General features: G+C 44.7%; 1 protein-coding gene and 1 pseudogene across 1 annotated transcript; both read right to left on the minus strand.

Annotated features, from left to right (window-relative positions):
* Window positions 1-17,288: 17,288 nt before the first annotated feature.
* LOC138385878 (aromatic-L-amino-acid decarboxylase-like) lies at window positions 17,289-76,681 on the minus strand (annotated as a pseudogene).
* Window positions 76,682-102,345: 25,664 nt separating this feature from the next.
* LOC138385879 (dihydroxyacetone phosphate acyltransferase-like) lies at window positions 102,346-125,614 on the minus strand. Its single transcript, XM_069472074.1, is given in 13 exon segments — window positions 102,346-102,384; window positions 104,281-104,375; window positions 104,467-104,566; window positions 105,726-105,866; window positions 106,736-106,815; window positions 107,850-108,088; window positions 110,613-110,836; window positions 112,085-112,228; window positions 112,352-112,503; window positions 112,754-112,829; window positions 113,132-113,259; window positions 115,182-115,311; window positions 125,360-125,614. Coding segments are annotated over 13 exon segments (1,770 nt in total). The 3' UTR covers window positions 102,346-102,378.
* Window positions 125,615-144,179: the final 18,565 nt, after the last annotated feature.

Here is a 144,179-nt window from a genome sequence, read left to right on the forward strand (position 1 = left end):
TTACATTCGTGGATCTTTCTTGTGCTGATCCATGTGTAATTCTCTTTTGAGTACTTCTTGGAGGGCTGGTCTTGTCTTGGTGAATTCCCTCAACCTTTGTTTATCTGAGAATGTCTTGATTTCTCCTTCGTATAGAAAACTTAGCTTAGCTGGGTACAAGATTCTAGGCTGGGCATTATTCTGTTTCAGAAGCGTGAAAATGGGGCCCCAACCTCTTCTTGCTTGTAAGGTTTCAGCTGAGAAATCTGGCGTAATTCTGATGGGTTTTCCTTTGTAAGTTACTTGTTTCTTTCTCCTTACTGCTCGGAGAAGTGACTCTTTAGTGGATATTTTGGTCAGCCTGATGACTACGTGGCGTGGTGTTTTCCTATTTGCTATGAATCTCCCAGGGGTCCTTTGAGCTTCTTGGATCTGTATGTCTAGAGTATTGGCAAGGCCTGGAAAATTTTCCTCCATTATGTCTTCAAATAGCTTGTCCAACCCTTGCTTATTATCTTCTTCACCCTCAGGAATGCCAATAACTCTCAAGTTAGGTTTCTTCACATAATCCCACATTTCTTGAAGACTCAGATCATTTCTCTTACTTTTTCGATCTATCTCTGTGACTGACTTCTTTAGTTGGAAGAAGTTATCTTCAATTTCTGAGATTCTTTCCTCTGTTTGATCTACCCTGCTCTTGAGACTTTCCACAGTGTTTTGTAGCTCTCTGAGTGAATTCTTCACTTCTAGGAGTTCAGTTTGGTTTTTCTTCAATATTTCAATTTCTTTAGTGAATTTTGCCTCCAAATCCTGCATTTTTTGTGTGTGTTTTCCTTGTGTTGTTTATCCATTGATTCTTGTATATTATTCAGCTTGTTTATAATCCATAATTGGAATTCTTCCTGTGACATGTTGGTGTTTTGAGTCTGGTTTGTGTCAAATGGTTGGGAGCTGGTATTTCTCTTTGGGGATGAGCTTTCCATTTGATTCCTTGTGCTCTCCGTGTTTTTTCGCTGGGCCCTTCCCATCTAGATTTATCGTTGGATCTTTAGTTATAGATTTAGTCTGGTTAACAGGACTCTTTGTGCTCTATTCTTAGGCTGTGAAGCAGTCTAGGTATGTTGCTTCTTTTGGCAAGAGGGGGAGACTGTTGTGTATTGTTTAGAGATTTTTCTGTTTCCGTTGGGGGACTGCTTCCGATGGGTCCAATCCTAGAGGATTGGAGTGATCCAAGACCGCTTTGGCAAGTTAGGACACTGTGTTGTGGTCTTTCAGAAGGCAGGCAGGGTCCACACTAATAGTAGACCGAAATTCTCTTTGTTTGTTTGTTTCCCTTTGGTTCTTCCTCTATAGGGGAGGTTTCTGTCTCTATCTGCAGGCAAGATACTAGCTATGGGGAGAGGACGGTGACCTCGCTTGCTCAGCACCCCAGTTGCTGTAGCTCCCATGGGCAAAAGTCTGTCTTGGCCCAATGTCCCCAGGGATCAGGTTCCACACTCTCGCTTCTGGAGAAGTATTCAGTGTTTACACTTGGGCGGGGACCCTATATAAGGTCCGTGGACCAGGGGAGAGGGCCGTCCAGGGAGCCTCTTGGTACCCTATTGCTCCGCAGTGACTTGGCTGTGGGCCCTAGAATGGCGATTGCGTGCCCGCAGATCGCCGGCCCTGGGGGTGACTACTCAGGATCCGGTATGTACCAGAGCCAGGGACCTGGCCCGTTCCGAAGCTCACCGTGGGTCTCCAGTTAGAAGGCAAAAAGAGAGGAGAAAGAGAAAAAAAAAAAAAAAAAGGAAAAAAGAAAAGGAAAGAAAGAAAAGAAAGAGGAGAAAACGAAAGAGAAAAGAAAAAAAAGAAGAAAAAGAAAGAAAAAAGAAAAAAAGAAAAAAAAGAAAAGAAACGCAAAAAGCCAAACCAAAAAACACCAAAAACGCCAACAAAAATGAACAAAAACAAACTACATAGCACCTCACCACACCGCAAGGCAGAAAGATACACAAATCTGAAGTATATAATTCAGCGACTCAATGTTTTTTTGTTTGTTTGTTTGTTTTACGCCTTAGCACAGCTCTGCCCCTTCACTTCCGCTCGGCTGGGTCCAGAGCGGCCGTTAAATGTTTTTGTTTTTACGCCTTAGCACAGCTCCGCCCCTTCACGCCTGCCCGGCTGGGTCCCGGGCGGTTTCGCAGTGGATTTCAAGATGGAGTCTGCGCGCCCGCACAGCTCCGAGGGTGGTGGGGATCCAACCTCCGCGCTCAAAAAGGCGCGGCAGCCAGAGGCCCAGAAGGCAAAGGTGCCTGCCGAGGCTGTCCGGCTCGTGAGCCGCCGGAAAAAAAAAAGAAAAAGAAAAGGAAAAAAAAAAAAAAAACCCAAAAAAAACAAAAACAAACACAAACAAACAAAACCCAGAAGAAATTTACCAAGAATAAAATATACAGTTTGGCGAGCCTATTCTTCTTGTTGTTGTTTTTTTTTTTTTTTTAATGCCTTAGCGCAGCTCTGCCCCTTCACCCGGAGCACGGCCCCGGCATATCCCGCACTCCTGGCGTTGGTTCAGAGACCAGCGGAGGGCGCCGAGCAGAGAGAGCCGCTCGGCACTTTATGGCTCCCGAGCGGTTTCGCACTCGCTTTCAAGATGGCGCCTGCAGAGCTCTGGGGCTGGAGGAGACCGGCTCCTCGGCAGGCAGAGACCACCACTGCCCGGGGGCTGGCAAGCAAGGACGCGCACTGGGGGTCACCGGCTGGAGAACCGCGGAAAAAGGCAGCACGGGCAGAAAGAGCCGCTGGGCACTTTCCTTTCACTTTTGATGCCATATTGTCTTTTGCTTCTAAGGCCCTTACGACTTTCTTAATACTTTTGCATTTGATGCTGATTTTTTCACTTAGATAGCATTTTAAATTTGGAGTTTCAGAATGGTAAGAAAGAAATTGCAGAATAAGAAAGACCTCAATACATAAAATTCTAGCTCCTGTATTTCAAGAACCTTAGTTAATGTACCTTATTATATGCACTGCTTCCAGTCTATCATAGTCCCTCGCTATGACTTTGTGATATTTTTTGAAATAAGAGTGATTTATATAGTATTGCATAATGATAAGAACTTAGCTCTTAGATTCCGAGGTATATTAGTTTTCAAATTTCTTTCAGCTTTTTGAAGTATAACTGATGTAATGATAAACTACAAAGATTTAAAGTGTACAATTTCCTGAGTCTTGACATGTGTATATACCTATGAAACTGTGGCTGCCATGAAGGTAAGGTACATGTATCCATTACCCCCAAAGGGTTTTTATGGCTTCTCTATAATCTATTGTGGGTTTGATGCACAGATACTTCTTTTGTCTTTCCAGATTCCTGCTCTGCTCAGGGAGGAGGGGGAGGGCTCCTGGGAACCCTGGAGCAGGTGCTGCTGCTGCTGCTATAGGCGGTCGCCTGCTGGATGTCTGAGAGCAAATCCTCTTGCTCCGTGGCAGAGTGAAAGCTATAGATGTCCGCGTCCGAACCCGAACTGGTCTTTTGTCCATCCTGCGCCCCTGCTGCAGTTTCCAAATCCTTGGCGACCGCCAGGCCGTGAACCCCAGCCTCAGCAGGCCCAGGACCCCTTGCGCGGGTCACCACAAAAGGGTCCCCACACTGGGTATCCAACAGGCTGGTCTCCTCCGCCCAGAGTCCGAGGTCTGGGGTCTTGGTGAGCAGGGAGTGAGCGCTGTCCAGCTGCCCGCTCTGCAGGGCCTGGGTGTCCAGCACATCCTCGAGGGAGCCCCCAGCGCCTTTCCCCTTGGACGGGTTCTTCCTGGTCCGCAGATTGGAAAACACCAGGCTCTGGAGTCTGACTTGCTCTTCTTCTTGCCAGGCTCCTCGCCGCCGCCCCCACCCCGCTTGCTGTGCTTGCCCAGAGCCTTCTTGCCCCGCTCCCCTTCTTTGTGGCTTCCACATCCGCGAGGCAACCCCTGCGCCCCTCTTCAGCTTCCCATCCTTGCTCCCCATGTTGCAATCCCGCCGCTGCGCCGCCGCGCCCCGGGCACTCAGGCCATCCCGGCCCTCCTCAGCCCCGGGCCCGGGTCGCGGGAGTCTCCGGGGCCGGGCCGAGTCAGGCGGCGCAGCGAGGCGCGGGGAGGAGAGGACAACACGCGCCCTTCCGGCCCGGCTCGCATCTGCTGCAGCTTTGCAGAATGCGCGGGGGCCGCTGATGCTGTGGCATATGGGCTGCTGCTCCGGCCTGCACTCCTTCCTGTCTAGGTAAATGGCAGTTTGCTCAGGACAAAACCTTGGAGTCCTGCTCCATCCCTCTCTGTCATTCACACCCACATTTGATGCATCAGCAAGTCCTGCCTGGCTCTGCCTTCTAGACATTCAGAATCTAAAACTTTTGCTCCTCATGCTGCTCTGCCCTGCTACCCCTTCTGCTCCAGCCCAAGCCTCTTCCCTGCAGTTTTTAGTCTCCAGGACTTCATGCTTCTATGCTTGTCTTCCTACGGTCTATTCTCAACACAGCTGCTAGAACAATCCTATTAAAATGGAAACAAACAAGCAAAAATAAAGAACAGCTCTCCTTTAAAACAGCCAGTGTTGGAGGAAGGAAGAGAAATTGAAGTCTCATGATGCCCCCTGCTCAAAACCTTCATCTTGCTCACAGCGGCCTCTGTGGTCTGTGCCCCTTCCTCCCCTTCTCTCCTCCTACTCTCTCATTCTCTTGGCTCTGATCATAGGGGCCTTCTTGCTGTTTCTTGAACATATCAGGCAGGCTTTGGCCTCAGGGCCTTGGCATGTGCTTTTTGCTCTTCTGGAATGCTCTCCTTCCAGATCCTACATGTCCTCACAGCTCCCATGTTTTCTGTTCATGGGATACCTTATGGGGAAGCCTCCTCTTTCTTATGTAAAACAGTACCTCCCCAGCACTCTGTCTGCCCCCTGCCTTGTTACTGCCCCTCCATAGCATTTACCACCACTCCACATATATACTGAGTACTTAGTAAGTACTAGGTATAGTGCTAATTGCTTTTCAAGTACTATAAAACCTAACCCTTACAACAAACTCATGAGGTAGGTGTTATTCCATTTTACAGATGAGGAAACAAAGGCCCAAATGGATTATCTATTTTGTCTCAGTTCGCATAGCTAGCATGTATCCATGTTGGAATTTTTCTCTAACAGCAAACCGGACTAGATACCTCTCCTTTTCGTCCATAATGTGTAAGAGGAAAAAAGAAAATGCAGTATAAAAATGTCCAAAATGCAGAGGTGTGATGTCAAAAGACATTGAATGGTTTAATGCAAGGAAACCTAGGGCAAGCAGTGCCCTGCTGAGCCAGGCCTATTCTGGGTGCCTTATGTGACTTCCCTGGGCCTTTACGACACCTGGCCAGACAGCTCCCCTTGTTCCCGTTTTACAGTCAAGGGTGACGTCCAACCAGGGTTCTTCCTTGCACTGTGATGCCAAACAAGTATGGAGACACGGGTGAGATGTGCATATGATGGAAAAAATTCCCAGAGAACTTGTATAAACCATGCATAAACTGAGGTTAGCTTTAAGGTAGAAAATAATACTGAAGTTAACATCCAGTTCTCCAATACTAAACTCAAGTCTTTGAGCTTCTCATCCCCTGAAACATACAGACTTGTGTTTATCTAACAGGAATGTGCTACAGATGTCTGATGTAACGTTGTACAATGTTAAATCAAATGTTAGAGTTGTGGGTATATTTCTTAGTTCAGTGACATGATAATTCCCACTTTCATCTTTTAATTTGAAAGTTACCAGCACACCTCCCATCGGCTCTAATGGTGGTGATTCTCAGCCTTCGTCTGTGTTTAACAGCACGAATACCCAGACATTATTCATCAGAGTCGTTTAAAGTTTTGTTCTGTGTTCAGAAAAAGGATTTTCTGGTTCCTCTTTTCTTGTTAATCATATTTTATGTATCAGATTAACTATCTGATGATACTAAAATGCATGTGTTTCCCCCATATTCTGATAAAAGTGCCATAGAATTATCTTCAGAAAATTTTTCTGTTTCTTTTCCATACTGTGTTTCTAATCAAATGGCCTGTTTTCAGCCTGGTTTCGTGTTAAAAAGATGGCTTACAAAACAAATGCTTTTTTATTTTTTTTTCCTTTTTTCGATTTTCTACATGATCACCACCAAATATATTTAACTGATATTTTCTTTTATGGGTTGATTTAAAAATTCTGATCTACTTTACTGAAGTATAATTTACACATAACAAAGGTCACCAATTTTAAGTGTACAATTCAATGAATTTTGATAAATGTACGCGGTTGTGCAAAAACCACAATGTCACATTGTAGAACTTTCTGTGACCCCTGAATGTTCTCTCATGCCCTTTTGCAGCCCTTTCTGGGCTGGTTTTTAGAATTTTTGATAGAGGATTATTGGCTTTCACATGGGAAAATATAGTATGCTCCATGTGATTGGGGTGGGGATTTTCCCACTGCAAAGATCACCCACTGTACCCTCCGTCTCTGGAATTCTCTGCGGCCTGTCCTTCTCGCCCTCTTACTTGTCTTCATTTGTGTTCCACCAGCTCTTTATCTGGGCCCAGACAGTAACCAATACCATTTCCATCCATCAGCTTAGTGACATGTGCCCTTTAATGGAAGACTAATGAGACCTAATAGAAGGAGTTTCCTGGGCTTATTGATGTTCCCTGCAACTTTGCAGGAGAGAGAGATTTAGGTCAGAGCCATTAGAATTTCTCTCCCTTTCCCTGAAATTGTGTGGACTGTCAGGCCAGTAGGCATGTAACATTTCACCATGTCACCTTCCTGCATTAGATGGCTGGGGCTGCTACAATAAAGTACCACAAACCGGGTGGCTTGACAACAGAAATGTATTGTCTCATAGTTTTGGAGGCCGGAAGTCCAAGATCAAAGTGTCCTCAGGGTTGTTTCCTTCTGCTGGAGAATCTGTTCCAGGTCTCTCTTCTGGCTTCCGGGGCTTTGCTGGCCATCTTTGGTGTTCTCAGCAAGCATCACTCCTATCTCTTCCTCATCTTCATGTGACATTCTCTCCATGTGTGTCTGTGTCCAAATTTTCCCTTTTTATAATGACACCCATTGTACTGGATTAGGGACCCCCCTAATGGCTTCGTCTTAACTAACTACATCTGGAGTGACCCTATTTCCAGATAAGGTCACATTCTGAGATACTCAGGGTTTTAGGACTTCAACATATTTTTTTTTTGTTTTGGGGACACAGTAGGGGGACACAATGTATCCTGTAACACTTTCCATCACCAACATGTCCCACAAAATCACAAACAGTACAACAGTAATGCTTTGCATTTGTACAGGCCCTGTCAGAAGGCACAGATTTCTACAGGTTCTCAAACTGTAGACTACATGCAGATCACCTGGGGGCGCTGTGACACGTGCAGATTGGCAGATCCCGTGTCCAGAGGCTCTGATTCACGGAGTCTGCGTGAGGGCCCAGCTATCCATCATTTTTAACAAGTACGTCAGGTGTTCCTAATGCAGCGGATCCCAATTTGGAGAAATCCTGTTGTAGTTTGAGAAATGGCTCTGTTTGTTTCTAAAGGATACAGGCACTGCTGCTTGTGGAAAATGAAACAGAGAGCAGCAGAGGTTGGATAGAGCATTAAGTGCAGTGGGTGAGATCTTATGTCCGAGTAGTGAAGACATCTTGCTCAGAGCTATTTCTCTGGTCCTTACTCAGTTGGAAATACATATGGTTTAGAAACATACAATGGGCTAAATTTTAAGCTACATAGGTTTTTTTAATAGGCCACTCGCCTTCCCTGCAGGAGCCATCCATGCCTTCAGTCTGCCAGAGCTTCGTGTCCAGAATCCAGCAAGCAAGAGCAGCCTCCAAAAGCAGTGGAAAGGGGGCTTTGCCATTGCAGTGCCCACCTGCTGCTTCCTGAGTCTCACCCCGCCTTTGCATTCTCTCTCCTTTCTTAGGGAGGATTTTTGTTTTTTAATTTCATCTTATTATTATGGGGGATACAGAATTTCAGGTTACATACGTTGCCCATGTACCGCCTTTCCCCCCAAGTCAAAGCTCCAGGCGTGTCCACTCCCCAGACAGTGCGCGTTGCATCCATCATGTAGTTATATATCCATCCCCTCCTCACCCCCCCCCCACCGAGTCAGCACCTTCAAGCGTGACCATTCCCCAAACGGTGCGCAATGCACTCATTATGTAGGCATACACCCATCCCCTCTCCCCACTCCTCACTTCAGTCTGATATCCGATTGGTATCGTTCCCAGATGTGTATTTAGGTGATGATCAGGGAAACCAATTTTCTGGTGAGTACATGTGATGCTTGTTTTTCCATTCTTGGGATACTTCACTTAATATAATGGGTTCCAACTCTCTCCAGGAGAACCATAGAGATGTCGTATCTTCATTATTTCTTATAGCTGAGTAATATTCCATAGCATACATATACCACAGCTTACTAATCCAATCATATATTGATGGGCATTTGAGTTGTTTCCACATCTTTGCTATTGTGAATTGTGCTGCTATAAACATTCGGGTACATGTGTCTTTGTTATAGAATGACCTTTTTTCCTTTGGGTATATGCCCAATAATGGGATTGCTGGATCAAATGGAGGATCTACTTGAATCTGTTTAAGATACCTCCATAATGTTTCCACAGGGGTTGCACTAGTTTGCAGTCCCACCAGCAGTGTATGAGTGTTCCTGTCTCTCCACATCCACGCCAACATGTGTTGTTTTGGGTTTTTTTGATAAAGGCCATTCTCACTGGGGTTAAGTGATATCTCATTGTGGTTTTGATTTGCATTTCCCTGATGATTAGGGATGTTGAGCATTTTTTCATATGTTTGTTTGTTAGCCATTCTTATATCTTCTTTTGAGAAATTTCTATTCATGTCCTTTGCCCACTTTTTGATAGGGTTGCTTGATTTTTTCTTGCTGATTTTCCTGAGTTCTAAATAGATTCTTGTTATCAGTCCTTTATCTGATGTGTAGTATGCAAAAATTTTTTCCCATTCTGTAGGTTGTCTGTTTAACTTTTCTTTGATCCTCTCTGTTGAGATGGTTGGTTTCCTTCTTAAAGCACAATATGTTCAGTTCCTTTTTGTTTGTTTGTTTGTTTGTTTACCTCCCTGCTACAATTCTCTAGGAGATGGCTGGGCACGGTGGCTCACACCTATAATCCTAGCACTTTGGAAGGGCTAAGGCGGGAGGATCGCTTGAGACCAGGAGTTTGAGACCAGCTTGAGCAACATAGCAAAACCCCATTTCTACCAAAAGTAGAAAAATTAGCCAGGCGTGGTGGCACGTGCCTATAATCCCAGCTACTTGGGAGGCTGAGGTGGGAGGATTGCTTGAGCCCAGGAGTTTGAGGTTGCAGTGAGCCAATGATGATGCCACTGCACTCCAGCCTGGGCAAGCCTCTGTGAGGGAAGAGATCTGAGCTTCATTGTTCCCATTTGTCTTTTTTTGTTTTCTCCTCTAGCACTTGCCTTAGTTCCAGGCACATTTTAGGTGCCCAACAAATATTTGTGGAATGAATGAACGAACGAATGGACGAGTGCTAGCCCCATTTGTAGGGACACCGTAAGGATAACCGTGGAGAGAACATGTTGAGCCTTTAAATCATCTCGGGTGGGCCAAGTCCGTGTTCAAGGCTGAGCACCGGAATTCCGGGGAGCAGACTCACCACTCAGCAGGACTGACTGTGCTGTGAGTTTCCTCTCAGCCCCTTCTTGATCATTCTGGAAGAATTTCACACTGCATTTACATTAAGGAGAGGCCTTTCCTTACTCAATAGTTGGAGGAGGGGAGCTGGACATTTTAAGGGAGCTGGACATTTTGTGGGAGAAGTGGTTCTGGAATGTGGGGGCTCTTTGGGACCTGGTGCACAGTGGGGCTTGTGGGACCTGTGTTTGGGCAGGAGGGGCAAGAGGGGCCTGCAAGGAAGTGGCAGCCTGATGCAGATTTCTCTTCCTGTGCAGCTTTGCTTAGAGTTGAGAATTACTTCCCAGAGACAGGAGGTGGACCCTCGCCCTGGAGAGATCAGCTTAGAGGCATAAACTTCCATGAATTTCAGACCCAGTGGGAAGCTCCTGACCCTCTAATTGAGCTCTCCCTGGCATTCCAGAGCCATCCAGGGGTCTGGTGGATCTAGTAGTAACTGACTACTACACACTGGGGTACAGGGGAGACAATGAGTTTTAAAGCTGCTTGGAAATCCGTGATTGAAGAATTAGGAAATACTTGCCTCTCTCTGGGTTATCAAATTTAAAGTTCCTAATTTAAGAAATAAAGTTAAGGGAAATTAGTTATGGGAATTTAATGAAACCACTGGCATTCTTGAGTTATGTTCTGGTCACGTAGTGACCCCGGTGGACTCTCTGGAGCACTCACCCAGAATGCCTGTTCGCTGGCTTGGATCTGTGCCAGGAAAGCCGGCAGCAGCAGGGTGATTCCAAGAATTCGCAGTTTAGGCCCAGTCCAGTGATGCGAATGGAGAATATAATTTATGGAAGTGCTGTGGGTTGCATTGTGGCCCACCCATAGAGATATGTTAAAGTCCTGAGTCCTCATACCTGTGAAAGTGACCTTATTTGGAAAAGTCTTTAAAAGGGTCTTTGCAGATATTGTTACAAAGTTAAGATGAGGTCACTAGGGTGGGCTCTTAATCCAAAATGACTGGTGTCCTTATAAGAGGAGAAGAGAGACACTGGGGGAGAAGGCCATGTGACAATGGAGACAGACACTCCAGTGAGTGATGCATCTACACACCAAGGAAGCGTGAGGACTGCTAGGAAAGGGCTGTGGAACTGATCCTTTCTTGATGCCCTCAGAAGGTTCTAACCCTGACAACACTTTATCTCAGACTTCCAGCCTCCAGAGCTGTGAGACAATACGTTTCTGTCATCTAAACTGCCAAATTTGTGCTGCTTTGTCTTGGCAGCCCAAGCAGGTGCATATAGGAAGAGCCTGGGATTTTGAGTCAGAAGACCTGGTTTGAGTCCCAGCTACCAATTAGTCCCTGTGTGAACTTGGACGAATCATTTCAATTTTTCTGAGCCTCAGTTTTATTAACTGCAAAATGGAGAAATACAACAGTAACTGTTTTCCTCTCCAGGGCAGAGGTAGGAAAACTGTGGGGATGGAGTGTGATTGTGTATATAAAAGCATTTTTTCATTGTAGAGCACTGTGCAATGTTATGTTATTACGTAAGGGACGGTGGGAGGGAGGCGACTGGAGTGATTAAGAGCGAGGCTCTGATGTCCCTTTGCCCGGGTCTGTGAGTGGAAATATTATAAAGGAGTTTATCATGAAACTTAATTCTCAAATGAACCAAAAGCAATGATGTCCAGGAGTAGAGTTGTGGTAAGTTAGAGGAATGTATTAGTTATCTTTTGCTCTGTAACACATTACCCCCAAATGAGGGGCTAAAAATGATAAACATTTATTATTTTATACAGTACCTATGGGTCAAGAATCTAGAGATACTTAATTGGGTACTTATGGCTTGGGGTTTCTCTTTCTCTCTTTTTAGGCAATTTAAAGGACTTTAAGGCTTGGAGTCTTTTGTGAGGTTGTAGTCAAGATGTTGGCTGAATTTGCAGTAACCTGAGGTTTAAGACTGGGGCTGCAGGACCCACTTCCAAGACAGGTCACCCACAGGGCTGTTGGCAGAAGGCTGCGGTCTCTCACTCTGTGTCCTCTCTGCAGGGAGGCTCAAATGTTTTCACTATGGGATCTTCTCGTCCTTGCCTCCCTCTCCTGCCCATCCACCTTGTCCAGCATGGCCTTCCCTTTGGCTGTGGTTCTCAACTTTTATGGAGTCACAGGCTCTCTGAGATGTAATGAAAACTAGGGACCTTCCCCCCAGTAAAGCCCACATGTTCATTTACACAGAATATTCTAGCCAGAATTTTAGGAGGCTCCAAGGTTAATCAGCAGTCAGGCACACAGAGAGCTCTGTAACACACAAATCTATGTGTGTAATTCCCTGATGAAAATGTTTCCAGACCGCCATTGCTCACAGGATAAAAGCTCTTCAGCATGCCAGCTATAATCTGACTCCAACTCACTTTAATATCGGTAACTCATTGTCACAGTGAACATCTTCTACAGGTGGGCACTTTTCATGCTCCCTAATCCGTAGAAAAACCCTGCAAGCAGTGGGTTTCAGGATTCTCATTTTGGAGATAAGGAGAGGCTCAGAGCTGGGGTCTGGCTAGTGCAAGTCCCCCCCGAGAGTGAATGGCTGAGTTTAGGGGGATACAGGGTCTTCTGACTGCAAAGCCGGCACCCCTTCTTCTTCAGGCCCAGCCACGCTGCTCTCTGCCCTATCTGGCTGCTGCCGGGCACACTCCACACCATGTTCTGGTGCTTCAGAACGACTCATCATCTCCAGACACACTGTGGGTTTTGCTCAGGTAGCTTTCTCTTCCTTAAAGGTCCTTTCCTCACATCTCATTATCTTCCTTCTCCAGCCTTGTTCTCTAATCATTGTGCTCTGATATCCTGTTCCTTCTTCAAGACTCAGGCTGTCAGTTCTTCCATGAAGCTTTTCATGGACTCCCTGGTCATAGCAAGATGGGGTCTCACTATATTGCCCAGCTGGACTTGAACTCCTGGGTTCAAGAGATCCTCCTGCCTCAGCCTCTTGAGTAGCAGGGATTACAAGCATGCACCTACAAGCTCAGGGAGACTCTAGTTCCTTGTAGGCAAGTATCAGGTGTGCCTTTCTAACTCTTTTCCTCTTAGCACTGCACAGGATTGGTGTTGAATGGGTATTTGTTGAGTGAGTGTTGATGAGTGAATGAATTAAAGAATGAATGGCATTTTCTGCAAGAATGCTCACCAGCTTTTGAGTAAATGTAGCTGGGAATCTAGGGTGTCCTGGGCTTCAGCAGTTTCTAGAACATCTTTAATGAGTCTAGGGGTGGAAGTGTAATGCCACACCTGAAAATACCATTGTTTTCTATTCCTTAACATTTTGGCACCCAAGGGGAGAAGCCACAGAGTTTACCTGTGCCTAGCCTTAGTAGTTCCCTCTCCTATTTTAACAGACAGGACAATGAAGACTCTTGAGAATGAGAGTCTCTATCCAAAATCTTATCATCTAATCCTCTGCTGAATGCAGACTGGGAGCCAGATGTCCTGAGCTGTGTGTTGAGATCTTTTCCTAAAGATGTACACAGACTCCAACTGTACAAGAGGAGAGTGAAGAGGAAGAGGTTGATGAAACAGGTGTGGAAGTTAAAGACATAGAATTGGTCATGTCACAAGCAAATGTGTCGAGAGCAAAGGCAGTCCGAGCCTTGAAGAACAACAGTAATGATATTGTAAATGCTATTATGGAATTAACAATGTAACCATCTGAAAACAAGGACTTTTTTTGGTGTTTCAAAAGAGTAACTGCAGCTTGGTTTGAAATTTGTACTGTTTCTATTATTAATAAAGTTATGGCTTCTTGTTGGATGAAAAAAAAAAGATGTAATGCACATTTGTGTATGGGAAGAAGTGAGAACCCCCTCTGAGGACTTGTAAAGGCTCTACCCATCTTTGAAGTCTTCCTGTGTGTTAAGGGGAAATGCTGACTTTAAACAGACACTTCAAGCAGTTGCTTTGTTGTGGTTCCATTTTAATAAGAAAAAATATAACTATGTGGATGGTTACCTTGACAAAGTGGTAAAAAGGATATGCATCAAAATGGTAATAATTGTTGTCTCTGGGAGGTGAGAATTTGAATTATTATGATTTTCTTTTTAATTTATGTTTTCTAATTTTTCTATAAGGTATATGAATTTCTTATGTGATTAAAAAAGTCTTCTAGTTGTTAAAAGAAAAATGATCTCTGCATAAGATAAGCTATAACTGTAATTTAATTTTGTGACTTCTCTTTCTTAACACAGATAAAATCATGCATATTTTGCATTTAGCATAAGAAGTGGTTTCAAGAGCAGCAGGAAGTCTCGGTCACTTCCATCAAGATTATATTTATTAACACAAATGTTCAGTGAAATAATTGTCTTGAGTGTTGTCTAGATCTAACATCTTCAAGGAATGTCAGGAAGCCTAGAGGCAGAAGGAGGGTGCAGAGTATGTTTCTAAATGTTTTACTAAGTAAGTGAATGTGTCCAGCAGTGAGGAAAATCCTCAGTATTTTCCTTGTCATTAACTTGTTGATGGACCCGAATGTTTATAGCAGCACAATTCACAATCGCGAAGATATGGAAACAACCCAAATGCCCATCGATTCATGAATGGATTAGCAAAATGTGGTATATGTATACCATGGAATATTACTCAGCTATTAGAAATGATGGCGATATGGCATCTCTTTGGTTCTCCTGGAGTGAGCTGGAACCCATTCTATTAAGTGAAGTATCCCAAGAATGGAAAAACAAGCACCACATGTACTCACCAGCAAACTGGTTTCCCTGAGAGCACATTTGGGATTCACACCAATTGGGTATTGGACAGAGGTCGGGGCTGGGTGGAAGGGATGGGTGTATACCTACTTGATGAGTGCGATGCGCACTGCCTGGGGAATGGACACGTTTGAAGTTCTCTCTGGGGGGGATGGGGTGGGGGGAGGGGAGGAGTGCACACCTACATGATGAGAGTGATGTGCACTGTCTAGGAAATGGACACAACTAAAGCTCAGACTCGGGGGGATGGGGAGGCATGGGCAATGTATATAGCCTGATCTTTTGTACCCCCTTAATGAGCTGAAAAACAAACAAACAAAAAAAAATAAAATAAAATAAAATGTAATTTTAGAAAAAAAAAAAAAAAAAAAAGAATTCAAGTTGTGCTGCGTTGTGTATTTAAAAAAAAAAAAGCTATCCTAGGGGAGCAGGAACCAAGGTGGGACTGTTCCGATTCATTCACCTCTGTGTCGACAGTGCCCTTCGGCAAAGTCATTCGTTCATTGATACACCTGTTCATCAAATACTCATTGTGTGCCCCTTAGTTCCAGGTGCCGTCTGGTTCCTGGGGAAGCAGCGGTAAAGAAAGCAGGGTTCCTGCTCTCTCGGAGCGATACTTACTTGTGGAAGGAGACAGGATGTGGCCGATAAATAAATACATAGCATGTCAGCAGTGGGGAGTACAGTGGGAGGCAGATGGCGAGGGGTTGGGCATGCCAGGTTGGGTCAGGGTGGGGTGGTGGTGGGACTCTTCCAGAAGGAGACATTTGAGCAGAGACCTGAAGGGAAGAGGGAGGGAGCAAAGGCTGCGGGGACCTGGGGGAGGAGCCTTCCGGGAGAATAAGGACCCTGAGGTTGGAGAATGCCAGGCCGGAGGCAGGGGGTACAGCATGGTGAGCGAGTAAAGGGGTGCAGGGCAGAGTATGGGGGCCACTGAAAGCAATTATCCCCCTCTCCTAGTGGGACATGATGACATTAATGGATCAGGCACAAGAATCTCTCAAAAGAGAGACTGGGACTGTGAAAGACTCATGGAGAGTCGGGCAGAGGGGCAAGGCCTAGACCCAGGGAGCCCTTAGGGGCTGTGGTCACCATCCTGAAAGATGACAGAGCCTTGGAGCAGGCAGGGAGGGAAGTGGTTGGATTCTGGATATATTTTGAAGGCAGAATCAACTGGATTTGCTGATAGATGAGAAGTGGGTTTCCCCTAAATAATGGGGCAGATAAGCTCTATGCTCAGAGTGGTCTGAGGGGCATTCGGGTTATCTACTGCTGAGTGACAAATCACCTGCACTTGGGGGCTTAAAGCATCAGCAGTCCTTTGATCTGCTCGCCGATCTGCAACCTGGGCAGGGCTCAGGGGGATGGTGGCAGGTGGCGTTAATTGGGGCAGCTAAAAGGCTGGCTGGAGCCATCTGAGGCTCGTCACTTACAAGTTCAGCTGTGGATGCTGGCCATGGCAGCTGGGCTCCAAGAGTGGCCTCCCAAGAAAACAAGGTCCCGGTCCCAGCAGTGCTGAACACAGAAGACATAATCACTACAGCTTAAAAAAAAAATGTTTCTGGAATGATTACACTAAAAATTTAACAATGTTCTTTGTTGTAGAAAAGCACTTAACTTAGTTTCTCCTGTTTCCTGGATCTAGCTTCTAGACCGGGCTGAAGGGGGTGCCCTGGGGACCCCTGCCAGGGGGCTGACTTGCTTAGGGCAGGGCTTTTGCCACTGTCAAGAGGTCTTGTCCACCCCTATGGGTCCTGCCGTGCTGTGTCATCCCAATACTCCAGGCTTGGTTCCTGCCCCCTTCACAGAGGAGGGTTAAGGAGCCCTACATACTAAGTGATTTTTTAAGTTATTTAGAAGGATGGTTCTTATCTCGGGCCCATAGCACAATACCTGTTGACTTCTTAACTTCCAGGATTCAGTGAGCTTAGCAAATCATTTTGGTTACCTAAACGCACTGGCTCCAGAAGCTGGCCCTGGTAGTTTTAGCAAGCTTGAAGGATATACATTGTAGCAGTTTTTGAAATTGACAAAGCTATTAGGACAAGCAACCTTGTTTTTTGGAAGCTCAGCTGCCTAAGGGATGACAGTAGAAGTCCCAGCATGTCTGTTGCAGACAATTACTAATGGGACTCACAAAAACTATCCTCTGGTTGCACACAAGTGGGAGGCACTGTCCCCCAAAGGCTGAAGATTTTGGGGAGGTAACAGATGACCAGAGACCTCAATCACTGCATCTCCCAGTTGCTGTCACCATTGAGAAATAAAGGAGAATTCTCTCATTTGTAACAACAAGAAGAGTTTCCTCTTCTCTGTCATTGTCATACAAAACATCCTTGATGTAGTTGAGGTACACAGACTCCTTCACAACAATGCCAACATTTCTGGCCTCAAACCACATATCGACATGAAAGGTCCTGGCACAGGAGTCACGTCCAGAGTTCACGGTTGTCTGCCTTCCCTCCCAGCCCACCCGCCTCCTGCGTGGGCGTTTTCCAGCCACCTCAGGACTCCCTCCATCCCAGGGCCCTCCTTCCGTGTGGCTGCCCGGTGGGGAATTACCAGCCAACACGGTGGGAGACACGGAAACCCGAGCGCTGGGCCGAGTGAGCACGCGGGGTGCTGGGGAGCTGAAGCACAGACGCAGGTGGGAGAACCGGGGAGAGGCGAGGGAGAAGCTGGAGGGCAGGAGTGGGACAGGGGCACAGAGCCAGCACCGGGATGCCAGACGCAGGGAGAAGGTGGGAACTGGAGGGGGCAGTTTGAGGGGATGCCCTGGATTCGTTCACCAAGACTAGACTTGTCCGGATGCTCAGTCCAGGACTGCCGGGTCGAGGGACAGCCTTGGCCGGCGATGCCGGGCCACGCAGTCACGTGCTTTTTTGCCTGCGTTCGGGATCAGGCTTCGGCTTCCCTCCCAAGCAGCACCTGGAACTGAACCCACGCAGTGACAGGTGTGTAGACCCGAGCAGGGCTGGGGACAGTGTCTGGCAGCGGGTAGGAGGGGCACACGTAGGCCTGCGTGTACCGGGGGTGCTGGCGGGAGGAGCTGGCGGCCGGCAGGCTGGATGCTGCGCTCTTCCTGCTGGGTTCCTCATTCTAGAAAGGGGGAATATGCTTGTGTTTCTGCCTCCGCAGAGACCTGTTTGAACCCAGGGGGAACCACCAGTCGAGACTTCCATTCTTTTTTTTTTTTTTTTTAATCAGCTGACTAAGATCCAGAGACTTCATTCTTTAATCTGTAACCCCCTCTCTCTCTTGGGATTAGTGGTGTGACACAGGTGGCAGAGACTGGGATTCTCGTACCCTGGTCTGTGTCACCAGGGCAGGCCTCTTGCCAGTTCTGCTTCTTCCTGTGTCTCCGTGGGGATGTGCCACAACGCCAGGCACGGCGAATGAATGAATGAGTTAAAGAATGAATGGGCACAGCGCTGACCCCTGCAACTTTAAGTGTCAGGGCCTGGCCTCTCTCCGAGCAGGATGGAGCCAGTGGTGGTGTTATGCGATGAATCCCCGGCCTCCTGCGTGGCACCGCCCTATTCCTTTCTTCCCTGCAGCCCCTGCCCTAGGCAGAGGCAAAGATGTGGTGGGAGGAAGGGAGGAAGTGAATGAGAAATCACAGCTAAAAGAGAAGACCACGTCCCCACCCTGACTCCACGTTTTCCTCTTTCTTTCCTTTGTCTTAATGATCTGCTACTGCACAACAATCTGCCCTAAAATATAGCAGTTTGAAACCACAAATATTATCTCACAGTCACTGCGGGTGAGGAAGACAGGAGAGGCTGAGCCCGGTGGTCCTGGTTCAAGGACCCTGAGAGGTCAAGCTGTCGCCCGGGCTGCGGTGGTCTGCAGGCTTGGCTGGGGCCGGGGGAGCCGCTTTGAGGAAGGCCCCCTCCCGTGGGTGGCTGGGGACTGCCACACTGCCTCTCCAGAGGACAAAGTGTCCTGACAGTGTGGCAGCTGGCTGTCCTCAGAGCGAGTGGAGAGGGCGGCAGGGAGGAAGAGAGATCTCGAGAGAGGCCACCATGCCTTTTGTGACCTGGTCTCTGAAATCATGCGCTGTCACTTTCGCCTTACTCTGTTCCTTAGCTGCAAATAGCTCTGTCCTGCCCACACCCAGGGAGGCGATTAGGCTCCACCTCTTGAGGGAGCTGTCTCAAGGGCCTTGTGGAGACATTCTAAAACCACCACACCCCTGCCAGACTCCCTGGCCCTACCCGCACTGTGCTCTGCTCCTCTAATGAGCCAGGTATTTGCCCAACTAATCCTAAGGGAACTGGAGGCTTCCCGTAGGTTCTGTCAGGCCCAGGAATTCTGAATCGTTTTCATTTCCTCCTCAACACAGTGTCTTGCCTGTGGCACTTCTAAATATGTTGATTTAAATAATTCACACTAAAATATAGAGGCTTGTCAACTCACTGCATCCAAGAGTGCTTCCCATTTTAAAACGAGGCAAAGAACATCACTCCAGAAAGTAGCTCTTTAACTTAAAGGAGAGACTGGCTGGTAGAATTTTACATGTGCTTGGTTCCTGGGCAGAGCAAGCTAGTACCAGAGTGACCCAAGGTGACCCTGCAAGGTGGGGGAACAGACACACAGGAGGAAGAGGGACCTAGTGTGGCCTGCGGGCCAAAGCACATGCCTGCTCTCTCTCTTCTGCTGTCTCTGTATCTCTGGGCATCTCTCTCCCTCTCCCTCTCCCTCTCCGTCCCCTTTTCTCTGTCTGTTTCTGTCCTCTGTTTCTCTCTTTGTCTTGACCTCTCTCTGTTACTCCGTCTCTGTCTGCGTATGTGTGCATCTTCGCAGCTGAACTGGCATTCTGAACCCCTCCCCTGCACCGTGGGCCCCTCCTGTTGCTGCGCAGCTCTGTTCTCTCTTTACCTCTCTAATTTCTTACCCCACCCCCACCTTCAGAGGTTATTATTAGAAGATTGCTGAACAGTTACTTGTTTCATTTAAACAAACAAACAAAATATCTGCACCTCTGTATGATACAGCAGTAGACTTTAATTTAGCTATAATAAAATGTATTCCAAACAGCAAACTGCAGAAAATTTTTTCTTAAGTACAACTTATTTTCATGATTCTGAAAGCAATACTTATTTATTGCACAGAATTTGAATTATGCAGCAAAGCATTACGAAGAAAATTGTAGTTATTTGTTATTCCATTGTCAGAGATAACTGACGTTAACATTAGGATATTACTCTGGTTTCAGTGTTTGTGCCTTCTCCAAAATTCATGTTGAAATTTAATCCCCAATGTGACAGTAGTAAGAGGTGTGGCCATTAGGAGTGATCAGGCCATGAGGGCTCTGCCCTCATGAATGGATGAGTGCCTTATTGAAAGGCTTGAAGGGCAAGTTCGCCTTTCTTCTCCTTTCACCATGTGAGGACACAGCAATGAGGCGCCATCTTGGGAGCAGAGAGGAGCACTCACTACACATTAAACTTGTTGGTACCTTGATCTTGGACTTTCCAGCTCCAGAACGGTGAGAAATTAATTTATATTGTTTTTGTTTTTTGAGAGAGAGTCTTGCTCTGTTGCCTTGGCTAGAGTACCATGGGGTCAGCCTAGCTCACAGCAACTTCAAACTCCTGGGTTCAAGTAATCCTCCTGCCTCAGCCTCCCCAATAGCTGGGACTACAGGTGTGCACCTATGCCTGGCCAATTTTTTCTAGTTTTAGTAGTGATGGGGTCTCTCTTTCTTGCTCAGGCTGGTCTCGAACTCCTGAGCTCAAGCGATCCTCCCACCCTGGCCTCCCAAAGTGCTAGGATTACAGGCGTGAGCCACCATGCCCGGCCAATTTCAGTTGTTTATAAATTACCCAGTCTATGATATTTTATAGCAGCACAAATGGTTTAAGACACAAACGTATGTCCTTTAGTCTTTTATATGCACACACACACATGCAATATTGGGATATACTGTGTGTGTTGTTTCATAATCTACTTCTTTCATGTGAACATTTTATAGTGAACATTTTCCCATGCTAATATTTTTCTGGTGTATTACTACATAGTATTCTATATGAACATAACAAAGCTTATTTAAGCTACTATTATTGGACATTTTCGATATTTAAAAAATTTTGCTATTAGCAATAGCATTGTGTTGAGTATTCTGGTACTTAAGTCATTATCCACATCCGTGGCTATTTCCTTAGCATACATTTCTAGAAATAGAATAGCTGGATTAAAGGGATGTAAATTTTAAGTTCCTGGTACATGGAAACTAATTAACCTTCAGAAAGTCTATGATAATTTCCACTTCTTTCAGCAATGTGTGAGAATGCTGTTTTTCTACACCCCAGATAACCTTGGCTAACATCAATTTTTTTCTGTTATTAATTTTTAGTTCAATTCTATTGTGGTCAGAAAACATACTTTGTATAAATTCAATCCTTTTAAATTTATTAAGATTTGTTTTCTAGCCCAGTTTGTAAGTCTACTTGGTGAATGTCCCATGAGTGCTTGAAAAGAATGTGGCTTCTGCTATTGTTAGATGAAGCGTTCTATAAGTTCCAGTGAGGTCTAGCTGGTTGCCACTGCTGGTGAAATCTCTCCTGTCCTCACTGATTTTCTGTGTGCTTGTTCTGTCAGTGTAAGAGAGAGATGTTGGAATCTCCCATTATAATTTTGGATTTGTCTATTTTCCTTTCTGTCAGCTTTTGCTTCCTATGTTTTAAAGCTCTGCTATTAGGGGCAATACACATTTAGTCTTGTTGTACCTTCTTGGAGAATTGACCCGCTTGTCCTAATATCATGTTCATCTTTATCCCTGGTAATATTCTCTGTCCTGAATTCTATTCTGTCTGCTATAAATATAGCTTTGCCAGCTTTTTTTGATTGGTGTCTGTATGGCATATGTTTTCCCAGACTTTTACTTCTTAACTACTTGAGTCTTTATATTTAAAGTGGGTTTCTTCGTAGACAACATAATTTAAGATTTACTTTGTTTTTTTTTTTCTTTAAAAAAGAAAGTGACAATTGCTACTTTTTAATTGGAGTGCTTAGACCATGTATTTGATGCAATTCTTGATACAGTTGGGTTCAGTCTCTCATCTTGCATTCCCCCCCATTTTTTGTCCAGTCTGTTCTTTGTTTCATCTTTCTTTTTTTCTGTCTTTATTTTTTTTTTGGAGTAATTGAGTATGCTTTACAATTGTACTTTATCTCTGCTCTTTGCTTGTTAGCTATGCCTCTTTGTTCTATTATTATTTTTTAGTGGGTTGCTCTAGGACCTACAATATACATCTCTAACTCATCCCTGTCTTCCTTCCTGTGTAGTATAAGAACCGTACAACATTTCTGCCTTTCATTCTTCGTGCTGTTGTTGCCATAAAATATTATGTCTATATGCATTGTAAAACCCATAACAGATAGGTTTTTCTTAGCTTTAGACCAGAGGTTAGCAAATTTCCTGTAAAGAGCTAGACAGTAGATATTTTAGCTTTGAGGGCCATAGAGTCTCCATTGCAGCTACTTAACCCTGCTATTATAGCACAAAACCAGCCACAGATGAGACAGAAATAAATGAACATGACTGTGTTCCAATAAAACTTTATTTACAGAAACAGCAGGCAGGATTTGGCCTTTGGGTGGTAGTTTGTGATCCCTGCTTTAGATAATCAAAAATTATATCAGAAACAGGCCGGGCGCAGTGGCTCACGCCTGTAATCCTAGCACTCTGGGAGGCCGAGGTGGGCGGAATCGTTTGAGCTCAGGAGTTCGAGACCAGCCTCAGCAAGAGCGAGACTCCATCTCTACCAAAAATAGAAAGAAATTATATGGACAGCTAAAAATATATATAGAAAAAATTAGCCGGGCATGGTGGTGCATGCCTGTAGTCCCAGCTACTTGGGAGGCTGAGACAGGAGGATCCCTTGAGCTCAGGAGTTTGAGGTTGTTGTGAGCTAGGCTGACGCCACGGCACTCACTCTAGCCTGGGCAATAGAGAGAGACTCTGTCTCAAAAAAAAAAAAAAAAAAAAAATTATATCAGAAACAAAAAGATGTTTTTATATTTACCATATTTAACACTCTTTTTCTTTCTTTATTCTTTTTTTGAGATCCCACATTCCACTTGGGATCATTTTCCTTCTCTTTGAAGAATCTTGTTGGACATTTCTATAGAGATGCCCACTGCTCAGCTTTTGATTGTTTGAAAAAAATTTTATTTTGCATTCATTTTTTTCTTGCATTTTTTTTTTTATATTTTGCCTTTATTTTTGAAAGATATTTTTGCTTGGTATAGAATTCTAGGCTGACATGACTTTTTCTTGCAGTACTAGAAGGATGTCTCTCCATTGTCTGCTGGCTTCCATGGATTCTGTCGGGAAGTCAGCTACACTTATTATCCCTTTTTACCCCACATAAGTAATTTTTTCTGGCTGCTGTCAAGATTTCTCTCTTTATCTTTGAATTTTTTTTTTTTTTTTAGCATTTTGACTGTGATGCTCAGGTGTGGTTTTCTTTGTGCTGATCTTGCTTGGGGTTCTCTAAACTAGGATCGTAGGTTTGTAATTTTTTTTTTTTTTTTTAATCTTGGAAAATTCTTGGGTACTAGGTCTTCAGATATTTCTTCTGCCCTATTCTTTCTTTTTTACTCCTTCTGGGACTCACACTGGATGTGTGTTAGACCATGTGAAATTGTGGTATGGTGCTTGGATTCTATCACCAGCACCATAACCACTTAGATAATGTTTACGGTGGGCAGGCATTATTCTAAGCACCTCATATATGTTAAATCTTTTAATCATCATGCCAACCATATAATATAATTTAAAACGTATTACTGTTATTCTGACTTCATAGGACTTGGGAGAGGGGTCTGGACTAAAGGGGAGGAAAATAGGACACATTGTGGAGCCCTCTGAAGACTGGGGCTACGACTACAAATGTTATTGTAATACTGAAGCTAATAACTCCATCACTTAAATCTGTTTCAGGGAAATACATTCAATCAATCGTTTGTTCATCAGACATTTATGAGGTGTCTCCTGTATGGCAGAAAGCTGAACAGCCAACAAAGGCTGATCATTCTCCCCTCCTGGCTCCCTCTTTCCTCCCTCAGCCAACACACAATACAGTTTGAAAAATCAGTTTCCACCCTTCCACCTTCTCCTGGAAAGACACAGGCTTTGAGCTCTGGGCCTGGGTCCTCCGAGGAGGCCATGGTCGCCTGCAGCTGCAGAGCGCCTTTGCCACCAGTGCAGCCGCTGGGCCTCCTGTTCCTTCTGCCTCAGATCTCTTGCTGCTCCGTCCTAATGACAGGTGGATGTGCCAGTAGCTTTGTGGCCCAGGCCTGAAGCTGAGCAGCTCAGCTGCATCTTAGGATTCTGGGCTTGTGAAGTTACTGTGCACCAACCTCATGTCTCTGTTTGCTACATTCTATACTCCCAGGAAGTAAGTTTGTGGGCATTTGATGTGCTGAAAATCCTATAAACTGCACTTTCCTCATTCTATTTTCTCTCTGGAATGCAGGTCATTAAAGTGAGAATCAATGCAGGGACAGTTCTGGGGTACACCTGTTGTCTAAGTGTAATCGTTAATTGCACCCTCCCCATTTGCTCACAAATGAATACTGGTTTATTAGGTGAGAAATTATATGGTCATCTGAAGTTAAGAAACCTCACATCCAATTTTGTTATAGCTTAACTTGTTTTCTCATCTGTTTTCATAAATGTTATGAAGGTAGATGAAATATTAGAAGGAAGTGCTTTGAACTTACTAGAAGAAAGGCACTGCAGAAATCCAAGGTGGTTTACTATTGTTGTTATAATTGTTATTATGCCTGCTGGCCTGTAGCAGATGTGCTCTGGTTTAGGACTAGTTAAAACTTTATGTTAGGGTCATAATTTTGTATATCTAATTATATATTCTCATGAATTCATGAATTTTTTGAGATGCCTTTTTTTTTTTTTTTTTTTCTGAAGACCTTAAATTGTCTTCACTTCTCTTTTACTTGTTTCTCCCCGGGGTGCCCTGCCCCGCCTCCCCAGCCTCTCTGCTCCCTTCCTGGAAGAGCGGTGGGCAGCTTTGGAGCCGTGGGTGTTAAGGAAGCCGCGGGGACTGTGCCTGGGTGACACATGAGCTTCAGGAGCCTTTCGCTGTTTAGACCAGAGACTGGCTGCCTTTTTCTGTAAAGATCCAGACAGAAAATATTTTCGGCTTTGCGGGTCATATGGCCTCTATTGCAACTGCTGGAGTCTGCCTCTGTGGCCACAGACGATAGTTACCAAATGGAAGTGTCTGTTTCAATAGATCTTTATGCACAAAAAGGCCCATGGGCCACAGTTTGCTGGGCCCCTAGTCTAGGGAACTGTTCGGGGCCTGGACTTGGTCTGGAATCTCATCTCAAGAAGCCAGGTGTAGGAGACAAGACAACACTTAAAGGAGGCCTCAGGGATTCCTTTTCCAGAGGCAAAATAATCACCTCTTTCTCTCTTTTGAGAGAGGTTTTCTTAAAATGGGGTTTTCTTAGGATGCTGAGGGATAGGTACAGGGTTGTTCATTATCAAGCAATTAAAGAAAAGAGATGCTGTGTTTGACCGGTCACCTGGTGGTCAGTCAGCTGGAGGTGTCTAGACTGCAGGGCCGTGCCAAACCTGCGTGGTGTTTGGGGTACACTAAGTGCAGACCTCTCGTCTCCCACCCCTTCCCCTCTCACACCACTGCCCAGTTTCGTTTCCATATTGACCTTCTTTAGGGAACAAAGGAAAACTTCTTTGTTTTCATGTGAGCGAGTGGTCCCTGAAGTAGCCGACTGGGGGAGGTGGAAGGACGGTTTCAGAACCAGCAGCTGGGGGGACGGTCACAGCCCCGCAAGAGTGGCTGAGGCTGGAGGGCGATGGCCTTGTTGAACTTGGTGTAGGCAGCTCAGGCCATGCCCCCTCTGCCCTGCTCGGGCCTGACTGAGGGATGGCTCCCCTGGCCAGCGTGCTGGGGCCCCCGAGACAACAGCCCCGTGGGGCCTTGTGTTGTCATCACTGCAGTAAGTGACGCTGACAGGCGCTGACTAGGGCAGTTAAGGGGCCCCTGTGTCCAGCGTCCTACCAGGCAGGGTCCATGTGTGCTCCCTGACTCACCGCAGCGTCGCCGTGGACCTTCCGTCAGGGCTCCCTGTTTCCGTCCAGGGTTGCTACCCAGGGGCGACAGCAAAAGGCAGACGTTGGCAGTGGAACCTTTGAGAATAGCTCTTCTCTGAGGACTCCTCATTGCCAGCTGTGACTGAGCAATTCCAGTTTACTGAAAGCTTCATGGGGGCAGATCCCAGGTTACCTGTGCGTCAGGTTCCGTGAGTTGGTCACAGCCAGATAGATGTTTGGAATCTGGAACGGAGCTCGTAGAAACAATGCTGTGTACTGTGCTGAGGGGGCGGCCAGCTTCCCTGCCCATTTAGCCCCCAGTGGGCTGCACTCTTGGTGCTGGGCTGTAGAACCTCACCCGGTGCAGAAGCTCCTTCCCCTTCCTAGGAGCACAGTCAGGGGCGGGGCCTCCTCACCTGAGACCTCCGATTTGTGGGGTCCACAGAGCTGCCTGCCACCTGGCAGGGCCACATCGTACTTGCCAGTGAGGACCCAGTTAGAAGGTGCCTGTCAGTGGGCCCTGGCCATGACAGTGAGAGAAGGCAGCAGGAGCTATGGCCATGGACGTCCCCAGCACCCTGTCACACCTTGGATCACAGTGCGAGACACACCTCCCACTTACCCTGTAGTCAGTGATAAGCCCTGGAGAAAAGAGAAGGAAAAAGAAAAAAGAAACCGTTAGACAGATTTGTTGCTCATACACTAATCCTTCTTACCTTCCAGGTAAATTTCTTGTGTCACTTAAACCACCCAGGGGCTGGAACTGCTGTTCTCTGTCCCACTTTCCAGGGATAACATATTTGAGGGGAGTCCCCTGAGAGCAGGATGCCCAAAACACAAACAGGAAATGCTAAGTTATTAATCGACGCCCATTAGCTTTGCTTTCTGCAGTTACAGGAGCATGAAAATCTGAGATTTCATCTAGTGCCCAGTAGTAAGTCAGCATTCAGGTCAAGCAAATCATTCATCGCTCATTCATTCATGCAGGGCAAGGTGAATTTGTGATAAAAAGAGTGAGTAGAATACTGGAAAAAGAAAGAGAATGGAACTCCTGACGGGGTTTTTGTCTCTGTTCTTGGATCTGGCACAGAGCAGGTCTCTGTGAATAGCTGTCGGGTCGGTTTCCCTATCTGTGCATCGGTTATGAAAACTGGCTGCCTGCACTTGAGTCCCCCTCACGCCTAAAGCAGTAACTCTGAGGATCACGGGGAGGGAAGAACGCTGTGTGACGTCTCACAGACAGCAGCTTCTACAAGTGACACTGGGCAAGGAATCAGGTGAGAATTATGAGAATGTGCTGCAGTCCTGCTCCACGGATGGTGGAGAAGGGGGTCATGTGCTTTGGGTATCTGACCCACTAATGTAGGCTGGACAAGGCACATAAGTGTCCCCCCGATTCCCAGGTAACAGCAGCTGCAACATGGCCATAGCGGGCCCACGCCATGCTCAGCTGGGACAAGCCCTCCACCTAATACAACCTACATCCACCCTGATAGACGGCTCTTGATGCACTGCACAGGAGGACGACGTCATATTTACAAGAACATCTGGAGTCATGTGTTACTCCCTGACTGCCACCTGGCTGCCAGGAAAGAACATCTGTTTTCTCAATTAAGATAAAAAATAGCAATGCTGGGAAGACAGGCAGGACAATTGGGCTCAACCCCCTATTTTACAAGTGACCTTGAGACAAAGGCCCAAAGCCACACAGTCTATCTCAACCCCTAACGAGGACTCTTTCCTTTACACCACTCAGCCTCTGGTTAGTCACGGGGTTGGTTAAACAAACATAACGTCAGCCCCAGAGTCCTCAGAAGTAACCTGACAGTGATTCATAGAAGCCAATGGAAGTAAAACAACAGCACTCAAAAGGATGGCACTCAGTAAGAAAAACCAGATGATGGTCATGAATGCAAATGAATGAATGATCATCCTTTTTACTTTATGTATGCACCTTCTGACATGATAGCCACTAGCTACATGTGGCTATTTAAATTTAAATTCAAGTAAATTAAGATGAAGAGAAATTAAAAATTTAGTTCTTCAGTGGACAAGCCACATTTCAAGTGCTCAGGAGCGGACGGACAGTGCAGAATTATAGAACATTTCCTTCCCTGCAGAAGATTCTACCAGACAGTGAGACTTCCTGTAGCAGGGTTCAGATACAGTGGCGTCCACAGCCCAGCAACGTAATTAGGGAGTGTTCCAATCTGCTTCTCAGGGACTCTACTTCCTTATTGACTACTAAGAACTGGTTGAATTTAGGAGCTTCCTTGCATAATTATTTACCATTAACGTAGAAAATGACGACCCTCTTAGCCAGCAATTTCTTACGGCAATGATTTTACTCACACCGTGGACTATTTAATAGGTCTTAGGTCCCTACTAAGTCTTTAAAACTTCATGAGATATAGTGGGGTGGGCAGCTTATAAATTTGTAAATGGCATAGAGCTAAAACACTAAAAGCAATAAATTCATAAAACAAGACTGGTAAGAAATACAACAGTATATTAGCATTGTTTATATTTAGGTGGTGGGATTGTGAGCATTTTCTGGGCCAGCGTTGACTCCTTTCTGTTTTCCAAATGTGCATCTTTAATAATAAAGAATATATCTGAAAAGCCCAAATAGCTAGTGTGACCATTTTCCCCGCAACCAGCATTAGGACAGAATTTTCTGTTACAAAAAAAAAAAAAAGAGAGAAAGATTCCATTTATTTTTGTTCTAGCTCAATGCCTGCCACTAATTGGCCCTATTCATCGGCCCACGTCCAATGAGACAACATAGGTAAAGTGCGAACCGACAGCCCTGCGTTCCCTGCCGTGGCCCCAGAGCAGCCTGTGTCCCTCATGGTACTTGAGAGCTGCCTGCCGGTAGTTCGGCTCTGGGCTTTGCGGGCGGCATGGACACGCCCACCGGTGTGTCAGCGGTGCCAGGTGCAGACAGCAGGTCTGCTCGCAAAACCACCGAGTTGCATGTCCGTCATCTTATTTTCTCACTGCCTCAACCTCGGTCATTTATGTTTCCCCCCTCCCACCCCTCCCCGCTTGTGGTATTGGTGTGTAGAACAGGACTAAAACAATATTTTAGTTAATTCTGTGATGACTTGTTTTGCTTATAGCTAACAGCCAAATTCCGCTTTTGTATACAAGGCTTCCTTGCTTAACGCTTGGTTGTGACAGAGAGCTAAAAACATGCTCCAATGCAGTTAGAGAAAAACAACCACGAGTTGCTTCCTGATAAGGGGGCCAAGGCCTGATCAACACGTAAACAAGCTTGTAAAGGGCGTATGTCCCCTTATCGGAAGTAACTGGCTGTAACGAATTCCAGCAAAGAATATAAAAGACATGTACTCCCGCTGCGCGGGGTCCCTGCCCATGGAAAGAGACCACTGTTGGTGCTCGAGGCTTGGACCCTAGCTAGCTAGTCAATAAACTCCTTTGCCTTTTGCAGCCTCAGTGACTCTGTCATTCTGTTCCCGGGCCGAGGGAATCCGGCTTTAACGGGTGGAAGGTGATGCACATCCTTTTTCGGAAAGACTAATGTCATTAGCAGTTACAGGTTCCCTTATCCGGAGGAGGCGCCCACACCCACACCGAAATCCCGTGGCTGAGACCTGCCCGGCGCCGTCCCGCCCCCACACTGAGCGCCGGGCTCTCGGGGACTCTGGAGCAGGAGCCTCCCCTAGGGGACTCGGCCTCCTAACGGACCCCCACCACAGGGAAGGGGCTGCGAAGCCAGAACGCACAGGAACGCACAGCCCCCCGTCACCACTGGGGCGCCTCACTGGACTCCAGTAGTCACCTGTGGCTCCTCGGCACCGCCAGGGTAGCGCTGAGGGGACGAGACCAGAGAGAGGCTGGGAAGCAGCTTACCCGAGTCCTGATGGCTGTGCTTCAGGTAAACAGGGTCCATTTTAAAGGCTCCCGTTAAGTCTGTTCTCTTTTTCACCCTGGTTTTAGAGAACAAATGACAGGATAGTGACCAAGCACCTTAGATTGGACCACATTGCCCCCTCTCCCCACATGGCTCGGATCAGGCACTTGCTCCCAGCCCCCTAGCCCCCGCGCCCTGAACCCCGCTCTGCCCCCACCGCGCCTCTGGTCTCCAGCCACATCCTCTCCAGAGCGCCCAGCACCTGGGCAGGGCGTGTTAGAACCAAAAATGAATATTGGGTCTTTGCCCCTGTTGCTGGCACACAGCTCCTACAGCCCTTGGCATCTCCAAGTGATAAGAATGTCTTTTGTATGCACATGAGATGACTGTCGGCTGGGGCCTCCTAGACAGCTTCCAAAGCTGATTGGAGGATTAGAACTTGCAGCCCCACCCCCATCTCCAGGGAGGGGCGAGGGGCTGAAGTTTGAGTATGCCAGTGGTTTACTCCCTCTGCCTGCTTAATGAAAACTCCCTCAAAAACTCCCAAATGACAGGGTTTGGAGGGCTTCTGGGTCGGTAAACGGTTCCAGGTGTCAGGACGGTGGTGCACCCAGAGAAGGCATGGAACCTACGTGACCTGTCCCCACCCCGCTCCCCCCACCAGCCCCATACCTTGCCCTATGCACCCCTTCATTTGTACCCTTTATAATAAACCTGCAAACATAAGTAAAATGCTTTCTTGAGTTCTCTGAGTTATTCTAGCAAATTATCGAACCTGGGGCAGAGATTGAGAGACTCTCTCCACCCAGCTTTGCAGCCACGTGGGACATAAGTGTGGGTTCCCTGGGACCCACTACCTAGGCTGGCATCTGAAGTAGGGGCAGTCTAGGGGGACTGAGCCCTAAACCTGTGGAGTCTGACGCTGACTCTGGGTAGTGCTAGAGTAGGACTGGATTATAGGACCCCTGGCTGCTGTCTGCAGAGTGGAGGATCAGAGGTAGGAGGAGACCACACAGGTCAGTGCCTGTTCTCCTATGTCCAGGCCGGGCACAGTGCCTGGTGCCCGACAGCATTGGGAAGTGTGTGCCGGACACACACGGAGGTTAAAGAGCAGGAAGGCAGAGATGCGCCGTGCTGTGGACATGGGTCCTTGTCCACCCGTCTGTCCCAAGGAGCACTCACTGATAGCCACCATGGGTAACTCAGGCCCCAGCTCTCACTGGGGCTGGGATTTGAAGGGCCTGCGCTATATGGTAATTGCCGCTCCACTTCATTTGGCAGTGTGGACACCATCTCAAAGCAATTTTGTGGCCAATAGTTTGCCCTAGGGGCAAACTAGAGAAGAAATGTCAATCTGACAGTAGCTTAGGCTTGCAAACAAATAGTGTGAGAGTCCCTGAAAGATAAAACCCAGTGAGCATGAAATAGGATGCTAGAATGTGGCTTACCAATGAGGACATGGGAGGGAAAGAGGCAAAATTTATTTATAAAAGATAATTGAGGCTTTATTTCTTTAAAGGGTTAAAAGACAGACTAGGTGGGTAGAAATAATAAGCTGCCTAGTGCATATTCTCACTTTGACCCGGGGATGTGTGAGAGAGTTTTGTGGCATCACAGGCATTTTATGAGGAGCCACTAGAGGGTTTCCTGTAGGTGGTCTCTGTATTGGGGCAAGCTCTGAAAGAGAAGGAAGGAAGAGAGAGAAACGGTGTGAAATCTATGGCTATTAGTGGAATTCTGCCCTTTTCCCGTGAAGATCACACTTCCCCTCCCCACTGACTCTCAGCCAGGATCTTCCAGCTATTTTTTTAAACTTAAAAAAAATATTATGCACCGTAAAAGCCATACAAAAAGGCATAAGGAATACTATCTCTATCTGCTGCTTGTGAAAGAAAACAAATCCTAAATAAAAGTAAAATCTTCTTGTGTGTCCCATCCCTCATTCTCCCTGCTCTATGTAGGAGGCCACAAGGCTGAATTTGTGTTAATCCCTCCCACGTAGTTCTTCAAAGTTTTCTGCACAAATTCCTGAGCAATCTATAGTACTATTTTGCATGTTTTTTTGGTTTTTGGCTTTTGGGCTGGAGTGCAGTGGCATCATTATAGCTCACTGCAGCCTCAAACTCTTGCCTCAGCCTGCTGAGTAGCTGGGACTACAGGCACACATCACCACCCCTGGCTAATTTTTCTATTTTTTGTAGAGACAGGGTCTCGCTCTTGCTCAGGCTGCTCTTGAACTCCTGGCCTCAAGGAGTCCTCCTGCCTGGGCCTCCCAGAGTGCTCGGATTACAGGTGTGAGCCACCGCACCTAGCCTATTTTGCATATTTCTAAACATACTGTAACATAAACTTAAGACATTTAAATATAAATGACATCATTCTCTGTGTATTTTTCTACAACTTGCTTTTTCTGCCAAAAATAGACTTGTGAGTTTCACACCCATTCATACATGCAGCTCTTGTTTTCTCTTGTTTTCACTACTTCGTCAGATTTTATTGCGTGCACAGATCCAATCTCTTCCTCCTCCTACTGTTTCCCAGTTATTATTAGACAACTACGCTACTGGGAGCAGTCCTGTGCACATCTCCTGACACCTCTGAGCAGAGGCACGTGTAGGATATACATCTACTTATGGACTCAGACAGGGCCAGGTATCAGGGTTGGAGGAAGGTGTCTACAATCTTACTTGACAGAAAGCACCAAATTAGTCTCCGCAACGGTTGTGTAGCATCAAAGCTCCTCTTGTTCCATACCCTGGCCAACATTTGGTATGGAGAGAATTTATTGTCAACAATCTGTAGCGTTTCATTGTGATTTCACTTTGCATTTCTGATTACTAATGAGACTGTGTAACTTTGCACTAGTAGGGCCATATCTGTTTCCTCTTTGGCAAGGAAATTTTTTTTCATTTTTCTATTAGATTTCTTGTCATTGTCATTCTAGATTGTTACAATCCTGTAAACATTAGTGATGCTAATTTGAATATATGTGGGTCTGTTTCTGGGCTCTGTCTTTGGATCTGCTTTGCCGTCTCATGGCTGGGCTGGTAATACATTGATGCAATCTCTGCTGCTTTACGTATACGTCGATATTTGGTGGGGCAAGTTCCCCACCATATTCCTTTTCCACAAGTCTCTTGGCTACTTTCGGCCTGTGTAAGTATTATGCCATCCAGGATATTTATTAGAATTGCACTAAGGTCTGATATTGAATTTTCCCCTCCATGTACATTACATATCACTTCATTTAGCTAGGACTTCTTTAATGACTTACAAAATATTGTAGAATTCTCTTCATATAAGTCTGAACAGGTTTTGATATATTTGCTCATAGTAACCATATCTTTTCTTGCTATTAAAAAGAATAATTCGTTTTTAAAAATTACATGTGCTGTGTATTGTACGTGTAAAAAAAATGCAACCTTAAAAACTGTTTGTACATCGAGACACTTGTTTTGTTCTGTGATTAATAATACTGTGAAGATTCTCTTTTTATTGCAGACGGTAACATCATCTGAGAATAATGGGAGTTTTGCATCTTCCATTCTGATCCTTTTCTTTTACTTCTTTATCTTTTCTTACTGTGCAGGTCAAGAGAGTACAATGTTGCACAGATGCAGTGATTATGGGAATCCTTATTTTTTCCTGATTTTAAAGGGAGTGCTTCTAATATTTCACCATTGAGAAGAGGCTTACTAGAGTTTTTTGGTAGATATCTTTTATCAGATTAAGAAAGTTCTATTCTGTTATTATTTTACTAAGACTTTTTGTCCTAAATGGGTGTTAAATTTTATCTAATGTTTTTTCTGCATTTAATGTGATGATAACTTTTTTTCCTGTGCTGTTAACATGGCAAATGACATTTTAAAATCTTCTAATATTAAACCACCCTGGCATATCTGGAATAAACACAATTTGGTCATGACATACTATGTTTTTTAAGAAAACATCATTGGATTTTATTTGCTAATGTTTGACTTAGAATTTTTGCATTTAAGTTTGTGAGGTTGTTTTATAGTTTTTCTTTCTCAGTTTCTCATCTGGTTTTAGAATGAAAGTTAGACTCACTTCCTGATGTAAGAGAGGGAGTTGCCCTCTTTGCTGTTCTCTGTGAATTCCGTCTGATTATCCTGATAAATCCCCTGCAGTTTGGTGGAATATTTACTGTGATAAGAATTTAAATACGTCCATTGTAAGAAAATTTAACTATTGGCACATTGTGTTAGCAACAAGATGTTTTAAGTTTTCTCTTTATTCTTGAGGCAGTTTTGGTAGCATGTTTTACTGTTGTTACTGCCTGCACGTATTTGTGGGCAAATCTTGGCACGATGTTGTTCATAGTGCTCCCTTACTGCTTTTTGAAATCTCTGCAGTATCTGTGGATACTTCTTATTTTCTACTACAGATTACCGGTAACTTTCCTCTTTATTTTTGATCCATCTTTCCAGAGAGGACTTATTCATTTAGGCAGGCCAGGGGCCACATCCCTCGGCTGACCCTCTCCGCCATGTCTTTGTCTACTTCCTCACGTTGCTAACCTTCATTATTTTCCTCCTTTTAGTGCTTAGGGGTTTACTCTGTTGCTGGTTTCTAGTTAACATGGACACTTAGCTTAAGGTTTTCCGGCTTTCTGCTCTTCTGTCTAAGTCTGTCTCCACGTGCTACTTTAGCCGCCTGTCACTGGTTCTACTGAATCTTTATTTTTATCTAGTTCTTAGTATTTCCAATTTCCCATCACACTTTATTCATCGACCCATATTTCCAATACATCTGTGGTGGTTTCCTCTTCAATACTTAGGTACTAGCTTTGTATTTCCTTGTGACATTTAATGGATATTATCAATAAGAGGAAGAATTTACTTAACTAAATAGATGTGCAAGTGCACACGCGTGCTCACAACACAGAGTAACATCCTTTCAAGGCAAGAGCCACCTGGCACTGCAGGGCCTCTGGGTGAGGACAGCCTCTCCTTGAGGCCACGTTCCTGGGGGAGGAGGGGAGGAACCCCCATGCGGGGCTGAAAGCCTGGCTCCTTATGTTTTCTTTTTTAAAAGTCTACACTAGGTAGGGCTCACCAAACAAGAACTGGCATTGCCTCCTGGTGCCAAAAACAGCTAAAAGGATTTAAGACACTAAAGGGCTCCCAGACCAAATTACAAAGAAACCAAAAAGATATGTAGAAAATTGTCTACTGTTTGAACACAAGTTCTAGAATTAAGTCTCACCATTACTAGAGCAATTAAAACTCTTGCAAAGAAACTAAATTTTTAAAAACTTTCCAATGTAACAGAAGTGTACAAATGCTATAAAACAATTTGTAATAAAATTTAATTTTGGTGGGAAAAAAACCAAGGTTTTTTATGAAATGTAGGTAACATATGCCTTTGGTGTATATGGAATTTGAAACTTTCTTTGGAGATCTGATATTAAAGAGACATACAGCTCTGGGCAGAATGACTCACATTTACATATAAAAGATTCAAAATACCAAATGAGCAATAAAAAGCTTATGAACAAAATAATGAATTCATTATGAAAAGTGTTTACTGTGCTTGTAAGGATTGCCAGTTTTAGAAACTTCAATTATCTTGTCCATTTCAATATTTAAAGAATATAACCAAAGCGTTTATGTTAAATTTTGGACCAACCATTGGTAAAATTCATTAAACAAAAGAGAGGAACTTCTTATTTTAAGGAATACCAAAAAGCCAGTCAGAGCAATAAAAAAAAAAAAATTCATGTATGTGTTGTTTGTCGTATCAGTGAAATTTTAAAAGACACTATAAAAAATTCCTCACCTGGGATCATTTGTTTGCTTGGTTTAAACTCCTCGTTGTTGTTCTTATTGTTTTAGAAACAAGGTCTCACTCTGTCTCCCAGGCTGGAGTGCAGTGGCACCATCACAGCTCACTGCAGCTTTGAACTCCTGGGCTCAAGCCATCTTCCTGCCTCAGCCTTCTGAGTAGCTGGGAATACAGGCATGCACCATCACACCTGGCTAATTTTTTTATTTTTTGTAGAGATGAGGGTCTTGCTATGTTGCCCAGTCTGGTCTTAAATTCTTGGCCTCAAGCAATCCTCCCACCTCAGCCTCCCAAAGTGCTGGGATTACAGGCATGAGCTACCATGCCAGGCCCTGCTTGGTTTAAACTCTTAGGAATGTGGAGGGATGACTGCCTTTCTCTGAATTCTGGTTCTTACAAGCATCCTCATTATCTGTATTCTATTGTATTATGGAGATCACATTACTCTTACACTGTTAAAATATTTGTGTTTATCCCATGATATTAAGGACAGTGCAAAAAAGGCCTCTCAATAGATTCTCAGCCTCCCTTCTCCCAACTCCCTGTGCACTACGAGGCGCTGTCTCTCCTGACCCCCTCTGCAAACAGGCAGGGGAACCACCCGCGGGGTAAGCTCAGTGAACCCACCTCTCGGCGGGGAGTGGGGGGTGCGCAGGGGAATAGAGGAAGGGGATGCCATGGTCCCACTATTTGCCTTCTGCCTTAGCACTACATCCTGGGCTAAAATTCAGGACTATTTTCAGTACTTAGAGAGAAAATGGGTCAATGACAGCTTGAACAAAAGTGGAAATAGAAATGGAGCCTGATTTTGGCTCATTTATTAAAAAAAAAACAAAAAAAAAAAACAGCCTTTATTCTCTCATTTCATCTCTATCCATAAGGAATGATTCCAACATGTTCCATGTGCAGGCTTTTGTTTGTGTGTGTGTTTGTGAACTGTGTGTTGCTTTGTGTCACATACTCTTAGTCTGCATACTGCGAGATACAGAATTCTATCTTCCTCTTTTTACTTAGCACTAGATTTTAAGACTTCACCCCTATTGCCATTAAACACTGCATCTGTGGCTGTGGCTTTGGCACGGATAACTGTGCCTTCACACAAACCAACCAAATGGCTCGAACTGCAGCTTCCTGATCTGGAAAGTAGGGGTAACAGCCCCTACAGCAGGAGAGCTGCTGGGAGGGTCAGACGAGCATGTTACCGGCCAAATCCTGCCCCCCAATATGATACATTTGTGTGTTGCAGTCCCAACTGCCAGGACATCAGAATGTGACTGTATTTGAGACAGGGCCTTTAAAGAGATAATTTAGTTGAAGTCATATGATGGGGACCCAATCCAATCGGACTAGTGTCCTGATGAGAAGAGCGAACGTGGACGAAAGGCACTCCAGGGAAGACCGTGTGAAGACTCGCCAGAAGATGGCCGTCCACAGCCAGGAGAGCGGGCTCCGGGGAGACCAGCCTGCCCTCCCTGGATCCTGGACTGCTGGCATCCAGGACTGTGAGAGAACAACACCTCTGTTGTTTAGGCCCCCAGGGTGTGACACTTTGTCACGGTGGCCCTAGCAGACTAACACACGCACAGGCCCCCAGCAGTCAAGATTAGCAATTTCTATGTTGAAACACAAATGCTTCAAAGTCAAATTCCATCAATCAATATCCATGCTGTTTTCATGGTGTCATGGAACAAAACCTTTCCCAAGTACACAGCATCTCACCAAAATCCTTGACCATTGTTCTGCCCGGAACCCACCAGCTCAGGAGAGAAAGAGCACATTCTATATCATAACTTAAACACGTTTATTTAGCCTTTGAAACCCACAGGGAGGTAGGAAGCTCCTCGAGTACCAAAACCACCCCCTCCCCACTGCTGTGCTCCCCACCGGGACATGAGAACAAACCCCAGCACCCTTCTCTGCGGCAAACTTTCCAACACCGAGAGCGCTCTTGGTCTCAGGGCCTACGTTTAATTCTTTCTGCAGACTAACCACTCCGCCCTTTCTCCCTTCTCCAAATGGCATGGCCTCGCCCCTGTGCTTCCTGCCTGTCTTCTTCTTTGACTACCATGCTGTCAAATTTCTCTTTACAGGCTGGTGCCTGAACTAAACACCGAATGCCAGGGAGGGTCTGCCCGAGACAGATGGAAACACAGCCTTCTGCTCGAGTTACATCTGCTTTGGCGTGTCTGAGGCATCCTAGGGTCACATCAGCTCCAGCGACAGGCACGTCAGCCCAGGAAGGGTTCAAATCTTTCTCACCATGTCACTGACAAAGCATGTTTTCTCTCAGCCTTAACATTTGCACTTGTAGTCTGGACCCGAGGGCAGGACGCTGCATGTATCACACTGCTTATATTATGTCAATCTTTGCGTCAAAGACCGGTGGTCCAAAATATTTCTGGTTCCTGATAGCTTCAGTTCCTGAATGGGAGTGTGGCAATGTCTGTGCCCTCACAGGGCTGCACAGGGTCCAGAGCGCCACAGTGAGATAAGGGCTTTCAAGGGCGCCTGCCCCCATCAGCACCCACTAATCAGCTGTTGCTGATGCTGTTCTGCATGACTTCCTGGCATGGGACAGCCCCTGCTCCCGTCAGCTCCGCCCAGCAGCACCTCACGCCCACAGCCCTGACAGCTGCCGTGGTTCTGGGGCTCACTGTGTGGAATGCTACTGGCATCTGAGGACACCCAGCTCCCTGCAAAACAGAAGGCATCCAGGCAGAGCCCTTGTTCCTCTGAGCCCCTGCTGACCCTCTGCCTGGGCCTTCTGAACCCCGGCTCCCTTAGAGAGTTTTCCCAAATGACCAAATATCTCAGCAGAAAGAGACCATATTCCAATCAAAATTAAATCTTGAAAAAAGGGACTTTAGATACACTGTATCAACTGTCCTCACTGTGTTCCACTTTAGGAAAAGCAGTAAAACAACTTCAAGAATACAAAAGGATACTGACATGCATAACAGCTGTAGCTTTTATAAATCTTTGTATTTCAGACAAAATGAAGCCTGAAATGCCCACATACTAATTAGTTTTAAAATCACATATCAGAAGTTTGGGAACACGACTGACCAAAAAAAAATTGATGAACAAAAGTAAAAAGTAAAAAACTGTAAATGTGGTTTGCCTTTAAATAAACTAGTAAAAAGGCAAACTGATTGTTTGTATACCTTGCAAAATTTGTGCAAAGCCTCCTGGCTTTATGACTCATTAATCAACTTCTTACTCTAAAATGTCTGGAGGGACTAGTTTCTAGCGTCACCATAATACTCCCCATCAGCACGATTTCTTTAGACATCATGTATGTGATGTAATATCATCCACCTTAATTTCTGAGTTCTTTTTCTTACTCTAAATATTACCAAGGCATTATGGCACTGTTACTAAGAATTTCCAGGGAAATTCTTAGGAAACAGGGTTCTGTATTTTTCCTTAGCAAATGCTTTTTAGCATTTAGACTCAGATTGCTTAAACTGAGTATTAGACTAAGACTGATTGAAAATCTGAGAATAAAAATACAGAAGCAACTGAATTAAAATTATGTACTGAAATTTCCTTGCATTTGTTTTCTGTTAATACTAGATAAATCAAATTACAGATCGTCTCTTTCAGCCTTCCCTTTTCTTATGCCAGGATGTTGCAGTCATGTTCTAGATAGAAATTTCCAGCCAGGGTAAGATTTAGCAAGAATTCTATCCACAGTGCAGAATCCGAAGCAAGCAGTGAGCTGAGTGACTAGATGTGCCCCTTCGGCTCTGGCACCTTCTCCCTGCCAGCTTCCTTTTGGAAAGGCTATCAGCTCGGAAGAGCAGTGGGGACAGGCCACTGGCATCTCATGAACAGGGAAACTTACCACATGGCAGAGCAGTCAAAATTCACCAAAAGCCATTTGTGGGGATTGAAGTTGAATGAATCTGCAAACTGCCAAGGAACAAGAACAGCAAAAAGAAAACATTTTAGTCATAAATGTTTAGTTATAAAACAAGACCTCATACATATTAATTAAAAGTTTATATCCCCAAATGAAAAGCACTTTCAAATTTGCAGAGTCTAAAGTGACACAAAATATATCCATATTATGTTTCAAACTACTGGAATATTTGGAATAATCAGAATTTTAGTTCACAAGTACAACATCCAGAAATTGTACCCATTTGGCCTGTGAAATATTTTTATACCTGCAGTTCCTTCAATTTCGTAAACTAACAAAGTTCTGAGAATATATGTGTGACCATAAACAACGGGAAAGTGAAAATTTCATAGCCAATACAGTAATTAGGGATCAATCCAGTATTCATTTACTTGATTGGCTCTTTTGCCAGCACTACCGTAACATACCAGCAACTCTCCCCGTTTACCTAAATATTTGCTTCTTTATTTTTAAAGCCAATATCCAAGTTCATTGTATTCCTAACAGCTACAGGTCCCCTGGCTGGATGGTCCTGGGCAACAAGTGCAAACAGTGGCTCCAGCTACGAGCATCAATGTCAGCTGCTACCATGTTTTCAAGGAGAAAATCAGAGACTCCAATTACCAAGAATAGTCAAAGAGGGCAGCCTGCATTGTCACTGAGCTGTCACAAATGGTGCTTCCTTACATTTTTCAAAATGCAGGCCCTGGTTTGTCATCTGAACAAGAACTGGGTCCACCTGCAGGGCCAGGGATTGGCCATATGCTAAACCCAAAACTGAAGCAGAAATAAAGGCAGCTGCCATTGCAAGGCCCCAGATTCTGATCGAATCTGCTCCTGGGAAACTTTTCAATCCTTTCAAGGCTTTAGGGCACCTCTTCTCTATTTGGTTCCAAGGACATGCACTGAAAAGGCAGCAAAGTCTTAAGGACCCCGGTCCGGGTCCCCAGGGAGACATTTGGCCATCGACGGCAACCTGCCTCGTCCACCAGCTCTGGAGGTGCAGATTCATTTCCTTCTAGGTTTCAATAAAAGTAATTTTGAGTAAGAGACAGGAAATTACAGCAAGTTTCATTTGTTGATAAAAGGAGACAAAAGGTTAAAGAGGAGCTTTGTTTGCTGGGGATTTTATTAGTTCTCTCCTGTGGGGCTGATCTGTTTAAGCGTCTTTCATTACCCAACAGTGCTGTTTTCCTCCTGCTGACAGAGAGAAAGGCTCTTATCTACCAGGGGAGGGCCATGACAGGATATTGCAGCCCCTCATCTGGCCCGGCAGCAGCAGAAGCCCTCAGCCCCGCAAGGAAAGAGAGGCGGCAGCAATAATGGAAGAAAAATTGGAATGACTCATTGTTGGCGTGAAACACTGTCTGCTGCCAATAGAATCTAGCTGGATCTAGCTGCAGTGCCTGCCGCTGTGGTGGTCTGACAGTTAGGCACCTTCTGTGAAAGGTGAAACCACAGGTTGAGTAGTGGGAGGAAAAGATCACAAAACCCTAAACCTGATGCCTGGAGTTAGAAAAGGGCATCTAGCCCAGCCAAGCCTTGGGGAGAAACACATAAATAAATCCCAGATGAACACTAGCCTTTCCTCACTTGAAACTGTCCAGGGACAGGCATTTCAAGTGATATGTATTCTCTCCACAATAAAAGGTATTTATATGGAATAGAGATTTATCCATTTCCCAGCACCAAACGCCCACCAAGCTAGCTGTCAGCAGTGAACTGTGGAGTGCTGGGTGTCAGCATCGCGTTGTCATAACTTCCCGCCCACTACACCCTGTCTCCAGCACTTACAAAGGCCTCTGGCAGCTCTATGTCCCCAAGAGGGCCCATCTAATTCCTAGCACATATTAAGTACTCGATCAGTAATTATCGAATGAACGACTGTGATGGAGATATAAACCAGAATGCTACTTTATTCACTAGTAATAAGGGGCTATTCTTTTCAAAGATGGGACCATTTGTATGCTACACCTCTGACACCCACTTTTCTAGTGTTACAGCATTATGAGAATTCAAAACAGGAATTAGAAAATTGATCGGCAAGCCTGACGTGAGCAGAGAAAGGTTTTGAGGAAGTTTCTCCAAGTCACAGCAAAAAATAATAAAAGCATCTAAGGCATGCTCAGTACTTCCTGTGTGCCAGGCACTGATTTTAAGCCCTTTAAATATGATTAACCCATCTACTTCTTACGACAATCCTACAAAGGAGGTATCATTATGAAATCCATTTTATGAGGCGTAAGGAGGAGGATATCTAACCTGCCCAAGGGTGCACAGCTAGTCCTAAGGGTAAATCTGGGATTTGAGCCAAGGAGTCTAAGGCCAAAGACCGTGCCTTTCATCCTGCACCGCATATGCGTGAAGTCCCACAAAGCCCCCGCCCCTAAGCAGAAGGCATTTCTTCCTTGGCCAATGCCTTGGCTCCTTCCCCTGGACACTGCCAAAGACTGCCTCTTGGGACCCTTTATGGCGTTTATATCTGAGTTCCTGGGGAGGAGAGACTTCCTGCACTATGAGCTGCCACCAACAGTGAACTCCTGCTGGGGTCTGAAATAACACATCATAGCACATCTGCGAGCTGTTTCTTTGTGTTAAGTCTGGACCATCTTCATTCTGCTGCTCTTTAGAGAAGCAAAGCGTTAGTCAATAATTTTGATTGCTATTTCTCAACAGAGGCAGGGGCTTCACATCACATTACAAGCCACATTTTACGATTTCAGAGGAGCATTTAAATGTATTGGTGGCTGCTCATTCAATATTGGTTAAAGTGACTATCACCTTCAGATGTGTGGCCAGAACAGGACTATCACATTGAACCAGACTGTATGGAATTTAAAATCGGTATTTTAAAATTACCCTTTGAACTGAAATGTATTAAGATCTTATTTTGTCCCTAAATGTTTTCTGACACTTTGATAAGCTAAAATCTATCCTGTCATGACAACCCTGTCCAGGATTTGTGTAGACTGAAAAACAGCTGTAAACATCAGGGGTAGTTCCAGAAGGCAGCTTGTGTGGCCAGGGAAGGTTCTCAGCCCTTGCTTGCTCTGAGGAAGTATAATTTCCAATAACCCCTGGAGTTAGTTCAAAAATAATTTTCCCGAAACAAACCTCAGTAGCAAGAAATTGAAGTTATTGATAACAGAGCACGCTAAAAAATGACCGTATTAAAGAGCGAAGAGCACGCCTACCTCCACTCCGTTCAGAAGAGGCCGGAACTCAGGGCGGATGAAGGCGCTGCCCGCGTAGGCAGCGTCGATGTGCAGCCACATGTCCTCCTTGTTGCCTAAAGTCCAGAAGCAGAGTGTGAGTTCTCAGACGGCGCCCTCGGCACGTGAGTCTGAGCTGCCCCCACATCCTTCCTGCTTGTGGCGTAGCTGTAGTATTTGTCGAACTGACACTGGGCTCTAAGAGGCCCCTCGCCCCTACAGGCAATGAGCTGAGGGCAGAGCTGGGCGTTCCTGGCCGCAGACGCGCACCAGGTGCTCCGGGGACTGGCATCCATTGCACCCCTTGGTTTTCAAGCCTGAACCTCAGTGCTCAGCTTGGCTCTCAGGGACCAGTGTCCCCTGACCCTGAGCTCACCCACCCACGTTTTACTCCAATGGCACTGCCATTTTCTATCCTCCCCCACGTCACCCACCAGGGATTTCCTGCCTGGACTCCCCTTGCTAACCACTCTCACGTCCTCCCCACAAGTGTCACCTGAGGCAGGACGTGGACACAGGCCACCCTGGCCCTGTCTGCCCTGCTCCATCCCCACAGGGAAGCTAAGTCATTCACTTCACACGGTCTTCAGTCATCCTCCGCCCGCTTCGTGAACCGGGTGTCTGTTTCCCACTGTAGCAGGACAGCCTCGGCCGGGCCCCCCCTCCTGTTCCGTCCTCCAGTGCAGACACTCCTGGGCTCGACTCCCGTCTGCAGCCGCCCACTGGCCGTGGGCCCACACCTGCCTCCCCCAGCCTCTTCCTCCCCAGAGGCGAGATGGAGATGAACACAGTGCCTAGAACCTCGAGGGATAAACGAGGCAGTAGGCGCAATGTGCCTATCAGGACACCCAGCGCAAAGTCCCCGAGGAATAAATGCGACTTTCGTGGCTGGTCCCGCCCTGGGCACCAGCACAGCCATGAAATAGGTAAGGGTGCAGGATGGCAGAGAGGACACAGACCACCCTGCCTCTCACAGGGAGGGGTGCTGGTGTCAGGGCACCGCGTCATAGGTGTCAGGTGTCATAGTGTCACCTGCATCTGCAGGGATCAGTGGGTCCATCACTGGCTTTAGTCAGTGTGCAGTGGGGCAGGGTGCCTCTCTGGGGCCTCTTTGGTGACGGAGCTAATCCCAGTGCTGAGGACTCCACCCTCAGGACTGACCACCTCCCAATAGGCCCCACCTCCTAATACCATCGCTTAGCTTAGGTTCCAGCACACGGAGTTGGAGGACACAAACATTCAGACCACAGCCAGCACGAAACTGTATGCCTCTCCTATGAAGGAGCCCGAGGTTCCTGTTGGCCTGGCGGCATATCTGAGCTATGGAAGTGATGGCCATCTCGTCACCACCCTGTGACTCTCCAGAGAGACGCTGCCTGTCATCCTAAGACCCTGGCTCTTCCTGGCTAGCTGCCACAGCATGTGGGGTCATGCAAGTGCCAGGAGAGGCTGATTCTGGGGGAGGTGGCACCTCCACCTGCAAACCTTGCTTCAGGGCCACCCTGCTCCAGGATCTCTGGCCTCCTGTTCCCTGGCAGGGCGGCATCCCAGTCCTCAGGATACATTCGATTTTGGTGAAATGTGTCCTGAGGGCTTTAATCCTGAAGATCCAAGGGAGTCAGAGCTTTGAAATGCCTTCATGTCTGTCACCAGCAGTGGCCTTGCGGGGGCCGCTGTTCCCTCCACGCTTGTCGTTGGCCTAACACTCCCACAGAAGGGAGCTCAGAGATGACCACCAGGAGTAGACTCCGCAGGGGCTTCTCTCGTTCTCAGCGGGAAGCAAAGAGTCCTTGGCACCACCTCTGTGCTCCGCACCTCCTATGTGACAGTGCAATCTGCCCTCTGGCCCCTGGGGCACAGGTGCCCCGCTAGGCTTCAGGCAAACACAGAGACCCTCGGCCAGAGCTGGGGGAATTGCAGGCACCGGGGAACATCTAGCACTGAGGGAAGGCTGCCAGCCTCCTGCTGCCGGGCCTGTGTCCTTACGAAGTTTCCTTGGAACGTAGTGGCCAGGCCTGGCTACCCCTCCAGCCACACAGCCCCCCCTCCCCCAGCCATCCTGGGGACGCAAGACATGGCTGTGGCTGCCGGCCCTGCCCTGTGCCATCCTCCCCACTCCCTGAGACGGCCTCTCCTGCTCGGTCAGGACCCCTGTCCTCAGTTCTCCCACGTTCTCGCCTGGCACCTAATTGACTTCAATTATCCACTTTTTGTATCTCATCCTCTTCTCAGCACAGCCTGCAGACAACCAATCCGTCCAAGCGGACCAATTTAAACAGCCTCTTTGGTGAATCATTTTAAAAGCACTAAAAAGAAAATGTCTTTCCTAAGGCAGCAATTTGAGAAAAACATCTTCTGATGTGTTTTGTTTTTCAGATGATGGGGGGTAAATAATTTGTATGAATTATTTTAATAGATTATTCTAATCCTACTGTAGATTAAGGTCAGCTCATGATCCCAGAATAGCCCTGTCTGGAGTTGAAGAACGTAAATATCTCGTGACAGGTAAATGGTATCGGACAAGAGAACAGGTGCGACGGTGCTGACTTAATTGTTAAGGCACTAATGACAGTAATATTACCATCAATAAAAATATAATTGTCACAATTTTGACCATTGACCTCTGTCTAAACTTCAGCAATGAACAAAAGGGTTTTGGTGTTGGCCCACGTCACCTCCTTTGCGCAGCCCCAGAAGCAAGTTCTGTGTTGAGAACCAAACCAGTCACAAATCCAGCTTTGCCTGCGGTGTGCACAGGGAACCCCAAGACAGCAGGACACCTGAGCTGGACCTGTCCAGAGGACCGTGACCTGCAGGTGCCACTGCTGACTGTCATTGCCCTGGGCCAGCAGGCAGCCAGAGCTGGGCTCCAGGGAAGCGTGGGCTCTGTCCAGCAGAAGACCTCAGCCCTCTAAATCCAGTGGCCCCGGGGAATTACATCAGCCAGCCATTGGCCAGGATATTCAGTTCTTAGCCTGACATCTGAGTCAGAGGACTCCAAGTTGCTTGGCTGAGTTGATGACGGTTCACGGCTAATGAGGCCAACACCAAGGCTGCAGTTCTGATTGGCTGGTTCTATCCCATCTCTCCAGCCCCAGGCCAGGCATGACTGGCTGCAGCCAGTTGCCCTTCCAGATGTCTGCCACAGGTCATAAATGGCAGGGCAAAAACCTGTGCCAACAGGCAAATCCATGCACTCCCGACTTCCTCTTTCTTTCTTTTTTTTTTTTTTTTTTGAGACGGGATCTCGTCTCAGTTCTCATGGCCGGTTACCAGTGTCGCCTTCCTTGTGGCATAGCAATACACTCTATCTTTGGGATAGCACATTTTCCCTGCATGAACTTGTCCTATGAACAATCCTGTGAGGAGAACATTGTTATTTTAAAATTGCAAGTGTTGCTTTTTCTCTTCATTTTACAGATGGAGCAAATGCAGCTCAGAATTTAAGGCTCTCAGCTTTCAGGGCTGGGCTTGGGCTGGATCATAGCTCGTCTATCCTCTATGCCATGAGTAGCTTGCGCCAGAGCACCTTGATAACTGCCCTCCCCAGCTGCCGACCACAAGGCGGGAGCCCGAGGGCCCAGGCAAGGAGGACCCACTCCTCTGATGGGACCACAGCCCAGTCCTGGGTCAGCAGCAGTGAGGCTTGTGCTCAGCTTCGGCAGGCTGACTTTGAAGACAACTGCGGGCAGGCGATGTGGTCTCTGGCACAGGCCCCCGGCATGTGGTCTGAGGGCCTGACTCAGGCAGCTCCCCTGGAGCGGAGCCATCAGAGCATTCACATCCCCCGAGGACAGTGTCCCTGCCCAGGGGAGAGCCCTCCTGCCCACAGGACAGCTCCAAGGCCTGCAGCGGCCCCAGAGTCACGTCTAAGGTAAAATGTTAGAAACAGCTGCCTACGCATGTGTCACCTTTTGACAACACGGAATTTTAGTCTAGATGAGAAAACCTAAAGGCTCTGCCTGAGGGAAAGAGAGATGAGAGGGACCCAGGAAAGCATCTGAAGCACAAAGTATTCTTTGGAGAAATCTAGTTTTATCATATTGATTTGCTAAATTATATTAAGCAATTGACTTAACTATTAATACATTTAGTAATTCCAAAAAGGCTAAAAATGGATATGCCAAAAGATTAACTTCAAGCATGGATGATTCTCATGTCATGGACTACATGACCTTCATGTGAGGGTTGTTGCACTAAGACTTTAAAGAGTTTATTCTCCTTAACAGGGCCAACAGAGCCTGCAATTTTATGTCATAGTTACATTGCTTGGAATATTTTTCTTACAAATAGCGCTCATCTCTTGTCCAATTAGCCCAAATTCTGAATTTGTGGAGCTCAAACTGCTGAGGTTTGTGTTATTGCAAATGTAAGAAGAGTTTGACAAATCATAATATGAACTTAACGACAAGGAGAGCCCAAGAGCAGGGTCTGCTGGATTTCCGGTACACTGAGAATGTTTTCCACAGAGAGAATTGAATCAGATACTTACAGAGAGGGCCCACTTCTAAGAGGTTGTCAAAGGAGCAGCAGGATGTGGTCGCCAGCGTAGCAACCGCCTGGAGAACAAAAAGCAGACAGCCTCTTAGCCCCGGGCAAGTCATTGCTGCAACCTCCACACACACAGCTGCTGCCCCAGGCTCTACTCACGGTGTTGAATGGGGTGCTCTGTGAATGTGTGCTAAATGCAGACATAAACCCACAGATGCACATTTAATCTTTGGGTGAAAGCATCCTAACAGATTAAGAGAAAAACATTTGCAGAAAAAAATAAAGCTGTGAGGTCAGAAATAGAATTTGCCATGGTTGGTGTCTTGGGGACCAAAGGAAGCACTGGGCTCTCTGGACAGCTGTTGCTATATTCCACTTTATGAAGATAAATATATATATTGAATATAGTAGCATATTGAACTACTAGTAACTATGTTCTGGTAGAAATCGGAAGCCTGGGTGTTTTTTCCTAGTTTGGGGAGCGTGTGTGTGTGCGCACACACGTGTACATGCGTGTACCCATGCCCAATGCACAGAGCAGGACAGCAGAAATGATACTCCAGCAGGCTGGAATTGTGCAAGGCATTCTTGGAATGCTGCTTTTAGAACAACAGCCTTTGGCATCAGTTAAGAGCCACACCAGGGTTTTGAGCAAGAGTATCATTTGCTAGCTTTAATCTACTGCCTTTCTCTTTCTGAATGACCCTGGTCCCAAAAGTCAACTTCAATCCTCAAAACGTTCAGGAGAAAACACTACTGACATTGACTATGAGTCCACAAGGGGCGTTCTGAGAAAGTGGTGAGTGCCATTGGTCACACCACTGGAAAATGTGGCCCAGAAGTCACCATGCCAGCTCATGTCCTCTGCGTGCCTGGTGGTGCCGGGCTAACACTTGCGCAGCCCAATGCCTGTTATTCCTACACCTGTCTGTCTCTGCCTCTAGACCCATGATGCTCCTGTCATTTGTGTGGCTGGGAATTTGCACTTTGCTGGACACTGAGATGCTGAAACACATTTGCCGAATTGAAACTCTTCAAATAGTCTGAATGCACATTATGTCTGCAAAGCCAAAGCTCTTAATTGATTTACAGATGCCATGTACTGTCTGGGTAATGAATTTTTTTCCTGAGGATAAAGGCGGAGAGGTCAGATATTCATATGTAAGAACTCCAGTCAGAGGCCTGTCTGGTTCCGTTTCACCTATTACTGTCTGCATTTTACCTGGAAGCCAAGCCAGGGTGCTCTTGGCGAGGTGGCACGGCGTCTGCCCCTCAAAGGCACATCACGATGGCTTGCCTGCTGCTCTCACATCTGCCCTCTGCAAAGGGACTCAGCATTGCCTCTCAGAGAGCTGTCCCTGCCCAGGAACTAGAGCCCTCCCGTGCCCAGTCATGGAATGTGGTCCCTCTGGCTCTCTGTATCACTGTGCTGTGCCCAAGGTGGGCCAGGCCCCCAAGGGCTACCCTCAAGCACAGCATAAACATGTAAGTGTTATTGTTACTCAGGTCTGGTGAGTCCAGCAGATGGGGAGATGACTGCCACTGAAGACAGTGTGCTACGCACAGTTCCTAAGAGGAGGGGCACAGCACGCCATGGGGGAGGGCGCATGAAGGAGCACCAGGGCCATCAGGAGGCAGAGAAGATAAGGGGGAAACAGGGGCAGAGGCCGTTATCGGTTTCCATGGGAAGAACAGGGCATGGCAGGGTGTGCAGGCTTAGGATTGGCTCGTTTGAGTAGGTCCAGTGGGCTCTGGGGTGTACGGGCTGCCTCTGTTGTCTGTAGCTGGCCCCGGGGTGATGGCGGCCCAGCTGGTGAGAGCCCCATGGAGGAGGGGGTGGGCTGCAGGCTCTGCTTGGTCTGCGTATGAAAGTGCACTTGCAGTCCCTTAACGTCTCTCACTATCTCTAGGAAGCTGCTAACCTTCTGAGAGGTAGTCCGCCTGGCTCAGCAAGGCCCCAGGATGGCAAAGCATCAGAAACACAGGCAGGAAAAAGGCATCATTAACCCACAGGCAGATAAGCCTTGTACTTGGGGCACGACGTCCTGGGACGGAGGCCCAGCTCTGTGTCCCGCTGGCACCTCGCTGAGCTCCTGTTTGCTCACTTACAGGAGAAACGCAGACTGAAAGGTGCGGGTGCGCTTAGCCACCCTGCACCTCAGCAAGTCCCCCGCTACTTCCAGCCCCATCTCTCCAGCACCCCCTTCCCATGTCAAGCGTCAAGAATTCTCCATGGTCGCTTCCTTCTGACAAGCTGAGTCATTTAGTGGGAATTCAAGTCAGTGTGTTATTTTTCTCTGCTATTTGCAATTTCATCCTGATATATAATTGAATACTAAAATGCTCTAAGGTCTCTGGCTGGCTTAGTGGGCAGAACATGACAGTCTTAAAATGTCTTGTCTGTGTCGTCAAGAGAATAGTAAAAATTATGTAGTTAAAAATAAAAATGCAGAATGACTCAGCAAGATTAATATTGCTTGTAATTTATTTTCTCAAGTTTGAGTCTCTTAGAAAGGACATATCCATAGTTCAGCGATTCCTTCAATTTCATCTCATTTTTCTCAATTAAATGCTAATTGAACTAAATGCAATAACTTCTGTTATTATAATCACATGTGCTAAATATCCCCTTGTTAAGATTATTTTCTATCTATTAATGTATACGTAGAAGAGTATCTACAATGATGTTCACCAAATATTAATACTGTAGATGAGATTTGGGTTAACAAACTTTTATTCTTAGATTGGTATGTAATTACTGATGTTTTGTTCTTAGCATGAAACATTTTTGTATTAAATAGAAACAATAAAATCCTGCCTTGTCCTTGAATGGCCTTGGGTGAGAATAAGAATCGGTGGCATTTTCTGAGAGCTCACTCCATAGCAGGCCTGGTGCTGGCAGCTTTTCCTGTATATATTTAATCATGACAACAACCTTATGGGATAGATACGTTTATGATCAACTTTACAATTGACTTAAGCGAGGTTCTGAGAGGTAGGTAATTGTCCAAGGACACATAGATAGGCAGGAGCAGACCAAAGGTGACCCCAGGTTTGGTCAACTCTTGTCCTGTAACACCTTGGGCAGACAGAACCCCTGGGGCCCCAGCCTCTGAACCACCAGGTAAAGAACCCCATGCCCTGGGCCATGCCAGAGGCCCTTCCAACAAACCCAGGCATTTTGCTGCTCAAGAGGGTAGCCTGGGGGTGGGCAGCAGAGATCCAGGCTCTCGGGGAGGATGTGGCAGGCTGATGAAGCCGTAGGGCACTGCATGGACAGTGTGCTCAATGGTCTGTCTACATGGCACTGAGCTACAAGTCAGCCTGTCCTAATTCTCAGAAGCCACTTTAAAGCCAGCACCTGCTCCGCTCTGGGCTCTGATCACCCCAGCTCAGCATTGCTCAGTGACGCTAACCTGATCGCCGCCTGCTCTGCAGAGACATAATCACATTTGTGCAGGGGAGGCGGGGCAGGGGACGGTGAGAGCCTCCATCTCTGAGAGCCCACGGGCTTCCTGCGGTGACAGAGCCCGCCGTGACCTCCTCCCCCACCTGCTTGCCCCATTGGCCAGGGCTCTCCTCGGGTATGTGCCTCACAGGCATTGCCCTTTGCCTGTGGCCTGACTTTTACCAAGTGAGCTCATCAGGAAAGCAAACCGCCATGAGGAAGAAAGAGAAACTTTATCATGAGCCCCAGGTTGGCATATGGCAGGGCAGCGATTCAGCTTTTCTGGGTCAAATGCTGCCAAATGTGCCCTTTGCTCTCAGCAGCGGGAGTTGAGTTTTGAGGGGTCTGCAAGCCCTTTGGGAAGATAATGAAGTCTGTGTGCCTGTAACCCAGACAGATGCACACAGTCAGTCTGCATGTGCACAGGCACAGCCCCCAGACACACTGGGCAGTGAGACAGGCTCAAGCTCCGACCCCTTCCTGACCTGGACCCCGGCTCTTCCTCCAGCATCTCGATCCTTCAGCTGCCCGTTTAAGAGAACAAACCGGTTGCATTTCCTGGGCTATCCAGTGTGCTTTCACATGTCTGTACCTTTGCAGTATTCCTTCCTTCAACGAGAGACATCGTGCCCAGGAGCACCTGCCTGCATATCCCCTGACAGCTTCCCTCGTGTCGTAGCAGCAGCTGCCTGATCCTCTACCCTCGAATACCCACGCAGCACTCATCAAATGGCGCAGACACTGGGGGCTCATCTGGCTTCCCCACCAAGAACACACCACAAGGAAGAGGAGCACGGCTCATCACACAGCTCCAGGGCTGGCCCGGGCCGGCATAGGGGCCAGTCTACAGGAATCAAGCGTCCGCTGAGCGCACCAGTGCAGGAGTGCGGGGCTGGGGAAGCTCCCTCCCTCTGCTCCGATATACGGAAGCCCCGTCTGTGGCTTCTGTCAGCAGAATATCACAGAGGCTCTCAAACATGGTTCCAGATCTTTGGTCTTTCGGTCAAAGTTCCCACAGTGGCATATTAATCTGATCTTCCTTGAGGAAAATGAAGGTTGGTTTTGCTCCTCTCAGTGCAATGTGTGGTCTCCTCTCAGTACTGGCGTCTCCCCCAGCTGGCCCCTGGCTTGCACATGTAAAGGCCGCACGCACAAGTCCCTGTCTCAGCACACGCTCCCACGCCCGGCGCTCTCTCCAGCAACTGCTCTGCTTGCTCCTCCTTTCTCCACAAGCAAACTTCTGTATAAAGGAATCTCTTCCTACAGTGTCATTCTCTCATCAGTCCCATGGAATCTGAATTTTGCCCATAGACATTCTAGCAAACTTACTTTTAAGGAAGTCACAAATTACTTCCTCTTGGCAAATGAACGAGTGAGTGAACGGAGAAATCATCTCTCAGAGCCTGCGCTGCCTGGCTTCTCCCACCTTCAGCACACTCTCCTTGGGTCTCGGCTCCAGTTTTCTCCTTTGCTCTCCCCACCCCGCTGATGAGTCTTTCTCAGTTTCCCTCATGGGCTCGTCTCTCCCAACCCACCTTACACGTGGGTGTGCTCTCCTAGCCCTCGTCTCTCCAGCAGACCCCATGGGCTACTTTGTCATTCCTAGGGACATGGGTCCACTGAGCACAGGGAACCCCATGTCTGTGTCAGTGTCTCCGGGTCAGACCTCTCTTCTATGTGAACCCAGCTTCCATGGTGGCCCTCTCCCCCAGATAGATGACTGATCAACATCCAGAGTTAGCTGTGCAGAAATGAACTCACTGTCTCCTCTCTCAAACCTGGGCTCCTGTGTGCTCCACATCCCCAGGAATGGAGGGGCAGGATGCCCCGAGGGAGAGATGTGGACGTCATTCTGATCTCCTCCCTCACTTCCTACATTCAATTAGTCACCAGGACCTAAAGACTTTCCTTCTTGAAGGTCGTTCAAGTCCATTCCTTTCTTTTCATATCCATTGCCCTTATTTTCATTCATACCCTCATTATCTTCAGCAAATTTGCCACAGAGTACTTAATCTACCCACCTCCTGCGAGTCCCTCCTTCCCACCAGCCATCCCTGCTCACTTCTGTGTGCCTGATGCATGCACTGGATGACTTTCACAACACACACACTCCCACGGGCAAACCCAGTTTGGAAGGCTTCATTGAATATTTTTCAGATAAGCAGTTTTCTACAATAATTCATGATCTCTACAAGTGTTGGCTGTTAATTGTTAATGGCCACTCTGTAAGGGGTGAAGGACAAAGAAGATGGGTCGTGCAGGTGACAGACCACACTTACCAGCATCTTCCCCTCTCCCCAGGTAAAGCCATTAGAACACGTGACGTTATTTCTATAGGGCCACTCCGGACTGAGGAGAATGGAAGACCATCGCCCTGATGTTAGGACTTTGTCATAATGGACAGATGTCTGGAGACACATTTCCCCCCAAGCGCGATGCACCAGCACATCCCAGCACCTGCGATGTGCCGCTCAGATGCCGGAGGTGCTTTTGATAATATAAATCTGATCGTGTCACTCCCTGGTATAAAAATCCTTCCTTGACTGCCTGCTGCTCTTAGGGAAAGCCCATCTTTACTTTCAATAACTCTGTCATAAAGAAACTTTGGTATAAATTGGTACAACTTTTCTGGAGGGAAATATGACAGGGTGTATCAAAAGTCTTAGAAAAAAAGTATCCCTTTGATCAACTAATTTCAGTGCTATAATTGTTCTCGAGGAATTGCTGTATTAATAAAATAAGCAAATAAGTAAATAAATAAAAATGTTTAAATTCTCCAATTACTATAAGAAAGTATGTAACATATATATCCCAAATGTCTAACATTAGGATATTGCTAAGTTTACATATACATGTGAATTTCTATTCAAGGAATTATATTTATATTTATTTATGTTATTTGTGTGTGTGTGCATGTGTGTGTACACATATGTATATATGAGAGAGAGAGATGGGTAAGACAGAGATATAATGGGGATCTATGCAACTTTTTAGCAGAACACTTTTGTATAATATGTAATGACCTGAAAAAATGCCTGTAATATTTGAGGTGAAGAAAGAAAATCACAATTCAATGTATGCAACAAATAAATAAATAAATATATGTCAACATGTGCAGAGAATGGGGCTAAAAATATGTAAACCAAAATGTTAAACATACTTTTCCTCTTTTATTTTCCTTTTTGTACTCTCTTATAATTATCAATTTTATAAGGTGGATAATACTTATAATCAGCAAAAAAAAATGTGGTACAATAATAAAAACCAAAAAGAAAATTTTTCTTCACAATGACACACTGTTGTGGTAATTTGCATTTCCAGTCTGGCTTCCAGTTAGGAGGGACTAGTGTGCAGCAAACTAACAGTCCCAGACAAACACCTGAAACATTCCAGCCACATCAGAGTGATGGTGTTGAGAGCGCCAGGGGGCCAAGAGCTGGCCCAGGGCCAGGAGACAAGGTGCGTCTCACCTTCTGATCCTGCTTCTCCTGAGGCCTTGCTGGTTCCTCAGCGTCCGAGCAAGGAGAGGCTGCCACGTGAGGCAGAGGGCCCCGTGCAGAGGCCGGGAAGCCAGCACAGGTTTTGAGAATCAGAAGGAAAGAAACACCTCATCTACAGAGCAGCAAAGGTAAGAATTGCATCAGGCTTCATTTTAAAAATTACACAGGCAAAACAGTGGAGTGAAATATCGAAAGTATTGAAAGTAAAGAACCACCAACCTAGAATCCTGGGTTCAATGAAATTCTCCTTTAAAAGTGAAGGAAAAATAAAGGCTTTTTCAGACAGACAAAAATTGAGGGGATTTTGTGACCTGGCTTGCAACAAATGTTAAGAGAAATTCTTCAGAAGGAAGGAAGATGATATAGGTCAGAAACCTGGATCTATATAAAGGAAGAACATTACAGGAAGAACTGATAAAAATAAAATATTTTATTTTTCTTATTCTTAATTGATCTAATGGGTAACAGTTTGTTCAAAACAAGAGCAAACATGTATTTAGTGATCATAGCTTATGGAAAAGTGAGCTGCAATCTTATACCAGCAATGCCAAATGAATATCAGTGATGTTAATGACACAATGACAGGAACACTGTTGTAAGGCACTACTTGTACTGCCCATGAAGTGGTGTAGGATTACTTGAAAGAGGACATGAATGAGTTGTAAATGTGTACTGCAAACTCAAGGGCAACCACCAAAAAAAGCTAAAAATGAAGAAATGTTCACATGCTAAAAGAGGGGAAAGAATGGAATCATATAAAAGACTCAGTTAAAACAAGAGAAGTCAAGGAATAATGGAAGGCCAAAAAAGAAACAAAGAATAAGAGAGTAAATAGCAAGTAGTAATAAATATTATAATAAATATTTATTCAACTATATCAATAAACACTTTAAATGTCAATGGTCTAAATATACTAATTAAAACACAGAGACTGTCAGAGTGAATAAAAAAAAGACCTAACTATATTTTGCATATAAGAAATCCACTTTAAATATCAAGACACAGATTAAACATATAGGGATGTAGAACAACATACCATGTTAACATTAATCAAAATAAAGAAGGAATAACCACACTAATTTTACACAAAGTGGATCAAGGAAATTATTAAAGAAAAGTATCAGGGATGAAGAGGAGGATTACAGACAGGGGACCAAGGGAAGATGGTGAGGTCAGAGCACCAGGAAGCGTCTCTCCACCTAGACAGCAATTGCATTGGCAGAATCTATCTGATGTAATTATTTTGAAACTCTGCAGTCTATCGAAGGCTTGCAACTTCTAGGGTAAGATTTGGATGGAAAAATGAGGTTAATTTCAGTCTACTTTAGCTCTTAGCACAGTAGTAGCAACCCATCCCCCTTAGGCAGCTGAGCATGTGTCCTTGAAGAAACTTGCACAGAGTTTGTAGGAGCCAAAGTGAGGGAAAAGGAACCTGTCCTCAAAATATTGGGGATCTGTGCTCTGACTGCTGGTTGCTGTTTCCAGGCCAGGTACAGAGAGGTGGGAGTCATTGTTGTCGCCCACCCCTGCCCGTTGCTGCAGGCCCCTCCCCCTCCAGCTGAAGTATTAAGTATTAAATGTCCGATTTCCTTAAGTACTAAGTTTGGTAGTTGATATCTCTGACATTTCACTTTGACACTTCTTGTTTTATTTTTATTGTGAAGGTACATCCTCAGTGTTTCAAACACATGTTTTGGCTTGTGATTATCTTTCAAATTGTTTTTTAGAACAATTTATGTGAAACCATGGATAAGTCAAAAATTTTTGTTATTTTCAATTATGAGTTCTGTCTTGCATCCAATGCAGCACACAGTTTGAAATATCAACAGTGTTTGGGAAGGATGTGGCTAATGAATGCACGGTATGTCAATGGTTTGAGAAATTCTATTCTGATCATTTAATCTTGAAAATGAGTCATGTGGATGACCTGAGGCCAAGGTGGATAATAATGAGCTGAAAGCTATAATCGAAGTGAATCCATCTCAACTTACTCGTGAATTAGTAGCAAGGTTTGATGTTACTATTCCAACAATATTGGACCATTTGAAATGAAATGAAGCTGGATAGATCGGTACCACATGAATTAAATGAGCATCAATAAAGAAATCATCTTGAAGCTTATCTTTCTTTGACTTTGTAACATAAAGGTAAACCATTTCTACACTGTATTGTTATATGTGATGAAAAATGGATTCTTTTTGACAATTGTAAGCATTTGGTACAATGGTTGGATCAAGATGAAGTCCAAAACCAAATATTCATCAAAAAAAGCTAACAGTGTCTGTTTGGTGGTCCAGCACTGGTATTATTCACTACAGCTTCATGAAACCCAGTCAATGGATTACAGCAGATGTCTACTGCAACCAATTGGATGAAATGATGAGGATGCTTGCAAATAAGTGGGCGAGATTGTTCATAGAGGCAGGCCAATTCTCTTGCAAGACAACCCTCGACCACGTGTGGCACAAACAACGCTGCTCAAACTACAGTAGCATCTGGACTTGGAAACTCTCTGTCATCCACTGTATTCACCAGACCTTGCACCAACTGACTACCACTTTTTTCAGGCTTTGGACACTTCTTGCAAGGAAAAATTCAATTCTTAACAAGCTGTGGAGAAAGCCTTTTGGGATTTCATCGCCACTCTCTCTCCAGGCTTCTTTGCTGCTGGCATAAACAAGCTACTGTCAAGATGACAAAACTGTGCCAATAGTTTAGGTGCATAGTTTGGTTAATTGTGCTGCTTCTTGTTTGAGATAATAAACTACACTTTTGATTAGCAATCGGACATTTCATATTTAATGAGCTATAACTTCCAGGGGATTAAAAGGGCCAACACCCTTTCCCTCTAACCTCCATTTTTCTTTTTTCCTTTTGTGGGATACAGACACTAAGGACTTGGATATTCAAAAGCTACAACATACACAACAGAAAATAAACACACATAACCAGGGAAAGACATAGACTCAGAGAAGACTTGAAAAGACCTTAAGTTTATACCCAAGTCTAATCCTCGGCACAGGAACAGTCTATGACAATCAAAATAAAAACAGTAAACCCTGGGGAAAGAGGAGAATCTTCTTTTCAGAATTATCATATTATTACATTCAATGTTGTTTTCAACAAAAAAATCACAAATCATACAAAGAAACAGGAAAGTATGGCCCATTGAAAGGAAAGAAAGAAACCAATAGAAACTGTCTCTGAGAAAGACCTATGACAGCTGTGCTAGAAAAGACTTTAAAACAACTGTCTTAAAGATGCTCAAAGAACTAAAGGAAAGCATGGAGAGAGTTAAGAAAATAATGTATGAACAAAATGAAGATTATATTTTGTTCATACAAATATTAAATATTAATAAAGAATATTAATAATTAATATTAATGAAGAATATTAATACAGAGATAGAAATTCTAAAAGAAACAAAACAGAAATTCTGGAGCTGAAAAGTACAATAACTGAAATGAAAAACTCCCTACGGGAACTCAAAGGCAGATTTAAGCAGGCAGAAGATAAATCAATTTGAAGATATGGCAATGGAAATTATTGAGTCTGAGGAACAGAAAGAAAATAGATTCCAGAAAAGGAGCATAAGAGATTTGTGGAACACCATCAAACTGACCAACTGACACATTGTGGGAGTCTTAGAAGGAGAAGAGAGAGAGAAAGGAGCAAAGAGAATGAAGAAATAAGGGCTGAAAATCTCCCAAATCTGATGAAATATATACGCTCAACAATCTCCAAATAGAATGAACTCAAAGAGACCCACAATGAGACACATTATAACCAAACTGTCAAAGCCAAAGACAAACAGAGACTCTTGAAAGTATCAAGAGAGAAATAACTTATCACATACAAGGGATACTCAATAGATTATCAGAAGATTTCTCATAAAATGTTCTGGAGGTCAGAATGTAGTGTGCTGATATATTCAAAGTGCTAAAAGAAAAACCAAACTCAATCAAGATTCCTGTATCCTGCAAAAGTGAGGGAGAAATTAAGATATAGCCAGATAAACCAAACCTGAGGGCACTCATTACTACTAGACCTGCGATTCAAGAAATGCTAAAGGTAGTCCTGCAGGTTGAAGTGAAAGAACACCAGGCAGTAACTTAAAAGCATATAAAGAAATAAAGATCTTATTAAAGGCAAATACATGGGCAATTATAAGAGCTCGTGTCATAACAACAGATGCTTGTAACTGCACTTTTTGTTTTCAATATGATTTAAGACACTAACATATTTTTTTTTAAAAAAGCAATTGTTACTCTAAAAGCTAATGTTACTACTGCTTTTTTTTTTTTTAATTCCTCATTTCCCCACATAACTAAAGAGACCAGTGCATTTCTAAAAATGATTAGCTTATGGTTTTGGAGATATGAGGTATAAAGATACAATTTTGTGACAACAACCACTGAAAGGAGTAGGGTTGTAGATGTAAAGAAGAGTTTTTGTATGTTATTTAGGTTGAGATTGTCTAAATGTATATTCTAAGTGTATAACTTTGTGATACTCAATGTCATTGTCCTGGTACCCACAAAGAAAATAGGTATAGAATATACACAAAAGTAAATGAGAAAGGAATTCAAACGTTTCACTACACAAAAATCAACTAAACACAAAAGACAGTAATGCATGCAATGGGGGACAAAACAGCTATAAGGCATAAAAAAAAAACCAATAGCAAAGTGACAGAAGCAAGTCCCTTCATATCAGTCAACCTTGAAAAGAAAGAAAATTCTGGCACATGGTACAACATGGATGAACTTCAAGGACATTACACTAAATGAAATATATAAGTCACAAAAAGACAGATACCAAATGATTCCACTTATATTAGGAAATAGCATAGTCAAAGTCATAGAGACAGAATGTAGAATGGTGGTTTGCAGGGGCTGGAGGGAGGAGGGAATGGGGACTGCTGTCTAATGGGTGCGGTTTCACTTTTGTAAGATGTAAAGAGTTTTGGAGGTGGATTGGTGGTGATGGCTGCAAAACAATGTGAATGTACTTAATGCCATTTAACTATACACTTGGAAATGGTTAAGATGATAAATTCTATGTTGTGTGCACTTTACCAAAATTAAAAATTAAAAAGAAAACTCACCAGAGGATATAGTGGGGATCAAAATAATGATAATAGTAATAAAAGAGCAGCATTACATGATGATAATGATATGTTTCTTCAAGGAAACACAACAATCCTTAATGAGTATGAACCTAACAACAGAGCAGCAAAATACATGAGGCAAAAAGTGATAGAACTTCAAGGAGAAATAGATAAACCCACAGTTGGAGACTTCAACACCCCCTATCAGAAATGGACAGATCCAGCAGTCAGAAGTCAGCTAAGGATGTAGTTGAACTGAAAAGTATCATCAATCAACTGGATATAATTAATATCTAGAAAATACTTCATCTGATGACAGCAGAATACATGTTCTTCTCAGGCTCACATAGACTACGTTCTGGGCCAGGAAACATATCTCAACAAACTTAAAAGAATAGACATTACACAACATGTGCTCTCAAACCACAATGGAATTAAACTAGAAATCAGTAACAAAAAGATAACTGGAAAACCCCAACCCCAAAACTCTTAGAGATCAAAACAACACATTTCTAAAGGCCAAAGGAGAAGCCTGAAAAGAAATTTAAAAATACTTCATCCTCAATGAAAATGACAGCACAATTTATCAAAATTTGTGGGATGCAGTGAGAACAGTGCTTAGAGGGAAATGTACAGCATTGAATGCATACATGAGAAAAGAAGAAAAATTCATAATCTAAGCTTTTACCTTAGGAAACTAGAAAACGAAGCAATTTAAATGCAAAGTAAACAGCAGAAGACAAGAAAAGAATAAGAATTAGAGCAGAAAATCAATGAAATTAAAAACAGGAAATCAATAGAGAAAAAAGTTGTTTCATCAAAAAGATCAATAAATTTCAAAACCTCTAGACAGGTTAACTAAGAAAAAAGAGAGAAGACCCAAATTACTAATACCAGAAATGAAAGTGGAGCCATCACTATTGATCCCATGGACATTAAAAAGATGATAAAGAAATATTATGGACTCTTTGCCCACACATTTAAAAACCTAAATGAAATGGACCAATTCCTTGAAAGATACAATCTACCAAAATTCACACAAAGAGAAATAGATGATCTCAATAAGGCTGTATCTATTTAAAAATTGTATCAATAATTAATGATCTTCTAAAACAGACAGCATCATGCTCAATTGGTTTCACTGATGAGTTCCACTAAACATTTAAGGATGTAATTATACCAGTTCTCTACAGTATCTTATAGAAAATAGCAGCAAAAGGAATACTTTCTAACTCATTCTGTGAGGCTAGCGTTACTCTAATACCAAAACCAGACAAAGACACTGCAAGAAAGGAAAGTATAGACAAATATTCCTCGTGAAAGTAGATACAAAAATCCTCAACACAATATTAGCAAATTGAATCCAACAATGTATAAAAAAATTGTACACCACAATCAGGTGGTATTTATTCCAGGCTGATTCAATATTTGAAAATAAATTAATATAATTTATATACTATATAATCTATCATATCAACAGGCTAAAGAAGGAAAACCACATCATTATGTAAATAGATACAGAAAAAGTATTTGACAAAATTCAGCACTCATTCATGATAAAAACTCTTAGCAAACTAGGATTAGAGCAGAACTCAATTTGATAAATGACATCTACAAAGAACCTACTGCTAACGTCATACTTAATGGTGAAAAACTAGATGTTTCTCTGCTGAGACCAGGAATAAGGCGAGGTTATCTGCTCTCACTACTCCTACTCAACATTGTTCTGAGAATTCTCGCTAATGCAATAAAATAAGAAAATAAAATAAAGGTACACAGATTGGAAAGGAAGAAAAAACTGTCTTGGTTTGCAGATGACAAGGTTATCTATATAGAAATCTCAAAGAATAAACCCAAGACAAAAACAAAGCCCTCTTGGAATTAATAAGCAATTTTAACAAGCTGCAGGATAAAAGTTTAATAGACAAAAGTTAATTGCTTCCTTAAATTCCAGCAATGAAAAAAGTGAAATTTGAAATAAAAACATATATCATTTCCATTTGCACCAAAAAATGAATTAAACCCAACAAAATATGTGTAAGATCTATATGAGGAAAAATATAAATCTCTGAGGAAGGAAATAAAAAAATATAAATAAATTATAGACCTATTCCATGGACATGGATAGGAAGTTTTGATAGTAAGATGTCAGTTCTTCCAACTGGATCTTTAAATTCAATGCAATCTCATTTAAAGTCTCAATGAGTTACATTGAGTATACTGGCAAAATTATTCTAAAGTTCACATGAAGAGGCAAAAGACCCAGAATAGCCAACACAATACTGAACAACAATGTCAGGGGTTTGACCTGACACTACCTGACTTCAAGGTTTAGTAAAAAACTACAATAATCAAGACAGTGTGGTCTTGGCAAAACAAGAGACAAATAGGTCAATGGAATGGAAATAGACCCACATAAATGTACTCAACTCATTTCTGAAAAAGGAGCAAAGGCAATTCGATAGAGGAAGGATAGCGTTTTCAACAAATGGTGCTGGAACAACTAGACATCCGCAAAAAGATGAATCTAGACACAGACCTTATGCCTTTCACAAAAATTAACTGGAAATACAACATAGACCTATATGTAAAATACAAAACTATAAAACTTCTAGAAGGTAACATAGGAGAAAATCTAGATGACCTTGGATTTGGTGATGAATTTTTAAATACAGCACCAAAGGCATAATCCATGAAAGAAATAATTGATAATCAGGACTTCATTGAAATTAAAAACCTGTACCTCATAAGAGACATGGTTCAGAGAAGGAAATGACAAGATGTAGACTGGAAGAAAACACTTGCAAAACAAATATCTTGGTAAAGGATTAATAAAAAAATGTACAAAGAACTCTTAAAACTCAACAATAATAAAACAATCCAATTAAAATGTGAGCAAAAGATCCAAACACACATCTCACAAAAGGATATATTCAGATAACAAATAAGTACATGAAAAGATGCCCAACATCATATATCATGAGGAAAATTCAAATTAAAGCAACAATGAGATACCATTACACATCCACTAGGATGGTTAAAATCAAAAACACTGACAAACCAAATTCTGACAAGGATATGGAAAAACAGGAATTCTCATTCATCGCTCATGGGAATGCAAAATGGTACAGCCACTTTGAAAGATAGTTTGGCAGTTCCTTATAAAACTGAGCACACTCTTGCCATATCGTCCAGCACCTGTGCTCCTTGGTATTTACCCAAATGAGTTGAAAACTTATGTCCACACAAAAACTTGCACACAAATGCTTATATCACTTTATGAATAATTGCCAAAACTTAGAAGCAACCAAGATATTCCTCAATAGGTGAATGATGAGTAACTTGTGGTATATCTATACCACAGACATTATTCAGCAAAAAAAGAAGGAAATTACCTAGCACTGGAAGACATGGAGAAAACCTAAATACATATTTATAAGTGAAAGAAGTCAGTCTGAAAAGGCTATATATTGTAAGATTCCAACTATACAAGATTCCAGAAAAGGAAAAATCTATGGAAACAATAAAAAGATTAGTGGTTGCCAGAGGTAGTTTATCTAAATGTATACTGCCCAAATAAAATAACAACAATGGCTCATGAGGTTTTAAATATATATAGAATTGAAATATATGGTAATAATAACACAAAAGGTCACAAGGAGGCATAATAAAACAGTATATAACTAACAAGCTAAGAATGAAGAAAATGGAATAATATACAACAATCCAAGAAGAGGCAAGAAAAGAGAGAAAATCAATCATCATAAGAGATGGGTCAAACAGAAAACAAATAGAAAGATGGTAGGTAGTGTTTAGATGTATCAATAATTTCCTCAAGTGTAAATGGACATAACAGATAACAATCACCACACTGGATTTAAAAACAAATTTTAAATATAGCAACAGCCATATGCCACTTACATGGGAGATGCCTTAAATGTAAGAGAACAGGAAGGCTGAGAGTAGAAGGATGGAAAACATGTCATACAGGAACTACACAATAGCAAACAGATGTCAACACGGTGATGTCACACAGAGCAGACTACAGGACAAGAGGTGTTACTAGAGATAAGAGGGCATTTCCCAGCGATAAAATGATCATTCACCAGGAAAATATGACAATTCTAAATCTGCATGCACCAAATTAATAAGCTTTAAAATATGTATAGAATTTAACAGATATAAATGTAGAAATAGACAAATTGTATCTATAATCATAGTGTGAGATTTTAATATACCTCTCTAAGTAACTAATTCTTTGGTTATTAGAAGATCAGAATTGGTTTTACGGTTCTTATTGACTTTTCGTGACTGTGTATGGAACTGACTTCATACATTTTGTGTGTTTTTCCACTAGCATGTTGCCTTTTTGCTTATTGACTTGTAAGCCTTCTTTTTTTAAGATTGACTTTACAACATAATATTGTAGGTTGTTCTTGCCAGTAATCTTCTTTTTATATTATTTATGAGTTTTATAATGTTTATGAAATACAATCTCAACATTTTATGTGATGTTTTCTCCATTGTTTTCATTCTTCAAACCTAAAAGAGTGTGTTTTGATAGATTTATTTTTCCCAAGACAGGATATTCTACTAAGTCTTAATATTGACACTATAGGTTCAAAGAAATTTAACTGATTTAAATAGAATCCTTTCAAATTGTACTGAAATTATGTGTGAAAATTTTAAGGGTAATCTTTCTTTCCACCTAGAATGATGTTCCTTCCAAATCTTTATTTATTTGACAAATATTTATGGAGCTTCTGCTAAGCGCCTGGTACTCTGTGGGGAGCTGGGGCTAATGCCACGATGGACACGGGCCCTCCGCCACGTGCCTTCTGCTAGGCAGAGAGCGGCAGCAAACACACAGGCAGAGAGGTGTGGCAGGTGGTGAGGCCTGCAAGGGAGAAAGATGAAGCCGAGGAGGAGGACAGAGAAAGACGCTCCAGGTGACGTGGCAGGTGCACTTGATCCACTGGCGGGCTCTTGTCTCGTCCTCCAGAAGGACTCCGCCATCATCTCTCTCTATGTGCTACCTCTGAGCATCTACCCTTCCACATTACAATCATTTGTTAGCTCCGACTCCTGGGAACTCTTCAGATTAGAATAAAATTGTATGTAAAACCATATACTTCATGACTCCCCAGTCACATGTTAGCTATTCAATAGATGGTAGTTAATATGAACTGACAAAAAAATAGACAAAAAAAGCTGCTCTTAAAGATTAATTCTTAAATAAAAAGTAGTAGATGTTATTAATGTGTGTCCCATAAAAAGTCTATCCAACCTAGATTGCTCTAGCCACCAAGGAATGCCCAGACACTGGAGTGTCCGTCTCAGCATGTTCCTCAATCTTGGCTGCAAACAAGAATCTCGAAATTGCTATGAAATGTTTCTGATGTCTGGCTCCATTCCCAGAGATTCTGGCAAAATTAATCAGGAATTAGGCCTGGCATGAGTGTGTTTTTGAAGGCTCCCTAGGTGACTCTTATGGGCACCCCAAATACCATGGGGTAGTGCCATGATTACATTTTAATTGCCATCACAAGAAGGTATCAGTCCCAGGCATACTGCTAGGGCCATGTCAGAGCTATGACAATTCTTACGCCAATTATTTCTTCCCCACTGGAAAATGCGTATCTGTACACAAGAGAACCAGCACGCTATCTGGCTCGTTAGATATTTTACCTATGAGCAATCACTGCTTGCTTGCAACACACCTGTCACAAATCACACATCCTAGTGTCTACTGAGAACACTCGACCTAGGCAGCAAGGCCTGTTGGTTTTTATCTTTAATTCAGTTCACTCATCATACTTTCTCATTACTTAGGACATTTACCATGTCATAAAGGGCTGTCAAGGGATGATCCCACAGTGTCCCTTTTAACAGGAAGCAGAAGCTAGATTCCTGGGCTTAGCAGAACCCACCAGACAGGGGTGTTCCGGCTACTCCTTTCTGAGACTAAAGATGTAGAATGGAAAACAAATTGAGTCTTTCTTCAGCCTTCCTCAAGGAGACAATGTAAATACCACTCGGCCTGCAACCCTCATGGCAGCCTGCAAGGTGGCTCTGGCACCCCAGGGCCCTATCCCAGGCCCAGGCAGGGCTCAGAGACCCCCTTGGCACCATATGCAACATGTGCTGTTGAACTTACAAAGAACGGAATCAGGCCAGCCGCCTTGTCTCTCTGCACGGCCTCCTGCAGGGCAGAAGCACACATGGCATAGTTGCCGTCTGAAGGGATGACTTTTAATTTCACTCCACCAGTTAATCGAGCTCTCTCTCCACCGAGGAGTGTGCCTGGAAAGGAAGCAGCGGTTAGGTCTGCGTGGCTGTGCTCATGCAGCTGGTGCCGGGCCCTGCGTCTATAGAGAGCAGCCACAGTTCCCACACAGGGCGCCTCTCCCACGTCGGCTGCAGAACTGCTCGTCTCCCCCGCTCCCTGAATCTTCCTGAAGACCCCTTTTTTCCTGGAGTTGTTTCTATTCATATGAATCCTGCTTTTAAATTTAATGAATCAGGCGCTAATAAGGGCGAAGTGCTGGGTCAGTATCGGTGAAGTTTTCCATTCGTTTGTTTGAACTCAAGAGCAGGTGAGACTCTGGAAGGTACACCTGGGAGGTGGACTCAGAGATCTCATGCTCAGATTTGGGCCCTGCCTCTCACTTGGGGGCCTTGGGCGGCTTGGTGGCCAAGCTCAGCAGATAGGGTCTGGAGAAAAACCCGCGACGAGACGCCAGCCCTGGACAGCAGATGCATCCTCTCTCAGAGCTTCTTTACAGTTCTGTCTCACAAAAGCTGCCACCTCCCACCCTGCAATTCCATCCCCATCCCTGCACCACTGTCCCTCGCTCGACCCTACAAGGGGCCTGAGATCAGAGAGTTTAAATCACAGATGAGCACAAGGCAGGTCCATGCTGGCAGGAATGGAAAGGGAGCTGGTCTCGGTGAGCTCTCAACACATTTAGTTTCTTTCCACCTCGAGCTGTCCAGTTCCCAACCAGGATCCAGTCCTTCCCTTCAGCGCAGGACTCTGTCTGAGTGACACCTAAAGAACTGTTCTTGGATTTGAAAAGATGCCATGTGGTTTTGTCTTGTTTGGATTTGACATAAAACAAAACATTCAGATCTTGAAGTCTTGTTGGGACTTGGGGCCACATGCCCCCAACACCCTCACCTGATCGGATGCGTAGGCCACCAGCTTCTCCATGATGGCGGCGGGTGTCAGCTCCGGGGAGGCCGCCTACAGCCGGTGGGTCACTTTGGTTCGAGCAGTCATCAGGGCAACCAGGGTGGCTTCACTGGCACTTCCCTAAATCCAAGAGAAAAATCCAAATGATACTCAAATATAGCAAAGGAATCGGAATCTAAACTGTTGGAATACATACTATGTGTGTCCATATTTTTCTTAAAAGACGAATCTGAAATGGCAAAGTTCACTCTCCTTGCACAGGAGAAAACTAACCCTTGTGAACACCTGAGACTGCCGTGTCAGCTCTTAGTGTCAGTTTAACATTGCTGGTCTGCTTTATGTAATGGCGACAGCGAACACTGCTGAGCACTTGGTGCGCGGTATGTGCTGGGAGGGCTGCCTTGCAGGCTTCTTCTCACAGACCTCCCACGGCCGGCCCGGGAGCACTACTCACAGCCCCATCAGAGACCGGCCCCGGCATCGGTGTCTAAGCCCAGCTGCGTGTTCTGTTCATAAACACTTGAACAGAGTGATTTGTTGATAAAATGAGGGTGCATTTTCATTGAGACTCGGAAATGCCTTGGAGGATTTCTCTTAATCCTTAGTGATATAGGTTGAATTGTGTACCCTAAAATTCATATGTTGAAGCTCCAACCCCTAGGACCTCAGAAGGTGACCGTATTTGGAAACAGGCTCTCTAAAGAAGTAAGTAAGCTAAAATGAGGTCTTATGGCTGGGTCCTAATCCAGTCTGACTGGTATCCTGATAAGAAGAGGAAATTTAAACCTTAGACCTGTGAATGCACGCAGAGAAGACCGTGAGGACACAGGGAGAAGGTGGCTGTCTGAGAGCGAAGAGAGAGGCGTGAGGAAAAACCACCCCTGCTGACACCTTGATCTTGGACTTCTAGTCTCTAGAACTGTGAGAAGACAAATTTCTGCTGTTTAATCTACCTAGTCAGTGGTATTTTGTTATGGCAGTCCTAGCAAACTAATGTCAACAATTTATTTTAGCAGAATCATAAAGAATTGTTCAAAGTTCACTCCTTTGAGGTTGGGTGGGGCAGCAAAAGATAAGGGATTCAGTGCCTGCTATGTTATCCCATTTAATTTGCAAAATAATCCTATTTTTGTATTTTCTCATCTTCAGATGGGGAAACTGATGGTCAGAGAGGTTAAATGCCCTGTCCCACGTCAGCATGGCCAGGGGAGAGCCACGCCTGCCCCTTCTGGGTGTCCCGGGACCCCACATCTGTGAGCGTTTTCCTTCCTAAACAAATCCTAGAGGAAACCCAGCAACTGCCCAGTATTAACATTAGAAAGGACAAGTACAAGAAGGTATCTTTTTGTTGACTATGAGAAAGGTTTGTAAGATTATGGAATTTTCCAGGGAAATATATAATAATTAAATAGAAATACTAACTTTCTTCATTAACATTTTATCTTCTCTTCATTGATCCTGATTTCCCATTTTGATTTTACCATTCCACTACTTTTACTTATTCTTTTGAGCCAACTCATGCTTTGGGGAGATGGTTGATATTTAAAGGTTAGTACATTTATGCTTGTCTCTAGCTCTAACGCATGAGTTCAAATACACAGATGCCAAATCCTCTTCATTCAGCATCTGACGTGGGTACCTCGTTTCCCTGGGGCCGTATTTCTATGAGCAGTGACTTTAGACACGGGTTTTGACCAGGTTAAAGAAACTGGCAGGCAAAGGTACATCGACCAGCCCAGGAAGTGCAGCTTTGCGTCCCGAGGGCGCACAGGTTCTGCCCTCCTCCCATGCACCCCAGCATTCCACCCATGTGGCTTGCTTCCCGGCACCATGAAACCCACACACATTTTGTTATTGTGGGTTCATCCGTTCGCACTGGAAACGTGACATGAAAGCCCATTGAAAGGCGTAGCCCCTGCTCCCACCCTCACCCAGGAGCGACTGCAGCTTGCTTCCCCATCTCAGTTCTGCCCTCTGCTTGAAGCCTCCGGAGCCCAAATGTTCATTCTCTAAACCATATTCTAATGAAGGCTTTGCATAGCCGTGCCAGTGCATCATGGGCTTGCCTCTGGGCTCTGTCCTTGTCCTGAGAGGAAATTCCCCTTCTTAAGTCAACAAAAAGTTGTTTAAAAATAAAAAAGTGCAAGGAAGCAAGTTGTCAGTAGAGCATGCAGAGCCACACAGCCGCAGCGCAGCGTCAAGGCAGAGGAGCCTCACTGCCATTGTGAGCAGGTCTTCGCCAGCGTCGGGAGGGTGGCCATGGGAAGAGAGCAGGGACGAAGGCTTTGTGTGCCAGCAGCACAGGTTGCCATGGCGAGCCCGTGCCAGAGGCAGAGGGAGCTGGGGAGACCTGATGCCTGGGCTGCCCATGCTGTGAGTAGAAATGTCCTTTCACCTTCTGGTTTGTCAAGTGTCACCCCACACACGGTGAGAAATTGGTTTTTCTTCTGCAAGAGCCTTCAACCTCAGTTAGGAAACCGTGTCCACAGCCCACATTTGGTCCAGCCTCACAGTGATGATTCGCCGTTTGACTCAGACGCCGTCTCTGCACGGATGCCCGGCAGCTGTGATTACAGCTCCATGGGGATCAATAAGGCCGCTCTCGGGCTGTCACCAGGACCTGGTGCTCTTTGGGGCCTTGCTAATTGCCGACAATCAGCCTTGTTAGCTGGGAAGGCCAGATGCTGGCTGCAAACGCAGACCCCTTTGCCTGCTTCTGTCCTGTAGTGAGCGGACGGGGCTCACGGAGACACTGTGGAAGCCCAGGCTGAGAGCCGCCAGGATTATTCCTAACCAACTGCTAGGATTTCCACTGATGCTCAAAAATGGGGCTGTCCTTAATGAAAAGATAATTTAACCTATGGTTAGCATGCACCCCTCTGGACACTAACCCAAGCAAACTGTCAGGGATGAGCTGGCCTAACAGTCATAGCTCTAGTTTTCTTTCATACTAGCCTTGTTTTTAATTAGTTTTTGCCGCTGTGCTACCTTTCTGTGCCTCCATTTCCTCTTCCACTAAAAATATCTGCTGGACAGTGTCCCGGCCTTCACCAAGGGGAAGGGCAGCGGGCTGGGCGTCGGCGGGGGCAGTGTGTGGCAGCCCCTCACCGAGCCAGAAGAGTACCTGTGACATCCTATCTGTGCTGTGGTCTTGGCCAAGGAGGCTTCCCCAGCCTCCAACAAAAGGAAAACCGTCCTGGGAAGAAGTGTGCTGCATTTGCAGGGTCACCGTTGCCATTATGTTTACAAGTCCATCATAAGCTTTGCTCACAACATAGCAAATGTTTCCTTTCCATCAGCCCCCACCCAGAACCACTTCCACATGATGAAAAGTAAAACAACCAGAGGATGGGAGGGATGTGCACAGACGGAGCGGCTCTGAGCCTGCTCCGTGCCTGCTGGTCACAGGGAAGGCATCAGAACGAATTAGAGTTCACACTCCTGGGTCCATCCAAGACCTGCTGAATTCTGATCTCTAAAGGAATTGGCATTGTAAACAAGCTCTCTCCATGACTCTGACACATACTGGATGTGGTAGGCAGAATAATGCACCCCCACCTCAAGGATCCAGGCCGTAATCCCCAGAACTTGGGACTGCTACCTTACAGGGAGAAAGTGACACTGCTGATATGATTAAATTAAGAGCCTTGACTAGGGGAGATTATCTTGGATTATCTGGGTGGACCCCAATCCCATCACATGGGTCCTTAAAAGTAGAGACCCACTTTCAGGTCTGTGGTCAGACAGAGACACAACCACACAGAAAGATCTGAGGGATGGAACACAGCTGTCTTTGAAAATGAAGGTGAGGGCCATGGCCAAGGAATTCCAGAGGCCTCTAGAAGCAGCAAGAGGCAAAGAAACAGATTCTCACCTGGAGCTTCTAAGGTTTCAACTTAGGTTTCAGCCCAGTAAGACCCAGGTCAGATTTCTGCCCTAGAGAACTGTGAGATGACAAATTTGTGCTGTGGTAAGCCACTACCATTTGTTACAGCAGCAGGAGAAAACAGGTACACGGGAGGTCAGGGACCCTGGTCTTGCTGGGTAGCTACAGGATGTGAAGCGGAAGCCTCGCTCCCCCGTCCCGCCTGGCCAGGCCGCCACGTGCTCTCACACAACGGCGTTCTGCAGGCTGAGCCTCAGCGTCTCCCTGCTGCAGGGACCTTCACTGATTCTCAGAGCCTTGGGGAAGACACTGCTGGAAAAGGAACTCTCTTCCTCCCGAAGTTAGCAATGCTTTCCCGACCTTACGTCATGTACTTGACATGAGAAGAATGAGGAAAGGGAGGGTGGTGGGTTCAATATAGTTCATCTTCCGTGCTAGGAACTAAGAGAGAAAATGTACGCAGCCGAAGTCACCCCAGTGTCATTTGTCCTGCAAGCTCAGTGGAACAGAAATTCCATCACGACTGTCATCTGTGTCTGTTTCATTCCCTGGTGTGAGCTCTGGCAACAGGTTCACGTTAAATGAGGAGAATGAATTAAATCAGTGCATAGAAAAAACAGCATTTTCAGGTAAACTGTGGGCTGACGGACAAGCAGCTCTGCTGTCCTCTGAAGCATGGTCACAACTGCCACCCGTGCTGAGGACGGGACCCTGTGGTGGGGAAATCCCAGGCTCTGAGCTGCACAGATATGGAGCCAATGGGCAAGTGACCTCAGTTTCCTCACCTGTAAACAGGGGTATTAAAACGTCCCCTAATTCACAGTGTTGGTGTGAGAAGTCAATGAGCTAAGGCCCGGAAAGAACAAAGCACAGTGGCTGGCAACAGGGAACCCAACGTCCATGTTAGCTGCTGTTGCTGTGTGAGAGCCATGGTCCCCTCTCCTGTGGACTGCCGAGGGTGGGGGGTGAGCACCCTGCACACGGTAAGGGAGACACAGCTCTGGGGTCTGAATCTAGATCCTGCAGTGCCAGGACCAGGGTGTCTTAAGAGCTCATTCTGTTTACTCTCCGGGAGAAATCCTGAGGACCTCGGTCCTGTGTGGAGCCCGCACGTGGGGACAGTGCCCTCCTCGCCTCGTCCTCCCGCCTCACCTGGATCATGCCACCCCCTTCTCCCCCATTCCCAGCCAGAAATGCCTAGGGCAGCTGCAGCATCTTCCCCAGCCACTCCATCGTCACTGTCTCCAGTTCCATGCACGCCGGGCTCGCTGCCTGCGGGGAGGGAGGGAGGGATCAACCAAGGGCTGGACGTTGCAGAATTGGGGGAACAGCAGGAAGGTTTAACTTTCCCTTGAACCCCGAATTAAAATCACCTGATCTCAGATGCCATCCAAATGCTTGAACGAAGTTTCAAACACGTGTTCCTTGACAAGACTCATGCAAGAAGAATGTAATAAACCTTACTCCACTGTGCCTTTCTACACAGGCACTGCGGGCTTGCTCACCTATTCATTGGTTTATTTCTAGAAGGATCTAGAAAGCCCATGGGTGGACTCTCCTCCACAGTCACTGGTGAATGGGAGAGGCACTGTGCTGAATCAAAGTGGGCCTAGGGCAGCTTTCACCCTCTGGGCGTCCTTGGAGAAGCCATCAGTCTTGTCGCAAAAGCTCCTTATGGCTTTGCTCTATGGACTCTCCCCTCTCCTTGACACAGAAGGTGGCAGGCTGGCCTTGGGCTCCATCCAAAGATGGATTGAGCCTCCACTTTCATATAAGTCTCCACATAAGGGGCCTACTTTGTGCTCAAAGGTGCTCTCGTGCCTAAACGTGCACGCCGGCGTCGTGCCGCGTTGCTGGTAAGAGTGAGAGGAGTGCTTTCTCTCTCCCGGGCAGCCCTCCTGTTGGCCCCTGCCCTGTCCCGGCTAGCCTAGCTCTACTGGGAACCTGTGCCCTGTTAGGACCCACAAGTGCCAGGCAACACAGCCTGAGAGACACTGAGGCCCCCTCCAAAGCCCAGAGCAGTCAGACTGTCCTAGAATGAGCAGATATAATTGGATACTAAGGCCAAGCCACACCGCAGGGACAGAATGGGTCTAGACCAGCCAAACTAAATGAAATGCACTATGATACCCAGTGGAAAAAAATGCCCCTTAGAATAAGGAGTGCTCAGCCCAGGCCACACTGGCCATGCCCGGGCCAGCTCTGCTCAGTGGAGACAGAGAGCCCGGGCGCCTGGCAGGGAAGCATGCAGACACTGGCAAGAGCAGGGATGGCCTCTTCACCCTGCCTGGGGGGCCCTGTGATGCCTGCGCCCCCAGCCACTCCCCAGGCTCCAGCCTACAGAAGACCCAGTGCCACGTGGGTGAGGCAGGGTGGTCTCGGCTGGACCCACTGCTCAGTGCTGTGGGTTAGTAACAGATGTCTCTTTTGTCACCTCGGGCCCTCGTGCAGCAAAGCCCAACGCCCACGGGTCTACCTGTCGCCACGGCACAGACAAGGTGGGCACTCTGGACCTAGCAGGCCGGAGACACGCCCTGGCCTTTGAAGAACTCCCCACGGTGTGGGCAACCCTGAGCCCCTGACCGTTAGGCCGGCTCTGAGTCCCAGCTCTCTGCATTTGGGGGGGACAGAGCTGTCCCGTAGTGCTGTGCCTGGAGGAGACAGCCACGGGAAGAGCCAGCCCACCAGGGGCCTTTCTAGGCATTTCACCCCAGAGAGGTCGAGACTGCTGGGGTGGGGGCAGGAGCTGGGCCCATTTCTAGAGTCCCCTGCTCAGAGCACTCGGCACATCTGATGGGCCGGGTGGGGCCTGTCCTGTGGCAGCAGGCTTGGCTGGGAACAGATGGAATGAGAGAGGGGCTATAGGGTTTCTCAAGCTTCAGAGTGCATAGAAATTGGCCACTGGGAAGAAATGCAGATTCCCAGGCTCGGACTGCAGAAAATCTGGGTCTCCAGACTGGGATTTTAACTCATACCAAGTGCTCCTGAGACACTGCTGTGAAGAATTGGCTTTGAGTTGTTGAGACATTTCTCCGTTCAGCTCCAGTGTGTACAGGTGCCACGCCCACAAAGGGCCCTCCCTCGAATGTCCCCACTGTCGGTGGGGGCAGGGCTGCCGGAGCACCCGCACACTCACCCAGGAGAAGCTGATGCAGCCGGTGGCCCCACACAGCATGTCTGTGAGCATGGCCAGTACGAGCTGGCCGTGGGGAAGCAGGCGAAGAAGTAGGGGCCGTGCCAGTGGGTCACCTGTGCGGGAGGACGGAGCAGTTACTCAGGGGTGCGGGAAGCCGGGCCCAGGAGGGTGGGGACGCAGGGCCCTCAGGGCCCAGCCCACAGGCTGCATCCAGACCCCAGTGGGTGTTAGTGCAGCTCCCCAAATGCCGGCCACCCGGCACCTTCCTCCCTTCACTTTGTAGTGTTTCCATATCGCCTTACTGTCCCTACTTTAGACAGATGCCTTTTTAAAAATACTGGAATATATTTGCTGGCTCAGAAGGAAATTATGTCCCTAAAATTAAGGGGAAAATCGTCATTTGCCAAAATAAATGAGGTTTCTAAAAACGACACCGTGTTTCAAGATTTTGCTAGGCGCTCTCATCAGTGAAAGTGCTGCCCCTGAGGCCCATGTCTTTCTGTTAAAAACTTGGATTTGCTGGGTTACCTCAGGCAGCCGGCTCCTCTCGGGGCTGCATCGTCCCCTTGGGTAGGATAGAAGCATGTGCTCCCGTGTGTCTTCCAGCTCTGCCACGCAGAATCCCAGGCCCACCTCATGGCCCCCGACAGCTGTGGATATGTTCTGACACCCCTGGTTGCTACAGATGGAACGTTTGTGTCCCCCTTCAATTCATATGTTGAAATCCTAACCCCCAAAGCGATGGTATCAGGAGGTTGTGTCCCTGGCAGAGAGTATGTCACGGAGGTGGAGCCCCCTGGGTGGGATCAGCGCCCCAGCAAGAGCAGACTAGCGCTAACTCTCTGCACTGCATGTGGGTGCAGCGAAAGTCTGCTGTCTGTAAACCAGGACGGGGGCCCTCACCTGAGCACAACACCTGGAGCTTGGACTTCCAGCCTCCAGAGCTCCAGAACTGTGAGAAATCAGTGTCTGTTGTTTAAGGCTGGGTCTGTGTGCTCTGTTACGGCAGCCTGAGCTAAGACGCTGCTGTGTCACACGGTCTGGGCAAATACGAGGCTTCACTTCCTTGATACCACTAGCTATTAAGCATGTATCACCCGCAGCGTGAGCGATCCCCAGGTGCGCCAGCCTGCGGGGTGGGGAGAGGGCAGTGCGGGGGTGGGGGCGGGGGTGGGGGTGGGGGGCAGGGAACGCCAGAGGCAGAGGAGCGGTGCAGGCTGCATGGCGCACTCGGCACAGCAGGCTCAGGGCCCACGGGACGCTCAGCAGCTGGGAAATGCTTGGATTTCTTTTAAAATCAGAAGAAAAAAGTGAACTTTCAAGTCAAAAAAAATCTGCAATGTTAATGTACTCATCTTTCTGCCAATGCATTGGTAAAGTATAATTTTTCACATTCCTAGGAAGGCAGGGGCCCACGAAGGCAAAGGTGCCAGGCCCGGAGAGCAAGAGTGTGGCCCTGGGCCTGGCCCTTCCTGCAGCCCCGGAGGCCCTGCCCTACCTCCCCTTGGAAAGGACCAGAGTGATTGTTGATTGGGGACGTACTCCTTCGCTCCACTCAGAACTGCGCTTCGACTGCTACACTGGCGATAGGGCGTCTTACACTGCTCTGCACACAGGCACACAGGCCCACCAGGTTTTCCTGCAGTCACATAGCTCACACCCAGGGACCCTGCCCCAGAGCCCGAGGTATCCCTGCTCAGCTCTGCGCAGCAAATACCCACATGTAAAGGGGCAGGGGGACTGCAAACTCCCCCGCCTCCTACACTCCCCGCCTGACATTTACCCACACCTCCCCACAGAGGATTGGTGCTGAACAGCTTAGTGTGTTTGCACAACTTCTAGGCAAGAACAGGAATCCTGTTCTCCACTCAAACACCACAAATGCCGAGTGAACATCCCCTGGGAGATGAGACGTGAGCCGTGTGATGGGAGAGGCACTGCCGCTGAGGATGTGGTCGCTGAGCTCGAGAGCCTGAGGCCGAACGCCACCCGGGGTCAGTGACCTGTCACCTGGGCTGACCGGGTTCCCAGTCAAGGCCTCAGTGATCTGCCTTTAAATGAGGGCAGGGGTCTTGATGGCCCCAGATCCCCCTTCTCTGACTGTCAGTGCCCGTTTTCATCGTCCTTGGTCCTTGCCACCACTGAAGCACAGGACGGTGAGGCGATCAGCCGATTCAGCTAGGCTGACGTGGCCGCATGAAATGGCAGGTTTGGCCACCCTCATGGGCGCCTGGTCTGGAAGCGGAATGGCCAGGCCAGACTTCACAGAGGCCCATTAATGGACAGGAATTCAGGTGAACTCCTTACCAGAGAAAATCGTATTGCGGAAGCATAGAGCCAAAGTGAAGTCCCTCTGAGTGCCAACTCCCTGCTCCCCTCTGAGTGAGGATCAGGGATGGTGTCAGGTCCTATTTGTGTTGGGGCCCCTCTGTGCACCTCGTGCTGAGCTGTGACTCACTGGCTTCAGAGAAAGAGGCTTGCCTCGGCAGTCAGCCTCTGGGGAGAAGAAATACCATACCGCCTCCTCTCAAATAAAATAAATAAAATGTTTCTCCCACATGTGAGGATTTACCCTTGATAAACACAAGGATGGGAGGAGTGTGCTTTATTCGAAACAATTAACTCATTTGAAACCAGCCAGCAGGGGCTGATTTCCTCCCCCTGCAGGTGATGATGCACTCCATATAACAGGTGACTTGGGGCAGGGGCTGGGCCTCCGGGGACCTCAGGGGGACGAGCGCTCGCCACCCTTGGAGCCCGCATGATCGGGGTTGAAATCCTGGTTCCATCATTGACCAGCTGTGTGACCTAAGCTGGCCCACAGTTGCCTCACCTGTGAAATAGAAACAACACAGGTTTCTCTGAAACCTGGCTGCGGTGAGGATTTCTCGAGCCAATGCGTATGACCCGCCCAGTGTGCAGCCTGCTGTGCTCTGACCTCAGACACACATGTACCCCCGTCATGATTATTTTCTCAATGTCATTGATGATGTTAAAGTTACTCTAAAAATGAAATTATAAACATAAAATAAATTATCTGGCTAAGATGAGAGAAGGCAAAAAGATTGACTTATTTTCGGTCATTTCTATGAGTGTGAAGAAATCATTAGTTATTGACGTAGTGAGTTCTTTTCCCTCAGAGGAATTTGTTCATTTCTTTTGAATTTCAAATTTTATTGACATAAAATTATAGACAAGAACAATAAATGCCAAAGGAACTAAGATTTGTGATCAGAACTGGCCGCGTCTCTTCTACCAGGCAGCAGTGCATGGAGTTGAGAGCGGCCAGTCAGCGATTGGACTGGATCCAAATCCTTCCAGGGTGCTGGCTCCTGTGGCCTGGTGCTTAGTGTGGGGCCTGGGTTGCCGGCGGGTTTTCCTGTCTCACTTCGCAGCAGGCAGCATCGTGGGCAGGTGGGGTCTCACGCCAGGCTCGGGGCCCTCTCCTTGGCAGCAGCCTGCCCAGGCCTGACCCTCTGGGAGATGCTGCACCTGGTGGATTGCTCCAGTGTAGATGCTGCACCATAGTCACAGCGCCATGTCTGCAGAAATCTACTGTTGATCTCGGTGACCCATCCTGCGCATGTATTCATAACACCATAGCTGAAGAAGCAAGTAAAACCAGCAACAGTGGGCATCGTCACCCACTCTGCAGGGTCTGACAACATTCCCCTCTCTCCAGCCTCCTCCATGGACGTGGTGCACCTTCCGTTTACTCTCAGGGACAGGGCAGCTCCAGGGACCTCTCCTTGGGCCTTTCCTGCCTAATGACCAAAATTCCTGGGCTCAGGAAACCGATGTTGCTGGGGATCCACCAGTTGTCGCATGTGTCTGTTCCCATTATCCATTCTGGAACTGGGGAATTAAACACAGAATGAGTCTGTGGTCCCACCACACGAAGCTGAACTGGGGCCAAGGCATCTTCCATCCCCAGACCTCCAAAGCCCCTGCCCCAGCAGATGGGTCACAGGACATTTCTCACGTTTGGGAATCAGTGTATGTTCAGACTCCCTATGTACAAGTCCCCAGAAAATGCATGTACGTGTTTCCCTTTTACCAGTGTGTGGCCACACTAGCAAACGCCTTCGCCTTTCAGGACATTTGGGGAAGCTGAGGGAGAAGATGCACAGCACACACCTGAGACCACACTGCAGGGTGGTTCCCCAAAGGACTTCAACCTCTCCCCTAGTCTAGGGGCTCAGAGTCAGTGGATTACTGGCTTGTGTCTCTTATCTAGGTAAGAGACCGTGGATCCTCACTATAGCAACAACCATATCCAGAACATTTTTCTTGGTAGCTGCCCATCCATTTTCTTTCTAGGGATCCCCAATCAAATACCCATCACCACATAGCCCTGTGAGTCACATTCTCGAATTCCCATCCTGTCCCCCTGGCTTACTGCGTGACTTGCACACACCTTGTCTCTGATGATTCAGCCACCTGATCCTGCCACTCTTCACTACCCCCTACTGTCCTCTGCAGCAATAAAGGACAGCCACACACAGAGCTCTTCAAGGATGCTGGTGCCTCCCCCAATACCAACGTGCTTTGTAATGGTGTGATGAAGGGAGTGAGCTGCGGTTCCTCCCAGCAGGCATGATGAGGGATGGCTGAGTAGAGTGCACACCATAGATCCATTCCAACATTCCCACCTTGTGCATTCTGACTCCTTTCTCTGTTCCTCAGCAGTATGGCAAGGAAATTCCAGCATTCTGACCTCATTAACTGTAGGCCACCCTCGGGGTCAGATATCAACACCACTAGCAGATGGTCAAGCCAATACAATGGACTCAATTTCAAAGTGGGCACACTTGTGTCAATGAATTCAGTCCAGTCAAGACTTTTATAGTGTTCCTTGGTCCCCCACCCTAGGACCCTCTCCCATGTTGCCCAAGCTTTCACCAACACAGACCTGTAAGATCGGGTCACCTTTCAGGGTGTAGCCAGTCTCCTCCAGAGCAGTCTTTGTAACTCTCTTTCCTGACTATGTTAACATCTGTCTTTAGATCTACCCTTTATTATGGATGCCTGTCAATGCAGACCAGCGAGGTCAAGTAGTTCCTTCCTTGTATAGACCACCTTCTCCCTGAGCAGAGCACAAATCTGGAAAGATGAACAGAAGTGTCTGTACATCAAACCCACAATAGATTATAGAGAAGCCATAAAAACCCTTTGGGGGTAATGGCTACATGTACAATACCTTCATTGTAGTCACGGTTTCATGGATATATACATATGTCAAGATTCAGGAAATTGTACACTTTAAATCTTTGTAGTTTGTCATTACATCAATTATACTTCAAAAAGCTGAAAGAAATTTAAAAGCTAACATACCTTGGAATCTAAGAGCTAAATTCTTATCATTATGCAATACTATATAATCACTCTTGTTTCAAAAAATATCACAAAGTCATAATGAGGTACTATGATAGACTAGAAGAATTGCATATAATAAGACACATTAACTATGGATCTTGAAATACATGAGCTAGAATTTTATATATTGAGGTCATTCTTATTACCCAATTTCTTTCTTACCATTCTGAAACTCCGAATTTAAAATGCTATCTAAGTGAAAAAATCAGCATCAAATGCAAAGGTATTAAGAAAGTCGTAAGGTCCTTAGGAGCAAATGACAATATGGCATAAAAAGTGAAAGGAACAAGGACTGTAAAAATCTCACTTTTATAAGAATTTTACCCCTTCAGAAAAATTCTCATTAAAATAAATTTAAAAGGCAAGTTTGGGGTTGGAATTAGAAAGTATTCTTGGCAATAAATTTCTACAGTGGAACTGCAACTCATGTAATTTATCTGTAGGTTATATCAAGGAATACTATGAAGCCATTAAAATCATATTTTGAAACACATTCTATGGCATGGATAAGTGTTCATAACAAGTGAAAAAGTAACTGGGAATACAGGATGATCCCATTGTTGGAAAAACTCTATCTAAATTTAGAAGAATGTGTACAGTTACACTGGGTGTGGTACTGTCAACTCAAATGGTTATTGTTTCTATAACCAGAAGAATTCATCCACATGCTTTGGTTTCATGTACTATTTTCTTTAACACAATGCACAGCTGTGATGTAGACCACGTGTTCACGCCACACCCCTCCCCACAGCCTGCTGCTGGTCCTTTGAGCCCCCAACCCTGTCTCTATTTTCTGCCCTGGAATTCAGGGTCTTACTCAGGTGTTCAGTAAATACCCACGAAAATTCTGCACTTGGGAAGAGACCTATTTTTTAATAATGTAAAATGAAAACACGAAGACTTCCTCTAGAAGAAGGAAGGATCTTACAGAAATTGGTTTTGACCTAACAGCAAGCACATGGGGGTATCTAAGTTTGAATGTCTTCCCCTTTTGCGAACAGAACCAGAGAGCCTCTTGCCGTTCATGCCATGTTCTCATGCAGCAACCAGAGGGCAGTGTGGGACTGCTTATGACAATGACATTGTTCCACATCAACACTTTCACAGGCTAGCATTCAGAACGAGTTTTCTATCTTAGAGAATTTTTTTAAATGTTTATTTGCTATTATGCTTTAAATCATTTGGAAATAATGAAAACTTCATACAAGAAACAAGTATAAGGTTATCCCACTAACTGGAGGATGTATCTCCTTACACATGTAGACATGTAAGATTATGAATGAATGAGTGAAGGTGGATCTTAACCAAACAAAATAATAAAAATTAACTGAATATGGATAAAATCATTAAATTTAAGAACTAAAACTAAAGGTCTGAGAAGAAAATGTAGGGGCAAATCTTTATGACCTTGGATTTGACAGTTTTGTAAACATGTCACCAAAAGCTTTAGCAGTAAAAGAAGAAAGGAAAAAAAAAACAGATAAATTGGGCACCAACAAAATTAAAAACTTTCATGCATCAAAAGACACTCACAAGAGATTGTAAAGACAGCTCATGGGATGGCAGAAAATACTGGCAAATGATAAACCTATTAAGGATTTTATACCCAGAAAATATAATGAACTCTTATAACTCAAGTACAGAAACACAAACATCCAACTAAAATGGGCAAAGGAATTATATAGACATTTCTCCAAACAAGATACATGAATTGCAAAGAAGTACATGGAAGATGGTCAACAGCATTAGATATTAGGGAAATGTGGAAGAAGAAACCAGCAATGAGACCCCAGTCCACACTACTAGGATGGCTATAATAACACAGCATCAATAGTTGCTTTACTGGCTTGATTGCGGTCAAAAGCCTGGACTAATCCTCTGTGCTGTGGGGCTTTGCCTCTGGGCTCTTGGCTCTGCATTTATTTTGTCTTCATTGGAATCACTACTTTTTTCTTTCTTCTCATACTCATTGCTTCTTCCTCTTCATCCTCACGACAGCACCTTCCCTTAATGGCGTGGGACATGCTTCCCACCCGTATTCGTCTGACATTGACCATGGCATGGTTCCCACTGTCTCCCATGGGGGCTGCCCTCGTGGTCTCAGGCTCCTCTGGGTCCTTTGTACTGACCTGACTTTTGCAAGTCCCGATTGCTTTCAGCTCACCTGGGTGATTTAGGAGAAAGTCTAGGACTGCAGAGAAACAGAACCCGTCTCTGCCTGGGCTATCTCCAACGGGGAGAAAATCAGAGGGATGTTTCTGAAACAATGACCCACATGAGAGCTGAGATTCTCCAGCAATTAAATCAGAGGGAGAACCCTAAAGGAGAATGGAGGAGCTAAAAGCCAGGCTGGGGAAGCAGGGTTCCTGCTCGTGTTCCCTACCAGGTGGGACACCTTATGTGGAAAAGGGGACAGTTCCCAAAGAAAGGCTACCATGGACATGGGACTTGGTCTGCTCTAGCTGAGTTGTTCCTGTGGCTACCAGAGCTCTGGGGACCTTTTCCCAGGATGTACATTTAATGGTGGCCTTTTTTCTTATGTGAGAATCTCTAGGGATATTTCTGTGAAATAGATTCTCGAGCCTTATATCCAGAGATGTTTTAACAAGTGTCCCAGTGACTCATATGCATGTTCTTTAGCTCTGTGTCTAGAAAAGTCTGGGATGCCTTTCAGCTTCGTGTTATTCTATTTAATCATCCCAAACCCTAGTGGCGAGTGCTGCCCTATTTTCTGCATGAGCATTATAGCCTCAAAGAGGGTAGAGAATTTCTCCTTTGAAGCTTCCCTGGCCCACACGAAGCTGCATTTCAATCTCAGATCTGCTGAGCTGAGGCTGTGCTGTTGTTGCTTACACACTGACCCAGGATGGAATTTGGCTGAAATGGTGGTTGGGATGAGAGGTCTTTGGTAAAAATGAATTACTCCTAGTGACGGGGAATGATTCACTTGACCAGTATTGACTGTTTTCTGTAGCAGGTGTTCGTGGAGACACTGGGGACATGTCGTCACCAGGGTGGACAGAGTCCCTGGTCTGCTGAAGATCATCTTCCTACTGAAGGACACACATGATTTATAGATAATCACATAAATATACTTCTTTTGTGATTGTGTTACATATAACTTAATACTTTGTGTTCCTTTGTTGCATTAGACCAGTCATTGATTGAAAACTGAGTATAAATAAAAGAACTGAATCAGGCATAGTGGATCCAGCCTGTAATTTCAGCACTTTGGGAGGTCTTGGAGACAGATCACTTGAGGCCAGGAGTTCAAGACCAGCCTGGGCAACCCGGTGACATGGCATCTCTACAAATAATAATATTAATAGTAATAGTACTACTAATAAATGAGCTCTGTGTACTGGTGTCCACCTGTTGTCATAGCTACTCAGGAGGCTGAGGCAGGAGGATCCCTTGAGCCCAGGAGTCTGGGGCTGCCGTGAGCTGTGTTCACGTCCCTGCACTCCAGTCTGGGCGACAGAGCAAGACCCTCTTCTTAAAGAACAAAACAAAACAAAACAAAATGCAGGACTAAGAGCTATAGAACTGTGATAAAAGATATGTCCCAGGATGCAGCCATCTGAGATGTTGTTTTAACAGTGGAAACAGCCATGTTGGATCCCAAATCCCTGAAACTGAGATGTGTGTTCCTGGTGGAAGAGCTCGGTGCTTTGGACAGGGAAGCTGAGGCCCAGACTTGTGAGGTGGCCCTGCTGCCACCAAGGGGTGAGGGAGCTGGGAACAATCTCTTAGTCCTTCTGGGGCTCAGTTTCCCCATCAGGAAGTGAAGGATCCTACTGCACCTGTCCCAGGGTCCTTCCTGCTGGGTTTGCTCTGAGTCTCTGGGGGCTGAGCTGTGTGGTAAAGGTGCCCTGGGACCCACAGCGGAGACCTGACCTTGGTCCCTACTGTGACTGTCCCCTGCAGGACCCTGAGCTGAGGCCATACCCTGAGAACTCAGAACTGAGGGAGCAGATGAAAGAAGGGGAGCCAGCAGGTTTGGGGAATGAGAATGACTCAAACAAGGACACAGGAACAGTGGAGCAGGTGGACACACAGGGGGTGAGAATGAGGACAAATTGGGTTCAGAGATCAGGGGTCACTGAGAGACGTCTGTCATCACCCAAACCCTCCAGGGCCAGCCTGGGCGGAGCAGTGGGGATGAGGGAGGGGCTCAGGGCACAGGGATCCTGGCCACCTGGCCAAGGACACCCACAGGCTGGACTCAGAGCTGGTTCACACTGAGGGAAGCGCCAACCGCAAGAGGAGGAGGAAGTGACCGTGAGACCCTGCCCAGCTCCAGCAGCCTCATCCTCAGGGCTGCCCTGGCAGTGGATACCCTCCAGGTAAGGGTGGGCTGAGCAGGAGAAGGATGGACATGCTGCTCTAGGCCAGTGACCTGGGGACAGAGGACCCTTGCACATGAAGTAGTGACACTTGTCTATTCTCTGTCCCTTTCAGTTGAGAAAGGTCTGGTGGCAGCCCAGGGAACGGGTGGAGGGGTCACAGACACATCATCCCCATGACGGGGTGAACAGCAAGGGAATTCCTGAGAGCAGTCCTGGTGTCACCAGACCCCCAGAGGGGACTGTCCCCAGGTGCGGATACTGTAGGGCAGGAGTCTCTCTACAGAAGAAGACGTGCAGCTCCCTGGCAGGAAGCAGCGTGTCCCTCAAAGGATGCCTGGGGAAGGAGTGTAGATGAATGCTGGAGCGAGAAACCACTTTTATTCAGCTGCTGACGAACACTGCGGGGAGCCCCCCGGGTGTCGGACCCGAGTGGAAACCGTGAACACGGAGAAGATGACACCGTGTCCCAGCTTCCGCGGAACTCTCAGGCTAGTAGGCCGTGCATCATGGCAAGTGTGGTGACGGTGAGGGAGGGTCCCATGGGGTGTGGGGGTGACCTCAGTGGCTGTCCTGGTCCCCCTTTTGTTTGTTTCCAACATCTGGTGGCCCCCATGGGACACAACACTCCTGACCTCCCAGGACACCACTAGCATCTGCCTCCAGGTCATGTCAAGGTCAACGCTGCCAAGGTCTCCAGGGAGAACTGCTGACTCCCTCATGGCCACCTGGAGACACCATGAGGCAAGTTAAGTAGGACCCATAAGTCCATGTCGGCAAGAAAGGGGACGCTGGTCCCTATTCTTGTGGAGAAGTTAGATGTTTCCATTCTTTCGTAATCTCCTGTCACATCACAATTAAATGATGACTCTATTTTTATAATTTCAGCAGCTCATAATTCACTCTCAGATCTCACATTAAAGAACGAATGTGCAGGGAATAAAGCCGTTTCCATGTTCGCAGGGAACACTCAGGGACTGGGGCTGAACCCACTTTGTGTAATCACGGGCTCAGGGAACACTGTGACGCTTATGCTCAGAGACACAGAAACGTCCCAAACCCTTGTTTCACTGTCTGTCCACCCTGTCCCCATCTGTAAAATCTGACATCTGTGCTTATCTAGGGACGTTGAGCTAAGTCAGTTGAACTCAGCGAGGGCAGTTCCTGATCCCTGTGGGTAGCGTCCTGTGCTTGTCACACTGGGGAGCAGAGGACAGGAGCTCAGGTCCCCACTGAAAGGAGCTGAGAGCTGTTTGCTCCAAATTCACCCAGGGGTCTGTGTAGGTGGGAAATCAATAGCTCACCCCACTCGCTCCCCTGCTGTGAGGAAGAGGATGATGTGGAGCAGTGACAGCCCTGGGCTTTATGCACCTCCTCCTCATTCATGTCCACACCATGTGGAGAACGTCCTGCAGAGAGTGTCCTAGCTTCCTGTGTCACAGTTGAGTGTCACACATCCTCAGCACGGGTCCTCTACATGTGTTTATGTCACAGATCATATCTAGATTGTAGCAACAAGAAGAGAAACAGCGCAGTGACGGACTGGAAATTCTTGGACAATGTCTGGTCAGGCAACGGGTCTCTACAAAGGTCAAGAACCTGCTCAGAGAGTGACGCTTTGGGGAACACACGGATGAGCTGGGTCCAGTGTCCTGTGGTGGGAGATACCTGACTGCATCTCGCAGCACCTGGTGACTTCTGGAGCAAAAACACTCTCCAGTTGCCCCAAATGATGGCCCTGTACACCAGATCAGAAAGTCTTTAATGCAACAAATAAGCTGGAAAAAATGGCTCTGCCTCTGTGGCCAAGAAATGACATGGGTCCCCTGGGGGAGACACAGCAGGAAGCAGATGGAACTTAGGGCAGTGGCCAAAATACAGCACATGAACTGGCTGCCTGCTGTGGAGCTGTGAATGAGCTGCATAGAGAAACACAAATATTATCTTTTCAAAAGCTGTGTTTGCTGAAAATGGGGACCCAGTGGCCACTGGGGCTTAACATACATCTCAAAACCGACATCATACACAGCGTAGTGTGGGGGTGGTTTAGGGTGGAGGGACACACTGTCAAAAGTGGCTGAGCAGTCCTCCTTCCTTCACTCTGACATGAACGCTCAGGGGCCCATGATGACATGAGTTCCACCCTCAACTGAGGCAGGTCCAGCAGCTGAACTGCAGAGACCTGGGCCACAGGGCCTCTCCCCGGTGTCAGGCTCACCAGACCTGGGTGGGACTAGAAGCCAAGAATGTGAGGAAGTGGCTCAGAGGTCCCTCTTCCCTGCCTGCCTGTCCCTCTCAGCTCAGCCTCACCTGCTGTGTTCCTAAACCACATTGCACGTGGGCACCATGGAGCCTCACCACTCTAGAGGCATGACCTTGACCTTTCCATGTTCGGTCAGTGGAACAGAACCACAGCTCAACGGTTTTGGGTCAACACACACAGATCTATGGGACAGGGTTCTGTAAAAGTGCTCTGGATCCCTGTCTTGTGCAGAATGTGAATGAAATTACCAAAAGTATAAAACCTGCCATGAGGTTGAAAAGTCACGTCGTGTATTCAAGGACCTGCACATGAACTAGTTTAATCACTGTGACGGCTGGGAAAGGGAGCACGAGGGAGTAGAAAGAAATCCATTAGCAGCACGTATGAACTTTAATGTTCAGTGACACGAAATAACAACCCAAAGCAGCCCACACAGGGGAGGACATAGGTGGTGGGAGGTCACACATGATGCAGGTACAAGGAGAGACACAGCCCCCTGTGAGAGGACTGAAGCCAACGTAACCCTGGAATGCAGCAGGGACACTCAGACAGGACAGAAACCACATGGAAAAACTAAGCATTTGTTCACTTAGTGTTAGAAACTGCATTTTGTTCTATACTTTCTAATGGATTTGGAGGGACAGAAGAAGATACAGAGAAGAAAGTCATGAGAGATTTACATTTTTACATTGTAAAAGTTTGACATTATTTAATTTAGGAAAAGTCCTAAGATCTGTTTTAATGGTAAAGAAATGGTGGGGTGATTACTTCACAACCATGAAGGAAACAACACTCGTGGGGAAACTGTTTCTGCCTAGATATTTCCATACAGACACAGGAATGGACAAGAGGAAACATGCTGAGATTTACTGAGAAATGAAGGGGTCTATGGCGTGAGCACATGTCTACACCACTCTAGAACATGGCCGCTCAGGGGGTGTCCCCATCAGTGGTGTCCCCTTTAAGCCAGACCACCTGGCTTGTGCATCGGCATGGTCCAGGCACCTGGGGGGCAGGGCTCCTAACATTCCGTGCACCTACACAGAATTCTGTTATGACGACCGAAGACTGTTACGTGGCTCGCTGAGCTCCACTCGCTCACTTTTGTTGGGCTCTGAGCTGCTGGAGGTGACTTCAGCTCTGAGCTCTGGTGGCCTGAGCCTGATTCACTGCAAAGTGAAGGACTGTCGAGTGCTGTGGGGTGTGGATCACGTTTTTCCAACAGTAACTGAAGAACTCCAGTGTTGGTCCTCCCTCAGTCCCGATGAAACCTATGGGATTTCATTTGTTCTTCACCCACCATGTGTTTGGGTTTCTTCCCCCCAGTCCCTGGTTGTGCCTCTTCTGCCACAGCGGCCAGCATGGCAGGGTCCCTCTGCCCCCTGTCCAGGCAGAGGGCGGAGATAGACATCCGGGAACACAACAGGGAACTGCGCTCCCAGCTGGCCAAGGCTAAACAGGAGATTCTAGACCTCAGGGAGAAACTGAACATTTCTGAATCGACTGCTTTCTCCCTGGCCAACCAGCTGCAGAAATACAGTAAGTACTGTAGGTTCACCATGCTCAGTGACGAACGGTTGTGTGTGTTCTCTCTGAGAAAAGAAAGTCTCTAGACTTGATGCTTCTCTTCCCTTTATCAAAATAAATCCCATTCTGACTATATTCCCAGGAAGGGAAAAGGGGGTATTTTAACCTCATTTTTCTGAGGATGGAGAAACTGAGGCACACAGAGTTTGGCCACAATTCCAGGTGAGGAGTAGGGTGGGGCATGGGGTAAAATGTCAGTTATTTATTCCTGCAGCTGCCAAGGAAGTGCCTGTGATTCGGGGCACAGGCTACACCAGTTTGTCTTAGGAGCCTGTGTACTGTACCAAATACTGCAGTCATATAACATTACTGTGGTTGTAACTTCTGGAACTGATGAGCTTCCGTTCAATTCAGGCTTGTGTTGAGGCCCAACAGGAAAGCACTGAGCTGCCCCCTGGGGAAGGTTGGGATGGACACAGCCCCTGCTTCAGAGGAGCTTCCAGAGCAGTGTGCTCCTAATGGCACTTGTGACAGTCCTTAGTGACCCCGTCCAGGGGGCCGACCCTGGTGGCAGAGAAGCTCTGCTTTCTGGGACACCAGTTCTACTTTGAGTCCAAGAAAGTCATTTGAAACTTAGCTGGGTAGATGGTGCTTCTGGTTATGTCAGGGACACTTTCCCACCCCTGTGTGTTCCCTGAGCTGGGGAACCTTCAGGGACACAGGACAGCCAGCCAGTGCGGGTGGACCATGATGGTCTGAGCTAGGAGACATTGGCCCACGTGTGAACAAGGGATGAGGAGGACAGCAGCAGCCCCTGTGACAAACAAACCACTGAGGGAGATGGGCCCCCACCCCCACCCCAGTGTGCCTGGCCACTGCCAGCCTTTTTCCTGCTCAGGAAGAGAAGCCCAAGTGACTGAGGGGTCCTGGGAGCAGGGCACGTGCACAGCAGAAGGATTGGAAGGAATCTCGCAACTCTGAGGCTGAACTTGCATCCTTTTCCTACAAATTATTTTCCAATAAATCAAAGAGGATTTTTTTTAAATCAAAAGGAATTAAATAGAAGAATAAAAATTGAAGGCTGTTATGGAAGTGAAGAGATGAGTTCTGGGACAGGACAAATTGTGTTTTATTAACAACTTTCCATGTAATCATAACATAAGCATATGAAATATTGGGAAGAGGAAGAAGATGGAAGAGCTGAAGACCGTGTGTAGAGCAGGGACCCTGGGAATGTCTCCGGGCGCCAATGCAAGTTGTCTACGCTGTGCCTCAGTTTCCTCCTCTGTTTATGTGGTGCTATCCTGGCACCTATTAATTGGAGTGGCAATGATAAATTCATTAATTCTTGTGTCGCTTTTACTGCCGAGCCTGACAAGAGGAGCCACTGTGAGCTCCCAGTTCTCTCACTTCCAGTGTGACCCAAGCCTCACTAGCGTGTGGGAATTTTCTCTCCGGTCCTTGTGGTCTAACACCTGATGTTTCCCACAGGCGCATCTGGATGCGATTTCTACCTGTGAGAGGCTGGTGCGCTCTTTGCATTCCCAGCACGAGGGACCCACTAGTCCTGGGGTATTGCAATTGGAAGTCTTCCTGACGACATCTTCACAGAAATGTCTGCCACGGCCCATATAATCTATTGTCAACTGTGCCTTTTCATGTTTGCTTTTGTTCCCACCATAGGGAAGCCAATAGGGTCATTGACCAGCAGGCCGGAGAGCTGACCCGACTGAGGCAGATGTTGAGAGAGGGGAGAGATGGCTCATTTCTCCTCAAGCAGCACCTGCAGGCCCTCCTCCTCCAGGACAATCCTGACAGCTGCCAGGGTCAGGGCCTCTGTGAGCACCTGGCGGAGGGGCGCAGGGTGGCAGAGCACCTCACCTGCACACTCAGCCCAGGTGAGTGGCCACAGGCCCTCAGGACTCTGAGCTGCTCTCAGGTGCCAGCTCGCAAGACACTCCACTCACAATGTGGCTCTTTACCCGGCTGTCCTGGTTTGCACTTCACATTTATGGCCACAACAGGATCAGGGCTGGCAAGCGGGAGCAGAGGACAGAATACTCAGGGTGGAGGTACCAGTGTCCCCACTCTGTCCTTCCTCCTTGGAAGGCACCATGGCCTTGAATTTATCAATTCTTTTTTCATGGGTTTTGCTTTTGTGTGTTGTGTCCAAGGACCCAAATCTAGGTGACCAATCCCAAGGGTCTGTTCTGTAAAATTGCATTCAGTCAAAAGGCCACACTCAAGGATCCAGAAGGACACATGTGGCCCCAAGGCCCAAGGTTCCACACTCCTCAGTGGAACTTATACATATTTAATTAGCTTCATACTTAAGAATGTCTTTTTTGAGCTATTTTAAATGGCATTGTGTATTAATTTCAAATTCTAGGTCTTCATTGCTGATATTTTACTAATCAATTAATTGCATATATTAGCTCTGTATCCTGGAACCTTGCTACCAATGGCTTATTCATTCCAGAAGTATTTTGTTGGTGCCCTCATTGCTAATTTTTGGTTTTTTTTTAATATACAGATTAGCTTTTATTTCCTTTCCTCATCTTATTGAAACAATTAGACCTTCCAGTGTGATGCTCAGTAGGAGTACACTTCTGAGGGTTTAGGCACTTCTATGACTGCAACTGCCTTTTGTTTTATTTCTCAAATTTCTGAAGACTCACACTCCAGTGATTGGTCAATTATGCCTTAGGTTTTCTTACCATAGAAACCGTCCACATGTAGAGATATGTGCTGCTGTTTGTAGGGGTGGTGTGGAGCTACTCAATGTCTGACTGGACTTTTCTGAATTTCTATGCAGAAAATCATGACGATCAGGAGGAGGAAAAGGAAGAAGAACCACCAGTCCCCAGGTAGCAATGAGCAAGCAGGGTCTGGAGGAGGGTGGGTAAAATATGGAAGGGCCAAGTTGCACTGGCCAAGATGTCAAAGTAGCCACAGATTTCACAGCAAAGGTGCATGAAAACTGTTTGTTCTCTGATGACATTCACGCAACCAGTGAAAAATTGCTTCCATTAACAAGGTTGTTCACTGTCTTCAAGGCATTTCCCAGTAACTAGGAGAACAAGCTAGTCTTAGGAATTTCTACAATCACAGAATCTATCTGTTCTCTCTCCCACGGCTGAACTCAGTACAAGATGCCCATCTGCTTTCTGCCTGGTTGGCCTTCGCTTATTGGAAGTGACCCCATAGCAGGGGATATGAGCAGACTGAAATATTTCCACCATGTCTCTGTATTGCTAGACGGGGTCCTAGAAGACACAAGAGCTCCCAGACCTACACTGTCAGGAGCCTGTGCTCACTGTGCTGCTGCGGGAACAGTCAACACGGTCCACACAAGAGGCTGAGCCACTGTGTGGTTCTGTGTGTGCTGCCTGTCAACACTGTACCAAAGGGACAGTGGTGTCCCCTTCCTCACCAGCTCCTTATGTGGCCAGTGTACAGAACACTTCCTCCTCTCTCATTCCTGCCCCCGAAGCACCCACATTCTTCCTTTCTCATAAGAGGATAGTTTTCTTTCTCTTTGAAGGGATACCCTTGCTGTCTGTGGCCAGTCCTTCATGCCTCTCATCAGCACCGCCTTGGATCTGGTGTCCCATCCCTCTTGGTTTGGTTCTATTCTTTATCCCACCAGGCTGAGCAGAGAGGAGCAGGAGAAGGAGAAGGCAAATGGAGTCCTGCAGGGCCCATTGGGTGAAGGCCACCCGACTTCTGCCAGTCACCATGACCTAGGTGACACTGACCAGCCTCCCTGCACCAGGGCCATCCTGTTTGCTGAGCAGGGAGTCTCCAGTGTGCTGGGTGCAGCTAGTGAGTGCTCTGTTATAAAGAGAATGACTCCACATTGTCCTGCAGGTAGACTCCGCACCTGCTGGGTTCCATGGCACGTTCAGGGTGGTGAACACAGAGCTCACAGAGTGGGGAGACTAAATAAATTGTGACAAACCGTAGCCACCACTGATGCATGTGCACACAGGTGTCTGCAGGGGCCCATTCTTTGCAGATGGGACATCTATTGTCTCCTGCAATGTCCTTTGTAAATGTTGATCCCAAACAGGGTACTCTGAGCATCGGTGACTGTCTGAGTGGGTGGATATTCTTGCCTATGTCTTTGTAGATAGTGTTGCTGACTCCTCAACTCCATACCATGGTCTCTCTCTTCTCTATGTTGACTTGTCCTTGATAAATGGCCGTCTAACCACCAGAATACAAACACGTCTCGAAAGAGTCTGGAATTATCCCTGAAAACAGGGCAAGGCCCTTGACACCCTCCATATCCTTGAATGAAAAGTGTCCTATTCTCTAAGTAGCAGCAAAGATCTTTCCTATTTAAGGGTATGGAGATTGCAGCCATCATCTGATCTTAGTGGATGATCCCATCTGTACCCATAGCAACCACAGCAGCTGATGACTAAAGACCGCATCTTATAGCCACATGTCTAGGGCCACTAGGCAAGCTCTTCCTGTTCACTGGGAAAATATGTTTCACTGTTTGCCCAGACTCAGGACAGAGGACAGTGTGACACTAATGGACCAATTCAGGGACACTCTGCCCAAGGACTCAGAACAGGAAGCCTGGCCACTTCTCAGAAGACACAACCTGAGGTCACCTGGAATATTCTCCATGAAATACTGATCTCACACCAGCAGTACTTTCCTCCATGCATTACCCAGGCCCCTGGGTTTGTGTTGACCATGAGGCAAGTACCTGTGGTGACTGGTCCTGTCTGAATGTATTTGCAGCAACTCAAGGTGACGAGAAGCAAGAGGAAGGACAAGAGCCTGTGGAGCCCAGGTGAGTTTGACAGTCACGGGCTGTGAGCCCCACGGCACCCCCTGGAGATCTCACTCCAGGGAGCAGCAGAAGGTGCTGACTAGATCCGCCTCACCCAGCCTGCCTGACAAGAGTGCGTCTGTCGACCTGGTGGTTCTTACACTGGTTTCACTTCCCATGAATTTCTCCAGTTTAATAAGCTGCAGTCCTGTGACCCGAAATGAGCTAACCAGTTCCAGGTGTCCCTGCACTCATGGTGACCACCTCCCTGTCCCATGGGAGGTGACCGGGAGGACAGGCACAGCTTCTCTCTGCAAGGGTGGCCTTAGGTTGTTGGCAGGGATTCCACAGCAGGTAGTATATGGAGACAAGGAAGAAAAGAAAAATTTCACATCATTTCACAGTATTGGAGAACAAAGCCTAGAAGGCCCAAGATCTCCTAAAGGCCACGCTGCCTCAGGTGCGTTTATTCACTGCAGCTGGGCTGGGAGAGCGGGACTCAAACACACGGCAGCTGCAACAAGTGCTGTGGTTCACTGCGCTGCGTGTCCTGATTGCACCGTGCAGGGGAGGGCGGCGTCTTTCCTGGTCACTGTGCCCTGCGGCCGGTGCACTGAGCGCCTGCCGCTTCCTCAGACCCCACGGCAGCCTCTCTGAGCCACAGTCCTAGGAGGGCTGTTTTCCTCTCCCTGTTTCAGGGCTGGCCTCTCCGCCTCTGGGACCTCTGCCTGTGTCTCTTGATCAGGACCAGCTGGGGAAGCCATGGTGCCTGATCTCTCTCAGCTTAACATTCTTTCCTGCACACCCCCAGGCTCAGTGGGGAGGAGGAGGAGGTGAATCCCTCCCAGCAGACCTCACTGCATGAGCAGCATGTCACTCTCTCCAGTGGCCAGGACTCCTCTGAGTCCTGCCACCCTTCCCACAGTGCTGCCCTGCTGCGTGATGCGGGAGACATCTGCGCCTGCCCGGGTACAGCTGGTGAGTGTGTCTGGTATAAAGTAGATGAGTCCAAGTGTCCTCCCAGGGAGCCTCCATGATCTCTGTGCCCCGTATCTGTCGTGAGGTAGAGAGATGCCAGCAGGCCCCAGAAACACACTGATTTGGATGAGGGTGGCCGCCTGAGCGTTAGGCACAGACATCAGGTGTGTCAGGCAGCCAGGCGACTCCCGAATCCTAGGTAAACATGTTACCCTGGGACTCAACGACAAGGTCACAGTGGGCACCACAGAGCTAGGCAGAGTGGGAAGACTGAAGAAACTGTAACCGACTCTCAGCCACCGCTGAAACCTGTGCATGGCAGGGGTCTGCACGAGCCCGTTCTTTCATGTTGGGACTTGTGATCTGTCCTGCAGGTTCTGATAATTGTTACAAAAGCACCAGTGACTGTCCCAGTAGGTTGGTGGTCTTGCCTGTGTCTGTGCAGGTGTTACCGTAGTTCCTGGATTTCATGTGCAATCTCTCTGTCCCCTCTAATTCAACTGATCCTTGCCAAGCCTGTGTCGGAATACCAGAGGAAATACACCTGTCACAGCCACATCTGGGGTTGTCCTTGATATCAAGAGAGACGGGGCACATAGCTGGAGAAATCCAGAAGAAACCGTGCAAGTGTCCTGTGACCTTGAGACCGACATGTTTTAACTTTTCCCAGTAAGTTCAGAGCTCACCATGACAATGACCCGCCACATTGGGGGCATTTTACAGGACAGATCAGCACGTGGTCCCTCCCCACTGCGTCAACGTCCACAGACGAGATGGGCAGCTCTCTAAGGGTGTCCGAGGTCACACGGGTCATCTGTCTCCAGGCCCAGATGGGCCCAGCATGCGTCATGGTGGGAATGGCACTATTTAATCTCTGGACATTTCTCAATTTGTTTGCAGAGAACTATGAAGATGAGGAAGATGAAGAAGATCTAGAATCACTGGCCTCCAGGTGACAATGAATTCTCAGGGGCTAGAAGCCAGGCTATGACATGGCAGGCAGGGTGGTGTCTAAGGACAGAACGTGAGGCCAAAGTCACCAAGATTTCACACTCGAGGCAAACCCAGCCCACTGGTTGTACTGACGCATTCACTGTCCCGGAGCTGGCAGAGCCCTGCAGCAAGGGCGTCACCTTCCCCGTGGTCCATCTCCTTCGTGGCACTAGTAGCGTTGAGTGTGACCAAGGGAACTGACCAGTCTCAGGGCTGTCTTGCCCTTGGATAGATACCCTGTTCTCAGTGAGGCTGTGACCAGCAGGACGTGCATGTCTGCTGTCCACACTGTGGCCTTGGGTCGTTGACAGGAATGTCTTGCAAGCAATGTCACCAGCCCACACAGTCTCCCATGGCACAATGTTGACACACAAGACCCAGAATGCAGGAGATCTCAGGGAGTTTATAGCGCCTCAGGCCCCATGTTCCCTGCACTACTGCGTGTGAAATTCACCATCATCTGTGCACAGGGGTGACCCAGGGTTATGGGTCCCTGTGTGCTGTGTGTCCTGCCTGCACCTGATAGGGCGTCTGGGGTCTCTTCCTCCTCAGCTCCTCATCTTGTCAGTGCACTTTGCACTGCCGTGTGGTCTCTGTCTCTCTGTCTCTCTGTCTCTGTTTGTCTGTCACCCCTATGCCCAAGGCAGCCGAGCTGTGCCCAAGGCAGAGTTGGAGGTGCCCTGTGTCCTTTGCGAAGGGAGGCCACACGCCATTGGACCCAACCCTTCTGCTTCCCATCAGGCCCTGCGGGGTACTCAGGGGTCTCATCTCTCCTGCCTTCATCTTTGGTTCTTCCTCTCCCCAGTGTGCCCAGTGAGCTGCAGGAGGACCCAGGGACTGGAGGACTGTCACAGGCAGTGACGGAGCAGGATTTCCCTCCTGGTGGTGCTGACCTGTCTGACTGCCAAGAGCCAATCAGAAGCGCCGCCTCCCTGTCTGCCGAGCCTGAGGTCGAGTCTGTTCTGGATGGAGCGGCTGAGTCCTCCTATGATAAAGCGGGTCAGTCTCACTAGCGTCCCAGGTGGCCTCGCTGTGCTCAATCCTCTGCCTGGGCTGAGCGATGTCCCTGCAGTCCGACACAGGAGACGTCGTTGGCTCCTGTCAGGTGCTTGGGCAGAGTTTTCCACACAGAGGGGAGGTGGGTCTGGGAGCTTTGCCATCTGCCCAGCGCCTGGCCATGTCTCTGCCAGCCTGGGCCCCCGGGATCTCTGCTTCCCCAGGCACACAGCTGACAGGTGACATCTTCTTCATGTACTCGATGTCTGTCTGTGTTGCCAGGGTCACTGGGTGGTCTCACTGACCCTCAGGGACATCAGAGATGGGTGTTCTGGGGGGACATAGCAAAGAGAGCACTAGGATTGTTCCCACTGAAGCCTCTTCTCCTTTCAGCCCCCACGCAGGAGGCCTGTCCCCAAGGTCCTTAGAGTGGAGACTTGAGTCCCTGCGTGTCACAGGTGCAAGCTGTAAACACACAGCTGCAGCCAAGCGCCCTGGTGACTGACTGTCTGCAGCTGCAGCTGGACCAGCAGTGGGGTCCTGGCTGTGGCTTCGCCACATGGAGCCTCCCCTGTGACCCCTGGATCCTCGCAGCCAGCGCTGACTCTGGGCACCAGTGGCTGCTCCTCCCAGGTGGGCAGGACAGGGGAGCAGGAGGCTCTGATGAGGGGGTTGCTGTCACCATGCACAGGGTGGAGGGGACAGCAGGGCCCAATTGTTCAATGAAAGCTGTGACCATGTCATGTCTAGTCCTTATATCTTTCAGTGATTTATCGCTTACATAGCGATTTCACATGGATTTTTTTAGCAATATTTGATCCTGGGCCCACAGGTCAGTCTCCTGACATATCCAGGTTTTATTCCAGTTCTTTAATCCTATTTTTGAAATAAAGGACAATCTTTTTTGTGAACTGTCCAAATCAGTCTCCTCTGTGACTGTCCCTCTAGTTCATCACCTGCATGCATGGCCGGGCCGTGTCCTCAGTTTCCTTCTCAGAAGGACCCACTTCTGCTGAGACTGTCTTAACACAGAGCTCCCAGCCCCCACATCCTGTCCTGCCCCTCTTTGCTCTCTGTCCCTCTCCATCTCCTGCTGGAGCCTGTGGGGCTGCCTGGGGCTCCTCTGTCAGACAATGCCCTCATCTGAGAGGTGACAAGCCCCAGGTACCCAGGACGAGATGAGGGTCACGAGCGGTCAGGAGCCCCAGTCTGGCCCCATGGGGAGGGCTCCTGTGAAGGGCTCAGTGCTCACAGGACGCGAATCCCAGACTCGTGTCCTGCTAACTTGTATCATCTAAGCCTCTGCCCTTCCCTCTGGTCTGTCTTCTAGTTCTTGCATTCCCAGGGGCCCAGCCAAGACTCCCCCGGCTGACGCAGACAGTCTGTCCCCTGCTTGTTGGCCCGAGTGCCCTGAAACCGAGGAAGAGCGAGAGAAAGTTGCTGTTCAGCAAGTAGAGAGTTGCATGCAGTTTCCCAGGCCTGCAGCTGCAGGTGCAGAGGTAACCCCAACTGCGGTCCCACACACACGCACTCCTGCTGCTCTCTGTGCAAGGGGTCAGCTCCTCTCCCGCTGCTCTTTCTGTGCCACGTGTGTTCCCTCCAACAGCCGCTGTAACCTCTGTCTGCTCTCGATGGTCAAGTTGATCATTGACTTTGCAAGGCCAGCCAGGTGCCTGCAACGCGCCTGCCAGGACTCAAGAGTTTTCCTTCTTTTCCATCCTTGGAACCTGTAGCTCCCTAGGAGAGGTCCCTGCTGTCACTCCCTTCAACCTCTGAATGAGAACAGTTAAAAATGAGCACATTTTTTTCTCATGGCAAAAACTAACGTACAACCTGGGTCCCAGGCAGGAGACCTGCACTGGCCTTGTCAGCTTTGTGCCCAGCCCCAGAGGTGCAGGGCTGTGTGACGGGGGTGGCGTTTCCAGGGACTCAGTGTCCAGGCACCGTGGACTCATTTGAGCTGACATTAGGTGAAGGATACTCAAGGGACCCTAAAGTGACATCAGTGCAGAAGTAGTTGCACAGGGCAGGACATCAATCCTCTTAGACCATGGGGTGCTGAGGTATCTGCTCTCTGTCCATGTCATTCTCGTTTCTCCCTCTGCAAGTCCAGGCAAGAGTCCCTGCTCTCTCTGTGCAATTCCATTTGGAATCTCTCCTTCTTCCTTTCTTTGCTAACCCTCTCTAGGAAAATACTTTCACTGTTTCTAAATCCTGATCCTTGTCCTAGCCAGGGTGACCCACAGCCTCCACTGGCTTGTTGATTTCTCCACTGGACCCTTTCTCTCCTCCTTCCAAACAGTGTGGAAAGGGCCTGAGGCCTGGGTTCTAGTTCCGGGGTTGTCAGTAACAGGTCATATGGCCTTAGTGGACTCTCAGCCCTTCGGCACCATGCTCTCCTTGTCAGTCCAAGGGGGACTGGATGTGGATGAGTCTGAGGTCCCTGCTGGCTCTCACAGCCAGGGCTCTTCCCACAGCTGCCCACCCCTCCCTGAAAGTCTGGGACGTGGGGTTATGAGAGGGCCTGTTTCTCTGCAAAGGGCCTCTCCCCCTGCAGGTGTCTGTCTCTGAGTGTCGTGGTTGCCACTAAGCATGTCCCTCACCAGCAGGTGTGAAAAGCCATCACTTTTCTGCAAACAAAGGAGGAGAGTGGCTGATAGAACCAGGTCCCGGTTGGGCAGGGACAGGTTCCCTATATCCTGTCCCTCAGGGTGACCTTAAGTTCAGGGAGGTTTTCTTTTCCCCTGTGGGTGTCACTGTCCACTTCAGCCCAGCCTCTAACAGGAGCCTAGTGTGATCCTGGGTCTGTCCCTCTCAGCCACACCTCTCGACACAGCCACCAGCAGGACTGACAGAGTCTCATTGGATTTTTTCTCTTTTTTCAGATACCAAGTTCTGCTGGAACCATGAAAAAGCTAAAAGTGTTTCACAGAAAGTAGCATTTCTACTTGAAAAAAACTTTAACAGTTGACGTGGATATAATTCAGAATAAATATTTTTATTTTCCTATTTATTTCTATACAATACCCTTTCCCATATATTACCCTATATTTATCATAAAGAGAAAGCATAATATTTTATGTTAAAACATTTTCTCTGGCTTAAAATAAAGTTATTTAAAATAAATTAAAATGTGCTTGTGAGCCTACCGTGCCCATCCCTGTGGCCCCGTCCTAGCTCATTCCGGCTCCTGCGACAAAATACCATGAACCAGGGGCTCATGATCAATGGAAATTCGTTCTCTCCCAGGTCGGAGGCTGACAGGTCCAAGAGGGATCAGCAGGCTCACTGTCTGGCGAGGACCCCTTTCCTGATTCATCGATGGCCCTTTCTCTCTGTGTCCCCATGTGCTAGAAGGCAGCTCTCTGGGGTCTTCTATGCGGGCACTCGTCCCATTCAAGAGGGCTCTGCCCTTATGAAGGAATCATTTCCCAAAGGTCCCACCTTCTATTAATATTACCTCCACCTTGGGGGTTAGGATTTCAACATAACAAATGGGGGGACCTGGGCATTCAGACCATAGCACCCCCGTGTGGCATCCTGAGATGGAGGGGGAGCCAGAGGGGGATGGGCAGGCAGGCTTTGGGCATAGGAGGGCGAGAGGCGGAGGAGGAGGGGCAGTGTGAGCTGAACAACAGGTGATTCTCTTCCCTGGCCCCAGCATGGCAGCCCCTCTCTCTAGGTCACCCCTAGATCCCACTCTCTGCTCACAGCTCACCCTGGTCCCTCCCCCTGCAGCCTCTGTCTTCCCACAAGAGCAGCATCTCACTGCTCATCCTTTCCCTGATTCTGGGGACTCTTCCACTGGGACTCCCCAGGCTTAGGGCACTTTCTACATGATGCACAGAGCTGTCCTCTTTACCACCCGCCTCCCCAGACCCGCACTGGCCACACCCTCACCTTGTGGTTCTGGAGAGTCCAAAGAACAAGAATGTCCCCCATGAAAAGGACGTGCAGCCTGGACCGCATGAGGTCATGCCGTCCCGCTGCTGAGCCTGACTCCAGCCACCCCAGGTCAGAGTGTGCAGCGTGAATAGAGTGGGGGAAACACAGTGGTCAGGACTCTGACCCACAGCCCTGAATCGAAATGTCCAGTGCTTTATGCACATTCGTTTTTGTTTCGTTATCTTTGTGTGAGTTCTATCATCTGCATGGTTGGCTTTTCAAATTTTTTAACCCCCAAAAGGCTTGTATTGGCATAACACAGGACTCTTGAATCCCACTCCTTCTTGTGTCACCAGAGGCAGGTGGGCTCCTGTGCCCCAAGACACCTGCACAGGAGTGACCATAGCCACGTTGTGCCTAAGGACCACAAACTGAGCACAGCCCAAAGCAGTCATTTCATATTCTCAATTGGTCACCAGATGGCAGTGTGCGACTGCTTATGACAAGAGCATTACTCCAAAAGGTTTACAAATTTAATTAGGAAGCTAATAAAAATCCCACACAATACATGACTATCAGGCAACCCACTAACCAGAAGATGCACCTTGGGGCGCATACAGGCTTGTAAAATGATGTGTCCAACCTGACCACCCTTCCCCCCACCTCCATCCATCCATCTATAAACATCTGTCTATACAATATTACTCCTTCTTTGTGATAAGAATCTTTCGGTCGCAAGTGGTCTGCACGCGAGACAGAAAGTAACTGAAACAAGGAAGGACATACTATAGATGATTGGCAGGAGGTCTCGTGATTAGCATAGCCAAGGTCAGGTGCACATTCTCTTCTATCCCCAAAGCACTGGGAGGTATTTTCCTCTGGGGAACTTTGTTAAAATCCATTATATCCTAATAGAGCATCAAGTCAGAATAACGGCAAGCGGTTCTAACAATATTGAAGGAGAGATTAGGTTATTATTATCATAACCTGGTAATCTGCTTGCTACATACTCTATTATAATCCTTAGTCCCCCACATAAGACAGTCAGTGAGCCGAGAGCAGAGTCTACCCTTGGTTCTGACTGTGTCACAGGCCCAGCCCAGCACCTGGCACAGCAGAGGTGCCAAATACTGCTCAGTGAATGCACCTGGGATGCGAGAGCTGTTAGGGTGTTGAACATTGTATGAAGTTGGGACTCTCTTAGAACAGCCCAGATGTGAGGTCACCGTAAGCATGCTGCTTGTTAACTTGTCAGGCTGTTCATTTTTAAAACATTTTAATCTTTTTATTTATTTTTTGAGAGACAGGGCCTTGGTCTGTCGCCCAGGCTGCAGTGTAGTGGCAAGATCATAACTCACTGCAGCCTGGAACTCCCGGGCTCAAGTGATCCTCCTGCCTTAGCCTCCCCAGTAGTTAGGACTATAGGTGTGTGTTGTTACAGCAGAGCCTGGCAAGAGGAGCCACTGCGAGCTCCCAGTTCTCTCACTTCCAGTGTGACCCGAGCCTCACTAGCGTGTGCGAATTTTCTCTCAGGTCCTCGTGGTCTAACGCCTGATATTTCCCACAGGTGCCTCCCGATGCAATTTCTACCTGTGAGAGGCTGGTGCGCTCTTTGCATTCCCAGCACGAGGGACCCACCAGTCCTGGGGACCTCGGGGCCTTCCTAGCTGTGCAGGCGTCACTGCGTCATGCCCAGTGCAGTGATTTGCGTCACAGGCTGCACCTTGGTCACGTGGCCCCTGATTCAGAGTCAACCTTGGGGGATGTGAACTCTGACTCTCCTAAATCCCAATTTAATTTTTGCCAAGTAGCTTTATGTGCCTTTCAACTTCTCTTTCCTCATCTTGCAATAGGGATTATAAAGGCCATGGAGACAGGAGGGTGAGAATTAAAGGTGTAGAAATCCCCACATAGGACCTGGGACTGGGGACACTCTGGTCCCTGGGAGGGACCCTGCCACCTCCCCTGTGTGCAGTGGCCACAGCTTCCCACTGAGGCCGGCGTGTGTGTCTTTCTCAGAGTGTGGCGAGTGCAGGGACGTCCTGGAGTCCGTGCTGGGGGTGAGGCTGGACTTCTGGGAGGAGTAGTGGGCAGAGACGCCGACCCTGGAGGACGAGCTCAGGTAAGGCGCTGTGTGCGGGGCAGGCAGGGGGACGTGTGAGTCTCTGACGTGGGCAGCTCAGCTCATTTATGTCACATGGCATCTCTCTGTTGCACCTACTTTGACTAATTCAGTTTTGTTAATTAAGGCCCTTGGGTGGCAAAATTGAAAGTAAGCTAGCTAATTTATTACACCTGTGCCAAACCTGTACTTGTTGGAGGCAACTTTAATTAAAGCAGGCCACAAGAAATACATAAGGTATATCCTATGCAGTACTTTTATTGATAATAGCCGGAGCCTTTAGTGTTGATAGCACACTTTAATTCCAAAGTCAACATAAAAATTCAATAGAATAGTTAAGTTGAAAAGTGTTAGTGAAATAGGAGCTTAGCTTTGCTTTTCCAAACATATTTCCAAAAGGTTGTTTTATTTTAAAACGCACACAGTGTTGGATACAAATGCCTTTTACCCATCGTGGTGGGGAAGATCACACCGACTGCTGACAATGATCACCTCTTCCTGGCTACTAAGTCCGCTGCTCTCAAAGTCTTACAAAGTACGAGAAGATGTGTCTCTTCCTTTATTTCAAAGAGTCCTTTGATGAGAGCAATTATGTGACCAAATTTTCTATAAGTACTTGGCAATTATTAAAGTTTTGCAGTGGCTAGTTTTCCTACTGGCGTCTTACCACCTAGGATAAAAAAAGAGAGACAGCACATGAAGTGATGTTGATTTTGCCCTTCCTCATCCAACTGTTTCTTAAGCCACCACCCAAGACCGACACCTCACACTTGCACAGAGCTTTCCAAGTGCAGCAACCAGCAGGGATGTCGGCCCCCTCTGCAGGGGCGGCCCAAGGGGGCGTGGCCAGGGCCACAGGGGCAGAGCCAGGAGCTGAACCCTGTCGTCTTTTCTGAATTTCAAGTTCAGTATGTTCTAGTATGTTCACACTCATATTACAACTGCTTCCTGAGATTAAAAAGTTGATTCTGTCACCTTCACAGAAGGATGGGTTTGGGGGGTTATCTTAGCTATATATCCTGTTACCAAATTTGAAGTTGAGTTTCAATGCTGCATATTCTGAGATTTGCAGACACGATATGAATGGGAGACTGGGATTCCAACCTACGTATTTCCTTCCACACGGTCTGGTACTTCCACCTCCCTACCCATGGCAACCAGCCCATTGCCCTTCTAGCCTTTTTCTTCAACTGTTCTCCTCTGTCCATGTGTCCTGTCCTGGTCCTCACTTAACCCCAACAGACATCTATCTAAAACTCTTCTATGCAAGCATAAAAAATGTACTGAATTAAGATCAGGTAGCAAAATACTTGTAAGAAGATGCATTCAAGGATGTCATGTTTATTCAATATAATCAACAGATAATTATTTTTCTCAACACCCTCCTCAAACTGCCACCCCATTAATGCTAGGAGAATTGTTCTCAAACTCCACTGAGCATCGTATCTCTGTTATGTCAACATTCTTGACTTTAACTGCGTACCATAGACCAATGGGTGGGACTATTTCTTTATACCTGATAGGCTCTAGAGAAGAGTAAGCATGGGGTTATTCTCCCAAGGATGTGCTACTGTCCCTAGTTCTGAGTTCGGAAAGTTTGCGTGATATGCACACTGACCCCAATCTCTCACGTGGGAAAGAAGGGAGCCAGGAATTGAGAAGGACAGCGTGAATCAAAGAACAAACATTAGAGACATTTTCACCAAGACTAGGATGTGAAGGGTCTGGGTTTCTGACTCAGATTGGTGACATTAGGAACTGAAACTTTATATTGTAGAAGACTGCCTACTTTATGCTTGTTGTGTTTTTTGTTAATTTTCTCTGAACTTCCTCTTTAGTGTCCTTGAGAAAATTCTAGATTATATAAGTAGTTGCCATTTATATTAGAACTCCACTACTATTCATTTTGATAAAGTATTTGGTACCACGTATACTTTTTTGTTTTCATATATATTTATAAATACAATGTGGAAATGCATCATATCGTATTAAAACTGCACTTACCAAGCATTTCTTCTAATTTGGTTATGGTAGGTTCATTCACATTAAACATATAGTCATTATTTCTAGGAGAAAAGAATTAATAAGCTTTGTTATTACATAAACTATGGGGAAAAGACAACTTTCATGATTGTATTTTGCTGCTGATCATAGATGCTGCAAGAGTACTTTCCAGCAGTCTCCCTCGAGGCCAGTCTTACCCAGTTGAAAGACCTCTTGTTCCTGCCCTACCTCTTGGCTTCCTATTTCATCTTTGGACCACATAATAGACATTAATTGTCAGAGTTTACATATTAAGCTTTATTATTGTTAAATTTGTTTACTTAGAAGAATAAATATCTACGTATCTATACATGTATACAGTCATACATGTCGTATATATGTAATGTACATGTATTTGTATATATGTATGTGTACATACATACTACATTCCCCCCAAAATCTTTCTTGTAATTAATCTACATATTTCAATTTTAGATCAAATACTGGCCTCGAGTACTCTCTTTCTTTGCTTCATTTTTATTCATAACCACATAAAATTTTCAGGGTCATACTGACTTAACTAATTAGGGGATGGATAAGTAAAGTATTAGGTCATTAAATGTGAAATGTCTGATTTCAAATCAAAAGTGTAGTTTATTATATCTCAAACAAGATGCAGTACAGTTAATCAAAGGATGCACCTAAACTATCAACACAGTTTTAACATCTTAACAGTAGCTTGTTTACGCCAGCAGCGAAGAAGCCTAGAGAGCGAGTGGCGATGAAATAGCGAAAGGCGTTTTCCATGGCTTGTTAACAATTGAACATTTTCCTTGCAAGAAGTAGCCCAAAGCCTGGCAGAAGTGGTGGTCAGTTGGTGCAAGGTCTGGTGAATACAGTGGATGACAGAGAGTTTCCAAGTCCAGCCTCTGTAGTTTGAGCAGCGTTGTTTGTGTGACAATGTGGTCCAGTGCTGTCTTACAAGAGGATTGATTGGCCTGTCTCTGTTGACCAATCTCAGCTGCTTAATCACAATCATCCTCACCATTTCATCTAATTGGTTGCAGTTGACACCCAGTATAATTGGTTGACCAGGTTTCCTGATGCTGTAGTGGATGATACCAGAGCTGGACCACCAGACACCATTAGCTTTTTTTGATGAGTATTCAGTTTTGGACTGTGTTTCAACACTTCATCTTTATCCAACCGTTGTGCCAAATGCTTGTGATTATCAAAAAGAATCCATTTTTCATCACATGCAACAATATGGTATAGAAATGGTTCAGCTTTATGTCGTGGCGGCAAAGAAAGGCAAGATTTGAGACGATTTCTCTTCTGATGCTTGGTTCATTCATGCGGAACCCATCTACCCAGCTTCTTTACCTTGCTGATTTGTTTCAAACGGTCCAGTATTGTTGGAATAGTAACATCAAACCTTGCTGCTAATTCACGTGTAGGTTGAGATGGATTCACTTCCACTACAGCTTTCAGTTCATCATTATTCACCTTGGTCTCAAATTGCCCACGTGACTCATTTTCAAGATTAAAATCACCAGAATGAAACTTCTCAAACCACAAACGTACCATGTGTTTGTCAGCCACATCCTTCCCAAACACTCTGTTGATATTTTGAGCTGTCTGCGCTGCATTGGTTCCACAACAGAACTCATTATTCGAAAACAACACAAATTTTTGACTCACAAAAATTGCTCTAAAAAAAATTTGAAAGATAATCACAAGCCAAAATGTGCATTTGAAAGACACAATAAACATAAAACAAGACATGTCAAAGTCAAATATCAGAGAGATCAACAAACTTAGTACTTATGGAAATCAGACATTTCATACTTAACAATCTAATACACTATAAAATTAGTACACTATGATCTAGTAACATTTTTGTGTCTCTGGATTTTGTGCTCAAATGTCATTCCTGTCCTTGCCCCTTTGCCACCCATGGGGTCTCATTGACTACTTACACCTTCTTTTTTCTCCACCACACCAAGCCGCACAAAAGCTGCTAAGGCATTTTTCTGCACATCAGAAGATAATACATCATAACATTGAGAGACACCTAAAATAGAGGGTGAGGAAGAGTCGGAGTTAGTGGACCACTGTTTTGTTATCAACTAAAACAAATCACCACCCACAGAGGTGTGACTGACCTTGATCGAGAAGTTGGCTTGTGAATTTTCTGACTGCGGCCAAGTACTGTTTCTCACTGAAGTGATCTGCTTCTTTCCTCAAGAGGTATTTGCAAATTATCTGATTTTAAGAGGGAGGATAAGGGGAATAGAAAAAGGGTAGCTGAACACAACAGAACAGTAAGTAACTTTCCATTGCCCTTTTTAAGAGAATGACATATTAGAACAGCCTAAAAACTCTCCAAGCCTGGAGCAGAGAAAAGCTGAAGAATTTTTAGGACAGCACTTTCAAGCTTATACGACATTTTATAATCAGAAAAAGGGAGTTTGAAATAATATTGGTATTTATTAAAGTATAATTTTTCATATTAGTATGAATGGGCTGCAAGTTAATTACTATCAGCTTAATCTCTTATGCTACTCAGGAAGAGAAGGAACAGATTTTTGTAATTTTGATTTTTTTCTCTAAATACACCTACCCAAGTGCCAGGCCCTAAAATACTTGATGATTTCTACTGCAGGAAGGTGATGAAGGGTAGAACTAACACTTACCAGAGCTCGCTAAGTGCTAGGCTTTGCGCGAGGAAGGCTGGCATGGGTCACTTCAGGGACCACAGACACCACTCTGCCAGGAAGTTGGTCCCGGCGCCAGGGGCCAGTGCGCATGTAAACAGAGCTGAGAGCCACAGAATCCTCTCATCTCAAACACGTGCAGGCCTCGCCTATGGCTTACATTTAAAACTACCTCTCTCCCTCTGACTCCTGGCACAGTTCTGCTGGGCACGTAACCATCTCCTCTCTCTAACCACTCCTAAGAGCTCTGACAAACTCAGATAATTTCACCTGAACTTTTTCTTTTCCTTATAATATTAGCATTTAGCAATAGAAATAACTGACTTCCTGTATCATTCAAGTCTTGCCTTTACTGAGTGCCTACTATATCAATATATCAAACACCTTGCTACACACTCTGAACAAAAGACTTAAGATACAGTATGACAAACAATGACCGGGTGTAACTGTGGTCACATAAATATTGTGCTCATGGCATCGCTAAGCTGTTATCCTCTTGGGTCTATAACGGACCAAGCTTCCTCCTATATGCACTAAGCATTTCCAATCTCACTGGAGAAGTGAAACCATTCATCGTATTAATCAATCTCTAGTTCTACCATTTGCCTGGGGAAGCTATCGGTCCTTCAGAGTAGAAATGAGCAGACTGAGGAAGTCTTAGTATATTTGACATGGGAAGCATGAAGGAGAATGCTGAGTTTACATACCTGATAACACTCCACAAAAGGCTTAAAGAGTCCTATTAAAAATTCTAACACGGTATTTCCTTTCCCTGTAATTAGGATGTCCCTCGTAGTCACCTGTATGGCGTCACTTTTACAAAGCAGGTAACAGCCTTCTTTGAAGTCCTGGAAGGGGAAGGGAAAGCCACCAGACACCGCTCATTTAGGTGGCCGTGTGCATTGCTGATCTCAGTGTACGCAGCCACAGCCCTCAGACGTCTCAGAGAACACCAGCTACCTCCACAGCCCCTCCCCGAACACGGCTGGTTGTTAGACAGCAGCCAGAGAAGCATTTGTTCTAACGTTCAAAATATTGAACCTCAGACACAAGAAATTCATAAGCCTTAGAAATCATGACCTGGATGATCAATTTTCTTTCACTTTGCATAGCCACATTCCTTGATTTAAATAGGAAGCACATATGGCAACTCTTAAAAACACTTAGAATTACGCTTATGCTCAAAAACCTCCAATACCCCTGGTCCTACTCCCCAAAGAATAAAACCTGTTCTTAGCACAGCATACAAGAACTCAACACCTCCCTCTCATCTCCTCTGTCACTCGCTGTCCCAGCCAAGCAGCAGCCCAGCCCGGGGAGCCTGGCGATTCCTCACTGTCTACACCACCAGGCAAGACCATCATTCCCTACTCTCAAAACAAAAGGCATTGGCCTGGCTGACTCATTCCAACAAGCTGATAACAGGAAAATGAGTGCGGATTTTTTCAAGTTTACTAAAACAGAGTTAGTTTATTTACAGTGGCCTCCTTCATGGTTCAAAGAATGATCCTCCTCTCACCAAATAATCTTAAGTCATTAATTAAGCTTGACCTGGGTTTAAACTAGAGTCTGCTAAGCTGTGAGTGTCCCGTTTTCTCTGCCCCACTTTGCCTTGAAGAAAGACACGACACATTGCCTGCGACACGTCTGTGAACTCATGCCTAATGTTTCCAGAACTCACACTAAGCACCCTGGCTCTGTGTTGTAAGGACTTTACCTTTACTGTGTTTTCTGGAAGGAAGATGAACTCGTCTGAAAAAACATCGAGTAGGAAACGAAAGCAACTGTAGATATCCTCTAGAAATAAATTCATTACATAAGATTACAACATTGCTTTTTAAACTTTTGGGGAGTACCAGGAAGTCCATGATATGCCCAAATGCTTTCAAAGACATATTTTTATTCGTATAACAGGGATAAGAATTAAGTCCCCTAAAAGAAGCTAAAGTCAATCCAAATTTTACTTACAAAGCAAACTACAGTCTAGCATAGTTTTTAAATGATTGAATCTAAAATTCCACCAGGCCCGTAATGAGCCAGTCTGGTAACGAGCAAGACACCACAGTCCTTAGAAGCCGGGTACTTCACTTTCCCTGCCCCACTGTTCCCTAGTCGAGAAGGAACTGATTTCTTAATTTCCCTCTATATTCACAATTCCTGGTATCTTTACTGCATCTTTAGCACTTTTCCTTAGACTCAACTGTGGAGCTTTGAAAAACTAAGACCAAAACAAAACATACTGGCTCGCCCACACCCCAGACCAAGGGAAGAACCACCTCTGGGGTGAGGCTCACCCGCCCCCTTGCACCAGCCATAATTCTAGCACGTGGCCTGGGCAGAACCCCCAGCCCTGACTACTCCTGTAGAAGAACCATGTCTCACTCAGTTTTACCTTCCCCGGTGCAAGCAGGATGCCGCTGTGCAGCTAGGAAGTGCTCACGCTGCTGGACGGCCCGCCCACCCCGCCAGCCTCTGCCGCATCGGGGAACTGGTACAGCAGAAGCAGAGCACCAGACCAGGAAGTGGAGAGTTCTGCTCAAATGCCAGATCCTTCTCTGAGTAACTACGTAACTTTGTAGGCCTAAATTTCCTTATTCATAAAAGGAGAGGTTTAGATTAGATGGTTTCTAGGCCCTTCCAATTCCAACATTCTAGGCAGACGGCCATGCATTTAGGGACAAGGCCCATTTCCTCTGAGCGCACAGGCCTGCTCCTTACAGGGTTGCACAGACGTGGCTGAACAGCACAAGGCTTCAAATGTGGCTCCCTCCCTACATGGAATGGAATGGCTGGGCCTCTTCTAAATTCAAGGTCACATTCCTGAAAGTTGCCTTTCCTGCACCCAGGTGTCATCTGCAACGCCACAGCTACTAAGGATGGACAGCCAAAAACGTTGAGCAACCGGTTCCTGTAAGCTGAGCACATGAGGTGAGTGATGTGCTGGAAAGTGAGTCCATTGACCACTTTGGAGTCTCCAGAGCCCACGCACAGAACCACCTAGTCTCTGGCCACGCCGGCGAGGTTGGAATGCAGAAGAACGCTGGACTGGACAACTTCTTCAGCAGGTTTGCTATCCACACACAAAGACACGCCATTCAAAGGAGATGGGTCACTGTGGAGTGTCAGGCCTCGCATGCTCAATGCTGGTCACTTGACAGACATTTATTCTCAAGTGTCAGGTTTTAGTCTCTACCAATTGAGGTGACAATATCATATGGAAGAAAAATCTTAAAAGTGCTATTTGATAAATCAAATCCCTGTCTAAGAACATGTAGCATACTTTCTTACTGACCCCAAATCTGTCAGCCATTCTGAAATGTACCCAAGTTTCTGCTCTGAAAATCAACACTTTGTCTACCTCGGGAACCAAGGGTACCCACAGTTCTGTCATAGCAAGTTTCGTAAACCAGATAATCACACGCATGTGAATGCGACCACACTGAGACCGAAAGGCCCATGATTAGCGTTATGAGCACATTAACACTGCGGTCCCCAACCCCCGGCACTGTACCCCAGCCTGTGAGGACCGGGCCTCACAGCAGGAAGTGAGCTGAGGCTTTGTCTGTATTCACAGCCGCCCCCTCCCTGGTCTGTGGAAAAACTGTCTTCCATGAAACCAGTCACTGGTGCCAAAAAGGTTGGGGACCGCTGCACTAAGACATACTTCACACACACAGCCTGCTGAAACCTGGAACAAGGTGGCAAGATCACCCTGCAGGTGACCAAAGGCAACCCAAAGAGGCACAGTCTGGCCATCGGCCTCCACGAGCACAGAGGGAAGCCGAGGAGAGTCCCGTTTTCCCACATCAAGGACGACTCAAGCAGCAATCCCGTGACAGCTCCCGACACTGTCACCCGACACGACGTGGGCCTGCAGAGAGCCAGGCAGCTAGAAAAACAGAAGCATCATGAAGAGATGGCGATATTTAACAAATATTCTCAGCACGGGAAATCAGTAACATCTCCTACCTTAGGAATCATACTTAATCACCCACCCAGTTACTGTCACTTGGACACCAACCCTCACTTTATTATAGTAACAAATTACCGTAGTGCCTGGACAGATACTCTGCTATGGATTGGTCACATATTTATCCCATCTTGGAAAAGCAAAACACTGTAGAAAGACGGGTGCCTATGTTTTCATCTGCTGCTGGGCCAAAAAGTGATGGGTTGAGCACTTTACCTATTCCTGCCTCGTGGCAGCAACACTTGCTACCGTGCATGAGAACTAACAAGTCCTTTGCCTCCGGCCAGACCTTCACAGCACTGAGAACACGTCTGATTCATTTCTCTCCCTCTTGGCGAATGGCACGCGGACGACTGGCACCTGTCAGTGATTCCTCCTCAACACCCTGCGGCTGTGCCCCGAGCACTGCCACTGCCAGGGCCCAGCCCCTTCACTTCTCATCTGGGCACAGCAGCCCCCACCTCGCCTCCCTTCCGCCAGTCTCTCCCCACTGGGGTCCACCTTAAAACTGACTCCAGCTTGTTTCCTAAAAGCCAGTCTGCACTACTTCCCTGCTTCAAAGCTGTCAGTGCTTCCACTAACCCAGAGGTTTCAGTCCTGAGCCCCAAGGCCTGCAGGCCTGTGATCAGCCGTCTCCACACCCTCATCTCCCGTCACTCCCTCACCCGCAGCCACCACTCTAGCATCACCAGTGACTCCTTGGTGCCTGGCCCATCTCCCCTTTCCTCATCCCTGCCTTGCAAGGCTCCTCTCCCCGTCTCCCTGCAGAGCCCCTGCTTTTCTATCAAGATCGGCTCAAAGGTCACGTCTATGAAATCTTCCCGATTCCACAACATGGGCCTTTCCTCCACAGAATGCTCAGGAACCCTCCAGAACGCACGCATAGCTCCTTGTCTCTACTCCACTGAACCCTCGTTACTAGTGTGCACATCACCCACCCAGCCCTGCTTTCTACAAACCAGGAGAGCCTCCAGGACAGGGATCCACCCTGTGAACTTTGTATCCTGGTAGGACTCAGCACCAGTGTGGTACTCAACATAGGACTGATGAGTGAATAATAGTACATACCTGATGATAAATAATTACCTGGTCTTGAAAGGATTGCATTTCCAACTCTGTACAATTTTAAACCAAAGAGATTAAAAACAATTTAAGCTAACTACTGTCATATATATCCTGAACACGCAGCATGGTATTCATAACTCCAATGAGGTTTTTACATAGTTTTTATAGAGAATTGCATGAAGTTCTAAGACACAACCTTTAATCCTTACAATGCAGTGAGACCAATGGGTTGCAAATATAGTGTTGTTTGAAGAGGTGGGTGTGGACGGAAGGGGGTGTGGACTACAAGAGGATTTGTAACTTCATTCTCCACTCTGCTAGTTGCCAAGGAGATGGTATTCTAGTCCTCAAGATCCTCAGAGTCTTGTCGGGGGAAAAGATATGTAAATAATTATTCTCAAATAATCAACATGCTGTGTTCAATGTCCCATAGTGATAAAAAGATATTAGGTGTTCTTCCTCTCTCTGAGCAACGCTTTGCTGAAAGTCTTCTATAGGTTTTTCAGGTCCAGGCTACAATGTTTGCAACAAACATTCTCACCACCTACGTCTCACCTACATACCGGGCCAGATGAGAAACCCTCCGAACACCTGGGTTAAGCCTTTCAGCCATAAAGCTTTTTCCACCAGAGCATCAGAGTCCATGGATGGCCAGTTCTGGAGTAGAACAGCAACTATTAGGGACCAGGGGCTCAGAACCAGGTTCTCAATCTGCAGAAGCTGCCTCTTGTAGGCAACTTCAGTGACAAAGGCGTGCATGTCCGCGGACTGTTTCTGAGGAATCTATCTAAAAGGAAGAGCACAGAACAACAGATTACAGTTCTGCCACCGAGACAAATGGGAATGGGGGAAGAACAACCCTTTAGAAGGTGTCTCATACTTTCTGCCAACCAAATTCTCTCAGGCCAGGCCATGTGCAAGAGGCGTTCCTTTGCTTTACTGTAGTGGAACCGACCCACACATTTCCAGGGTATGCTCTTGAGAGGTGATATAAACAAATACTCAAGGTCCTATTATTCCCAGTTCCAGACAAAAAAACTTCTGCTGCTTCATAAATCGGATACAGCACTTCAGTGAAAACTGACACCTCCCCCAGTAGACTGAATTATTGTCTTTTCAGAATCCACAGCACATTGAACATATCTCTATTGTAGACACACGTATCAGGTCACACAGTAACTGTTGACATCCATACCGGATAGGCTGTCCAGTTTGCCTGACCTCATGCACGGATGACCAAACTTTGAGTCATATGATAAGGCCTACAGTGCTGGTTGGAGCAGAGATACACACGTGACTTAAAAGCAGCCACATAATAAGGTAGCTTAATGTGAAAGCTGTAGCCCATAAGGGTGCTCTGTACTAGATAATAACTGGCCAGCCCAACCTGCGATCTAAGGAGAGGAAGCCTGTGGCAGCCAAAAGCCAACATCTTCTTCTGCAGTGACGAAAGCAGCTGCTGGGGAGCTGCTCAAGCCACAGATAAATTATTCAAGATCTTGCAGGCATCTGAGGCCTGGCTGTGCAGGCAGATGGCTTGTCTCCCTCTCCTGTCCGGGTATGCACAAACGCGTATCCATACCCTGCATCCTGAAAGAACCTAACACATTTTCTTGCCCATACAACTACAACCTTCTTGAGAATAGAGAATTGCTCCCATTCATCATTATTATGCAATCCTTTCTAGGATCAAAAATAATACTTAGTACCTACTTTGGCTGGCCTACCAATAGTGTTCAACAATTCTTGTACATATACATATTAATGGCATCATTTCTTCCCAATTTTAAGTTAAGAAGAGTGATCATTGTCTGACTTTGCTCATTGACATGTATCTCCTGTGGCTGATCACTTTTTTGGCAAACACATAATTCATTTCTAATTGAAGCTTTCCACTGATGAAAATGGAATGATACAGCTTCCCCAATAATTTTCTATGTGATCTTAGGTAAACCAAGTTTCAGTCTTACAAATGGTCAAGAATCACAATTCATCCTTTTAGATTTTCATCCTTGCGATAGTTACTAAAACATAGGCCTTGCACCTTGGAACCAAGTTATATGGGCTCCGACTCATCCTCCCAGCTGCCAGAGATCGAAATGACATGGGGTCTCCAAAGTAGACATGGATGCTTCTAAAATTTTCAGAGAGAATCTTTCTGGCTTTCAACAGCCCCTAATAGTATCAGAACAGTGGAAAAGGAAACAAAAAGGAGTACATTAGTTGAAATTAGTTGATGTGTAAGTTAGCATATTCTCTGAATTCAAATAAATTTAAGTCTGGCTACCCTTTACGTACACTTGTAGATTCTTTTGGCTTAGGAACCCCTAGAAGCCCATATACCTAAAGAGTTTCTTCCAATATCTTATCATAACTGATGCTAATGGGAACAAAGTAGGTATCAAAATCTTCTCTTTTAAAAAATGGCTCCATCACAATATTCAGAAGAGCTGTGAACACAGGGAGAAATGTTTTATTGTCCATACTGAAGAACAGAGCAACACTGGGCACATACACAGGAAGATACTAAAAGTACACATTATACGCTAAGCCCATAAATATGAACAGTTAAATAATCATACTTGCAAAGAAAATATATCTTGTTAAAGAAAGGGTGTCAAGTTCTATGTAGCAGCTATGATGACACCACACCTAAAGGCTCTGGGTTTGTATTTTTCCTTCTAACCTGCAGTGACCTACCAAATTTAGGAGTCAACGTCTTGGCAGGGCAGTTTCTTGTCCCTTCGAGGAAAAATTCAACAGGAGAATAACCATTCTTTAAAGAGAAAACACAAACAAACAAAACAAAATGTGAAACCCATTGCCTACTCTCACAATGATGAATGCTTCCTTTGATTCCTTTTCCCAAGCCCCCTCCCGGCTCCCTGAACAAATACTGCTTATGCTGAAACTTAAATAAGAGAGTCACACAGATTAAACACATCACTGAGCTTATGGACATTCTTTTAGGGCAAAAAAATAGCTAAGTGGTCGATTCAGAAGTTAAGAATCTAAATAAGCAAATATCAATGAAAAGAAAGTATAGCTTGAAAGTACTGGGTAATTATTGGCATTTACCCATAACATAGTTTTTATGTATTCAGAGAATACAGCCCAGTAGAGTTTATTGCCACCAAAGGTATGCCACATGAAAAAGGCACCCGACATTCATAGCAGCTCACCAACCATTTTCATTCCCAGGAAGTCTAGAAAATAACAGAAGGGTTAATATTTATTTGCAGATCTTGGAACTTTCTATAAAGATCTAAACTCAGACACTATGAAGACAGGTTTTGTGTATATGAAATATCCCTATGATGTTAATAATTATACCTTCTGAAATTAAAATCCTTAAGAGACACCTAATAGAATTATGAAGAAGAGATTCTGTGCACTGGGTGCTCCTGGGAGGTCACCTTGTGCCACTCTGTGCACTACTGCACTTACCACCAGGCCAGCTAGACACCAGGGACAACAGGGTAATGTCACCACTTAACAACATCATGGCGTCAATTTCTGTAGCCAGCCCTGCTTAACTTGACAATGGACCAACATGTGTCCTTCATGCCTGGGACGGCAAACCAATCCCGCTCTCCTCCTTCTCCCACCAAGTAAAAATATCATCCTACTTTTAGTGGAAGAGATTAAACAAAGGAAGTCTAGTATGAGAGAAAGAGTTCCACCAGCAGTTTTAAAACAGTCCTTACCTTCATTTTCCCTAATTTTCAAATGACTTCCTCACATGTCTATTTAGATGAAAATGCTTTGAAAGTGCTTAAGTCCCTGGCAGTTTCTACCTCACTGTTTACTACATTTATTGACAAAGGTGTACACTTGAATCCCAGCTTTCCTGGCTACCCTGAGAGGGAGTTGATAAACAATTTACTTGCTTTAGCAATCCCTCTTTTAAGACTCTGTCTTATAGAAATAAAATCACTGATATAAAAATGTATTGCAACACTTTGTAACAGCAAAGCTATTAAATTATGATATGTCCAAACTGCTGAATATTACAAACTGTTAAAAATAATGTTAGACATGAAGTTGGACCTTTATACCATACACAAAAGTTAACTCAATGGATCAAAGACCTGAATTGTGAGACCTGAAACTATTAATATAAAACTCAATGAGCACACAAAAAGATGTTCAGTATCACTAATCATTAGGGAAATGAAAATCATACCTACAGTGAGATACCACTTCACACCCATTAGAAGGATTATTATTAAATAAAGAAAACTCATAAAATAACAAGTGTTGGCGAGGATGTGGAGAAGGTGGAACCCTGTGCACTGTTGGTAGGAATGTAAAATGGTGCAACTTCTGTGGAAAACAGTATGGTAGTTCCTCAAAAAATTAAAAGTAAAATTACCACATGACCCAGCAATTCTATTTCTTGGCATACATCTGAAAAAATTAAAAGCAGGGTCTTGAACAGATATGTTTTTCCAACTTTAAAAGGAAGAAATTTCTGACATTCACTACAACATAGATGGACCTTGAGGGCATTCTGCTAAGTCAAATGCAGCATATATTTCACCATACAGTCACCCAAAGACAAATACCATATGATTCCGCTTATATGAAGTATCCAGAGTAGTTGAATTCATAGAGACAGAAAGCAGAACGGTGGCTGCCTGCCGAGGGAGGGTAGGATGGGGAGTGTGTGTAATGGGCACCTTCTCAGTTCTGTAAGATGAAGAGTTCTGGAAATGGATGGTTGTGACAGTTACACAACATCATGAATATACGTGATGCCACCGAACTGTATATTTAAAGATAGCTGAGATGGTTAATTTTATGTTATGTGTATTTTATCACAATTAAAAATATATTCAAAATCTTAGATTTATTTGCTATCTGGATAGATAGCCATCAATATATTATCAAATAAAAAAGGTAAAAGGCAGGTAATACATGTAGGTAGTATAGTCTCATTTTGCAAACCTAAACCAAGGAGTCCCATGTGCACAAATGCCTGTGTGTGTCATCTAGGGAAGGTCAAGCCGCACAGAATGAGAGGCCATCTGCATCGTCTTCTTCAAATACCTTAGTATTGCTGGAATCATGCCAGTGAACACTTTAATTTTTATAGTTTAAAAAAAAGTAGAAAAACAATATTTACCCATTCCTGCTGCTATAACTGGCACAGGTAAATCATAGTTCTACAAAAGAAAAGACAACATCAGGAAGTCAATGTAACTTCGATGACTAGGCAGTAGAACAACAGGATGCTCCTGGATGGCTAATTGTAGCTTGAAAATAAATATTACATTATAATTTTTTTATTTTTTTATTTCAGCTTATTATGGGGGTACAAAAGTTCAGGTTATATATATTGCCCATGCCCCCCCATCCCCTTGAGTCTGAGCTTCAAGCGTGTCCATTCCCTGGACAGTGCACATCGCACTCATCATGTAGGTATGCACCCATTCCCTCCTCCCACCCCCATCACCCCCCAGTCAGAACTTGAAGTGTGTCCATTCCCCAGACAGTGAGCATCGCACTCATCAAGTAGGTATACACCCATCCCTTCCCCCCAGCCCCCACCTCTGTCCAATACCCAATTGATGTTTTTCCCAAATGTGCACTTAGGTGATGATCAGGGAAATCAGTTTGCTGGTGAGTACATGTGGTGCTTATTTTTCCATTCTTGGGATACTTCACTTAATAGAATGGTTTCCAACTCTCTCCAGGAGAACCAAAGAGATGCCATATCGCCGTTACTTCTTATAGCTGAATAATATTCCATGGTGTATATATATATATATATATATATACACACCACATTTTGCTAATCCATTCATGAATTGATGGGCATTTGGGTTGTTTCCACATCTTTGCAATTGTGAATTGTGCTGCTATAAACATTCGGGTGCAGGTGTCTTTTTTATAGAATGACTTTTGTTCTTCTGGGTAGATGCCCAATAATGGGATTGCTGGATCGAATGGCAGGTCTACTTGAATCTGTTTAAGGTATCTCCATATTGTTTTCCACAGGGGTTGCACTAGTTTACAGTCCCACCAGCAGTGTATGAGTGTTCCTGTCTCTCCGCATCCATGCCAACATGTATTGTTTTGGGACTTTTTGATAAAGGCCATTCTCACTGGAGTTAAGTGATATCTCATTGTGGTTTTGATTTGCATTTCCCTGATGATTAGAGATGTTGAACATTTTTTCATATGTTTGTTAGCCATTTTTATATCTTCTTTTGAAAAATTTCTATTCATGTCCTTTGCCCACTTTTTGATAGGGTTGTTCGATTATTTCTTACCGATTTTCCTGAGTTCTAAAAAGATTCTTATTATCAGCCCTTTATCTGATGTGTAGTATGCGAAAATTATTTCCCATTCTGTAGGTATTCTGTTTATTCTTGTGATAGTTTCTTTGGCTGTGCAGAAGCTTTTTAATTTGATCAGGTCCCATTTATTTATTTTTGTTCTTGCTGTGATTGCCTTAGGGGTCTTCCTCATAAATTCTTTGCCTAGGCCAATGTCTGTAAGAGTCATTCCTATGTTTTCTTCTAGAATTCTAATAGTTTCCGACCTAAGGTTTAAGTCTGTTACCCACCGTGATTTGATTTTTGTGAGAGGTGAAAGCTGTGTGTCCTGTTTTAGTCTTCTACATGTGGCTATCCAGTTTTCCCAGCACCATTTATTAAATAAGGAATCTTTTCCCCAGAGTATGTTTTTGTCTGCTTTGTCAAAGATTAGATGGCTATATGAGGATGGTTTTATATTTGGATTTTCTGTTCTGTTCCACTGGTCTGTGTCCCTGCACTTGTGCCAATACCAACCAGTTTTTATAATCACAGCCTTGTAGTATAGTTTGAAGTCTGGCAAATTGATACTTCCCATTTTGCTTTTGTTGCTTAAAATTGCTTTTGCTAAACGGGGTCTTCTCTGGTTTCATACAAAGCATAAAATTATTTTTTCTATATCTGTGAAAAATGATGTTGGTAATTTAATAGGGATTGCATTGAATCTGTAGATCACTTTGGGCAGTATAAACATTTTAACAATGTTGATTCTACCGATCCATGAGCATGGTATGGTTTTCCACCTATTTACATGCTCTGCGATTTCCTTTCTCAGTGTTTCATAGTTCTCCCTATAGAGGTCCTTTACCTCCTTAGTTAAATATATTCCTAGGTATTTTATTTTCTTTGTTGCTGTTTTGAAGATTATTGAGTCCTTAATTTCGTTCTCCGTTTGACTGTTATTGGCATGTATGAGTGCCTCTGATTTGTGTGTATTGATTGTATATCCTGAGACTTTACTGAATTCATTAATCAATTCCAGGAGTCTCTTGGTTGAATCCTTGGGGTTTTCTAGATATAACATCATATCATCAGCAAGGAGTGAGAGTTTGATCTCTTTTGTCCCTATTTGGACTCCCTTGATACTGCTCTCTTGCCTGATAGCTCTCGCAAGGACTTCCAATACTATGTTGAAAAGTAATGGGGACAGTAGGCAGCCTTGTCTGGTTCCAGTTCAAAGTGGGAATGCTCTCAGTTTTTCCTCATTCAGTATGATGTTGGCTGTGGGTTTGTCATATATGGCTTGTATCATTTTTAGATAGGCCCCGTCTATGCCTATTTTGTTAAGTGTTCTTATCATGAAAGGGTGTTGAATTTTGTCAAATGCTTTTTCTGAATCTATTGAGAGGATCATATGATCTTTTTTTTATTTTATTTTATTTATTTATTTTTTTAATTCCCCGGGATTTGGCAAGCGCTGCTGCCAGGGGGCTGTAACACTCGGGGGCTGGGTCCGCACCCCCAAATGATCTTTATTTTTGCTCCTATTTATGTGGTGAATTACATTTACGGATTTGCATAAGTTAAACCATCCCTGCATCTCTGGGTTGAAGCCCACTTGGTCATGATGGATTATTTTTTTGATAAGCACTTGGATTCGATTTGCTAGGATTTTATTGAGAATTTTTCCATCTATATTCATAAGGGATATTGGTCTGTAGTTTTCTTTTCTTGTTGCATCCTTTCCTGGTTTTGGTATCAAGATTATGTTGGCTTGGTAAAATGTGTTGGGGAGAATCCCATCCTTCTTGATATTGGAGAATAGTTTATGTAGGATGGGCACCAGTTCTTCTTTGTAGGTATGGTAAAATTCAGGTGTGAACCAATCTGGTCCAGAGCTTTTTTTGGGGGGAAGGTTTTTATTGCTGTTTCGATTTCAGATCTAGATATCAGTCTATTCAGGAATTCTATATCTTCCTGGTCGAGCCTGGGAAGGCTGCGTGTTTCTAAAAATTTGTCCATTTCCTCCACGTTTTCTAATTTGTGTGCATAAAGATATTTGTAGAATTCATAGATGATATCATGTATCTCTGTGGCATCAGTCGTGATTTCTCCTTTCATGTTTCTGATGGAGGTTATAAGAGTTTTTTCTTTTCTGCTCTTGGTGAGTCTAGCCAGAGGCATGTCAATTTTATTTATTTTTTTCAAAGAACCAACTTTTTGTTTTATTAATCTCCTTTATGGTTTGTTTGTTGTCCTTTTTATTTAGTTCTGATTTAATCTTAATAATTTCTCTCCTTCTGCTGGGTTTGGGGTCGGTCTGTTCTTCCTTCTCCAGCTCTTTGAGTCTATTCATTAGATTGTCTATTTGTAAGTTTTCTGTATTTTTGGTATCGGCATTTATGGAAATAAGTTTTCCTCTCAGGACTGCTGTAGCTGTATCCCACAGATTTTGATAAGTTGTGTCTCCTTTTATTTTTTTTTATTTTTATTTCTTTTTTCTTATTTTTATTTTTATTTCATCTTATTGTTATGGGGAATACAGAATTGCAGGTTACATACGTTGCCCATGCACCGCCTTTCCCCCCAAGTCAGAGCTCCAGGCGTGTCTGATCCCCAGATAGTGCACGTTGCACCCATCATGTAGGTATATATCCCTCCCTTCCCCACCCCCCCTTCCCGAGTCAGCACCTTCAAGCATTACCATTCCCAAAACAGTGCGCAATGCACTCATTGTGTAGGCATACACCCATCCTCTCCCCCACCCCCCACCTCAGTCTGATATCCGATTGGTGTCATTCCCAGATGTGTATTTAGGTGATGTTCAGGGAAACCAATTTTCTGGTGAGTACATGTGATGCTTGTTTTTCCATTCTTGGGATACTTCACTTAATATAATGGGTTCCAACTCTCTCAAGGAGAACCATAGAGATGTCGTATCTTCATTATTTCTTATAGCTGAGTAATACTCCATGGTATACGTATACCACAGCTTACTAATCCAATCATGTATTGATGGGCATTTGGGTTGTTTCCACATCTTTGCTATTGTGAATTGTGCTGCTATAAACATTCGGGTACATATGTCTTTGTTACAGAATGCTCTTTTTTCCTTTGGGTATATGCCCAATAATGGGATTGCTGGATCGAATGGCAGGTCTACTTGAATCTGTTTAAGATACCTCCATAATGCTTTCCACAGGGGTTGCACTAGTTTGCAGTCCCACCAGCAGTGTATGAGTGTTCCTGTCTCTCCACATCCACGCCAACATGTGTTGTTTTGGGTTTTTTTGATAAAGGCCATTCTCACTGGGGTTAAGTGATATCTCATTGTGGTTTTGATTTGCATTTCTCTGATGATTAGGGATGTTGAGCATTTTTTCATATGTTTGTTAGCCATTCTTATATCTTCTTTCGAGAAGTTTCTATTCATGTCATTTGCCCACTTTTTGATAGGGTTGTTAGATTTTTTCTTGCTGATTTTCCTGAGTTCTAAATAGATTCTTGTTATCAGTCCTTTATCTGATGTGTAGTATGCAAAAATTTTTTCCCATTCTGTAGGTGGTCTGTTTATTCTCTGGACTGTTTCTTTGGCTGTGCAGAAGCTTTTTAATTTAATCATGTCCCATTCATTTATTTTTGTTGCTGCTGTGATTGCCTTGGGGGTCTTCTTCATAAATTCTTTGCCTAGGCCAATGTATGTAAGAGTCTTTCCTACATTTTCTTCTAGAATTCTGATTGTATCACGCCTAAGGTTTAAGTCTGTTATCCACCGTGATTTGATTTTTGTGACAGGTGAAAGCTGTGGATCCTGTTTCAGTCTTCTACAAGTGGCTAACCAATTCTCCCAGCACCATTTATTGAATAGGGATTCTTGTCCCCAGAGTATATTCTTTCCTGCTTTGTCAAAAATTAGGTGACTATATGAGGATGGCTCTATATTTGGAGTTTCTGTTGTGTTCCACTGGTCTGTGTCCCTGTACTTGTGCCAGTACCAGGCTGTTTTAAAAACTACGGCCTTGTAGTATAGTTTGAGGTCTGGCAAATTAATACCTCCCATTTTGTTTTTGTTGCTTAAAATTGCTTTTGCTATACGGGGTCTTCTCTGGTTCCATACAAAGTGTATAATTATTTTCTCTACGTCTGTGAAGAATGATGTTGGTAATTTAATAGGGATTGCATTGAATCTGTAGATCACTTTGGGTAGTATAGACATTTTAACAATGTTGATTCTTCCGATCCACGAGCATGGTATATTTTTCCATCTATTTGCAAGTTCTGCTATTTCTTTTCTCAGTGTTTCATAGTTTTCCTTATAGAGGTCCTTTACCTCTTTAGTTAGGTATATACCTAGATATTTTATTTTCTTTGTTGCTATTTTGATGGGTATTAAGTATTTAATTTGGTTGTCTGATTGACTGCTATTGGCATATATAAATGCCTCTGATTTGTGTATATTAATTTTGTAGCCAGAGACTTTGCTATATTCCTTAATCAATTCCAAGAGTCTCATGGTTGAATCCTGGGGGTTTTCCAGATATAGCATCATATCATCAGCAAAAAGTGAGAGTTTGATCTCTTCCTTCCCTATTTGGACTCCCTTGATTTTGCTCTCTTCCCTGATAGCTCTCGCAAGGATTACCAATACTATGTTGAAAAGTAATGGGGACAGTGGGCAGCCCTGTCTGGTTCCAGTTCTAAGTGGGAGTGCTTTCATTTTTCCCCGTTCAGAATGAAGTTGGCTGTGGGTTTGTCATATATGGCTCATATCATTTTTAGGTAGGTTCCATCTACGCCTATTTTGTTAAGCGTTTTTATCATAAAACGGTGTTGAATTTTGTCAAATGCTTTTTCTGCATCTAATGAGAGTATCATATGGTTTTTGTTTTTGCTTCTATTTATGTGGTGGATTACATTTATAGATTTACGTATGTTGAACCACCCCTGCATCTCGGGGATGAAGCCCACTTGGTCGTGGTGGATTCTTTTTTTGATAAGTACTTGGATTCGATTTGCTAGTATTTTATAGACAATTTTTGCATCTATATTCATGAGAGAAATTGGTCTGTAGTTCTCTATTTTTGTTGCGTCCTTTCCTGGTTTTGGTATGAATGTTATATTGGCTTGGTAGAACGTGTTGGGGAGAATTCCATCCTTCTCAATATTGGAGAATAGTTTATGTAGGATGGGCACCAGTTCTTCTTTGTATGTATGGTAAAATTCAGGTGTGAACCCATCTGGACCAGGGCTTTTCTTTTTGGGAAGGTTTTTTATTGCTGTTTCTATTTCAGTTCTTGATATTGGTCTGTTCAGGTACTCTATTTCTTCCTGGTTGAGCCTGGGAAGACTATGTGTTTCTAAAAATTTGTCCATTTCCTGCGCATTCTCCAGTTTGTGTGCATAAAGATTTTTGTAGAATTCATAGATGATATCTTGTATCTCTGTAGCATTGGTTGTGATTTCTCCTTATATGTTCCTAATGGAGGTTATTAGAGATTTTACTTTTGTGCTCTTGGTTAGTCAAGCCAGGGGTGTGTCTATTTTTTTTATCTTTTCAAAGAACCAACTTTTTGTTTTATTAATTTCCCTTATAGTTTCTTTGTTGTCCTTTTCATTTAATTCTGATTTGATCTTAGTAATTTCTCGCCCTCTGCTGGGTTTGGCGTCGTTCTGTTCTTCTTTCTCCAGCTCTTTGAGTCTATTCGTTAGGTTTTCTATTTGCAGGTTTTCTATCTTTTTGACATAGGCATTTATGGATATGAATTTCCCTCTCAGGACTGCTTTAGCTGTGTCCCATAGATTTTGATAAGTTGTGTCTCCATTGTCATTTAATTCAAAGAAACTTTTGATTTCCATCTTGATTTCTTCCTTCATAGAATAATTATTCAGGAGAAAGTTATTTAGCTTCCATGACTTTGAGTAAGAGTGAGGGTTTCTGTTTGTGTTCATTGTTACTTTTATTCCGCTGTGATCTGAGAAGATGCATGGTATAATTTCTATTTTCTTGAATTTTTTAAGACATGCTTTATGTCCGAGGACATGGTCAATCTTAGAGAATGTCCCGTGAGCTGATGAGAAGAATGTATATTCTGTGGACTTTGGGTAGAATGTCCTATAGATGTCAGCCATGCCCATTTGTTCTAGCATTCTATTTAGGTCCATTATGTCCTTGTTTATTTTCTGGTTAGAGGATCTGTCCTGTAGTGTCAGTGGGGTGTTAAAGTCTCCAGCTATTACAGTATTGTTATCTATCATTTGGTTCAGATCTAGTAGGGTTTGCTTTATGAATCTAGGTGCACCTAGGTTGGGTGCACATATATTGAGTATAGTCATGGCTTCTTGTTGAATTGTGCCCTTGACCAGTATGTAGTAGCCATCTTTGTCTTTTATTCTTTTTGTTGGTTTGAAAGCTAAGTTATTGGAAATTAAGATTGCCACACCAGCTTTCTTTTGGTTACCGTTTGCTTGAAATACCGATTTCCATCCTTTTATTTTGAGTCTAAATGCATCTTTACAGGTTAGGTGGGTTTCTTGAAGACAGAAGATACTTGGATTGTGTTTTTTTATCCATTGGGCCAGTCTATGTCTCTTGAGCGGGGAATTCAAGCCATTCACATTTATTGAGAAAACTGACACGTGAGACGGTTTTTTGTTCAGCTTGTTGGGTAGAACTTCATTGCGATGTTTTCTCTCCTGAGCCATTGTGGTATCTGGAATTTGATCTTTAGCTCTTGAGTAGTTTTACATTCGTGGATCTTTCTTGTGCTGATCCGTGTGTAACTCTCTTTTGAGTACTTCTTGGAGGGCTGATCTTGTCTTGGTGAATTCCCTCAACTTTTGTTTATCTCAGAATGTCTTAATTTCTCCTTCGTATATGAAACTTAGCTTAGCTGGGTACAAGATTCTAGGCTGGGCATTATTCTGTTTCAGAAGCATGAAAATGGGGCCCCAACCTCTTCTTGCTTGTAAGTTTTCAGCTGAGAAATCTGGCATAATTCTGATGGGCTTTCCTTTGTAAGTTACTTGTTCCTTTCTCCTTACAGCTCGGAGAAGGGACTCTTTAGTGGATATTTTGGTCAGCCTGATGACTACGTGGCGTGGTGTTTTCCTATTTGCTATGAATCTCCCAGGGGTCCTTTGAGCTTCTTGAATCTGTATGTCTAGAGTATTGGCAAGGCCTGGAAAATTTTCCTCGATTATGTCTTCAAATAGCTTGTCCAACCCTTGCTTATTATCTTCTTCACCCTCAGGAATGCCAATAAGTCTCAAGTTAGGTTTCTTCACATAATCCCACATTTCTTGAAGACTCTGATCATTTCTCTTACTTCTTTGATCTATCTCTGTGACTGACTTATTTAGTTGGAAAGAGTTATCTTCAATTTCTGAGATTCTTTCCTCTGTTTGATCTACCCTGCTCTTGAGACTTTCCACAGTGTTTTGTAGCTCTCTGAGTGAATTCTTCATTTCTAGGAGTTCAGTTTGGTTTTTCTTCAATATTTCAATTTCTTTAGTGAATTTTTCCTCCAAATCCTGTATTTTTTTGTGGTTTCTTTGTGTTGATTATCCATTGATTCTTGTATATTATTCAGCTTGTTTATAATCCATAGTTGGAATTCTTCCTGTGACATGTTGGTGTTTTGAGTCTGGTTTGTGTCAAATGGTTGAGAGCTGGTATTTCTCTTTGGGGGTGAGCTTTCTGTTTGATTCTTTGTGCTCCCTGTGATTTTTCGCTGGGCCCTTCCCATCTAGATTTATCATTGGGTCTTTTCTTATAGATTTAGTCTGGTTAACAGCACTGTTTGTGCTCTATTCTTAGGCTGTGAAGCAGTCTAGGTATTTTGCTTCCTTTGGCAAGAGAGGGAGACTGTTGTGAATTCTTTAGAGATTTTTCTATTTCAGTTGAGGGACTGCTTCTGATGGGTCCAATCCTAGAGGATTGGAGTGATCCAAGACTGCATTGGCGAGTTAGGACACTGTGTTGTGGTCTTTCAGAAGACAGGCAGGGTCCACAGTAGTAGTAGAGCAAAATTCTCTTTGTTTGTTTGTTTCCCTTTGGTTCTTGTCCCAAGAGCTGATGAGAAGAAATTATATTCAGTGGTTTTTGGGTAGAATGTCCTGTAGCTGTCAGTCAGGCCCATTTGTTCTAGCATTCTATTTAAGTCCATTATTTCTTTGTTTACTTTCTATTTGGAGGATCTGTCTTATACTGTCAGCGGCGTGTTCAAGTCTCCGGCTATTAAAGTGTTGTTATCTATCATTTGGTTCAGATCAAGTAGGATTTGCTTTATGAATCTGGGTGTAGCTAAGTTTGGTGCATATATATTAAGTATAGTTATATATTCTTGTTGAATTGTACCCTTCACCAGTATATAGTAACCATCTTTGTCTTTCATACTTTTATTGATTTAAAAACTAAGTTATTGGAGATTAAAACTGCCCCGCCAGCTTTCTTTTGGGTTCCATTTGCTTGAAATATTGATTTCCACCCTTTTATTTTCAGTCTAAATGCATCCTTGCAGGTTAGATGAGTTTCCTGAAGACAGCAGATACCTGGCTTGTATTTTTTTATCCATTGGGCCAGTCTGTGTCTCTTGAGTGGGGAATTCAATCCATTCACATTTAATGAGAGAACTGACAAGTGAGACAGATTTCTGTTCCTTATGTCGGGTTGAATTTCATTGATCTGTTTTCTCTCTTGAGCCATTGTGATAACTCTGTTTTTATCTTTAGCTCTTGAGTAGTTTTACATTCATGGGTCTTTCTTATGCTGGACCGTGTGTAACTCTGTTTTGAGTACTTCTTGAAGAACTGGTCTTGTCTTGGTGTATTCTCTGAGTTTTTGTTTATCTGAGAATGTCTTAATTTCACCTTCATATATAAAACTGAGCTTAGCTGGGTACAAGATTCTAGGCTGGGCATTATTCTGTTTCAGAAGAGTGAGAATGGAGCCCCTATCTCTTCCTGCTTGTAAGGTTTCAGTTGAGAAATCTGGCATGATTCAGATGGACTTTCCTTTGTATGTTCCTTGTTTCTTTCTCCTTACAGCTCGAAGAAAGGCCTCTTTAGTGGATATTTTGGTCAGTCTGAAAGCTGCATGACGTAGTGTCTTCCGATTTGGTATGAATCTCCCAGGGGTTCTTTGAGCTTCTTTAACCTGTATATCTAGAGTTTTGTCAAGGCCTGGGGAATTTTCCTCAATTATGTCTTCAAATAGCTTATCCAACCCTTGCTTATTGTCTTCTTCACCCTCAGGAATGCTCATAACTCTCACATTCTGCTTCTTCACATAATCCCACATTTCTTTTAGACCTGGTCTTTTCTCTTATTTCTTTTCTCTACCTCTGTGACTGGCTTATTTAGTTGGAAAGTGTTATCTTCGATCTCTGAGATTCTTTCTTCTGTTTGATCTTCCCTGCTCTTGAGACTTTCTACTGTGTTTTGTAGCTCCCTGAATAAAATCTTCATTTCCAGGAGTTCAGTTTGATTTTTTCTTCAATATTTCAATTCTTTAGTGAATTTTTCTTCCAAGTCCTGGATCTTATTTGTGGTTTCTTTGTGTTGGTTATCAATTTTTTTCTTGCATAATGTTCAGCTTATTTATAATCCATGTTTGAAATTTTTCCTGTGACATGTTGCTATTTTGAATCTGTTTTGTGTCAATTGGTAGAGAGCTGGTATTCCTCGTTTTGGCAAGATTTAAGTTTGATTCTTTATACTCCCAGAGTTCTTTCACTGAGCCATTCCCATCTGGATCAATAGAGGCACGCCATGCGTGCTGTTCTTAGGTTGTGTAGCAGCCTAGGTGAGTTGCTTCCTTTGTCACTAGGGGTAGCCTGTTTTGTGTTGTTTAGGATTTTGCTACCTCAGCTGGGTGGCTGCTCCTGTTGGGTCCAGCCACAGAGAATTAATTTGACCTAAAACTGGTTTGACGCGTTAAGTCATTGGGCTATCCTGGATGCAGACGGAAAGCATCTTTTTCTTGTTTCTTCCACTCCAGAGGTGGTTTCTGCCTCTCCCCATGCAAAAAACAGTGCCTAGGGTGAGGGGGTGGTGCCCTCATTCATCCCGCACCCCAGCTGCTGCAGCTTCCATGGGCGATGGATGGTCTGCCCTGCCCCAATGTCCACAAGGTCCACACTCCACTCCCTCACGACTTGGAAATCATTCAGTGTTCATGCAAAGACAGAGCTCCTAGTTGGTGTCCATGGACTAGGGGAGGGAGCCACCCAGGGAGTCGCCCGGTACCCAATGGCTCCACAGTGGCTAGGCTGTGGACCCTGACAATGGCAGCTGTCCGTCCACAGATCGCTGGCATTGGGGGTGAATGTTCAGGCTCCAGCAGGGGCCAGAATAGCCAGGGATCGAGGGAGGTGAGCCACCTGCAGTCTCCAGGCTAGAAACCCGCCAAGTAAACTAGACAGTTCAGTGTCTCCTAGCTGCCTTTCACTGCAGCCTAGTGCAAACCCTCACCCGTCAGGCACAGTCCGCGCACAGAGCTCTGGGGTCCAAAATGCCTCCCACTAATGTCTCCTCTCCACAGAGCCCCACGTCTCCCACAGTGATTCTGCACCGACTTCAGGCAGATCCCTAACTGAGTGGTGGTGGAGGTCAGTGGGGAAACAAGCCGTTTTCCTGTGGGGCTGAACCCACCTCACTTGCTGGTGAGGTGGGCACAGCTGTCCCGCGCTCCACTCTCTATTGTCCGTCCTGCACTCTCCAGATTTTTGTGATCTTATTTCCCATTCACCTCAGTCTTTTCTTGCTTTCTGTGTCCCACGCTGATTCTTCATGGATTCACACCACTGTTCTTGTGGGGGAGTGATCCTCTAGCGTTGTAGCAGACCGATGTCCATGCCTTCCTCTCTGGGAGCACAAATCCAGGAGGTCACCTCCACTCCGCCATAGATCCTCTGTGTGAAACCGCCTGCTCAATCAGAGTCAATGGAGAGACACAGGAAAGCTGGGAGTCTGGCTGGTACATTAAGGTATCTTACTGTGTTACTGGCTGATCAAGTCCAGATTCTCCTCACTGCAGATTTCAAATAGTAGAGTGGCTTAGAAGATCCTGCCAGCTATGCCAAACTGTCAGGGTGAGGGGAAACTTCCCCTTTGCCCAGAAGTTTCAAACAACTCACAAAGAGTTAGATTAATAAGAGAAAGATACTTATTTATCTTGCTCACAGGGAGAATCACAGAGTGATTACCCAATAAACTAGCGGGCTATTTCTTTTCTTAGTGTTTCATAGTTCTCCCTGTATATGTTTCTGCCCTCTTTCATTAAATATATTCCTAGATATTTGATTTTGTTTGAGGCTATTGTAAAAGGTAATGCATTTTTTATTTGAATTTCAGCTTGACTGTTATTGGCATATAAGTATGCCTCTGATTTGTGTGTATTAATTTTGTATCCTGAGACTTAACTGAATTCATTTATCAATTCCAGGATTCTCCTGGTGGAATCCTTGGGATTTTCTAGATATAATATGAAATCATCAGCAAAGAGTGAGAGTTTGATCTCTTCTGCCCCCATTTGGATGCCCTTAATTCCCCTGTCTTGACTAATTGCCCTAGCATGGACTTCCAGCACCATGTTGAACAGAAGCTTTTGTTCAGCCAAGGGAACTATCATTAGAGTGAATAGACAACGTACAGAATGGGAGAAAATATTTGCTCCCTACACATCTGATAAAGGGCTGATAACAAGAATCTATCTAGAACTAAAAAAAATCAACAAGAAAATATCAAAGAACCCCATCAAGAAATGGGTGAAGGACATGAACAGAAACTTCTCAAAAGAAGACAGACTAATGACTAGCAAATATGTAAAAAAGAAAAATGCTCAACATCTCTAATCATTAGGGAAATGCAAATCCAAACCACAATGATATATCACCTAACTCCAATAAGATTGGCCTTTATCAAAAAATCCCAAAGCAACAAATGCTGGTGAAGATGTGGAGAGATAGGAAAACTCTTACACTACTGGTGGGACTGAAAATTCCACAGTGCAACCTCTGTGGAAAAGAATTTGGAGATACCTCAAAGAGCCACAAGTGGAACTACCATTTGATCCAGCAATAGCACTATTAGGCAACTACCCAAAGGAATAAAAGTCCTTCTATAATAAAGACATCTGCACTTGAATGTTTATAGCAGCAAAATTCACTATTGCAAGGATGTGGAAACAACCCAAGCACCTGCCAATCCATAAGTGGATTAATAAAGTATGGTATATGTATATAATGGAATACTACTCAATTATAAAAAACAATGGTGCTTTAGCACCTCTTATTGTTTTCCAGATAGCACATAAGCCTATCCTCTGCTGTGAGGCACCAGAAAAATGGAAGAATAGGCACCACATGTTCTTGCCATCGAACTGGCTCTGACTGATCAATACTAGGGTGCTAACACATTAGTAATATTCTTTTTGGGTTAGAGGGTTTGAAGGTGGGTAAACTCACAACTAATGGACATAGTGAGTATTTTAGGGTGGGAAGGACATGTCTGAAATTATGGTTGGGGTGTGGCAAATTTATAACATGTAACCAAAATGTTTGTACCCCCATAATTTCCTGAAATAAAAAACATTAAAATACAAAAACAAAAAAAATTAAAAAGCTACCACACAGCAAGTGAAAAAACAAAATAGGAACACAAATATGAATGGACAAAATATTTGCAAATTATATACCTGATAAGATGTTAGCAAATGAAATATAGAAGAAACACTTATAATTCAAAGGCAAAATAATATTAATCATTATGATCATAATCATCCTATTGAAAAATAAGCAAAAGTTTGAATATTTTTTCAAAGAAAACATACCAGTAGCCAATATGTAATGTGACTTGACATCACGAATCATGAGGAAAACACATATCAAAATTATGATGAGATATCACCTCACAACTAAGAAGTGCTGGCCTGTGTGTGGAGAAAAGCAAAATCTGTACACTGTTACTGATTGTAAATTGGTAATGTCATCCTGGAGATCTGTGAAAATAATTAAAATAATAGAATTACCATATAAATCAGCAATTCTACTTACGAGTATATAGTGAAAGGAAATAAAATCAGTATCTCAAAAAATTCTGCACCCCTATGTTTATTGCAGCATTATAGACAATGGCCAAGCAAGGGAAACAACCTATTCATGCCTGTTCAGCCTGTTCATGATGTATAGGTTAAAAATATGAGTGTGCAGACACATATCATAGAATAATATTCAGCCATGAAAATGATAAATATCCTACCATTTCAACAGCATGGATGGACCTGGTGGACATCATGCTAAGTGAAAGAAGCCATACGTAGACAGATAAATACTGCTATGGGTAATATAAAAAAGTTGAACTTATAGAAATGAAGAGCAAAGAGCACAACAGTGGTTCCAAGGGCCTGAAGGCAGGGAAAGTGGGGAGATGTTTATGGGTAAAAACTTGCAGTTATAAGATGAATAAGACTTGGGAATCTAATGTGCGACATCATGATTACAGTGAATAATAATGTTTTGTATGCTAAAAATTTTTTTAAGACAAATTAAATGTTCTTATTGTAAATAAATAGTAAATATGTGAGATGATGGATGTGTTTATTACATTGATTGTATTATTTCACCATCTATACACATATCAAATCGTTACATTGTACAAACTAAATATATAGACTTACACAGTTTTTATTTGTGGAAAAATTCATGTTACATCCACCACCCCCCTCCCACATACACATATACACACACAGAAACAAATATACAGAAACATGAGTAATAGATTTCTGATCATACCACACAGAGGAAAACTATGGAATATAAGTTGTTGAAATATTAGGTATCAATTGGGAGTATAAGTATAATGAGCAATTCAAAGCTCCAAAATGACATAGTATATTTATGAATTCTAGGAGCAGATTAAAAAATAAACTATATTACCATTTGGAAATTTGGGCGTAATACACTTTACACTTTCAATTTTATTTCATACTAGAAAAAAGGATATTTGGAAGTAAAATAGCACTAGGGTTTCTTATATTTAGGAAGATAGTATATGTTTTTATAAAATTGGTCTGAATTTCTGTAGGATCACTTATGAAACTGCCATAGAATTGGAAATCATAATACAGAAAACCTGAAACCTCTGTCCCTAGTGTTTCAAGGATTATTAAACAAATCCCAATATCTCCACTATTCCCCTTGACACATTTCAGAAATGAGGCAACAAAATGAACTGAAAACATGGAGCTGGGCATGGTGGATACTGTAACCCCAGTATTTTGGGAGGCCAAGGAAGGAGGCCACTTGAGGCCAAGATCTTGAAACCAGCCTCAGGAACATAATGAGACTCCATCTTTACAAAAAATAACAAGAAGAAAAAATTAGCTGGCCATGGTGGCTCAGGCCCATAGTCCTAGGTACTTGGAAGACCTGAGGTAGTAGGATCCCTGGAGCCCAGAAGTTTCAGGTTGCAGTGAGCTATGATCAGTCACTGTACTCCAGATGGGGCAGCAGAGCAAAACCCTGTCAAAAGACGGTTTAATGTAGAGGTCTTCAAAAATATGTATGGATATTCCCATATCCCCCATAACAATAGAAGTGCTGTCAGATAATGTAGTCCCTTTTAAGTCATGACAAGGTCCTCTAACTTCTAGGGAAGATTCTAAGGATGGTCACTGCAGGGGTAGAGTTCTTAGAGAGTCTAAGAGCATGGGATAGAAGATGGCCTTCTGTGAAAGAATGGGAAACATACACAGGCTTCTTAAAAATAATTTGTAATGGAGCACACCATTCCAAACTTCTTTTCAATGTCTGCCTTTCTCCTTGAGCTTTGGATCTCTAATCTTTGTTATCTGTTTAACTGAATCTCACTTATTTGGATATTTAGCTGTTGTTTCCTCTTTCTTCACAATCCAGGGATCTTTCCTTTGCTCCAGACATGTTATCAGCTCTGCCTTTGAGACAGAAAGACCTGTTTTATTAGAAAGAGTTCACATGACTCTTCCTGAGGATTCTCCAATTACTAATCTAGTACTATTTTCAGTAGAAAGAACATTATAGAAGGTTCTAAAAAATTATTTGTTGAGATTTTGTTTCATGACAGAGACTTAAGAAAGATAAGAAAAATTTCTAATTTATGCCTCCAAAGCACCCATTACACTAGCACCAAATAAAAAGTAAGTGGTGAAAATTGGACTCTGAGGTACAGGTGAAAATTTTTATACCCTAAATTTCTAGAATAACCACTAATCTAGAGTGAAGGATACAGATCATCTGAAGAAAAGGGAAAGTTCATCTTAAGATGAGACATCTTGAGATTTTCTTTTCCACACCAAGAAAACTTCCAATTTTCTTTAGAAGTGGGACATAAAATTCATTCATGTGAAGCACAAACTCCCAAGAAACAATGTACACAAATAAATTAATGCCCTTAGCGTGGAATATGAATTGTGTATTGAAGTGATCCTCACCCAGTGAGACCAGGTTTCTGTAGTTCTCTAACATCACATCACTATACAAATTCCGCTGAACTTTGTCAAGGCATGCCCACTCCTCTGGAGAGAATTTTATAGCCACATCCCTGAATGTCACCAGTTCCTGAAAAAAGACACATATTTCCCAAGTTGCCATGGATTGGGTTCTTAATTTGACTACAAGGAAAATAAAAGTTTTGAGAATTGTTTCTGACATATGAGTGACTGGAATTATCCAAAAATATTGTCTTAACACAGTGATATTCTTGAAAGTATTCTCTAATTCTCAGGACTGAAGATGGGAAAAAAATAAATAAAACTAGTGTACATATGATAGTGTATTGGATAATAAAGTATTTAATACAAAATTGAGGACTTGAATTTAAATTTATGGGTGCTATATTTACATTATACAAAATAGGTTGTGTATATTTCTTTTTTTTTGGTACCATTTTATTTTTTTATTTTTTCTTTTTATTTTATCATTAATAACAATTTAATTTTACAGAATCAAAGAGTCTAACAGTATATCTTGTTAGATACAGTATGTCCTCATAATGTATACATTATTTCTTGTACAATGATATGAAATAATATGGGAAATATTCATGATAAAATATTAAGTGAACAATGCAAGTTAAAAACAACAGTTTCATATTTTTTCCCCACCCCCCCTTTCCCGAGTCAGCACCTTCAAGTGTTACCACTCCCCAAACGGTGCGCAATGCACTCATTGTGTAGGCATACCCCTATCCCCTCCCCCACCCCCCACCTCAGTCTGATGTCCAATTGGTGTCGTTCCCAGATTTGTATTTAGGTGATGATCAGGGAAACCAATTTTCTGGTGAGTACATGTGATGCTTGTTTTTCCATTCTTGGGATACTTCACTTAATATAATGGGTTCCAACTCTCTCCAGGAGAACCATAGAGATGTCGTATCTTCATCATTCCTTATAGCTGAGTAATATTCCATGGCATACATATACCACAGCTTACTAATCCAATCATGTATTGATGGGCATTTGGGTTGTTTCCACATCTTTGCTATTGTGAATTGTGCTGCTATAAACATTCGGGTATATGTGTCTTTGTTACAGAATGACCTTTTTTCCTTTGGGTATATGCCCAGTAATGGGATTGCTGGGTCAAATGGCAGGTCTACTTGAATCTGTTTAAGATACCTCCATAATGCTTTCCACAGGGGTTGCACTAGTTTGCAGTCCCACCAGCAGTGTATTAGTGTTCCTGTCTCTCCACACCCACGCCAAAAATAGGTTGTGTATATTTCTCACATAGAGAAATATAGTGACTTAGAAGGTATCTCCAAATTTTCACATGTACAAGAATGAAGTGGAGCTCTTGTTAAAATGTACATTCAGACTCAGGAGATCTGGGGTAGGCTCTGGGTATCTGCATTTCCAATTACCTCACCAGTGAAGCCAATGCTTCTGGCCTAAGGAGAGTATTTTGTCAAACATCCAGTAAGTGGTAAATTTTGAGTTTATCTCGGTTCATCTAACCAGTAGATAAAGATGAGAGCCTTCATTATTCAAGGTAAGTTTGAAGAAGAAAGGGGAGCTTCCAGATTAAATGTGATAGTTCATGAACATCAGTCAGTAAATCTCCAGATGACAATTATTATTGATAAAGAAAATATAATTAATTTTATAGTGGATGAATCTGTCAGATAGCACGTTAACCAAGTGAATGAAATTAACATCAACTGTAATTGGACAAATTTGTAGTAGGTACCATTGCACACAGGAGGATACAACATTACTGCTGGATGGTAGTGGCCAAAAAATGTAATCATGAAGAAACATCAGCTTTATACAAAGTTCTGGCTACTGGTATTTCCCATGTTCTGTAATCTCTAATAGCGTTCTTTAGTATCACACAGAAAAAAATCTTTTCTTTTTTCATATCTTTCTGAGTTATTCTTGGCAATTAATCCCATCATGTGTGTGCATTTCTTAATACTGTTTTGTACAGACCTGTCAAAGCATAAAGATCAAACCTCAAGAGTGCATGTTCCTCTTCTTCACACATATCCAAAGACTTGACCCCATCCCCAACAGAAATCTTGGACATCCACACTATTCTAAGTTGATCTGTCCCAAAGGGAACATTTTCAATATTACATGCCATATACTTGTTATGAAACCAGATCATGGTATGTAAGAAACTGGGATGGAGAGAATGGAAAGAAGGCTCTGGTATATAAAGAAGAGGGAGTTTCCAGAGCTCCCTCGCTATCATAAGAAGAAATGGCAAACAAAACAAAACAAAACAAAACACAAGTAATTAAAACAAACTCACTAAGTAGAAACACAAGAATTAAAGAAGCAGAGGTTTTTAAAGTTCTAAACATGTAGATTCTACATGGCAATCCAAGAGAAATAGTGGACACAGCCCCTATACTGGGACACACTAACCTGAGAACCACCCATTTAATCTCCTCCTCCTACTTTGAAATTTCTTTTCATGTGAGATCATCTTGAAAAATTAGAATTGCACTTTGAGACCAAGCCCTTAAATGATTCAGCACAATCTCTTCACTCTATTCCACCACAACCACAAGCAGGAGGACCATGAAGTGCAGAATAGGCTACACTTTCTCGTTCTTTGTCACAGGAAAGTGTCAGGCATGATGAGGTCCTTCATGGAGACCTACTGGAAGTTTGTCCTTTTTTTGCCTTCATATGCTCTCTCCTGACACACAGGCCAGCACTTTCTGCTATAGAAGTGGGAATATGGACAACACTGATCTGCTGCCACCAAAGCAAGAAGAGCTGGCCCTCTGACCTACCTCTGGAACAAAGGCTGAAATCAACTCTCATGAATGTATCTGGGAGTCCCTTATGCTTGAACTTGGTCTCACTTTATAATTATTTTGTGAAAATTAAAATCACATGGATGCCCCAACCCAGACCAAGAGCCAGAAGAGGGGAACAGATGATGGTGTTTCTTCAAATGGGCCATAGGATCCTAATTGAAATCCTGGGCTCAGCAGTTCACCTCTAAAAATTGTGTCTGAACCATCAATGTAAATATAAATCATGTGGTGTTCTGGGCCTCACTCTAAGAAATGTGATCTGCAGTTGTGGAAAGGGTACATTAATTGGCTTCTTTATCTAGTCCACTTTTAGTGCTGATGTAGCTCACCCAAAATCCATTTCTAGTAGCCCTCAGCTAGAGATAAAAAGCACAGCACACAGAGTGCCTTATGCCCTACACTTATGGCACAAATACTTATGTTCCAAGTCAAGACCACCATAATGCAATGTTTACTGAGCATGTACTATGTGCTCACAAGTAAGGTAAGGTGCACTGTGAAGAAACCTTTGCATTTTGTGACTGGATTCTTACAATACCAGAAAAGGTGGGTACTAAATGTCCCATAATTTCCAGAAAAATTTAAATACGGTAACCAGCCTTTCGATTTTTCCTTTGCAGGGCTATTGTGGGACATTGGACAAGATCTAGAAAATTCTGGGCCTTAACCCCCAAAATGACCTTTCAGGCTTAGCAAGCCCTTGTTGACCTCTAACACTGTAGAAAATGTCCCCCCTCTGTTTTGTGTACACTGTCAGTCCAAAGGCTGGCCCTCTCTTGTGAATTCCAGGTGGAGGCCAGGTCACACGTGTAGATTCTAGATAGGATTCAACTTGCTGTGTATTCTTGGGTGTTATAGTGAGGGAAGAAAAACAGGAGGAGTGAATCCTCTATAGAACCTGCTCTAATGCATCCTGAAGAAAGTCAGGCCTTGGATGCAGAATTCAGAGCAGCAGATTCAGGTCTCTAGAGAGGTATGGATTCAGTAGCACCCACTGCACAGTCCCTGGCATTTAGGCAAGAGGAGAGGGCAGAAGTAGAGTTTCTAAGTCCATCTCAGTACACAAGAACTTGTCCCTGTTTGTGTCATGGCCCCATGGTCTCTGCAAAGAAGCAGAGAGACTTTCCTGTGTGCAGACTTTGGGACAGCCAAGCTCTGTGCTGCACAGTGGTGGGTTGGGGGCTGGAAGGTCAAGAAGGAATTTGGTGGGCAAAGTCCCTCTAGTGTAAAGCCTGGTGGGCACATTTAATCTTTATGCTGTACTTTTTGATTCTGGAAAGTGTTCAGGAAATATTTTTAAACATAAATAGTCTCCAACCCTGAAAACCTCTCCACAATGTTAAAAGAGAATAAAAAACTTTTTATTGCTCTATTAAACCGGAATGTGACATGCATAATAGCAATACACTGAGAGATTTCAAAGACATACATAAAGTCATTGCTTTATGTAACTAACTCAACTCAACATTTTCCATATATGTTCTCCAGGTAAATAATATTTTTCAAGTAAGAAAATATGACAACACTATTTGTCATAAAGAGTTTACCTAAATTTACTTGGTAATTGGTGAGGATATCTGTGTTTGCTACCTTTTTTTAGTCAAAGAAAAATACACATCTCAAGTCTATATAAGAAGTGAGAGTTTCACATCTTAAAGCTAGGTGCTCCCTGAAGTTACGTCCCACCCTCATATGGAAACTGTGAAGGCAGTGTCTTTCTTGATATTTCATCTTAAAGAGACATTTCTCAGGTTCAGAAAAAAAAAAACATTTTTGATGGAAAAAGAATTCTTTTAGCTTACAAGAGAATTTGCATACATTTCAAAGAGGCAAAGAAAGAACTTACAACTATACATTTTCTAAATTAAATGCTCTGAGAAAATGGAAGGAAGGAAAACATCTTCCCTTACTTTCAAGTTGGAAAATTAAGCCTCTTATTTCTACTTTGTATTTATACTTACAACAGCCAGGTCCAGGGACTGTGTTGAACACATGGGCTACTGAATTTGTTTTGGCCTGTATTCAGGCACCTCAGACATGGCCTTCTGTACACTGTACACCAAAAACGGGATTTGGTTTTGGTTGGAAATCCAGAAAGGGGAAGGTGCTACCAAGGACTCATTTGCATGGGTGGAGAACAGTGAGATGGTGGTGGTAAATCTTGTTTGTGCTACAGACACTGGCTGAGACAGGACTATTCTCTGGCTTATTTCTGTGTCCATGTTGCAAGATTAGATTACGATCAAGTGGTCCTGATTCCTAAATTGGTGGAGGAACCTGGTTACTAATTCAGATTAAGGGTCTGGTTTGGGGACATTCCAGGAGTCCTCTAGCCACCTGTGGGATTTCAGCAGTAAATTCAAGGAGCTAAAGTACGGTAGACCTGACTACTGAGGGTAGAGCTTTGTCCTGGGAGGGGCATGGCATGTCTAGTCCTCTAGACACTTGTGTGGGTTTTTAGTGGGAACATTTAGGAACAAATGTTCTGGAGATGGAATTCCTGAGGGTGGCATCCTGTCCAGGGAGAAAAGTGGCCAAACCACAGCCTAGTGTGCGTGTGCACAAATGGGCAGCAATCACATGGTGGCAGCAGGGGTTGGGAAAGAGTCTGACCGCAGAAGTTCTTCTCCGTGTGCCCTCAGTCCCTACTGACCTCAGGAGGAGATGTGGAATCACAGGACATTCTGCATTGCAACAGCTTGTGTGGAGGAGAAAAGAACCTCCTGCCCCAAGAAATCTGGACTCTCCCTTTAGCGCGGGCCCCTCGTGACCCATTCTGGGTGAGATTCACAGGTGCCCAGTTATCCTAAGCTCTGCCAGGGCACTCACTGCACATAATCAGCCTCAGTGGCAGAAACCTGAGCACAAGTTAATTCCCCCTCCTTTTAGTATCTCTTGGGTTGTTTCATCAGGAATTACTACTTCATGAGCATTAAGGTGTTTTCACCCCAGCTTTGTTTGAAAATGCACAAATGAGCAAGTGGAGCATGGTTCGTAATGTGTGGTGGGTCCTTTCACAAGAAGCAGATGTGATGATGCACAAAAGAAATCATGATCCACGTAAAGTAATGAAGCAGATGATGACTGCATTAAGAGAGCAGATTCTGTTTTTGTTACTTACTTTCTATGTATGTGTTTTCTATGTATTGTGATGCCACACACCCCCCTCCTCTTTAAGTACTTGCATTTTTCCCTCTTTAAAGTGCATTCTTTAAAGTATTTTTTTAAATATGTTTTCAAATATACTTTGAAAAATTAGATCTTTCCAAATATTATCTAAAGTGTTTTACTCAACACAGCTGATATTTAATATTTATGTTAAATCCAATTTTCCCTTGTTGCCTGTGTTACAAACTTTTATATCTAAAGGATTTTTAGAAATGTTTACCCCAAGTGAGTGCCCACAACATGGCAATCATATGGGAGATTTCCAATGAGAAAAATCATGGAATTTATACAAAAAAGAGCCTCCAGGAGAAAATGAAAATCAAATACTTGAAGAGAGAGGAAAAGGTACAGAAATTTCTGCTGAACAGAGTGGCCAAATATACATATTTAATAGATTCATGAGTATTTATGAAAGAAGAAACATGAACATGTGCAATTAAGCTTTATGCTGTTAATACTTCCTCGAGCCCACGTTCAGAAAATGGCAGTGTTATAATGATCCGTGGGTGCAGCGTTCAGCCCTCTGATGTGAAAAGGTGAAGCAGAAGACACAGAATCCGCCTCTTTGCAGTCTCTGCAGACTGGTCAGGACAACTCCATGGTTGGTGGCCTCTTCTCAGGAAGGAATGCCGGTCTGTTGCTGTGTCAAAATCACAAAAACGGAGGAGCAGTTGATTGAAAACAATCACCAGATTGAAAACAGCAGTGGAGAAAATTTTTTAAAGGACTGGTTCTGTTTAGCCCTGAGGGAAGAAAGTCTAATGGTGGTTAGTGAGAGAGGGTATAATGAGGCATGTCTGACCTTCCATCCTGTTATGGTTGGGATTTCATTTTAAGGTTTCTCTGGGGTCCCTTTGGCCATGAGGAGGTCTGTTCAGTTAGTTGGTGGGTGTAGGGTTATGTTTTTATTTCTCAGAGAAGAGGCAGATTGCACACATCCCCTTACAGCCTCTCCCTTTTGGAGTTTAGATAAGCATTAATGTTAAAATAGAGATCGTAAAACTGACAGACTCTTTTTGACATTAAGATAACAAATTACAAATAGGACCTCAGACCATGCAAGAAAAGGATTAGGTCATACCTGCAGGTCCTTGAGATTGTGAAACTTTGGGCAGTGATGACTCACATTTGGCTCAGAATAAAACTCTTTAAATTCTATTGCAGAGTTTGCTTTCTTCCATTAACATCTCTCTATCTATCTATATGTAAGATTTGCATGTCTATTATCTATCTATCCATTCCAGGACTTATGAAAAAGGATGCACTTGAAATAAATGAATGAATCTAATCAAAGATGCAATTGATTTGTATAATAAAATTAGATTATTATATAAATATCATCCAGAGACTTGACATCTATTAGAAGATAAAATATAATATTATTCCCTCAAATTTTCCAGATGATTCTAAAGATTATGGTAAAAAAATCTTTGGTTAATATTACTAGCTGACAATGGGGAAACTATGTTCATTTGCATGAAGATTGGAAGTCTTATTTAAACAAAGTAGAAAACATAAAATGTATTATAAATGTATAAATGTATCAGTGAAAAACACCAATGAAGTAGATGAACGCAAAAATAAACATTTCCATTATACAAAAGTTATACAGCACATAGAAACAGTATGTAAATATCAACTATCAAGAATGATTCATTTTAGTATGAAAATATGATGAAAATATGTAATTCTAAATCTAAGCTGTCAGAAGACTAAATTATTTTGAACCTTAAAGGAATGTACATCGCAGGCACTGAGTCATGTGGCAGGCATCTGTTGCCCAGGCAGCTGCAACCCTTTGTGTCTCTGATGAGGAATGAAGCCTTTTCCCCTTAGCTGTGTTGTTTTGTAAAATGTTGTAAATGGCTTAAGGGCACCAGGACTTTAGGTGTTGACTTTTATTATAGGAAAGAGGGTGACTTCCCTTTTGCCTATCTTACACAAAGACTTCATGGCTATCACTTTGCCTTGAGATGGAATGCTAAATACACTGTTTGAAATTGGAAATGAAATGAAAACCACTTACAAAAGAAGCAGCCCTGTAGAAAAGTAAACAAATAGTGATTAATTTGTTGTAACTCCTGAACCTGCATGGTATAGAAAATATTGTCTTCCTATTAAATTTCTTTCTCTTATTTCAATATAAGGAAGTACTTAGCTTATAACTTTTGAAGCACTGACCTCATTTTTCTGGAGTTTTGTGGCCCAGAATGGCCATTCACAGCTTTTTAATAAATAAACATTTTTATATAGAACTCTAAACCTTTTGATAATTTCTCTTTGACATGTCTGGTCACCTAGATGGGACCCTGAAGTGAGCCTTTGCCTTGACCCCATCCATAGGCACCTGATGCTGGCAGGACTGTTTCATCTCACTGACTTTCATGAACGTTTACAGGAGCCCTTCCCAGGGCCCTCTGCAGGTCCAGTCTCCCTGGCTTAAGTGAGATTCGGACTTCATTCATGTGACCAAATTGTTAGCTTCACATGGCTAGAATTGAAGCTCTGCCACTTTAAGTTAGGGGCTTCCCTTGTCATTTCTCTAGAGATTCTTCCATTTGTAGGTTGTGGTTTTACTCTTTTTGAGGTTATAATTTTGTTCATCTTATTTGATTAAGTTTGCAACTTTTCTCTCATTCAAATTTGGTTAAAGAGAAAGGAGTTTTGACTTATCTGGAGGGAGTGAAATGTCTGTGGCTTAAGCAATAATTGTGATTTTAAACTGCCCAGGTTTGGAAGCTCTGTTCACATTGCCACATTTGATTCTTCTTTTGAGTGAGTAAAAATGTATTTAAAAATCTTTGTGAGGATGTAATAAGGACTGAAGACAAAGGTACACTGTTCCTCTCAGCCTGAAGTCACCCCTGGTGACTGGAGCCATGTGGGAATGTTAGAGTTTATTGCTCATGATAAGAAATGGTCCTATAAGGAATTCCCAGGAAACAGCATGAAGGGAATTTGCTCAAGCAGACAGGCACACAAGAACGGTTAACGTCCCAGTGCTCTGAGCAGCCCAGAGTTCCTGGGTTTTAAACTTGCTAGAAGTGACCCATGGTTTTGTTAGGAAAATAGTCAGACACTGCAAATTGTCTCGGCAAGGCAAAATCTTTACTTCTGATCATAGTGGCGGCAAAAACAACCAGCCAGTGCATGCTACGAGGAAGTTCTTCATTTGTTTTCCCTAAAGCAGATCTAGGGCTGGGTCTCATCCCACTGGTAGGGACTTTGACAGCACAATCTTGCCCTTACCCGATTGGCTACGGCATGTTGCTGGGTAAAAGGGAGAACAAGGAAGTTAAAGTTAGCAAATACGGATTTTTTTTTTAATATTGCAATAAAGATTAACCAAAGGTTATTTTTATTGTACAGTTTGTGCTATGTGCTAATAAATATGTAAAGCTGGATATCAGACAGAATATTCCTTTGGCAGAAAAGGTTAGGCCAAGGTCATCTCCTCCTACAAACTGACAGGAAGACACATGAGGGAGCTATTCCCATAAGCATTACATTCATCCAGAACATATTTTCCTTTAACTTTGGCCACATATAAAGAAAATATATCAACAATCAGCCCCCAAAACAGAGTTCACATTAAGGAGTGATCCACATTTAGAACCTCAACTAGGCTCATGTACAATACTTATGGTGCCTCCTTTTGTCAATATTTTGAAAAAGGTTTACATGTAATTTCTGGCAAACCTAAATTGAGATGGCCTAGGTGACGTTCATGGAAAAAATGAGTTAATTTATTTGCATACTCAATCAGAAAACACTGGCTTTAGAATAATACAGAATAAGTGGGAAAGTTACTTTCAGTGATATTTGGAATCCACAAAGGTTCAGATAAAATTATTTTCCTGTAGGAGGGAAACAAAAGGTTTTCTAAAAAATTTTTGAGCATAAAAATGCTGCAGAAGCTTTTTCTACCCCCACAAAAACTTCTCCTCTCTTGGAAACCTCTCATTCTCTTCACTCAGCTCCTATTTCTTTACACTTTACTGTCTGAATTATATCACCCCTGATTCCACCTCCACCGCCACTTTACTTACATAAACTGACTTGCTACAATATTACCTGGGAAAGCAAAAGATACAGCAAAGCTCCCTCCTTAGCACTCAGGACCTCCAACTGGAAGCTCTTTTTCCTGACTTTCTCTCACCTATTTCTCATGTTACCCCAGGTGTTACAACGCTGTGGGGCATCTTCTTGATATGATTCTGAGGAGAAGGAAGCTCTGGTCCTCACCAGGGATGCAGCAGAAAGCCCTCAGGCAGAACATATAGAGTGGTAGGTGGATCAGAAGGTGGGTGTGCATGTCACATACTGGCCACTGGGTGCAACACGGAACAGTTATTCCTGACTGTTTAGAGGTGGCCTTATGCTGGCAGTGTCAATAAATCTCCTAAATTCAGTGTTCTGATTATTCCAAGCCATAATTTTGGAAATTAAAACTAAAGTAAAACCCATCATCCTATGCCTTGATAAGAGTGGATGGAGACAGCAAAAAAATGGGATACCATTTACAATACCACACCAAAACTGAAGTTCTTAAATACATATCTAATACAATACATACAAATATGCTTCAGAAAAATTTGAAACGTGTTTCAAGGAAATCCAAAGAAATATAAATCAATGTAGAGATATCTCTTGTTCAGGAGCAATATGCTCATTGTTTAGATAGCAATTCTTTCTAAGGATCTACAGATTGAGCAGAATCCCAGTCAAAGTCCCAGCAAAGATCTCAATTACCCATGTTCTAAACTAGACTAGATGATATATGAATTAAGAACTAAGGTAAACAACTTAGACCTGTATACCTCTATGATTATTATTAATATAAAGCTATAGTAATAAAGACAGTGTGATATTGGTGAGGGTATAGATGAGTAGAAAAATGGAATGGAATATACTGCCCAAAACAGACCATTGCAAATATATTCCATCAATTTTGCAGCATGATGTTCAAAAAGTCATGATTAAGCAAGAGAGGATATTTCTATGCAATGCAATTCTATTCATCTAGAGGAAAGAATAATCTGTGAAGTCATGCAAAGTCATGGATCAATTGTATATGCACATTGCTAATTAAAAAAAAAAAGGGCATTCTACACAGATCACATGCATTGTCATCCCACTGTTATAAACACACCAGCTCATGGCTCCCCAGAGGGCAGCTCCAGCAGGTGCATTCAAGCTAGTATTTTATACTTGTTTAAAGCTGAGAACACCTGCCCTCACTTATGTCCACACAACTGCCATGCTCTAGATGTGAAAGACACATTCTTACGCCTACCTTGTCCCCTTTGAGCAGGAACTGGCTACAGTAAGTCTGCCCTCAAACCTCAGGGGCTCTGCAGGCCTGAAGGGCAAGCAGGAAGCCTATTTGAGCCAGAGAAATCTTTTGCCATTGGCGGCCTGGGGCTACACATACTTTCTCTTCCCAGGCTTTTTAACTCAGGTGTGACTCTAAGTGGGTCAAGTGGGTTTCCAAAACCATCCTGGGATTATTTCCCCAGTTTCAGATGCATGATTGAAATGCCTGTACTTAGCATCTGGCACCATCCCCACACTGGTTCTCTAACTGTGAGTGAGGGCTATTATGGTGGAAAAGGCTGAAGTGAAGCATTTGGAGCTGTCTCCACCTAGAAAACTAGTAAATTAAAAGCAACACCACATTCCCACAGGGAATTCAGAGACCAGGGCCACCATCTAGAACTTGTAGAAACAACAAACTTGTCAGAGTTGTGATTCTCACCACATCCCCATTCTCCTTTCCTGTTTGGCCTGTGTGAAAGACACATGGATCCTGGAGAATGACAGTGCGTTTTCCTGAGCTTAACCAAGGGGTGAGTCCAATTGCAGCTACTGTACCGGATGTGGTTTCACTGCTTGATCAAAAGAGCACATCTCCTTGTACCTGGAATGCAGCTATTGATCTGGCTATTGCTGTTTTTTCTCCATACTTGCCCATAGGGCCCCCCAGTAGTCTGTTTGTTTTCACCTGGCAAGGCCAGAAATACACCTTCACTGTCTTTCCTCAGGGGTACATCAACTCTCCAGCCCTATCTGGTAATTTATTTCACAGGGACCTTGATCACCTTTCCCTTCCACAAGATGGCCCAGTGGTGTATTACATTGATGACATTATGCTTATCAGACTCAGGGAGTAAGAAGTAGCAACCACTGCAGACTTATTAGTAAGACCTTTGTGTCTCGGACATTAAAATTTCCTGGTTCTCTTGTCACTGGACCTGCTCCTGGTTTTATATTCTCAGGACTTCAGACTGAATTACACCACTGACATTACTTGTTCCCCAGCTTGCAGATAGCACATTATGGAGCTTCCTGGCCTACATGATTGTATGAGCCAGTATCATGATAAATCT

Source organism: Eulemur rufifrons, chromosome 7, assembly GCF_041146395.1.
Source record: "Eulemur rufifrons isolate Redbay chromosome 7, OSU_ERuf_1, whole genome shotgun sequence".
NCBI classification, from domain to species: domain Eukaryota; kingdom Metazoa; phylum Chordata; class Mammalia; order Primates; family Lemuridae; genus Eulemur; species Eulemur rufifrons.